Raw genomic sequence first — 144179 nt, 5'->3', positions numbered from 1 at the left:
TCTTGAATTTATAAATCGTATTTTACAAAGCAAAACTTTCAAGGATGTTTTCATAATATATAATTTCATATTCAAATAAATAACCTAAAAATAGATTTTAAAAATCACAATGAAAGTGCAGTTTAATTTTATACCACAGGGTGTCAGTGTTTCTTCTGAAAATCAGGGGGATTTTAGACCAGTGACAGATTTTTAAAATAAATAATAAAATAAATTGTTCAAAAACTACACCACACTGTAAATCCAAATGCTGAAATGAATTAATTGGATTAAGTAGTGCTAATTTAAAACTAATTTTTACAGTTTTAGCTCTAAATTAATATTCATCTGTGTTTCTGGAAATGTGCTTGGTGGTACTGAATCATTTGAGAACATCATCATTTCCAAGTTTGAAAAACACTGATCAAAAATTTCCTACATTTCATGGACCAAACGGTTAATTAACTCGATTAATCGAGAGAATTAATTGATTATGAATATAATCGTTGGCTGCAGCTCTACAACAATAATAAAAATGAACATTTAACTTATTGCTCACAAATCCAATCCAATTCTTAAAAGTGTGAATTATGAATTTAGTTAAAGTGCCAAGAATCTGGCGACTTTTCAAAGCTATGAAAACAATAAAGAACCATTTTCTATTAATTTAAGGGAAAAAAAATAGCAGAATAAAAGGAGAATGTCACACTGAGGCTGACGGGGTGAAGTGGCTGTGACGCCCCCTGCTGGTTGCACGACCAACTTTGACACAAACTGATAAGAAGAAAGTTTCTCAACATTGTGCTGTATAGATTAAAGTATGCTGAATAATTTACTAAATAATAAAAAACAATTTAAATGGAAATGTTAAAGTTAAAAAAACATTTAGGACAGTTCATTGGCAGAATAAATAAATACGTCTTTCATTAATCTGACCTGACAACTTCTTTCTTCTTTGTATCACTGTTTACATTCAAACTTCTGTTTACATGTATAAGAGAGAAAGAAGGGACAGAAAAGACAGACGAGAAAGAAAGAAAGAAAGAAGTCTTCTACGGCGTTTAATAATGTTCGAAACTTTTCGAACTTGTGTTATTTATGGAAGCCAGTTTCAGCCAAAGTCATAATTCTGACATAATATCCCATAATTATGAGATGATACGTAATACTAATATCATTAGATGTATGCAGTACACGGACTGACTGTGTACTAATATATAGTCTAGGACATTCTGACCTTTTTCATATTGTGATAGTTCTGTTGTAAAAGTTCAATTAAAATATGGTTAATTGACATCTTCCTTATTATCGCGGGTACTCTACACTTGTGGTCCTGCAGCGCCCTCTAGTGTATTCACAAAATAATACATTTATTTCTATTATACAAAATGAATATAATTATCTTGCTTCTAAACGGTTACATTTACAAACAAATAATGGATGCTTTCATTATAATGGACAAGTGAAGCTGCGGTTTTATTCGTTCTTAAATACTTGAAATGATGAATGTGTGATGTTGTCATCCAATTTCACTGACCAAATGATTGATTTGATGAAAACAAACAGAACACATCAACAATGCAAAAGTAATTTTCTCCATTAGGACTTCCTGTTTATTTCAGCCTTAGGTAGAAAAACACAGACTCTGAAGTTTTCTGCTTTATCAAGCATGAGCCAGCAGGTGGCAGCACATCCTGCAGTCCATTTAATGAGTCTTTTAAAGCTAAAGCACTATTTAACCTAAAACGAATTGGTATTAATGTCACCATCTGCATATTTAAAAGCTCTGCTATTTATATTACATCTGTCAAAACAAGGGGGACAACCAAAGGGCTTCACAAATGACAGAAACAAGAAAACAAACTAATCTTTACTATATATTATTAGTGTAAATAAGCAGGAGTTTTACCGTAATTGAACAGCTTCAGAGTCACTTTGATGGTTACATGTCTTGTTGTGGGGAGCGTGGGAGAAGTCATTACTGCCCCCTACTGTCTGTTAGTGAAGAACCAGCCTTGCGAGTCCTCAGAATCCTCAGCTGTAAGATCAAGGCAGCGATAGCGTTATTTTAGAAGTTCATCATGGCAGAGCTGGCGAAAAAGAAGACCGCTGTCGGAGGAGACCACTGTCTGACCGAATGAGGGACCACACACGGGTGATCACCGCAGTGGCGAACATTGATGTTTATGGTGGTCTCGTAAAAATATTAAAATAATTTACTCCGAAACTGTAGGGGGAGCTCCGTACATAGCAAAGTGACTAGACTTTCATAGACACAAACAATTATCCATAACATTCAAACCGAAACCAAAATGGAGGCAGAATAATAACAACATAGCTTTTAAAGTAACATTGAATGCTTGTATCGCACATATGTGTTACTTATGGAGGTCTACTTACATATATTAACTTGTTTTCATGGTGAAAAAACTCCTAGTCGCTGCAAACGAGCCGATCGAAATATCTCCTCACTGACGCTCTCGTCAGCCGCGCTGTTTCAGATCAAAATCACGCCCCCAGAACGCGGACTGTGTTGTGATTGGCCAGCCAGCGAGAGCTTTCCTACTGTCCTGTGATTGGCCAGGTACCTGGAAGTGACGTAATGAGCACGTCGGCTCTCAGATACGCAGCTCCCCCTCTGGCACGGTGGATGCTCTGCATCTCAGCAGCTACAACCATAGATATACAGTATATAAAGCGTAGATGTCTTACGGCGGAGTGTCGAACGTCATCTTGCCACAGTCAGCTCGCTCTACCGTAACATGTGTTGTAGTGGTACATGGACTTTTTAAATAACCATAACTTGCTCAATTTTCTACCGATTTTCAAACGGTGTGGTTTGTTTAAAACGTCAGAGATGTAGTTATTATGACACTTATGAATAATTATAACCATGGGCTTTAAATAACATTAAACAGAACAGAAAGATGCAATGAATATATACACACAGGTATTTATGTTAAATCAACATATGGGCTACTAAAACTCATTCTGTATCAAGGATACAGAATGGCATGAGGTATATGTATACCTTTATAATAGGAATATTACTAATATAATCCAATAATTTGAATTATTACTTGTTTAAATTAAACATGTAATAATTCAAATGACTTTAATAGGAATATTACCAATGTAATCCAATAATTTGAATCGTTACATGATTAGTTTAAATAAGTAATAATTATTAAATAAATTATTTTATTATATTAGTAATATTCCTATTATAAAAGTATACATACATCTCATGCCATTCTGTATCCTGAGTTTTAGTAGCCCATATATTGACTTCACATACCTTGTGTGTGTGTGTGTGTGTGTGTGTGTGTGTGTGTATTCATTGCACCTTTCTGTTCTGTTTAATGTTATTTGAAGCCCATGGTTATAACAAACCAAATCGGTAGAAACCCTGAGCAAGTTCTGGTTATTTAAAAAGTCCATGTACCACGACAACACATGTTATGGGTCAGCGAGCTGACTGTGGCAAGATGGCCGCCCTGTGCGGACGTTCAACTCCATTGGCCAGCAGCGCAGACGAGACATTGACACTTTATATATATCTATGGGTGAGAGGAGTGGTGAGGTTTACTGATGACATCACCACTTTCCCAGCACTCTTTTTTTCTGCCTATTGCACTTTAAATACTATTGTTGCTTGATCATTGAATGAACTTATTTGAACAGCGATATTCTGATCTGGAGTCAGACACTCTACTGTTGTGCCACAGAGTTTATTACTTATATAGGCCGGCAGAGGCTTCTTGCGTGAAAGGGGCGAAATCTGCCATCTCTGTTTGCCTTGGTTAAGAAAATGTAGATTACATGGGCGTGTCTTATTTAAAATAAGAATGTGTTAATGTTTAGCATCCACAAGGAAGCTCCAAAGTGTCACGAAACCCTTTTTATTTTAAGGGCATAGAGAATTCATTTTAGTAAGTGGGGAAAACAACTTAAGTTAAGGGTTTTCTGCTACATTACCGGGTCATTAAGAGTGGTTTGTTGGAAAGAAGCTGAATATACTACACATAAGTATGTTTTATATGTATATAATTGCTTTAAAATGTTTCTAGCTTTAGTATAAGTCTTTAAGTCTTTTATATTTACTTCAGGCAAGGCGCTTGTTTTACAGAGGCCCATATAAATATATATAGTATATATATAATATAATACATACTATATACTTCAGCTGTAGCCCACAGTTGTGGGTGTTTAGCTATGGTGCTTCAGTCACTGTCTTAAATTTAAATGACACTTTCGCTAGAAATCAAACCAGGGGTCTCAATCTCAAATAACCTGGGGGGACACTGAGCGTCAAGTCTGGTTGGTTGGGGGCCGATCAAGTGAAAATAAGTTCAACTTTGTGGGGAAAAGGAACTGTTCAGTAGGGGTGGGCGATATGAGTTGAAAATTATTTCACCATAACAATATTTGTGACACCTTTTCCACAATAAAAGTGTCATTTGTTGACATGGAACAATGTATAGTTCACAATAAAAACATAAATATGATGCAAAAAATAATCTATTGCTTGGTATAAAGTGGTGGGCTTTTTCAGGAGAGGGTTTTTGGTGCTGCGTGTCTCAGATCAGAAGGGAGTGCCACTTTGCTACTGGCTGGCGAACTGAGCGCATCATCAAGGTCCAGTGCTTGTCCTCTGAGCCCTTCTCCTTCCCCACAGTCAACTGTCCCATCAAGTGTTTGGTGGACTTCCAGCTTGTGTGCGTCTCGTACACAGAAACCAGAATCTTACACTGCTCCATGGGGAACTCGGGCAGCGAGAACATGAGCACCTCGTTGAAGATGGTCACCAGGTCCCGGGACACTGCTGAGGTCTTCTGGTAGCCAAGCTTGTAATGATTGCACTGGACACTGATCCTGGCATAAAGGGCTGTGCAACACAATGAAGGCAAATACATTCAAATATGAATACCTGTTGGACCTGTGATGGCTTGATATTTGTGTAGGTGTTAGTTATTTACCGCTGTCAGAGCCTGTGTTAGTGAGGACTGTTCTGACCTTCAGCAGACCGACCTCCAGCCTCTGAGATGTGGGCAGAAACTTCAGTGAAAGCAGCACCTCTCCAACCAGATCCTGTTCACACACAGCGACCGCAGCATAATGTACTTTTACGATGTGATTCAAAGGAACAGTTTAGTTGAACTCAAACTCTATTAAAGTTTTGCATAAGGTTCCACAGCAAGACAGAAACACATTTCCCTTCTTTACCCACCATTTTCAGTTTCTATGCCTGACAATATACATCGTCCAGTGGAAACGCTGGTTTCTGTATATTTATATATTTTAGCTCTTCATAAAGACTGTTAAAAAGTTCCCGTGCCATCTATCATTTGCTACCAGTGAGAGGAAAAGGGAACCTGATATTGTAGACACATTGTAGGTACAGTGAAGTGCAACTGTACCTTCTGGGGAATCTGTAGATCCTCGTGCAGCTCCAGAGGGTCGGAGATGTTGAGGTGCCCTAGAGGAGCTCTCACATGTCCCAACAATGTGTTTCTGGAGAATTTGTCAAAGTCCCACACCTGAGATCATGCACACAAACACATGGCGGTCAATTTATTTTCCAGAAACACACATTATACTGCACTGTATGTATATCTGTGGTATTTCGGTAAATGTTCTGACCATAGTACATAGGACGACCATTTTTTGGACTCAAGACTCAGAAAATGTTCTCCATTTTCAGATTTAACACGCAAAATATGTTGTTCATTTACAACTGCAGTGTTTTTCTAAATTAACCTTCTTCAGTATAGTATCAGTATTTCAGTATTTTGGAGTAAATGGAGTCAATTGCAAATAACTGCCAGATATGGTAAGTTATTCTGAAAAAATGGACAAAAGCACTTAGTTACAGCACATTCTCTGGTCCTTTTATGGTTAAAATATGTTAAAAAAAAAGAAAAATCAATAACAATAATAATAAAAAAAAATATATATATATGTATATACATATACATATATATGTATATACATATACATATATATATGTATATACATATATATATATATATATATATACATACATATATATATATATATATATATATACACACATACATATACATATATATATATATATATATATATATATGTTAAGAGCTATGGGTACAGTGAGAGTGATGTACTGCAGGACCTCCATCCTGAGGTTGATGGACTGAAGCATGTCTTTTTCCTGTTCCAGGACGCAGCTGAACTTTTCTCCAAATAAAGGACTACAGATGCCTTTGACGATGCGAGTCTGCCACTCTTGCAACACTGTCCACAGAGCCGGCGACGCCCCCTCACCCTAAGACAGACACAGCGGAGAGGACGGGGACAAGGGTTGGCTATGTCATCCAACAACAGTAGTAATACATAATGGTAACAATGCAGTTTACAAGACAATGGTTGGAATCACAGGGTCCCTCACGAGATAAGGCGGCTGATTGTTTACCTCCTCATCCTTGCAGTCTGCCACTTTCACTCGTCGCGATCCTGCCCACATGACTCGCACCTTAACAAAGGGCTGGATGCCACCGGTCTGGCAGTGAAGTCCCTTCACCTGCAAAATGGTGACCCCCAGACGGGACTGCGGCTGGTCATAGTGGACAGAGAACCGCAGCGATCCATCCACCTGCCACAAGAACATCCAGGTTAAGGGCATACGCCACACACTTAAGTGGTATTGCTTTAAGTGGTTTATTTTCAGTGACTGATCTCTGTTGATCGCCACGCTACTGGAGAAAAGGGGAGACTTCCAAACACACATAAGAAGTTGAACAGCAAGAAACAGTTGCAAATGACCAGAATTTTAATTATTAGGACCATCAGGGTTCCCACACTTTGGTTGACATGAAATTGTTGTTGTTTTCGGTGTAACTGAATCACTAAAATCAGTTAATTAAAAAGATAAGTACTCAGTACTTCCTGCATGACTGGAGCATAGTCACTAAAATACAGCCGAAGGGGTTGTGATGCGGCTCGGAGCAGTGCTGTTGTTAAATACGCCAGACTCCTTTGTTAAATGTTGAGATTTTAGACATTTCCTTTGCTAAATGTTGGACATTAATGCACGTTTACAGAATGTTTAAGTCTTTTTAACTGATGTACAGTTCGGCATTGTCCGACACGTCGCGCTCATGACTCTTCCAGTGACGACACTCTCTGACCAATCAGTGGCTGACAGTCTGATGACGTCACACATAGTCTCGGCTGAGCAGGGCAGGTACTAAAAAAAGTACCAGGTACTGCTACAGGTATCGCTAATGGAAAAGCAAAAAAAAGTGCCGTGCTGAGTCGTGACTGTGTAGTGGAAAAGCGTCACAGTCACAGTCACAGTCTGTTACCTTCTTAATGCTGCCCTGCTCCTCCACCTCTCCTGTGTGGCTGGAGTCTGTGGAGGCAATAGGGACCTGAGGCAAACAGCGACTCAGCTTGAGGACCTCAGTGCTAACTTCCTCCACCTGGACAACACACACACACACAATACACATTATGTTGCAGCTGGTTTGAGAACTACCCCTCACAAAGAGCTCAGTGTGTGCAAGCAGATGGTCTAATCCCAACCTCACTAGCAGTAGCCAAGTGCGTTCCACAGGGGTCTGTCCTTGGGCCGCTTCTTTTCCTTACTTACATGAACTATATTGCTCATAATGTTTCCCAGGCCAACTTCCATTTTTTTATGCTGATGACACAGTTGTGTTCACCTCAGCACTCACTCCAGACCTGGCTCTCTCCAAATTTCAAATTGCTTTTAACGCTTTGCAGACAAAACCAAACTGATGTCCTCAAACTCAAAGACAAAGCCAAAGGACTTCAACCCCACTATCACTAATCGAGATTTATCAAGTGATTAGGTATCACAGTACAAATATGTTGAGATTTTATTATTTTGCATCAAATAAAAAAAATGCCAGTTAACTATGCCTGTGAACTTGTGAATTTTGTTATTTATTCGTATATTTTTAGCCAAACAAAGGTTTGTGGGACGAGTAAAGTGTCAGTGTGACAGGGTAAGATGACACACACAGTCTGATGGTTTTTGTGAGAAATGGGAGTCAATTTCTGTTTCAGCGCACACCTGCAGCTGAACGCGTCCCGATTAATGTCTCTCAATAAAATGACGTCACCATTAGAGCTGTGAAAATAAAAAAGATCATGTGAGAGAGAGACATAGACTGAGAGACTCAGAAAATGCTATGTCCTTCCTTATCTCACCTACATTGCTTACAAACCTGTTAAGATGATCTTTTTATTCTTCTCAGGATACTGCATTGACTTGCGTTCATTTACGTAACTGTCATTGCGTAACTATCTAACCTAACTACAACCAAATCTTAACCCCAAACTTAACCAGGTCCTCAGAAATCAGGTTCTGCCTCATTGGGAGCAGGTTTTGGTCTCAGTGATGACTACTGGTCCTCATAGGTGAGCATTTATGCCAGAAAAAAAAGTCTTGTGCAACACTAAATATGACAAATACAAATACAAGTAGACACACACACTCTCTGTCTCTGGAGGCCACCAATTTAAAAACATCAAGTGATGTAGCTAATTTGATATTTTAATTACACAGCTAATATTTGAACAGAGGGCGTGATATGTAATAAAAGATGTTTTAAAACACTTCCAACACTCTGTAAACAAGAGCTTCGCGTTCTTACCGACCCAAATAAAATTAACACCCACAGAATAGTGAATACACATAAAGCACAACATGGCTTTTTACTTCCTTTTTTAAGAGTTTTTAAAGCAGATTCACTCACTGAAGCATACGAGACTCGGTGAAAAGGCAGCAGCTTCTCTCAGGTTTTTACACAGAGGGAGTGCAAAGGCAAACACATCCAGTTTCAATAAAGACCTGGTGCAAAACCACACACCAGTTGCTAGGACCAGAAAATCCTCTTTATTACCAACCTGGCCCTGAAATGTCACCTGGTTGGTAATAATTTTATTTTTTCTGTGGTTTTTCCAGTTCTACCAGTTTTCCAGCCGTGCCTTTGCTTCAGTATTTGTCACAGAGTTTCAGGAGAGAGACTGCATTTAAGGAAGCATAGTAAGACATCCACTAACCAGAAGGTCAGTGGTTTGATCCCTGGCTTCACTCCTCCAATTCCCACTTTTTAAAACTAAATTGACAATTGACCATTTTTCAAGCAATTTCAAAGACATAATTCTCCAACTGTGTAAAAATATTCTTCTCCTATAAGAAGGGGAAAAAACAGCTCACAACATGACTCAGCTAAATCAGATCCAGGGATTTTTGACCAATGCTGAATATTATATCAGCTCATCCCTCATTTTTCTGCCATTCCAGTAACAACTAATATTATTTTAACTCTGCCATTGACCTCGCGGGCCCCTGTTACCACCACCAGTGTCAGGTCTTCTGTTTTTTTCTTACTTCATAACCATAATAAATCCCCTAGGATGGACTGGTTAAGCCGCTGAGAAAGTTGAATGTATTTTATGGACTTCATTTTTATGGCTGCATTGTCCTGTGTCTGATTTCGTTTACATCTGTCCAGTACAACTGTGGCGCATAACAATTTTCCAACTTTATCATCACATTTCTACAGTCTGTGCCACATATTTTTTCTAATTGACTCTTCTCTCAGGACTTAAATCTGCTTTCACCAGAACGTGAACGTGGTCTCCACCTCTTCTTACCTTAGAACTTGGAGCAGCTGAGTAATTTTCTGCCGTCCTTGGCTTCTCGTCCAGATACAGCACGTCACTGTGGACTAGAGCAGAAATCAGACAGGTTTGTGTTTCTTATTAATGACTTTTACTTAGTCAGACACCGTACATCATCTAACCTGAACTGTAAAGCCGTGTTTCCATTGAGTGGAACACTTCAGTTTCATACAGTATATTACATTTATGTATTTATTGGCGTTTCCATTAGGAATAGTACCAAAATAAACAGCCCCAACCGTTCCATTCTTTGGAACCTTCTTCCCTTGGGGTACCAGAGAGGGTGGAGTTAGACCAGCTTCACCCACAACAGTCTTTCCTGATTGGGCGACAGAAAAATGTCATTCCCTTGTGTTTGGTGATGGAAGTCAACGCTTGAAGTCACAAACCGAGCAGGAAAAAAAAAAAGAGCTGCTGGATGTCTTCTATTGTTGTCCGTTGTGTCGTGTTGTTGCACTGGAACGACATCACGAAACGCAAGCCGGACCCAGGGATTTACCCAAACTGCATCGTACTGTACCAAACTGAACCATATCCTTTATGGAAACACAGCATATCCGTCTCCCTGTTCTCACCTCTAGCTTGCCGGGTGTATGTGTTGCGCGTCTTGCAGTATCTGAAGGTCTGCCACGTCAAGATGCCCAGAGCCACAAGGAGTAAAGCCACGGAGGTGCCAAGGAGGATGTACTTGACTGAGTCCGAGAACGGCATGTTCAGCTCAGCCGACAACAGCTGACCATGACTCCCTGCCTCCATGTGGTCTATTCACATGTCTTGGCAAACATAGAATCTGGAATACATGAGAGGATCATTAGGTTTTGTGGTGGCTTTGTGGACCTTCTGGTCAGAATAGTACAGCTTCAACCATCAAACGGCCACAGTATCAGCAATACATGATTTCTGAACGTTGGCATGTGACATGTGCCTATTCTCGCTGATCCTGAATCAACCTGATGTCTATGTTTACTCTGTGTAAGGTGTATAAGGATACGGACAGTCAGGATGGTGATGCAGGACAATTTTCTGTACAAATGGACAATAAAGCGTTATCTTATGTTAAATTCACAACCGTTCTTATCAGAAATTGACCTGCATTTGCCTTACACACACAGCAATATGAACATTCTTGCAATTCCTCTGTCACCTGCACACAAGCTCACATTAAACTGTAAATATCATCCCAGGAATCTGATGGTTTCCTTGTTTCCCTCCTTGCACCTGAAATCACTTAATTTACTTAAATTTTTTTAACAATTTAGGTTTTGTTTTTGTCTTGGTATCTCTGTGCATGTGACAAATTAGTTATGTTGGAATCCATGTCATGCAAAATATGATTAACATTACAAAAAAAACACAAAAACATACAAATAAAGTTCCATGACTGGAATAAAAATGAATTTTTAACAACTAGCTAATGGTAAAAGACAGACATTTACCTGTATTGAAAAAAACCTCAGCTCATCCTCGTCCTTGTGTATTTTCCGTGCTTTGCAGGCACGCTGTGAGACCTGGTCTGCGAGAGAAACACAAATTAACACCTTATCTTATAACTGTTTGCAAACTCTTCCCTCCCACACACACACACACACACCCATCTGTGCGGCACCATGTGACTTCCTTCTGGACAAACTGGTTCTAAAGATGTTGGAGCACCTCAGACCGTCTTCTTCTGACAGCCCCATAGTTTATTATATACATTTAAAATATATTAACAACTGCATTAAAAAAACAAAACAAATTACTACATAATTTAAAAGGGAAATAAAATAGGAATTATGATGAAACATGAAGACATTGATAAAGTTGAGTAAAGGCATAACACCTTGTTCATTATTTAAATGAAGTAAAGTCATTGTTCTTTGGCTTTTAAACAGATATTGTGTATTTTCAGCTTTACTCAGACCTTTGTGTTATTTTTCTTGTATTTCTGTGAGATTAAACCAAAAAAATACAAGCAAAATAGTAAAAAGTACGTAAGATGCATTCATGAATTCCCACAAATTATGACTTTAATGAAAACATAAATTATTGGTGTTTTTTTTCCAGGTTCCTATTCCCAGCTTTGGCCTTCAGACAGCTGCTTACCGTGTTGCAAAACTCCTGAATATGGCTGCATTTCTCTGTTATACTTCACAAAACTCCCATTGAAATAACAATGAATTGAAATCCACTGCATTGAGGTTTGAAACTTTGCGTTTTTACAACGTTTCCTGGTCAACGCCAGCTCCACGTTATCACTGAACTGTAACCAAAGCAGCAGGTAAAGTGTCAGAGATAAAGAAATAGTCGTGGCACAAAGACTCGAAAGACCATTTTGTCCTGAGAGCTTTTTGTCGTCATCATCATCATCATCACAGACTCGTCACCTTTTGTCAACAGCTGACAGGTAAGGTATGTGTCACAGAAAGGAAAACGTCCCTAAGACGGTGCCTGCAGCAGTGCAAGCATTGTGTCCCACCATCTCGTTGAAAGACAAAGCAAACTATATAACCCAAACGTGTCATTTCAAGAATAAGGAAGTAAAATGTATATATATGTATATATATATATATATATATATATATATATATTTTTTTTTTTTTTTAAAAAAGGTTCCTGGTTTAAAACAGGGTTTTAAAGGTCAACATGTCATACAAATGATTCATAAAATCAAAAAATAAAAAGCTTTGATAAGGAAAATAAGATCATAATAAAGATGGCAACAGTTTGGAGTCATATGTTGTCAGTTAAAGAGAAATCGAAATGTAAACTCACCTGAAATTGCTGCACAAACACTTGAAACACTAATTATAGTATTATAAGAAATAACATGGATGGATGAATTCATCCAACTCAAAGTAACAAAAAAAACAAACAAATAAAAAAACACACATTTATGGTGTAAATTTATTGTATTTTCTAGTGCATTACCCTAAAAACTACAGCATGACAATGTGCTCAGATCAAGAGATAATACATCATTTTTGTTCATTAGGTAGTAAATATTATCTTTACAAACATACACCATTCAGCGATTAGACACTAGAAGTGCGTTCCACTTGTAGCCGGAAGTCGGAATTTCTCACAAAAGATGGCCGCGTCAATAGTAAAAACCATTAATGTACGATAAGAACTGTATAATTGCTCCAGTGGCCACTCCAGGTACTGCAACAAAAAATACTAATGTGGCCCAAAAAGCAATTTCCCGTCAGACCACAATGGTAAAAGAGAAGCCTGTAAAACTGTTCACAGGACACCTCAAGACATAGTCATTTATAGATCTTCATATTCTATATTTTTAAATTTGTGGAGTTTTATATTTGTAAATCCACCCTAAAGCCCATAAAAAGCACAGAAAAATCTCATTTCCCTGAGTGACATGCACGGTTGTCTTATCATCACTACTGATAAATGTGATGAACACATGAATTAGAGTTGAAGATATACATGATGAGTGAAAGAATCTGGAGCTGTAAAACTACTTTTAAACACATTATTGTTCCTAATAATTTGGTCACGTTAAAGGTTTTCATTTTAAGTAGAAAAATACAAAGCAAATGAGAAAGCACAGCAGTGATACAAGAACTACAATTCAATTATTTTTTAAGTATCATAAAATTATTTTTTTCCCCAAGTTCTGTGACAGCAATGAAACTGAAATAATAAAAATGTGTTGACCTGTTATTATCTACGTTTGATCATGTCAAATAGACATCTAAAAAATGTTCCACAGTGTATTTTTTAGTTACAATTAAGTATTTGACGTCAACGTACTTAAAATTACGTTGATTATTATCATATATCCAGCTTTTTTTTTTAACTGTGGACATGTTGCTACACTGCTGATGTGAGCAAAACAAACAGTACAGTTTGGAATGGTAAAGCCAAGGGTCAAGCTTGCGTTTCGACAGTATAGTACCTTCACTTGGTAGGCGGGGTGTGCGCAAAACAAATAACGAAATCCCAGTTCCGACTTCCGACGTAAAATGGTGCACAACATAAAACTCTGCTCTAATATCATGAGCTACACGAGTCAGATTCCCGCAGATTAAAGAATGCATGGTGTTTCTTTGGATAGTCAGAGACTGTGATGGTGGGAGAGTCACCAGGGCAGCACCTCACCAGTCATACCCAGAAACGACCCATGATCCTTTGCAGTCAGGCCACCAATCACAGACAGCATGGCCGAAACGCTCTCCTCGGGACTCAACGGAGCCTGGAAACACAGATGTACACTGAACACATTAGGTCAGTGCTTCCCCAAGTGTGTTCCACTGCCCACTAGTAGTGTTTTGGAGGCATTACAGGTGTATGTTTGACCCTAGTCACAACATAAAACATGATAATTGACAAATATACACCTAATATAATTTTGATAAGAGAGGTTTGGTGAATTAATAATTACACATCATATCAAACCAGAGAGACCGTGCAGTCGTACCTGTGGCCCCCCCATGTCAGTTGCGACCCAGCCTGGGTGTATGGCCATACAGAGAATCCCAGCAGGCTCCAGGTCTAGAGCCAAGCAGCGGCTCACCATGTTTAAAGCACACTGAGGAGGCAAAAATTAAAATACCATAGTTACCATACAGAAAAATGCACAAGCCCAAACAAGGAAAGGGAACAAAATTCCAGCAACTGATCAACAGAAATGTTAACCATTAATATATACAATCTATAGGGCTGTAAACTAACAATTCGATCATTAATCGATTACTAAGTGAATCGTCAACTATTTTGATTATAAATTACTGGGAGTATGATTTTTCAGCATGATTTTCAGGGTTATTTTGCTCCAGATAATTCAAACAGAATCATTTTGGTTCGTGGACACAACAAGACATTCGGGAACGTCATCATTTCCAGGTTTGGTAAACAGTGATCAACATTTTCTGGACCAAACAAGTACTCCATTGATTGGGAAAATAATTGACAGATTAACAGATAATATTTTTAATATTTCTTTGATCACTTCGATGTGACTCCTTGTCAAACTAGTTTTAAGTTATTTTATCTTATATACATATAGACGACATAACATCTTATAACTTACTTTTATTTACCTTTTTTTTTTTTTAAATAAACAATATTCACATCAGAATCAGAGTAAATCTGTTACATACTTTCAAGGTATACCGTTCTTGTAATATTTAGGGTTAGGATTGATTGGCAAATGTTGACTGCACCCACCCACAAGTGTATTATCTTTCTGGAGATTTTTTGCTGGGGTTTTTGTAGCTGTTGTACGTGTACTTCAGTTGAAGCTCCACCTTGATCCGACATGTTTCTACAGAAGCCTGATCAGTCAAAACAGCCACAACATGCTTGAGATGTTTTGAAAGAATGACAATCCTCCTGTTTCCTGGTATGAAAAAGGCTCAGACAGGACATAACTCATATAATGTTTAAACTAACAAAGAATAAAAAGGAAATGGCAGAGAGGGTGGGAGAGAGTTCACATAACTTCTGGTGTGTGAAGGCTACCATCGTAGTTTTCTGACTGGGAAAGGGAGTGGTCAAATTCACTGGTACACTAAAGTATTTCATTGTAAAAATTGATTGATTCTTCTCAAAAATCACGGCCCGTGGGCCACATATGGCCCTCCAATCAATATCACAAGGTCCACCACTTAATGTCAAATTAGTTCTGTATGTTTTGAGTTATACATATACTGTAATACAATTTGACATCATAAATAAATTCTAATTGAATACTATGTATCCTTTTTCCCCCTACTGGCTATACTAGATGCTTAGTGGCCCCAAGGTCATTTAAGTTCGAGACCCCTGCTCCATATCAATTTAGAGTGGATTTCTGACAATAGTTTTGTGTTTTATTTAAAACTCTTATTCTCTTATGGTGCGTTCTAAGTTGTAGTCGGAAGATGTAATTTTCCAAGTACAACCCATAGATGTGTGAGAGGAAAAGCTCTGCTCATAGCAGGGATCCCACACCTTGGTTGACATCAAATTTAAGTGCTTTCCAGAACCAATTCCGTCAAATTCAAAGACTGAATGTGCCGACACAGCTTAAAGGGGAAGTTGGTCGTTTCAGGCGACATCTAGAAGAAAGGCTGAAATTTACAACGAAGGAACGCTCATCTGCTCACCCCCTCCATTACCTGAGCGCTACGGTGGCCCCGACGTTTTACTTAAGTATATTGTTATTGTATAGATCATAGACGCGTATGATAGCGAATCTTATTGTTTTTATTGTGTTGTATGGTTTTCTTACCTGGTCTATTCAGTAACAACAGAAATACAACATATGTATTTAAATAACGTTAGCGTCTCTATCAAATCATACTGTAAATGACAGTGTAATCTACAACATCACTTTGATGCGTTATCTCATTATAACAGTTGTTGCCTGAGTAACTTCAGCTGAATGATTATATGACATATTATATGACAAGCAGGAGGGAGATTTAATATTAGAGACTAATATTTATGCACAGACCAAATTATGTTCCATACTTTTGTTATTGAAATACTGAATAATCTAATAACCATAACATGCAGTACGTTTTACTTTATAGGATTTTAAGGACCCGTGGGAATCCTGTCATGGGAATCCTGTTATATATATGGTGGATGAATATGTGAGTAAATGGGTTCTTTGGTGAAAGGGAAAATTGTACCATCTACACACGTTTCCATCCCAGTGTGCACTACCTTGGATGTCCTGTAGGGGTACCAACTCATGGCTTTGGCTTCCTCCCCCCAGTTGAGCTCCACGGAGCCCAATTGAGAGGACATGTTAATCACAGCTGCTCTCTGGATGCTCATGCTCCTCGAACCACCTGCTCCTCCAGTGGACGCAGCTTTCTTCAGCAGAGGCAGGAACGCCTGAGAGCGAGAGGGGATAAAAGAAAATACTTTAAAGGGGACATATTATACCCTATTTCCCCATTAAAATAGTTCCCTGGTGTCCTAATGAACATGTCAGTGACATGCTTTGGTCAAAATACCATAAGGATGAAGAATCATAGTAGTTCAATAACCCTGCTAAACCCGCCCCTTTCAGAACGCTCGGTTTTCATGCATGGTCCCTTTATATGCAAATGAGACACAGGCAAACACACACCCACTTCTTCCAGGGGGTTTCTGATTTGTCCTCTTTACAGCGCTTTACAGCTCTATTCGTCTCCCCCTCCCTCCACTAGTTCTCTGACAATATCAACATGGCAGCGTGCGCAGAAAACAGCGAGAGTGCCGTCACAGGAAGAGACGTCCTACATAAGGATCGAGCCGAACACTGCCGAACTGTAAATCAGTTAAAAACACTTAGGAACAGCACTGCTGATCGCCAGCGGTGCTCGGCGAGCTGAATAAACTGCATGTTGCTGTATCAGACCGGAGACTGTGCTCCTGAGACCTCCCCACCGCTGACCAGCTCCGGTGCTCCGGCGAGCTGGTGTGTGTTTGTACGTCGGTGAAATACGTCCCCTGACTAAATACGGCGACCACTGGCAGCAGTCTGATGTGAAGTGGTGCGAACGCACGAACACACGTTTGCTGACTTTATCCGGCACATTAGCTTCATATATAAAATCCTCTGTAAAACACTGTGCTCCACTGTGCAGCCACCAACAGCACACTTGTCCCTCCGCGTTGACATAATACCGCTCTTCCTCCCTCGCCTGCACTCTCGCAGGGACAAGGTGGAGCTAAGGTGGAGCTCGCGAAGTAAACTTACTGGTGGGGTGGTAACATTTGCGGTGAAATGCGCATGCTGCCGTCATAAGCGCAGGGAATTCAACATCGGGCGTTTTATCGCCTATACTTACACTAAGGGGGACCACAAAAACATGACTGAGTATTCTTTTTCCACACTTTGGCGACTGGTAGGGCCTCCAGAGTCCCAAATATAAGTATTGAAATGGTTAAAAAGTTGATTTTGCTTAATATGTCCCCTTTAATGTTGTTGAAACGGCAGAAACACAAGAACTGTTTGATGGAAATGCGGAACTTCATTACCTTAGTAATCATCAGAGGAGCCACAGCGTTGGTGTGGAAGTTTTCCATCATTTTCTCCACGGTGACGGTGTTGAAGTCAGCCAACACGTTGATCCCGGCGTTGTTTATCAGGCAGTTCAGACCCTGGTCTTGAACCAGACGGCCAACGTCTTCTGCACATTTCTCTATGCTCTCCTGGCTCAACACATCTGGAAAAACAGGGATGCAGGCAAAAAATACATCATAAAAGATAGTACTATTATAAGGAAACATGTATATATGAAGTATATAATGCTTTGAAACATCTAGATTATTCTCTTTTTCCTGATTGACATGTTTTAACATAAAAACAATCTATGTCTGTGAAGGTTCTCAGTCATCCAGGTCATCGTCATCTTCAGTAGTTGTAGTTGATTTAAGTTTGAATATGTTTCACCTCCCAACCAAGAGGCTTCTTCCTTTCTAACTAAGTGGAGAAAAATTAATCCAGGTATTAATGCTGTGTTTCATTTCCAACACCAACCACAGTTTTTCTCGCTCTTACCCAGTGGGAGTATATGGATGTTGGGATGTTTGGCTGCCAGTTCCTGAAGTTTCTGTAGATTGAAAGTAAGATCATACCATCAGTGTTCATTCTCATAACGTATATCTCATAACCTTCAACATAACTTTGTATTTATTTACTTTGCCTCAGATTTGTGGAATGTTTCTGGTTTTTTTTATTCTAAAACCACAACTAACCGGTGTCTTCAAAGGAGCAAAACTGCAATTTTAAGTAATATTGTCAATATTCTTTGGATTTGGTGCATGTTTTCAATTTGCTTACTTCTGAAGTAAATGAATTTTGTCTTGAAAATATTTTGTTAGCATATATTTTGTTGTACAGGCAATGGAATATAATCGTTATGGGATTATTTCATCATGTCATAAATGTTATTGTGCTAAATTGCTACAAATTGGAAAATTGTAATTATTACGTTCACATTTGTAATCACCTGTTTTGGAAGTGTTTTTTTTTTAGTTTTGAAAATACTTATCGATTATGAAAATAATAGTTAGTTGCAGCCCTACTGTACAGGAATGTCAATAGAGCTGCAACTAATCGATCAATTCTATTATGAATCAACACTAAATTAATCAGGGTTATTTTGTTTTGTTTCTTTGCTCCATATAACAAAGAAATCATTCAATCTGAACAATGTTTGATTGCGGACAAAACAAGACATTCAAGAACATAATTATTGCAAAGTTTGACGTATTATGGACCAAACAATTAATCGATTAATCAAGAACATAGTCGACAGTTTACTCTGTTCTGTCTGGGCTGGGGTGGATGTTTGTTTTGTTTTTTTACCTGAGCGTTCGCAGGGTTTCTGGTGGTGGCTATAATCTTTCCCGGTGAGAACGCTCCACCTGCCAGACTGGCGACCATCTGCAGCCCGAGCCCCCGGCTGGCTCCCGTCACCAGCAGAGAACCGCACTTTTTGAAATTAACGGCGCCGTTCATCTTTAAACTCGTCTTCTGAGCGTGTAATGGTGGACAGTCAGTGAGTGACTCAGCAGAAAAGTCGAGCGGACCCCACTTTTGTTCTCTGCGGACCGCTGGAGAGGAGGCGGAACTACAAGTGGGTATAACGGAGCGGAACTATTCCCCAAAAATAACGCAAACCCACGCATAAAAGTCAGAAGTGGCCAAAAAGAAACACACAAAAGGGGGGGCAGTCCAGTATCACGTAATTAGGACTAAGGTTAAGGTTAAGTCACGTTACGAAACGCAAAAGATGGGGCGGAACTACAAATAAGCGGAACGAATATGCAGAGAACGTATCAGTTCCACCCAGTAAACCTAAACCTGCCACTCTCCGAACTGGATAGAGCACCGCCCCTTTGGCTCCGATTATTCCAACATCCATGCTCCCCTCCTACTTTGGCCCATTTCTGCCGCTAGATGGCAGCAATGCTCCACTTTCCTTCCGAAGCGACTCTGAAGTCTTTACACAATGATGATTGTTCAGCAACAGAGCGCGGAGTCGACTTCGGAGGCTGAAAACTTAACAAAAACTATTTTCTCTAAACAGAGCATTTGAGACGCTTTGACTTTCGTAACAAGGGAAGAACAACGACGTTTTCTGGACAGTTCTATGTTGTCACACTCCCAGAATTCCGTGCGCACAGACTTAATATAAACATTCCCTCCACTATCCATATCACATGATGAATATGTACATGAATAACTGTTTTTGGTCGAATTGTTCCATTGTAGTGGCTTCCTTTAGCTTTATTTATCAGTGGCCCTTATTTATGTGCATTCAATAGCAGCAACAACAATAATAATAATCATAAATTTAAATGAAAACAAGGTCACAAAGTGCTTTTCAGGGCTAAAAACAAGCAAACAAAATGCAAATATAAAAGGGGGCTCTGTTTTCATACAAGCCCTCACAGATTTTCATCTCAGCGTTACTAATTTTCATTGTGTGTTAAACAAATTAAATTCAAAATGTACATGTTTTAGATTAAAATCAAGCAAGTGAAAGACAGAGGAGCTCTTTCTAAGCACTATAATCTTTAATTTTCAGCATTAGTCACTAATAAAGTAAAAAAAAAATGAGCATGATCGACAAAAAAAAAAATCAATACAATTTTAAACAGATATTCAAATTTGATTTTATGCTAACGTAAATGGTTGTAAAAGCAAATATGTTCTCTTATTGTATAACACATGTGTTTGTATTGACAGTAGTGTTTGGTTTTCCTCTTCCATTCAGAAATCATGATTGGAGAGTTGAGATTTCATGAATGAGCTCCTCTATTCTTTGTTTTTTACTGAGACGATGCAGAGAGTGGAGACAGAGAGCAGAGATAAGGCTCTGACGGCACAGCTGATGGAGCTTATGCAGCCACAGCACGCAGATGGTTTCTCTGGCAGACTCCCCAGACCAGGTTGTATTAAAGCTCCCAGAGCTTGGGAGCAGCAGATATCCCCGTTCTCCTCCAGGTCAGTTAATTTGGATTTTGGCTTCTGTTCCTCTGTTTACAGACACATTATTTTGGCACCGAGTGTTTTGCAGTTGCAAATGATGAGTTGGTAATGGTACAATGTGAGGTGCAGAGCTGCGTTTCTGGAGCGGAGGCCAGTTAACTGGCTCGGCCAAGCGTACACAGTATTGTGGTATTGTCTTTGCAGAAAAAATCAGGAATGACTTAATTGCTTATTGCAATAATAACACACACATACATATACAGAGACACACAAAACTATTTTTTATATCGCTGTAAGGACACCGCATAGACATAAGGCATTCCTTAGACCCTTATACTAACTTTAACCATCATAACTTACTCTAACCCTTACCCTAAAACCAGGTCTTAACCCTGAAAAAGCTACTTTAAAGTTGTGGGGCCCAGTCAAAGTGTCTCCCACAAGGTCAACATGTCCCTGCAATTCAAATCTTAGCCCTCAGAAATTAGGTTCTCCCTCGTTAGGACCAGGTTTTGGTCATATTGGTCCTAACAAGGTCAGTGTTCACATCAGAAAAGAACACTGCAAAGACTGAGAATGTGGTGGTGGTTTTTCACAGGACTGGATCTTTTCATCACTCAGTGTAGACTCAAATGTGGACATTGTGGTGGTGGAGACATACAAATATCTAGGTGTCCATGAGCTGGACTGGTCCCAAAATAGTGAGGCTCTGCACAAGAAAACACAGTATTCCTTCAGCAGGTTGATGTCTTCAGTGTCTGCAGTGAGATGTTGCTTGGGGAATATTGGAGGGACAGCTCAGGTTGAACATTCTTGAAATGAAGTAAGAGAGTGAAGTTTGAGAAGGTATGGTCATGTGGTATGGTCATGTGAGGACGAAGGATGTTGAAGATGGAGCTGCCGGTCAGGAGGAAAAGCAGAAGACCACAGAGAAGGTTCATTGATGTTGTGAAGGAGGACATGAGGACAGTTGGTGTAACAGAAAAGGACATAAGGGAGAGGACAAGATGGAGGCAGGTGATCCGCTGAAAGCCGAAAGAAGACTACGATTTATTTTTTCATCTACTGCCTTGTCTATTTTGTGAGCTGTTGGATGACTGAATTTCCCTATGGGGATTAATAATAATAAAGAAAGTCTTATCTTAATAATATCTTAATTTAGTATCTTATTTAAAAAGGTTAAAAGATGCTAAATAGGGTTAGGGTTAGCGACAGAGATGCAGGACATGGTGTTTCCACTTCAAATGATATTAACTCTGTTGAAAGCAGAGTGAGACGTGAGAGGACAAAATGTCAGAGAGACATTTATAGGTTTAAAGTGATAGTTCATGGTTTGTTGAAGTGTGCATGGTTCTAGACTGACATACATTAGTCAGTGCTTTCTTTGTCTGCCAACATGAGTCATTATCAGGCTGTGCACTGTGAAATGTTAACAGGGATATGAATGGAATATTCTATTAGCAACTCGTGTAAACACTGCAGTTTGAATAATGAGTTGCTCAGAATAAGGTCAATAGGCAAATTGTCGGTGTAAAAACATGGTTGGGAATGTTGTGTGTTTGTACACATGCACAGGTGTGTGTGTGGGGGGGAGGCGCACAAGCTGGATCTGGGTTAGAAAGTCAATTTATCATTCATTTTATTTAATTTACAAGGGCTCTATTTAAAGCCGCCATAAATAAAACACAAGGGTTCATTTCATCGATGAATAAATCATTGCAGTTTTCCCCTTCATCCTTATATTCATATCCGCCGCTCCTTTTCTCTGCAGCTGTTCAGTCCGTCCTCATCACATTGGTGTATTTTTGCATGAATAATAAAATAGTCGTCCAGATCAGTTAAACACGTATCAATAACGTATCAACAACAAACTCAGATTCTCCAACTATTTTACTATCTTGAACACATTTTTTTTCATAATTCATTTTCTTGCTGGCACATGTGCAGCATCTCTCATTTTCTACATTGTGAATTCTGACATTTTGCATATTCATAAGTCTAATTCAGTGTTTAATGTCCTCCTTAAGGGAAGACTAAAAGAACAGATGATCATTTTAAAATGATACCGTCTTCTGCCTTCTCTGTTGCCTACAATGGCCTGTGGACTGACTCACAGTACTATAATATGACGGTCAGTTAGAAAATTATGGGCACTGGAAATTTATAGAAAATTGGGTCTGAAAGTTTGGGAGAAAGCCTTCAAACTCTTGACAGTTCCACTTTCTGGGTTTCTATTAGACCACTTTTATGTGTAATTCTTTAGATACGATATTTGGTATCATCATTATCGGGCCTATATTTGTCAAAATCACTGGATATCGGACAGAATATCAGACAGAAAGATTGGGGGTCGTTCTTTGTTATAGGAGAATATTTGTTACACAGCTGGATAATTATGTCTTTGAAATAGCTTAAAAAATGTCATAAATGTGTTGTTAACAGCTTCGATAGTTCTAGAAAATATCTAAAAGGTATCGGACCGATAGCATCAATTATGTGATATCGGTATTAATATCAGACACACATTTAAATGTAAACCTTTTGCACACAGTCTAATCTCCCTTATTTACAGTGTATTTCTATTCACATCACCAGATTTGGCTTTCTTATTTTCTCCATGGTAACTGGGGCAGCCCATAACCAAGTGCAAAGTTCCCATTCCTGCAGGCTCAGTGTTTATCTCTAAATTGACCCCGAGCCTCCTAACCTAGAGGGTTATGTCAGGAATATATGGATCCTCCGTTGTGGCGCCCCCTAGAGAGGGAGATGCAGAAAGCAGAAAATAAATAAAATGTGAATGTGAACCTACTGCTCCCCTCAATGTAAGGGAGGATTTTTGATTAAGTGAATTTTTTCATATAGGGAGTATACTGAGTCTCATTGCAATGTGTATTTTTAGTTTGTCATCCTTTCCTTTCTCCCAGAGCTAAATATAACCGAAGTTCACCCTGCATCTGTTTGAGGAGTCTGATTGTAGATGCAAAACCCCAGATGGTTACAGAGGGCAGTGCAGAGCGACGCTGCAGATTCCCCCCCGTGTGCTCAGACTCTTCCTGCAGTGACAGAACTCACTGTTGATGGTCTTTTTGACAAAAACTGCATGAAGTGAGATTTGTCCAGGTGATCTACAGAAACACATTTACCTTCCCATGCTGATACAGAACACGTAGAGATGATTTCTTCCCATTTCTTGAGGGCTGGCACTAAATTTTTATGTAGTGAGCAAGAGCAGAGATGTCTCTATCACTGTCCAATCTCTGCATCTTCAGCAAAAAAAGTTTAATTAGATGTACCTGCTTATCAAAACCTTTCAGTGGCTCGTTGTTGTTGTTTTTTTTTTTTACTAACATGGAGTCGTACGAAATTGTTCTCACCCCTTTTTTCACATTTTGTCGAAGTACTCTTCTCTGCTTGAAAGTCAGACGACAACGGCGAAGTAATCTGTGCACTTACAGACCAGACAGTCATCAACGCTCTCATCTCAAAGGTTGTTGTAAAAGAGTGTGATGGCTGAGATTATGTTTTCAACAGAGAAGAAAATGGACTCACTGTGCAGGTAAGGTTAATGAAAATCAATCTGCACCAGATGCACTGTGCATCAAAAAGATATTGTGTAGTATTGTTTTTTTTTTTTAAATCAATTCAAGGACTATGCAATATGGACGACCAAGAAGTGCCTATGATTGGTTTCAGAAATGTTGTGAGCACATTTTATAGCAGCGATTCAACTCCACTACCTCTCTGGATCTGGTCTCTGTCGACTGTTCTGGCTCAGCATCTATCCACCATCTTAACTTTTATGATGAAAACAGCTGGCAAAGAGACGAGTTGCCTGATTCATGATTTGTCCAGCACAGTATATAAGTATAGTAGTATAAGTATTATCCTGCCAAGGGGCGTTAACTTGGTTGTGTAACGTCAGCTAACTCTCAGCTCTATTGGACATGCATGCTCTCCCAACAGCGATCAAGTGCTCTTGAAACAGTTGCCTAATTACAGCTGCCTGCTGCTGTTTCCTTTACCATGCAGCTCCAATTACAATCGCAATTTGTGCTTCTCGTGAACCTAAAAATGCGATATCGTAAATGCTTGCTCCACCAACAGCAATCAAGCGCTCCCTGAACAGCTGTCTGCATGTTTAATCAAAGCTGCTGTTTCGTTTACCATGCAGCTCCAATCTCAATCGCAATTTGAACTTCTCGCAAACCCGATGGTGCGACATTGGAAATGCTTGCTCCACCAACAGCAACCAAGTGCTTCCTGAACAGCTGTGTGCATTGTTTAATCAAATCGGCTGCTGTTTCCTTTACCATACAGCTCCAATTAAGTTTCCTGGATGCAGCGTGGACAAGTAATGCCACGTTAAAAGACAGAAATAGAACACAGAACTTACCGACGTACTGCAAAAACACGTGTCAGACGAGCCGAATTCTATGCACTCCTCTCTCTGGCATACTGTGGTGTTAATTATTTAGAAATCAAAATCAAATTGGCGATTGAGTTTCAACACTGGAGCTTCTAGTATTTCAGCAGTCAAATAAAGTTTCTGTGTAAGTGCAGCATCTGTAGTGATTTGTGATATGTGGCCAGCACCACAGTAAACAATACCATGAAACGGTACTTTGTATGAGCTAAATACTCGCTGCTATACCTCCATGATACGACGCGCTGTCCTCGAGCAGCAGCATGACCGAAAAAGACCGAAGTGCTTCTGATTAATTGATGTGCGTTTGCACCAGCTCGTCAGTGAGCTGGGAGCTTGTGCGCCTGCTGTATTATTCAGACTGCTTTAAAAGCATGTCAACTCAATTATAGAAGTTTGACTAGAAATATCTTGTCCTTTCCATCTGTCTTAGGAGGGACATCTCACTTTTGGAGCAGGGACGACCCACCCAACCTTGATTCAGCTGGAGAAGATTCAGTAAATTGTACAGCCAAAAAGTTTGTTGTTCTCAGTTTTTACTGCATGTGTTATGTAATTGACTTTGCAGTCACGGTGCTATTGACTTTTAAATCCTCTTGATATGTGATCACATAATCCTTCTGGGTTATATCAAAAATAAATAATTTCCTCTCTGGATTTCCTTTGGTGAGTGAGTCATAAAATTCAGCCCTCGGTTTATTTTGATTTTACTCCACTTAATCCCCGAATTACTTTAAGGTAATGTACTGCTCTCAGTTGAAACACAAGCCTGACCCAAGGCTTGGTCTGACCGTACCGTACTGTACCAAACTGAATCTGATCTGTGATCCCGCACAACCCCCTCATTCCACCACACATTTGCAATAATACCATCAAAGTGCTCTGTAGAATCCACTTTCCTAAACAGCCATGTTGATATGCTAGCGCTTGGTAGCTGTCGTACTCCGCGAAACACCGACATACTGAGAGACATGGGAGTTGTGTGGAGCTAATAAGTTTAATCGGCATTGGGGGAAGTGGCCTGACTGACATTTGTTAATATTTAAAAGTTATGCATGACAGTTTTAAATGCACAACGGAGAATTGACGACCGTTAGTCTGTCAATTTTGTTTTACAACGCTTGGAAATAACAGTTGTTTGGCGATGTTTTCGGTCATCTTCTTGATTATGAAATACACTGGGCAATGCATTTCCAGGATCAACGTTACATGTTGCAGTGGCTGGTGTTAAGTTGATCACCCGAAACTGAAACCAGTTTCAGAATCTCTTCAAACTTAAAGGTATGAGACACCGTGTTGCTCCCATTCTCACCGCATCCACTTTTAATCCTCGTAATCCTAATGCTAATCCCCTAAAAGCAGTGTGAGACACCTTAATATATGCAGAGGGTTCAACAAGCAGAGCGTGATCAGGAGACGAAACACTGCAGAGGATGACACAGAACTGCGGGTTTAAAAAAAAAACCCCAATCACTTTCAAACTTTGAGGCAAAAGTCCAGGCTTAATCACCACAGGTAGGTATCAAAATCAACTTCACAAAGTTTCCAAGCCGGTTTTATCTTAAGACATTTTATTCATATTTCCATTTGACACCATCAGCCAAAAACAAACATTGAAAATGAAAATCATATAATGGCAATCGTATAGGAGAGGATTAATGGACTCAAGAGGGTTCTGAGATGAATATAAGTTGGAGAAAAAAAAAAAATCAACATCAGTTCCATCACAGACTATGAATTCAACCGTCTGCAGTTTTTAAAGACTATATTTATATTTATATATTTTATCTAATGCAAAGTGGACAGAGCAAGGTGGGGTGGGGATGGAGGGGTCAATGAATAAAGCCGGGGTCAAGGTTCAGGGGTTAGCAACCACTCGAGATGTCTGTGGAATATAGGGTTTGGGCTTTTGGTCAGGCACAGCACGGGCGGCAGAGACGGGGGACGAGGTCAGAAACTTGTAAAGCACACGAGGACAAGTCTGAGAAGCCAAAAAGCAAAAGGTTTCACACTGGGCTGCAGAAAACAGAGGGTTTTAAAGAAAGAAGAGCTGTTGCGCGCTGCATGTGAACTTATCATTCACTCTGATGATGTCACTTTAGGGTGGGTTCAGGGAGACGATGAAGAAGGGAGGGAGGGAGGAAGTAAGGGAGAGAGGGGGGGAGTGTCCGGCACATGCACCTGGTAAACACTACCAGGCAGCTGGAAGTGGGTGTGTTCTCAGGAGAGCGGGCTGGGGCGGGGCAGGCAGAGAAAATGATGATATGCAAACAAGAGAGAGAGAAAGAGAGAAGAAGGGAGTCACACGATTGGCTCCCTGCAGAGGACGATCTCCAGCTCGCCACGGTAGAGCTTCCCGCCATCAGAGAGGCTCATGATGCTCTGCTTGTAGCCCGTTAAGTTCTTCACGTCCACATCCTGGACAAGAGACAGCTGAGGTCAAACTGTGACATTATCCAAGAACAAGTGTTGGTTCTTTGTTTGACCACAACCCAACACAAATTCAGCTAATTGAAACAGAGATTCAATTCAAAAAGTTTTACAGGAGTGGGCGGCCGTGATCTTGTAAGGCTGGTTTTCCACTAACAGACAGTAGGGGGCAGTGGAGAGAGCCACCATCTCCCCGCAACATTAAGAGACGTTTAACCATTACAATGAATCTAAAGCTGTTAAATAACGGTACAAAGTCTGTATTGTTTAACTGAGACTAAATGGAACTTTTAAAGACAATGCCAAACTCTTTGAATAGGTTTATCAGAACGTAAGGATGATACGATATTTAGTATTGTTATTAGTCTGATAGTGGTTACAATCATTTGATTAAAGGAAAAAAGATAAATCTGACATTATCTGTAACACTTGAAACTAAAAATATCACTTCTGACTTTGTTAGCCCACAGGAAAATATGTTAGTAAGCACCTTACCAAGTTTGAGGGATTAAAAATGTTGACAATTGTTTAAAAATGTGGTTTTAAATCTAGGTTTCATTCTGGTCTACCCATTCAAGTGAGGACCTACTAAAACAGATGACAAATTACATAGTAAATCATTTTTGGTGGTAAAACTATGGAATTAATACGAAAAAAGCAAACATTATTAAAACATCTAAAGACCTTGCCTCACCTTCTTGTTTTTCTGGTAAAGGTCTCGTAGCAGAGCGTCTAGCTCCTGCTCATCAATGTAGCCATTTCCATCCTGAAATAAATCGTCAGAGAAACAAAATAGATGTTACTTACTACAAGAAAGATAATCTATTTACCATCACATGTATTATCCAATGACATTTTTAGAAAGTCCTCATTAAAAGAGTCTTAAGCCTGGAACCAGGTCGACCAGAACACGTAACATCTGGTTTCAGAGCAAAGACAAGGTAAAGGTACCATACCGTTGAGCTCGACTGCAGCCTTTTATGTTCTAAAGAGTGTCAACTCGCCATGTTCCTGAGCTGCTCTGCTGCTCAAGTCCATTCAATATTTCATGGCAGCCATTAAGAATGCACTGGCCATTCTGAATAATGAGTAAAAAAAAAAAAATATGACTCACACTGGCCATTCACAACTCTGTAAAGAGGGTTAGCTGTAAGGCTATAAAGTGGAGCCACTCTGTTAATTAATGAGTTATGGCTCACACTTATGTTAAGAATTTGGACCCAGGAAGTCATTCCAAAGTTCTGGAAATATTCCCCCTGGCAGTTGACATTAAACCAATGTTCTGTTCATCTAGGCCCAGTTTCAAGATGACTTCAGAGCTCAGGACTTTGCCAGACTTATTTCTAAATACTCTTCGATATTTACACAGCTCGACTGAAGTGTCCCACACATGGGCCATATATAGAAAGTGATGTATTTGTCCACTTCTCCCGGGGATTCCAACGTGCTAGTGAAAATATATGGAATAGCCACCAGGGGGCGACTCTGCTCGTGCCAAAAAATTGTTAGTTTGAATGGAAATCTATCTTCTATTTCTCCCTCGATTTATAACATCAGAAAAGTCCTTAAAAAGGTCTCAAATCTCTCTTTTTTCTGTTACTTACTTATGACACAGTGTTAGGAACAGAGATAACAATGCTAGGACCCAAATGCAGGAGACAGGAGGTCTTTATTTTCCTCTTGAGAAAAACAGGCAAAATTAAAATCGCTTCTTCGGAGAAGGAAACTCCAAACTAGACTGAACTCCGACAAAAACAAAATCACTTCTTCACAGAAGGAAAAACTAGACTCGACTTGAGCTTTTAAGCAAAAGGCGACACAGGCTTTGACTCTGACGTGTTCTCTTGAAAGCCTAAACGACGCACTGGCAAATGACAAAGGAACTGGGGACACTACGTAGGGGAGAGGGAATCAAGGGCAGGTGCGAGTGATTACTAAAGGATCACCAGGTGAAGTACATGAGGGAATTAGGGGAGACGTGTCAAAACAACTGAGGAAACTACGTCACAGGAAACCATGACATTTACCAAAATAAAAGGGGAAGTGAAAATTAAACCCACACCAAAAGCGACATGAACTCAACGTGACTTTAAACCTAAACTAACACAATAACTAAACTCAGCAAAACAAAAACACTAACAGACTTGACTCTGTGTGACACACAGTTGCTTCATTGTCTCTTCGTCAGGACCAGTAGTCCTCATGGAGATCAAAACCTGGTCCTAATGAGGCAGAACCTCATTTCTGAGGAACTGGTTAAGTTTAGACTAAGATTTGACTTGTGATTAGGTTAAGATTAGGGATAGACATTGACTGGTTACAGTTAAAGTTAGAGATAATGTTTTGTTTAGGAAGTACAAATGAATGGAAGTCAATGCAGAGTCCTTAAGATAATAGCTGTGTGTGTTTGAAAATTGATTCCTGTCCATCTCAGCATCTTCAGCTCTGCAAGTTCCAGCTCCAGCTCCTCCTGTTTTTTAGACCGTGCCACTGTCTCCAAGTCTTGTAGACCTTCCCTTTCACGTTTGCTGCTGTCCTTCTGTCACACAGGCAGTTTATTTCCCACTCTTCACCTGTCGTGTGCACTGTCCATTACTTTGGACGATTGACCCCAGGTATTTAAACTCACTACAGATTACAATATCATCTGCAAACATCATGGTCCACTGAGACTCCTGCCTGTCCATCACCATTGCCAACAATAATACTGAGATTAATAATGTCACTTACCTTGTCATAGTATGTGAAGATGGCATTAAACTGCTCACTGGTCAATTTGACACCCTGCAAAAAGAAGATTTGCGCTTCATGACCATTTAATTAGACACAGTCACAACCTTAATATTGACAGTGACATCAATTGTCCATGCAAACACGCTGTTCTTTGTGTCGTGCCTGTTCCGTACCTGGAACTTAAGTAAGAAATTCTCCTGAACAGGCAGAAGCCTATGGGAGAGAAGGACTTCATTAGCCGACACAATGGCTGTTAAATTATTCAAATCCATCAGCAGGCAATGTGTTTCAACATTTATATAGCGAGCACAGAGGCAAGTAGAATTGCACATTACCTTGCCATTTCTGACAGGCCCAGCTTCCCATCTCCATTCAGATCAAACATCCTGAGCTACAAAGTGAAGCAGAACAGAGGAGGGAAAAACTGAGAGGAATGCAGATGTATGCTGTCGAGATGGAGGTCCCAGGAATTTCAGTGACTGAGAAATATCATTTTAATTTTCATATTTCCAGGTCTTTAGCAGGGGACCGGTGCGGTTGGATCCATACTTTCTGAGGATTTATCCATTTATTCATTCAACATAGAGAACAAAATGCATAAATATGTATTATATTATATATTATATATGTATTGAACATGGACGGAGCATCTCTTAATGCAGCTTTTGTGGGGACATGAAGTAGTATATCACCAAATCGATATTTTTTGACCCACCCCAACAAATATGGGCAAAAAAAGATCTGAATGAACATGAGATCAAGTGCACAACAGTGGAACCGGATGATCAAGCAAACAAACTGTGAAGTGACTCTCTGCAAACACGAACTGCAGAAAGTACGGAGGAGGAAGCTTCCAGGATAAAGCAGATGTGAGCACATCTGGACTGTAAACACACGACCTGCAGGACATTGACGGTCCACAACTACCAAGCCGAACAGAGCTTCATGCTGTTACTAACAAGCTCATACAGGCCAGACCCAAATTACCTGCCATAAAAATGTTTACTTCATACATCATGTCCTAGACTGACCTGACTGTTGTTGTTTATATGTTAAAAATTAGTTTTGGGAGATGAAACTTGGTCCCAGGGTTGAAATATAAGTTTTGTTGCTGCCGGTTTGTCTGAATCTGTAATAAATCTGTGATTTGTTGGACCGTTAAACAACAACAGTGCTGTGTGTGTGTGTGTGTGTGTGTGTGTGGAAATGACTTCTCCATTATGTCTGAGTGTGTGTGTGTGTGTGTGAGAGACAGAGAGAGAGAGTGAGTCTTACTATGGTCTGTGTATACTCCTGCAGCTTCTGGTCATCATAGTGTCTGTTCGCCTTCTGCAGCAGGTCTGACAGAAAACCCTGAGGACAGACGGACACACGGATAACCGGAAATGAGAAAGAACAAAAGAAAATCTGGCACACCGTGGATGTTCGTTCTTCACGGCTGAAAAGGAAAAGTCAAGATGCAAGAGCTAATCTGACTTGATTTTACATGGGTCTATTCAAAAGTAAAAGTAATATTAAGTGAAGTCAATTTCAAAATACATCTGATCGAACTTAAACTTCTACCTCCTTCCCCAATATGCATGTTTTGCAACTGTGGTGTATTATAAATCCTTTTAACATCTTTCAAAATACAATAATAAGAACAATCCATCCATCCTTCTGTTCTTGATGTTTGACAAAACCACTTTTTATTGTCATGCAAAAGGTTTCAGTCGTCTCTGTTTAACCACACATCTACAACTGCTTCTTTCAAATGCCACTCTCTCTTATAAAATCCTGATCGATGCTGCCAGCTTGTTTATTTGAATTCATTTCTGTGCCACTTTTACTGAGATGAGCAACAGGGGTGGAAGAAACAGGGGTGGACAGTGCATTGGTTGAACAACGGAGAGCGTGACAAGGAGAAGATGTTTTTGTCCGACAGCTGGAGATGAAATGTCTGCATGGAGACAGTGACTTCCAATCATCATTGGGCAACAAAATACAACTGTATTCACGACAGAAGTGGATTCTACAGGTCTGACATAAAATGAGATGACATGAGATGATAGGAGGAGAAGAAATAAAACGATGGGATGAGATGAAATGAGAAGAAATAAAACGATGGGATGAGATGAAATGAGAAGAAATAAAACGATGGGATGAGATGAAATGAGAAGAAATGAGATGATGGGATGAGATGAATTGAGAAGATTTAATGAATGAGATGTTATGATATGAAATGAGAAGAAATTAGATGATTGAATGAGATGGAATGAGATGAAATGAGGTGATTGATTAGATGCTGTGAGATGAAATGAGATGAGATGATGGGATGAGATGAAATGAGATTAAATAAAATAATGGGATCAGATTAAATTAATTAGAAGAAATTAGATGATGGGATGAGATGAAATGAGAAGATTGCATGGATGAGATGTTATGATATGAAATGAGAAGAAATGAGATGATTGAATGAGATGAAATGAGATGAAATGAGGGGAAAACAGGGGTGGAAGAAACGGGTGGACAGTGCATTGGTTGAACAACGGAGAGAGTGACAATGTCTGCATGGAGACAGTGACTTCCAATCATCATTGGGCAACAAAATTGGGCAACTGTATCCACGACAGAAGTGGATTCTACAGGTCTGACATAAAATAAGATGACATGAGATGATAGGAGTAGAAGAAATAAGAAGAAATACGATGATAGGATGAGATGAAATGAGATGATGGGATTAGATGCGGTGAGAAGATGGGATGAGTTGAAATGAGATTTAATAAAATAATGGGATCAGATTAAATGAATTAGAAGAAATGAGATGAAGGGATGAGATGAAATGAGAAGATGGGATAAGATGAAATGAGAAGAAATCAGATGACTGAATGAGATGGGATGAAATGAAATGAGATGATGGGATGAGATGAAATGAGAAGATGGGATGAGATGAAATGAGATTAAATAAAATAATGGGATCAGATTAAATGAAATTAGAAGAAATTAGATGATGGAATGAGATGACGTGGGATAAAATGAGATAAGTCCACCAACGAGGACATTTTCAGTATTTCAGCAGCAAAAGTAAAGGTAATAAGTAGGGATGTGAGGACGATTCAATATGAGGGAATGATACTTTTTGCACACTTTGGTTTGATTTCATTTGATTTGATTGAATTCTATATGTACTCTATACTTAATTTGTTTTTTATTAGAACTAATTCTACTTTATGCTCAGCACAGCATTGCTAAAAGACCATTGCACAGCGATGTATCTTTTATAACTGATTACAGATTTGCATCAGTTTTTTCGTAACACCCCTATAATAAATATAGAAAGATATTAAATATTAGAAGAGTATATGCAGTATAGACAGTGAGTTACAGTGTAAACATTGCAAAGGATTGAACAAATGAGATATTGCATTTACGAATATGAATTACAAGGGAAAGAAAAGTATGGAGTGACACATTTTTCAGTCCATTTCTATCATGAAGTCCATGAAGTTAAAAATGCAAAGTGATGATGCATAAAATAGGCTTTTTCCTCGAATCATTACAGCAATTCACATAAGTGTAGTTACTCTTTATGTTTCCTCCATCTCTACCTTCTTCTCCCACCTCAAAGTAAAAGTGTTAGAAGTAAATCATAACTGTAAAAAGACATGATAGTAGCAAAAACCTGGGTAACTCATCTGCACTCAGTCAGCAGGAAGAAATATGATCCCATAACAACCTGAGCAGCCTAATCTGCACATGCATAATCACTGACCCCGTTAATGCTCATCTCCCCAGGGCGGAGGATTTTTCCTTGGTGTGATCTGACAAAATATCTCCTCAGGGTGATGAAGTGAGTGATGTTAGTGTGGAAGTGGTGAAGTGAGTGTTTCTCTGTAAAGCTGAATCCTCACCTGAAAAAACACAATTCCCTGAGGGGCGTCCACTTATGGCGCATTCCGGTTGTAGTCGAAATGTCTGAGTTGAGGGGGGGGGTTTCCTCAATAAGCAACACCCCCTCAACTCAGATTTCCAAATGGGAAAGTCAGAGCCACCTCACCACACCCCCAACATTGGGATTACAATATGGCTGCCACTTGTAACTCCAACACTTTTACTTTTACTGTTGTCATATTTGTTTGTTTATAAAAACGTGACTTTAGCAGACACGTAATGGTGCTGGTTTGTGTATCTTTTGCTTTTAGACACAGGGTAGCTGTTTACCTCCTGCTTAGGACTTTTTATGCAAAGCTAATGCTAACGTGAGTAGCTTAGCTGGCCTTGAGGCCCATTTATACACATTTCCGTCCATTTTATGTCCGTCCATCCAAAGGTTATGTCCTTTACTACTCTACCTTAGTCTTTTGGGGCCTTTACCCTCATATTTAGTCTCTAATTTCTGGCAATCTTTTTGCTTCAAACTCACCTATTCATCCAAAGAAGCATCCAAATAATGTACTTATTGATCACAATACAAACATGGACTGTTATTTGTTGTGTTTGTTTTTCTTTTTATTAGTGCCTAACAACATTTTAGGTAAATGACAGGGAGCGTGGTTTACAGATCAAGTGGTAGCATCCCTAGGCTAACTGAAAATTATTGTTTAGGGTTGTTGCTCTGTGTGTGTGTGTGCATGGAGGGAAGAAAGAAAAAAAAAAGACAAAGCAAAACAAAACAAGTATAAATATGACCATGTTTAAAAACAGATGGATTTAGGTGAAAACATTCATTTTCAAAGGTGTTGACAAAAATGTGTATATGTTTATTCACAACATACCTTCAGTTCATTTGCTTCAATGTAGCCACTGCGATCTGTGTCATATCGCCTCCATGCCTGAAAGAAAACAACAAAACAAAAGACTGAACCTTCTCACAAAGACACTCAGAGACTCACATTTCTTTTCCCCGCACAAACATAAATTCTCGCCAATCGAACCGCACCTAGCTCTTAACCCGCGATAAGACTTTGATTTTTCTCCAGTGCAGAAATCGTTCCAGTAGGAACATCCACAAAAGGCTGGACCATCACTGTAATCACACCGTTTTCAATAAACTCCCAGTGCAGCCACACACACACACACACACAGAGCAGAGGGCAACGAGAGACAAAGAGAGAAACGAGGGAGGTAGAGAAAGTCATTTTAATGAATGCTTTAATCTCGCAAGCTGTCCCTGTCTAAAGAAGGGCTTCTTATCAAAGATGGATGGCCTTCCCCTTCTTCTCCTTCTCCTCCTTCTCCTCCTCTGGGCTCTGCAGAAAGGAGCTACAGTGGTACAGTGGTTATCCATTATATATGACTCTGAAAATAGAAGGTTCTGCTTCCTCATTCTAACCCTTTAAAAACCACCCTGCCCTCCTCCTCCTCCCTGCACCCTTCAGCAAAGACTGATTAATCCTCCTCTCTTGTTTTATGTTCTCAAACTCTGGCTCTCAACTTCCCATCGACATTTCAATTACTCTGCTGCTGCTTTCTCTCGTTTGCCCTTTTGAATCCTCCTCTCCTTCTCCACACCTTCTCCTTCATACATCCTCCATCTCTCGTTTCATTATTCCGTCTCACTTTGATACGGGAGACAAGGGCAGCCTCTTCCCCCCTCATGTAATTGGTTTCTAATTGACTCCTTCTTTTTCAGCGCGGCAGATCTAACGTGAAAATCTGCAATTTTCATATCTTCTGAGGGCATTTTTGGGGGAAGAAAGAATTTCGCTGGTACTTTAGCAGCACGCTTGCTTTTTTGTGACTCTGCCTTTCATTCATTATTCATACTTCACAGCAACACTAAACTTGTTTATGCTATCCTTGGACATTTTCATATAAAGCAGCTTTTTTAAAATAACAACCGGGGCTCTCATATACAAATTGACACATGGATTTCTGTTTTCTGTAACGTTGCATTTGTTATAGCTGCTTAAATTTAAGTGTAAGTAAAACCCCAAAATGACCTTTTTCAGGTGTAAACCAGTGTATCTGTGTATCTCGTTAATGCTATTTGCTGCTCCAGGTGCAAATCTTCTCAGTTTAGAATAAAGTGTTGACATGAAATATGTTGTGATAAAAACTTCTTATCTCCGTCACCATATTCTCTATTTCCATCATGATATGGTACGTTTTGGAACGGTAAAGCCCTCGGTCAGGCTTGCGTTTCAGTATCTTTACTTGGCAGGCGGGGTTTCGGCTGTACCCGATGAAGAGATGCGATACGGAGCATGACGTCGTACCCGGTGCGACAATGGAGGACGTCCAGCAGCTCGTTTTTTTGCCTTTGTGGCTATTTGTCTCAACAAGACGTCAAGCTTTGTATGAAAATAGACGACGGGCATTGAAGAAACACTGGGAATTACGTTTTTCTGTTTTTCTGACTGTAACTCTGGTACTCAAAGGGAATGGTTGGGGATAGTTATTGTGGTATTATTCATAATGGAAACACAACAAAATACGTGCCATACAGAACCGTTCCACTTGGTGCCCACTTCTGGGCATTATTCAAAATCAGGCAGTGGGCTAAGTTAGCCTCGGAGGATTACTCTTTAAGTTGCTGTGCTGTAACTTCAGCAGTGATAACTCTCATTAGTTTCTGCTGCTACATCCTTTCCACCATGAAGATTATGTTTTCAGTGTTTGTTTGTCTGCAGTATGCCTAAAAATAAACTCCATCAATTTCCACCAATTAAATTCTGAGGCAGAGCATGTTTTTTTGTTTAAGTTGGTGCAAAGTGTCAAGTGGAATTATAATACCACAAAGTTACTACAGATTTTTCCTCTTGTTATTTTGCATTCCATACATCATATAAATGATATGATGTAATGTTTTCCTGTGTGTGTTTGTGTTTAAATTGTGTTTGTGCAACGACTAATATTTACATTACACAGAGACAGCGATTCCCAAGTGTGTGTCCCCCAGTGGACCGTGACAGTATTGCAGGTGGGCCATGAAATGTCAGGAAATGTAAATAAATCATTTTCAGTTTTGCAATCAAGTTTTAAATTGATGAAAAACAGATTCTAAGAAATACTTATAATGAAAAAAACACAGCCGTGGGATTTAAATTCCGTGTCATTTTTCTTTGATCTGACCCAGTATAGCAGGTGTCATTATAATTAACGCCATAACTCTCGAAATCAATAGAAGGATTTGCAAGTGAATGACATGATTCAATATTCAAGTGATGTTTTCTGTTGATGGATGATTGGAGTTACACTTTTCAAATATTACATGAAACCCAGCTGTTGTGGAACAGCTGTGGAACGATTATTAATCTGCACTGATTTTATGGGAATTATTGATCCTAGTCTTCCTCAGAGTTGTAGTTTAAGGTTTGGGTGTGGACTTCAGAGGATTCTTAGACTTCAAAGTGGGTTCTTAAGTTCGGGAATGGCTGCACTGACATATAATGGACCTCTGTTACAATTAAAATTGAAGACATTTATGTTGCTATATACAGTATAATATTATTGCCGAGCCCTGGTTGGAAGTTTTGCATGTTCGCTCTACTGCAAAGCGTTTCCCATATATTCTCTGCACAGACCGATGCACACACACATACACACACACACACAATTGCGTGCATCCTCAGAGAACAATGAACAGCCTAGGGTAATTAACGCCGATCAGGTGCTGAGCATAAAACACTAGAGCGAACGGCACACACCTAATTACAGTAGCTGAGACCTATGAAGCTTTGCAGTGGGCACAACAAGCATCAGGAGGGTTCACTGTATTACAGTAATCAAAAGAATTCAATGAAACTGGTCCATTACAAAGTACTTACTCCTTTAACTTCACTGACGGGATTTATACCTCCACGGTTCGCTTGCCCTCCTATATTTTTCACTCCCTTGTCACATATTAGCCTTAACTTGTGCTCCAACGTGACAAAACGAAAACATGTACAGTGGAGCCAGGGACTCTGCGGTTTCCCCTTCCACACTACTTCAGTTTATTTCACTAATTAGAGCACCGTCAACCACAGACAGGGAACTAAAGCGTGAAATTAGCCGGTAGGTAGAAAAGAGAACATGCACTCTGTCAGCTCTCCATGGCTGACTGACTCCTGACTCTAATGAACGGTTCGTTAGAACAAACCTGTCCTTTCTAATGACATTTCACAGCGAACGAGAAGCTTTTGCACACACAAAAAAGTCCTGGAAAAGTGCTGATCAAATGACAGATTGTAAAGAACGGGGGTGGGGGTTGGGGGATTAAAAAGAAATATCCCGGCCCTTACACACTCACTCAGTGGAACACAGTCTTACCGCCATAAACTCAGCACTGGAGCTGACAAACTGTCTGAAGCACAGCAAGAAGTTCTCTTCAGTTGGGAGAATCTGGGCCAGCTGGAGGGAGACAGATGACAGGAAAATGGTGGTGAGTGCACAAGATGGTGCAGTTGAAATGCCGGGACAGAAGAAATGAAGACTGAGGAGCTTTTTATCCACCAAGCTTCAAATGGGCAACTCAGACATGAATAATAGAGAGACATAATCTGGAGTTATTTTCAAAAATGATGTTTTTTGGATGCTCAGACCAAGACTTTTTTTTTTTTCATTATTGGATTTTTACCCCCACAATAATTGAGGCTGAAACTCATTTGTAGATTTTCCAGGCTGGTGGCGGATCATTGATATTGCAGCATCTCTCCATCTCACATCTCTTTCACATCTCACTCTGAAAATTGTAAAATCGAGGGAAAGCAATATCCCCCAAATGATGCTCCATAGAGATGATGGTGGAGGCTGCGTTTACACGGCTGATGGGAGTATTGACCAGGTTTCTGTAAACCACTGCCGGCTTTACAGTTTAACTTTTTACTTTTTCTCACCTTCAATTCAGAGAAAACCTTTTGGTTTGGTTGTTTTTTTGGGTCGGGGCCACATTACAGTGACATAAACAATGTACCATAATTACTAGAATATATATAATTACTATTTATATATGTATATATATATACATATATAAATAGAATACTAGGATAATACCTTAGTGACAAGTCCACAATATTATTTGGAAAAAGACACTTTTAGAACAACTGACACAGGAACATCCACATTTCAAAGACACGTATCATAACGAGTAATATCTTTGTATACCTGTTTTATTTGGATCTTTTTCGTGTGATTTGTTTTTTTTTCTTTCTTTCTTATTTCATTTGTATCAAATTAAAATAAATCAATTGGAAGTGATTTATTTCTGCCTTAGTGTCTTTGAATATAAAGCTCTTAACTGGTGTGATTAAGTTATGTGACCCATTAATTCAAATTGTTCCAAAATGTTTCTTAAAATTCTCGACAACAAGCTTATTTTTGAAATATGTCTGACTATTATCTTATACAAGCAACAGAAGAACTTGAAAGTGTCTGGTAAAGCCTCACCTCTGACATCTCAATTCGTCCATCTTTGTTCTTGTCAAACTTCTGCATGAACTCCTTCATCTTTTCTCTGAATATGGGGTTTGATGGGTCCTGGAAAAGATTTGTACCCAATTACAGTGAAACCGAACGGGCTTTTCTGTACTTAAAGACCACTTAAAGCAACACTTAGACATTATAAATGTGAGAAAAGTCTGGCTGAGGACGTATGAAGTGACTGTGACAGGAATTATGGAGTTGAGACAAAAAAAACGGTTTTATATTCAGAATTTCTTAAGGGTGTGTCTAAAAATATGGTTGATAAGTCACCAGAGCCATAGCTAGCATAACTACGATATAAAAACCCTGTGTGCACTTTATCGTTGGGTTACAACTGTACCTGCTCCTACATACATGTACACTTAATTCCAAATAAAGTGTCAGAGCTTTTCTGTGTGTTTTAAAATCTTGGTAAGACACATTTGTGGGACAAAGACTTCTCAGCTAGCGGTTACAGTTACTCTGCACCTGCTGTAGTTGCTAGCTAGCTGGGCCATCTTTGTCCCACAAATGTGTCTTACCTTGGTTTTGGAAGCTCTGACACTTTATTTAAAGTACCTAAAGATGAGAAAATGAAGTAGAAGAACAGAAAGAAGAGCAAAAGCTGCAGTACTGCTATACTAGCTAAAGCAGCTCTGTGGCTGTGTACAGTATGTCGGGAAAATGCGACCAAAATTGTCAAAATGTCGCTTCTCTAGGTGTTTGTTAAACAAGTGGAATAACCCCTGGAGTGTTTACGTTAATATTCTGTATTACCACTGAAGTCTCCTCACGGCGGCACTGCTCAAATGAATGAGGGGAAAGTCAGGTGGTTATCTGGCTGAAGAAGAGGGCGTTTACGGTGGGATAATGGCACGTTAAGATAAAAGATATACGCTAGACGGTGTTAAACGTTAAGACATTTTCCTGTAGGGGTGACAAAGTCAGGAGATATTTTTATATTATGTCTTTACACAGTCTATAGTTGCTGAACTCACCACTCCTGCTCCTCTCCGGGCCATCTCCAGCTCCCTGAAGAAGTTCTCCAGCTCCTTCCCCTCGATGTAGCCATTACCTGGGACACAGACAGACAGACCATAATGCCACGTTATCACACCACAAGGGGCTCTCACCATTATTGCTGACACCAGCGCTGATGTGATGTGGCCACAGTGTCAGAATTGATTCAAACATGAGCCTTTTACCAGTAACTCTCTTCCGTGTCCCCTGGCTCGATAGATTCCATTATTGACTGAGTGGATGAAAAGCGATCACTCCTCGAAGACTGCGCGGGTTCACGGGGTTACACACAAGGAGAGGCTATAAATGGAAAACTGCTTTTCTAGGGTTCTGAAGGTGATGATCCACATGCAGCTTCCTTTACTCCATGGAAATCAATAGTGTGTTCAGCGGGAGGTTCAGCAAATGGGCCGAGTCAATATGGATAACAGTGCAGTGTAAGAAACAGAAAGAAAAACAATAGTGTGATGCAGCAGAGGAGGCAATGCAGGTGCTTGCTTGAGACCTGATGATTACACTAATCCAATGAAAATGTGTTATCGGTCATTATTATCACAAGAAAATGATGTCTCTAAAACAAACTGAAATCATTTTAATTTACATTTTTGCTTTTTGTCAAAGAACATATTCCTAAAATAACAATAACAATAGTGATATCTACTTTTTATAGTAATAAATACATTACACAGAAAAACATTATTGAAACAAAGAATATTTACAATTGATTAACTGATTAATCTGGCTGATATTTGTCCTTTTAATAATCTGCTTTGACCAATTACTATTTATTAATTGGCAAATGATTACAAATGATTTGTTCTCATTAACTTGATAAATTACCTGAGCATGTTGGTCTGACATTTGTCTAAAATTGAATGAATATAGAATTCAGTATTTATTTCCTGTAAGTGGTTTTATTTAGCTTCCCCTGCTGTGTTTCTTTGTTGTTGTTATTGTTGTTGTCGTTGATTAGCTTTTGGCTCCACTGGGCCAAAAATGAATAGAGCCTTCCAAGCTAGCTAGTAGAAATATCACAACTCTAGAAGAGAACACTATTTTTAAAATCGACAAAAAAAAACAAAACCCCACATAATTTATATTGTGATTTGATTTTTTTTGCCAAAAGTGAAAGCATCTTGAAACCCCCCTGTGGGAATTAAAAGGCTGATTTTCAAACAAGCTAAATCAGATTATATAACCTGTGAGATTATTGAGATTTTCCTCCCAAGGAAGTCAAACTTCCTATTTTCCACAACAAAATGCCTCCGTCTTGTTTTCAGTGAGCCGTCAATCACTCCGTCAGATGAAGTGTCACTTATGTCAAACTTTTCTTCAAAAGCATCTCACTCTGGGAGGATGTGTCCATCACATTTGTCTTTATTTTGTGATGCCAAATTTAGCCCAAACTGTTGTCCTTATACTCTTTTTTTTAAAATCTTTATTCCTGGTGTTTCCGGCACTGACAGTAACTATTCGGGGGGACGGCTTCACCCAGGTAAGCTGTGAACCAGTGCCAATGTTCCATCAACGAGCGCGACGAGCGGTTGGACAGATGGCTCCAAACGATGTGAGGAGCTGCTTCAATAAAACCCTGGAAGGCAGAGCTGCCTCATTAAACTCTAACAAAGATTATTATGGGCATCCACTTCCTCTCCTCTGCCTCCTGCCTCTAACTCACTGTCTCATCTTCCATCTCCCTGGAGCCAACCCAGCATCTTAGCAGCTTTGTTCTATCCACGGAAGTTTTCATGCATATGTGTGTGTGTCAGTGATGTTATCTAAACTCATGAATAGCAGCTCTGCTGTTTCAGTTAAGTGGGACAGTCAAATGCCTCACTGCTGTCCAGCCTCCCTCCCTCCTGTGGATTTTTATTGACATTTAACACCCGGGACACGAAAGACTTGCTTGATAATTAAACTGGAAAAAAAAAAAACGCGATTAACTACAAAGCAAGTGGCATAAAATCTCCAATAAAAATAGATTTATGGATGGATTAGGCCATAGCTCTATACATTAAACGCAGATGTATTAGTCAATTATATTTGTGTTTGTGCAGCATTAGCTGTATCCTATGTTTTTTTTCACATAAAACTCCTATACAGTGTATGCTGCAGTCCAGTGGCCATCACATCCCAAAGTATCCAAAGCATTAATATGCAGCAAATCTCAATAACGCGATACATATATATATATATATATACATATATATATATATATGAATGTATATAAAAACACCTTTAAGAAAGACCCACACTCATACAGATTAAATTTTAAATCCAATATGATACCGATATTGCAACCTTGAATACACTCCGCCATCATCTTTTAGCTCAATAAACAATTAACGTAGCGGTTCAATAAACGGTTTGTGCTTAATGCATTTATCACAAAGTTATAACCCCACCATTTCACAATACATAAACAGCCGTCACTAATGTCCTTCTCACATGACTCTGGCAGCCTAAGATGTGGCAAAAATCCACCAATATATCGCAAAACTCGACAGACTGAATAGATCTGATGCTTACAATGTCGCCAACGTGCTTTTTATGAGTTCGGACATTATTTGAGTATATCCTGACATCTTCAACTTCCTGATTAACCTCCTTTAATTTTTACCGCAGAGAGTTGTTGAAAGTTAACAAGTGGACACAATGTGGCTTTGTGACAAACATTTAACTAAATATTGCGTTGTTGTCACTGTCCGTCCATCCCAAACGTTATCGTCGTCACTGCCCTTTAACGTTTGTATGGATGTTTACACAGTTCTTCCTCTAGAGGGCAGTGCCGAGTACCAGGTTGCAGGCATCAACAAACCGTGGCAACCGTTGAAGAGGTTATTTTTTATAAATGGAAACACATTTGCTTCCTTTTTGAAGCCGTGCTATGTCTTTTTTTTTTTAAACTTTAAAAACCAACAAGTGACAGAGTTGAATACACTTGTATGGCGTTAAAATCTCTTAGTATGACTTTAACATTAACAGAAGAACACTTTTTTGGGGGGTCTAAATGGGCTCTCTTTTGCGTTATCTTTGCACCAAATACCAAAATAAAAGCTTCACAGAACCACTTAACTTTCTGTGAGTCTGTACAGACCAGGTCAAGTCAAGACACGTTTTACTTTTCTATTTCTGATTCTACAAAAAAAAGTCAAACTCAACACAAAAAGCCACTCAGAGAGAGGACAGCTGTGGTGAACAATGTACATATTTAAAACCATACAAAATGCATTTGCCTTTCAAAGTAAAGTGCAGCCCTGTCTATTCAAATATTTTGTGGTGAGACAAACGTAGGCAGGTCAATTCAAGGTGTGGAGTTTGCTCGATGACCGCAGGTCAGCAAAAATGATGGGACAACAAATGATTTATCATTAGCAAAAGGAAACACATTTGCTTCCTTTTTGAAGTGACTGATTTGAGGCACTTGGACGGAGAGAAGGATGAGGATGAGAAATAGTGGAGGAGAAAAATCCTGGTGAGATTTGACATATTCCCCAACCTTGGGAATATGTGCTTCCATCATCTCTGGGTGCACTGAGCCTCCTGTGTATTTTTATCTGCAAGTCAGAGATGTTTACTCAATCTGAGCAAACAAATTAGCACACACACACACACACACACATACCCTTCTGCGCAGACAGAAGACGTTGGTTTTTTTTGTTTTGTTTTTTTTTTAAATGAGAGCAGAAATCACTCGCTTCAGCCAAATCTGTTCATGCACGCTGGGTTGAATTTGATTTGCAAAGCTGCTCACTGCAAAGCACAATATGTAAACTACCTCAGCGTTAGGAGGACATAAAGAAAAAAGAAAAAAGAAGAGAAAACTTGGGCGGTGTCCTTGTCCACGTCCACTCTCTCACCGAGACTGAGGAGTTACAACGGATTATGTGACACCTTTCTACCTTACCTCCTCGTTCCAGTTTGATTTCCCTGTGGAGCGTGTTCTTCCACCATGTGTGCCTCAACAACACATCATGTTTACACTGAATTCCCTGGAGTGTGTGTGTGTGTTTGTTTGTGTGTGTGTGTGTGTGTGTGTATATGTGTGTGTCCATGTCTCTTTTAGACAAGTTGGGAGAACGAGGATGAGGACTATGGACGTCCCATCTCCTCTCTCACTCAGTCACTCACTTACTGGCTAATGATTTATGAGATATTTTTAATTGGTTGACAGTAGCTGATGACTAATAATTGGGGAGTTGGTTAACATTGTCAGTCTGAGCTTATGTCCTCATTTCGTGGCCCACCAAAGGGACCAGAGTGTGTCCTCACTGTGGGACCAAGTCTCTGATGGTGTAATATGAGCCAGTCATACCCTAATTCTGCAAACCAGAAAAATATCCTCATGGACCAGTAGTCCTCATGGAGACCAAAACCTGGTCCTGGAAATTCATTTTTGAGATTTGAACTGTGATTGCCCAGTGGTTCCCAAAGATAATCACTTTAGTAATGTTTGGTAAATGAATTACAATGTCATGGTATGTATGTGATTTAAAACGTACACACGCAAATCCAGGGTTCCTACACCTTGGTTGACATCAAATTCAAGGACTGAAAATGTGCTGACACAGCTTAAGATGGGAGGGCAACTTGTAAGTGATTGTCCTTTTTGGGATCCTGGTCAAAGTCGGAAACATTTGCCTAAATATCAACTTAACTCCATTTATTCTTGCACAAAATTCACTTTTACACTTTCAATGACCCATGTCTATTCAGACACATTTTTCAAAAACTTTCAAGGGCCTTGAATTTTCACAAACTAAATCTTAACTAATGGATTAGGGAGCTTTTTCAAGGGAGTCCCCTCAGTTCTAGTATCAATCTGATTCTGTAAAGTAATTTACTGGATACCACATATACAGATGTGAAATGTGATATGATACATAATCCCCAAATATCACATTTGTAAAGACTGTAATAACACATACATATAAAGCAGCAGCATCATTTTAACCAAGTCATGTTGTGGCTCATTCATTTGGAAGAGGAATATTTATAATTAAGATGAAATGGCCAGTTATGGCTATGAGAGGTGATGCATCAGCACAAATGCGTTGATAACAGCTTAGTCCTGTATCCGACTGATATCAGTATGGAGAGCGCAATATATCGGACGGGGAAAAAAAAGAGGCATCGAGCCGTTTCCTACTCGTCACAATGTAACAGCAAGGATCGAAACAGCAAAGATGAGACCTTAATCAATACTGAGGAAAACGTCAGTAAAGGAAAATGACATGATATCAATATGAAATTAGTCTTCCTTTTTTTTGTCACATCACCTATTGATTAAAAAACACAAATCAGCCCGTTTTTGATTGGAAACGGATATCGATAAGCCAGCAAGGAGCATCGTTTGCAGCCAATTAGTTATAGGGCAACGTCTAAAGTGACACTAATTATAGGTCTTTTACACCCAGGAAGAAAAGGCCTAATTAAATCAGGGATTGATTGCAGGGGTAACAATTCAACTGAGGGTCTTGAAATCCAGTGTCTGAATAAAATCTAAACGTCTGTTAAACAGCCACAGAGAGAGAGAGAGAGAGAGAGATGAAAAAGCAGTTAATTGAATTCAGAGTATGTTTGAATACTGTGCTATATTATGTCTTTTAATAGAACTGTGTATAAATAATATATCTGCCAATGCATTTAACTCATCAAATATTCATCTGGAGGGAGAAAAAAAGGTTGAATTTTCTACTTTTTTATGCTGACATTGTAGCACGTTTAAAAATCAGGCAATATCATTGAAACGCCCCTTATGTATATATGTATGTATGTAGCCTACTATATATATATATATATATATATATATATATATATATATATATATATATACATATACATATGTATATACATATACTTATGTATACAAAAGGATATTTGATGGTGGATCAAGCAGGAGACCACCAATTATTACCTATAACTTAAACTGAATTTAAAAAGTCACTTTATAGATGTTTTCCAATTGTCATTTAAAAAACCCCAAACATTCTTAATTAATTCTTCAATCAATTCATTTATTAATCCATTAGTTGTTCGAGCCATACAATGCTGAAAAATCATAATAGGTGTTTCCCAAGCCTCAAAAATTACGTCTTGTTTTGTCCACAAACCAGAATGATTCATATTTTATGGTTCATTTGAAAGATGGAGCAAATAAACCAAATAATATTCACATTTAAGACAGTGAATTTTTTTTTTAAAAAACAACCTCAAAATAGTTGGCAATTAATTTAGTAATCGACTAATAATCGATTAGTTGTTTATGACTTTGCGTTTGACAGCAGTCACTTCATCTGTGTGTGTGTGTCACGCAATTCAATCAACTTTTAGGAAGAAATGATAAATGAAAGTAATAATAAGAAAAAAACTCTTACCATCCGCGTCGAAGTGTTTCCAGATGTCCAGGAACTGGGACGCGGTGACCTCGGCCAGGTGCAGGTGAGGAGGTTGCGGCTGCTGCTGCTGTGGTTTGTTTGCCATGATGCTGAGCTGAGGTTCGGGTGATGATGATGAAGCTGCTGCAGCGGATTCACACACGCACACACACCAGGGAGGAGAAGAGCACAAGGGAGGAAGAAGAGGAAGAAGAAGAAGAAGAAGATGAAGAAGAATCCGCGACTAACTTTTCTGTGTCTCCTGTTCAAACCAAACACTCCCCACACTGGAGCACCGGCGCACCGCCCGCCGCTTTTTAACCCCGGCGCAGGAGCCGCAGTGTCGCTACATCGCCGCTGGGGGCGCACTACTACTAGGAAGAGCACCCAACACCCCATCCGACTCAGTGTGTGTGTGTGTGTGTGTCTTTGTGAGAACCTAAAAAACGAATAAATCATGGCAAGTGAGGACATTTTGGTAATATAAGGACATAAAGACCTGGTTTTAGGGTTAGGGTTAGAATTTAAGGTAAGATATTTAGTTGTGATATTTGAGGTTAGGGAATGTATTGTCTATGAGTGTCCTCACTAATTACACTGTGCAAGAATGTGTGTGTGTGCATTATTTGTCACCTCTTTAGGACATTTTCTGACATAAACAGGAGCAATAGTTCCCCCCCCCATGGAGACCAAAACCTGGACCTAATGAGGCAGAACCTCATTTCTGAGGAACCAGTTAAGTTTGGGGAAGAAGATTTGAATTGAGGTTAGGTTATGGCAGGGTTTCTCAATCCTGGTCTTGGGGACCCACTTCCCTGCGCGTTTTAGACGCACCTGATTCAAATGAATGGATCATTATCACAACAATCAGGTGTGCTGGAGCAGCAGGAAAACATCTAATATGCAGGGCTGTGGGTCTCCAAACACTGGGTTAATGGTTGGCATTGTCTGGTACGGTTTGGTTTGGAACGGTAAAGCCTCGGGTCAGGCTTGCGTTTCCACTGAGAACAGTACCTTTACTTGGTAGGCGGGGTGTAGGCTGTGCCTGTGACCGTGTAAGCGAGATGCACAGTGCTCCAACAATGGAGGACGTCCAGCAGCTTGTTGTTTTTCCTGCTTGGTTTGTGGCTATTTGTCTCAACAAGACATCAAGGTTGGATGAGAATTGACTGCGGGTATTTGCCTCGACTTCTATGAGATATTTACATTAATCGCAAGGTATTGATGTATTTCTGTCGCCCAGTCAGCTGACTGTTATGGGCGGAACTGGTCTAGCTCCACCCTGACTGACTGTACCATTTTACTCTGGTACCCCAAAGGAAGGGTGCCAAAGAATGCAAACAGTTATTTTTGTTAGTATTCCTAATTGAAACCCATACAAATATGTACTGTACTGTCAAACCGTCCTGTTCTACTCAGCTTTATACAAAAACACTTAAAAAAAACACAGAATTATCCCTTTTAGGAGGACAAAAACGTGTTTGTGTGTGTGTGTGTGTATTCCTTCTAATCTGTGTGTGTATCTAAGCGTGCAGCTCTACCAGTGTGTGAGGCTTCACAGACTTAATTAGAACTCACACGCTAATCATATTCTCCACACTGCCTCCAGCCAGCGATGATTAGCCCACATAATAAATGTAAATTCTGGGAGGGGGGAGAGAGAGAGAAACTTTTTCATTAATGACCAGTCTACTGTGTGGAGGGGCAAGCAAAGCCACACATCCTATTAGGAAAATGAGGATGTAAAAATATGTACTCATATGTGTTTCTTCTACTCATTTACTGTGAGAGGTGATAAAATCCAGGATGAAGTCATAAGACTGTAATGAGCACGAGGGTAAGTATCCCTGCAAGCATGCGTTTCACATATGATGAATACTAATCATGTTTTTCACTGGGTCACTGTGGCGTTTTTGAAACCCTGTGAAAAGCACTAGGTGTGTTTTACAAGGCCCAGTGGGTTCATTTAATGGGCATTTTCATTTGTCCCAGCATTAAGAGCGCACTTGTGATGAACAGCATTAATAATGGCGTTGATCCATGTGCTTGCCAGGTGAATTGAGCCAATAAGCGAGTGAGCACAAAACCAGGGTCGTGAGACGGGACGACGTAGTTATAAACGAATGTTATTCATTTCAATTGAGATTATCCCGCTGTAATGTGTCAACATGTCAAAATTCAATTAGCACTAGTCCAACACAAACCGGCACTGATGTTTCAAACCCCTTTAGAGGCAATGCAATGAGGTACAAACTCACTGATCCTTTAAAGTACAGTCACCGGGCAAGTAAGGTGACTCAACCTTGAGTTTAGCACCACCTCAGGTTTTATGATTATACAAGTTACTAAAGTTTGTGTCATTTTGTAGACCACTAAATACATAGGAGACCATCACACTACATAGGAGATGATGATCCACTGTTGTCTCCATGTGTAAATGTGTTACATGAGGTTTCAAGGTGTGACGTGATGTTTATTAAACACGTCCACCTGAGACAGCGAAAACTAAAAAAATCTTTATTTATACTTTATTTGGCTTTACCTAAGTGACACAAAGACAGATTTTCTCAATGGAGTTTGGTGCGGGAGAGTGAGCGGTTGACAAACGTCAGTGTCTCGTCAGAGAAGGCTGTCTAATGGTGCGATGACGACATGTTCTCCAACTGAAATGCAACTATGGGTCGTTTTGGCCATGTGTTTTAGAGGTTTTCGATCCAACACACCTGACTCAAATGATCACATCATCATCAAGCTCTGTAAAAAAAAACCTGATAATTAGCCATTCATTTGAATCAGGTGTGTTTTCGCAGGGCAGGACTCCGCGATGACCAGGACTGGGGAAACTCTGACCTAACACAAACATACTAATACAAACATACACAACCCGACGCCGTCCATTTGACCTCACGTTTCAGATTAACTGATAAAGTTTAGATTTAGGCTAAGATTTTAATTGTGGCTACAGTTAAGGTTTGGGATAAGGCTTTGTTTAGTCGTAAAAGTTGGGTTGTGGGCATGTATGTGTCCATGTAGGAGTAGAAGTACCTCAGTGGACATGAGTAGAATACGTCACGTAAAATGGTAACTATATAAACTGGACTTTACATGTTCTATCATGCACCCATTGGACAATATTATCTTAAAATCACACGTTGTCCACAACCCAATTCATTTGACGTCCAGTGGGACCATACCACACAAAATGGACACCATTCTGTATGGAGGAAACTGTATCTTCAGGAAACTGTAAACTGATGTTTCTATACAATATAAACTATATATACAGTAGACTTTGATTTGTTATTCTTCTCTATTCCTGCGTCTTCAGCGACAGCGCAGGTTTGCATACGGTCAATGAAAACAAGCACAGATTTGTTTTCGCTGTCTCAGGTGGACGTGTTTAATAAACATCACGTCACACCTTGAAACCTCATGTAACAGTTTGCAGCTGAAAACCTGAGGTGTTAGGTGCTTTTTCTCTGCCTCTATTCTTAAATCGAAAACCTTCATCATCGTGTCAACAGCAAGCGAGAGGAGAGACATGACTGTGGCACATCTCTTCAGAGGTGGAGTGGTCATTTTCCACGTCCTCCTTTGCTGCTGCGCCGGTTCGGTGCTGACACGCTGCTGGCAGCCAAATCCTTCTGGAGGCGGCGTGTGAACGTCAGCGGTGACATCTCCCCAAGCACTAATGCTTTCTCTTACTCTAGTGAGAGCCATATTTACTGCAACTGGAACAGGAGCACTGATGTCTCATAGACAGTGCAAACTCTGGTACTTCACAGTGTGCACTGTGTGTGTGTGTGTGTGTGTGTGCACGTGTCAGGACACATTTACATGGTTTTAGGGTTAGGCCACTTGTGATGGTTAAGAGTTAGGGTACTTGTATTTATTACACCTTCAGGGTAAGGGTACTTGTATTCATTACACCTTCAGGATAAAGGTACTTGTATTCATTACACCTTCAGGGTAAGGGTACTTGTATTCATTACACCTTCAGGGTAAACTTGTATTCATTACACCTTCAGGGTAAGGGTACTTGTATTTATTACACCTTTATGGTTAGGGTACTATTATCCATTACATTTTAAGCGTTATCATTGGGGCACATGTATCCATTACCTCTTCAGGATAAAGGTACTTGTATTCATTACACCTTCAGGGTAAGGGTACTTGTATTCATTACACCTTCAGGGTAAGGGTACTTGTATTCATTACACCTTCAGGGTAAGTGTACTTGTATTCATTGCCCCTGTAGGGTTAGGGTTGGAGTACTTGTATTCATTACCTCTTTAGGATATTTTCTGGCATAAACACTGACCCTGTCAGGACGAGTAGTCCTCATCGAGACCAAAACCTGGTTCATAAAGAGGCAGAACCAAATTCCAGACGAAATGGTTTAGGGCTAAGATTTGAATTGTTGTTAGGTTTAGGTTATTGTTAAGGTTAGGCTTAGTCTAAGACTGTCCAAATGAATGTCCAAAGAAGAATAGCTGCACAAACCAGTGTGTGTGTGTGTGCGTGTGTGTGCGTGTGTGTGCGTGTGTGTGACGGCATGTGACAGTTTCCAAGAGTGTGAACTCAGCACAGCTGCCCTGCTCTATTTCCTCTCAGCTTCTCTTTCCACCCTATAATAATCAATAGCCTGCGCTGCGTTCCGTTGGCACGGCGACAACAGATAGATCAACGATGCATTACAGATGAAGCCTGTCTCCAGCCTGCAGGGATTGCCAAGTCACACACACACACACACACACACACACACACACGCACGCACACTTCATTGTACTATCGTGTGTCTTTATCTATGCATCCTGTCTTCCTTTTCGCTCCATTCAAAGCAGCGATTTGCATCCTACACACTCACACACACACACACACACACACACACACACAAGCTGAGGAGCGAGGCACCAGGGTGAATGTGTGTAAACACGGGCCGGGCCAGACAGTGTAGGTGCTGTGTTTGTGTTGTCAGCCCGCGTGGTTCATTTGTATTAATATTTCAGCTGCACAGTGTATGTGGATCAATTATGTAACAGAAAGGAGCGGAGCGTGGAGCAGTCATTTCCACTTCATGTCTCCATCTGTTTGAGGTGTGCATGAAATGATGAAGTGTGTGTGTGTGTGTGAATGTACTGCTGCTGCGTGTAAACCTGTTCTTATTACATCTTAAGGACCTCGTCTGGTGTAAACACTGTGTTTTTCAGGTCCTGAAGAAGTCAGAAAAAACCTGGTCCTCATGAGGCGGAAGCTCATTCCTGAGAAGTTTAGGGTTAAGATACGTGTTGGGGTTAGGTTAACGTTAGGGGTAGACATTAACTTGTTATGGTTCCCATTAGGTTGGGTTTAAATAATGACACTCTTAGTGGGTGTCAGGATGCAATAGCACAAGCGGCTTGGGTATAAAAAAACAACAGTTTTAAAGTTAGTTTGGTTGTATTAAAATTAATAAAGTATAAATACGTACCCACAGAACAACGAGGGCAGAGGGAGTCTTTATTTCATGATTAACATGATCATTAGCCTCCATTTTCATCTCTTTAATGGAGTTAGAATTAGAGGAAAACACTAAAGTGTGGTCCCAAAGGGTCACCCCTGTTGCTGTTAATCTTAAATCAAAATTAAATAATGCTGTTATTAAATTAAATTAAATTATTATTAAATTAAATTTTATCTATAAATGCAAGAAATGTCTGTCTGTTAATGACATAAATGTCCAACTTTCAAATTTGCCAGGTGACTTACTCAGCATCAGTGTGTGTAACGCTGACTTTAGTGTGTTTTGAATAAGAACTAGTATAACAACATATAGGTAGTTGATTGAACAGACAACAAAGAGAATTATTCAATCTTTAAAAGAATGGTTGGAAAAACTCGCAGTCTTGACCGAGAAATCTAAGGCTTTAATATAAGGCGTACAAAGAGCTGTTCTGATAAAATGTTTTTATTCATTTATTTCAGCAGCATTTTACATGAAATCAACCGACAGCGGAAGTAATACGATTATGACCCGCGACTTACGATTAAACCTCATACAAGACACACAACAGAAGGCTGACGTGGGAGTGAAATGCAAAATCTGGTGTTGTGCCCATACACAAAAGAAGGCCAGTGTGGTACTAAAGCAATGGTTTCAAGGCTGTTTTGGAGATTATATCCTGAGCAATGATCAAATTAAAGCATCTTAATGTTAAGTTTTCTGTTTCCTCTACACAGCAGCTCCAGATCTTACATTTCCATGATGGCAGGCTCCACTCGGAGTGGAATCCCCCCTCCCTAAAGACTTCTATTGGCATCTCGATGTTATGCGTGACACAAAGCAGACTGCTGATCAATGACTCCCCCAGCTCTAATGGATGAAATGTTCAGGGGAACCTGACAGGAGCTTCCAGTTCAACAGAGAAGATTGAAAAGTGCAAACCACAGGGTTCAGATTATAATAGATTTCAGTATTTCATTAAAATATTAGATATTATTTCTCTCTATACGTATAATTCCTTTTTTAAAGATCCCCATTAAATACATGTCTAAAATACAATATTCTGTAACTCCCTATTATATAAGTTGTTTCACTTAAAATACATGAATAAGTCCACGGCTGCTTTCCTTCCAGCACATATGGGATTCAAACATAGGTTTTTAAAACCTTTACCATTCGACAACATCTTTTACTTCCACCTCTGTTCCTTTCCTCGGCTTTTCACATCTCATCATGATTCACACCCGGGCACCATTTATTATTTAAGAGCAACTTATCAGCCTCTGATAGTCTTGTTTTTCGATGCCCTGCGGTGCTTTCATTTCTCACTGTGGCGCAGTGATGCAGAGGGAAGCGGCGCTGACGGGGGGCGTGTCCGACCGTCCGTGCACCTGTCACATCACTGTCAGGTGTAGGTGCAGCAGGTGCAGGAGGGCGACAAGACACTTCTGACCACACCAACCACAGGCAAAACTGACGCTTGTAGTGTAGTCCACAGCTGTGGTTCTCAAAGGGTGGTACGTGTAACCAGGAGTGGTATGCAAGCTTCCTCTGGAGGAACTTAGAAACATCACTTTGCTCTGTATTTTATGTTGAACCACTGGTCTAGAAAGACGCATGAGCGCCCTCCAGAGGCAGTGTATGACAGCAGCAAATGGTGGATATATTAATCTACCTTTTAAAGGCCTGACATTGAATAAACTACCCTCAGGTATGTTTGTTTTGGTGTTTAATAGCTTTTCTTTTTAAGCAGCAGCCTGAATGGACTTGCTTTTTGCATTTTGGTGACCGGCCCCCGCCTCTGTAAACCCGATGCATAAACCAACCAAAGACAGAAGAGGAAATGGCAGAGAGCGCAGGAGAGAGAGAATTGTATGTGACGGTCACCGTGGTTCCCAGATGCTCTTGGACCTTTAAGAAACCCGCAAGAGCAGCCACACTGTCAAGGTTGTTGCAAAGTTACAAATGTCTTCCTCATTATCTTATACTGTGGTTGCCTTGCTTGGAGTATTAGCTACACTGCTCCCCCCTTCCATTTCTAGTGGTACTGCGTTCGCTTTCAAAAGACAAGTGCGCAATTAATGCCGGGAATAAATTAGCGTTCAGTCTGACGAGCGACATCAGATTAGAATTATCAGAATTATTCTGTCAGTCAATCTGGATCTTTGTCTCTCACCTACGTGTTCTGTATTTCCCCATGTAGAATTGGTTTACAGATAAAACCTTTAACCTTAAGTCTCCATGGATGTGACTCACGGGGACTCGATCTAACACATTCCTTACTCCCAAAAGTCCTACAGTGATAACAATGCTTACATTCATCAAATACTATGCCAGTTACCAGCTATTATTCCCATATATTATAACAATATACTTTTTTACTCTTCCCTCTACCTTTAAAGCAACTTAAAAACACAATAATTAACCCTATTACCCAGTAATAAACCCTTATCCCTTTATACTACATTCAAACCTTTGATAAAACCTGTCACTGATCATTTCGTGCAAAGCCTGGATTTTGTGCGTGCATGTTTACGGATGTTTCTAGATCTTGGTGATGAGGTTGCTGACGAGCCTCTCCAGGTCGTGGGTTCGGTGTCGGGTGGTCTCCAGCACCTCCGCGTGGTTTGCTTTCACCGTGCTCTCGTAATCCATCACAGCCATGTTGGTGATAAGGGAAACACCCAGGACGTTCAAGCCACAGTGACGAGCCACCACCACCTCTGGGACTGTGCTCATGCCTGGACAAAAGGAAAGATATCATGAATACGTGTGTTTTTCTTGTGACTGAGCGATGGTAGCCACCTCATTTCATATCCTGCAGGGTCTGTTTGAGCTAAAGGTGAGGAGGAATAAACTATCATCTCAAATGTGTTTATTATTGTGTATATTGTAGCATGTAGCTATTTTTAAAACTTGACGTTCTAGAGGAAGTCTCCGTAGGTGAAACTGCAGAAGGATCATTAGGACCTTAGCTGTTCCTAGGACTGTGCTCTTCTGGACAGAGATCTCAGACTTCCTGGAATCTGTTGGTTAACACACACTATTGACCTTGGCTTTCTGGGACTGGGATTCGATTATCGGTTAGGGTTTTGTCATCCAGTTGGGGCCCTCGAGCACGAGTGTAGTCCCAACTGATGCAGTAATTACCAAAATGTGGGCCAAACACGATCAGCATCGGCTAGAGCGAAAGCTTCGGAGAAGAACCACTCACGTGCAGCAGGTAGGAAACATATAGAACCACAGCATGATCCACCTCTGTGTTTTTGTCTGTGACATAAAAGGTCAACAGGCAACTGATTCAATAACACAAGCTCATAGAGCGATACAACGCATCTATGGAGGCGGAGTCAGACGTACAAAACTCGTTAAAAACATCACTTTGTTCTTCCAAACAGTCCTTACGTCAGCATGTGTTTGAATAAAGGTCAGGGGAAAGAGCCAGAGGCAGCATCCAGGGACACATTTTAATTCCAGGTCTGACTGGGGCCAGTATCCCTTTAAGTGATCACGTGGGCGCAGTACTCACCGACGGCGTCAGCCCCCAGGGTCTGCAGAAGCCTGCACTCTGCAATGGTCTCATATGTCGGACCGGCCAGCATGCAGTAAACTCCTTCCCGCAGGAAGCCGCCGCAGCCCTGCTCCTCTGCAATCTGCTTGGCCAGAGCCCTCATGTCACGGTCGTACGCGTCTGACATGCATGGGAAGCGCGTTCCGAACCTGCACACACACGCCGAACAAACGACACAAAGGGGAAATGGTAAATGTGTGAGACACAGGCGTTGTTGGTTTCACTTTCTCAGTGTTTTTTGTGCGTTACCTCTCATCGTTGTGGCCACAAAGTGGATTCTGCCCCGCGAAGCCGGGCATGTTGATGTGATCCTTAATGAGCATGATGTCTCCAACGCAGTAGCTGCCATTGAGTCCACCGGCTGCATTTGTCACAATCAGGGTTTTCACGCCGAGCATGAAAAACACGCGCACTGGGTACGTCACCTGGAGAGACAACCGTGTTACATGCTTCAGAGACACACACGGTGTTTGTGTAAATGCACTGAGGCACGTCAAATGATTACACATGGGAGTTATAAGATGGGAGGCAGATGGGAACCATAGAGCAGAAGACACATCACATGAAACTATACTACTATATACTTCTGCTTGAACTAACGTGGATTATTATAGTGCAGCTGTTGGCCTGCAAATGACTGATGCTACAGTCATATAGGGATTAGTCTAGTCTGGGTGAACTCGTCTGGTAAGGACGCCATTCTGGCAAACTACAGAATCTCCTAAAAAAAAAGAAAGGGGGAACAATCACAATCACCTGGTGCGCTAGAGGCGGGGCTTAACACAATGACGACAGAGAAGCGAGGTCTAGTAGCTTTTGTTTACATCCAGTGTGGAGGCCGCTGAAGAGCAGCTGTCTTCCCATTCAGCTGTTGCTTACATTTAGGAAACGGATGGATGGATATTAACATACAAAAAACTGTTCATGCCAGGGGGTACACATGTACGAATCGAAGAAATAAAACAAAACAACATGACATAAACACATTAGGTATACTCTGCTTGCTAGATATTCTGTCAAAAGCAGAAATAGTTTTGTTTTCAGGCCTAATTTTATTATTAAGACAATATTTGTCCCCAATGAGCCAAGTTTTCTTCCAGTCAATAGCTCCATTAAGTGAGTCTGATATATTTATTTGAGCATTCAGTTTTAGTAATCCAAGTTTCTTCAAGACAAATCCAGCGTCGGCAAAGCATCAAACACTACTGCATACGAGGTTAATTTTTCACGCGTGAAACTCGTACGTCTGTCCGTGCTCATCTGGTGGGAGGGGCTCAGGACAGAGACTATTAACTATTTACCCTGGCTCTGCATTGGTCAGTGGTCTCAGTTCAAAACATGAGACTCTGTTTGGTTCAAGTTTTAAACCTGATTTGGTGGATTATGCTGGAAACTAACTAGATGGATGTATTACTAATTATTAGAACCTATTGTTATCCTTCAGATTATTGATATAGCTGCGGCTTTCCGGTCATTTTTAAGGGGGTTAATGTGCATAAAAACTCTCGGCACGGAGGGTGGGTCGGCATAGGATTCAAACTCGTTCCGTAGCCCCAGGGCTCTATAGCTCCCACAGAAGTCTACACATTTGAACAAACTTGTCCTAGCATGTTTGAGCTAGCCGTGTCCATATGTTCTAGACAAGTTAATGATTAAAAGCTATCAAAAGATTTTGTCTAAGTTAAAAGGCGTGGCCTCAGTGCTCTACCTGCAGACGGTCATGACACATCTTTTATTTCTGGAGGAATAAAGATTTAACGATGTAATGTGTTTTACCGCATTTGGATTTTTATGTGTAAAGGATCATATAGTGGTAAAAAAATCAGGATGCTGGGTCAAAGGTCAGTCCCATCATGACACAACGGATGGGTTTTATACTGTCATCACAAAACTCTACTGCTTGATCATTGAACAGACAGAGTCAATTGTTAGCCAGGCTTGTGCACGACACTGTGATTTTTTTGTTTCTATGTTTATTTCGGTCATGACATTTAGATCACTCATCACACAACAGTGCAGTTCACACAATACACATGACCGAAAGGGAAAGCGGGACAAGCAAAAGCTTATCTAGTCCCGTGATCTATCAAGCTCCGGTGAAAAGTCAACAAAAAATAAAATAAAAATCTATAAGGATTTATCAGAGGATATGAAAAAGGTTTGAGAGTTGACTTTAATCTAATAGATTAACAGTGTGTGCAGTTATCACAACAGTCAGTGTGGCACAAAATCCATCCTGTCTCGCCAAGAGGTTTTTTTCCCTTCCGGGACAAGAAAGTATAAAGTGAGTTTCCACTCACTGCCGTGGTTTAAAGATTACATCGACACTGGCAGAGGCTGTTAATACTTTTCTCAAAGTGACAGACAAAGTGAGAAGCTGCAGTTCGGTTTATCCAGTATAGAATATCATTTGCATCAGCAAGGTGTCGAAAACGCAGATGGCAGGGTTGGCTTGCGCTGGAACCTCAGTGAGGATGGAGAGCTGCTCATGGGACAACATAACAAATACTGCAGCAGAGTATTCCCTGAGCCCGGACATCAAATAATGGCCTCCTGTGACTGTGCTCAACCTATTTACACTACTGTGTTTTAACATTAATGGAGACGATGGTGTAACTTCAAGAGTTCGGTACTTTCTCGGGTGGTACCTTTGGTATAAAAAAAGTTTGGGAACCACTGTATTAGGTCAATTGCATTGATAATTGTTAGGAAGCTAACTTCACTGCTTGGACGCAAACGTACGAGACAGGAGACACGACGAATGATTCAAGAGTCTTTAATTATCTCTTGAGATGGCAGGCGAAAACAAACTCACTTCTGTTCAGAAGGAAAAAACCTAACTAGACTATTATAGACGAAAACAAAATCACTTCTTTACAGAAGGAAGAAACTAAACTAGACTACACTAGGAAAAAACAAAAACCACTTCTTTACAGACAGAAAACAAACAAGACTTGACACTTGCGCTAATGCGACACAAACTTGGGACCCGACGTGAACTCTAGGAGCATATAGGAACTGGGGACACTATATAGGGGAGAGGGAATCAAGGGCAGGTGCGAGTGATGACTTAAGGATCACCAGGTGAAGTGAATGAGGGAATTAGGGGAGATGTGTCAAAACAACTGAGGAAACTACGACACAGGAAGACAAGACATTTACCAAAACAAAAGTGGAAGTGAAAATCCAACCCACACCAAAAGTGACAAGAACTTAACGTGACTTTAAACCTAAACTAACACAATAACTAAACTAAGCCGAACGAACAAATACACTAACAGACTTGACACTTCATGACAAGAAATCAGGCCCAAAGGTGCAACCTCACTGTAAGTTTACCAAAGACTATGCCCACGCTGTGGATTTCCATTTAAGGACGGAGGTTTTTGGAGGTTCTAAAATAACCTGCAAGCTCCACAACTTCCTGAAATTAAGCCTTGGGAAAAGTCTAATGCAACACAAAACCAGATTGTGAGACTTAATAATCATCAGCATCAGCTGCACAAGCTTGCATTGAAAAACAGATGGGTAAGTGCTTCTGTCTTGGCACGAGGATGGAAAAGTTTCAGTGAGCGGTCGGACGGCGTAAAGGACACGAAGTTTGTCCACACAACTGCTCAGTGCACTGCAAACTCCAGTGTTTGAATTCTGCACCAGTTGTGGACTTCTGATACTGATAAAGTACTGACATGCACTATAAATATTTGGCAGAGACATTGCACAATCTTCATTGTATATATATATATATATATGTATATATATATGTATATATATATATATATATATATATATATATATATATATATATATATATGTAAATACTGTTTCAATCTGTCCAAGCTCCCCCGCGACTGTGATGTGGAAGATAAAGCGGTAGAACATAGGGTTTATGTAAAAAGAGGAAAATACCCAATATCCAAATACATAGTGTTGATTGATGTAAATTGCATATTTTATTTTATTTTATTATTTGTTTCTTTATGTAACCCAAGCCATTCTGTTCTGTCCTTTGTAACATGTATGCTACTGCACAAGTGAATTTCCCCGTTGTGGGATCAATGAAGTACAATCTAATCTAATCTAATCTAATGATTCCCAAAGAGTGGGTCGGTTAACATTGTGTGCATAGGTTTTTTTGAATCACATGTAAAAATGTATTTGTTTGTTACAGACATGGCTGTAAATCTGTTGCTATAAATGTGCTCTAGCCACTGTTTATATTGTGATTAGGGCCATGATTGTTTGTGTTGTACCCTGACAGGAAGTTTGGGAAACACTGGGCTATTGCAGCACCAATGGCAACGATGGATGGACGCAGGGCCGGCTCTTGGCATAGGCGATATAGGCGGTCGCCTAGAGCGCCATCTGCTGGAGAGCAATCTCGCCTAGAGCACAAAATTAGTTAGAGCCGGCCCTGGATGGACGTTACGGTATCTTACCTTTTGTATGTCGTAGCCCTCGTAGAAGTGAAATCGCCCCTGCATACACACACACGCGCGGCCCTGCATCTTTCCAAACACCAGCTGACCGGCATGGCCTGGCACTGCACGGCACACGTTCAACAACGGCATGAGCTAACAACATCGGCCATTTTGCACTCATCAATTACAGTGAGTTTGGAAGAGACGACCTACCGGTGCTGGTGGGGAAAAGTGGGATGTCTGCATATGGAAATACTTCCTTGTCTTCTAACAGGTCAGCCAGACCACCCAGACCTGAACCGCAGATGATAGCCACCGTGGGGCGCTGCTTTGTCTGATCCAGCAGCCAGTCTGCCGTCTTTTTGTACTCGTCATAGCTGTATCTGGAAATGACAAGAATGCACTATTTAACAGTCGATATTAGAACACAGCAGCTCGGATGTCACACGTGTCTTTGAAAGTGACAGTCGAGGATTGACACTGATTTTCAGACGATAAAAGACACTCACTGGACATTTTATTATGTCGTACAATTGTTGTGTCGTTATCTAAGCTAATTGGATAATCTAATTGGGCGGGCAGCGGCTGTCTAGACGAGGTCAAGACAACGTGCTGAAGTTCAAAGCAAGTATCAGAGTTTACAGAGAACTAAAAACTCCAAAAAAGAAGAACTATCCAGCGAGTGGCTGGTTTTCTTGGAGGAAAATGCCTTGTTCATGCCAGAGGACAGAGGAGAATGAAAACTACCAATACTGATATCAGTCTGATAGTCTTTTACCTCTTTCATACATCTTAGCTGTTAATAAAACATTTGCAATCTCAACTCCCATTTCAAAGCATTGAGATTCACAATTAGGGCCAAACAGTGGAGTAGTGGTTAGTGCTGTTGCCTTGCAACAAACATAACACCTGTCTGTCTGTGCAGAAGCCCGCTGCATGGCTACTGGGAACACAAAATGTGTTTGTAAGTGTAATTCCTGCTAAATTAATCAAATTGCCTTAGAACTTGGTTGTAATTCTCGCGGGTCAAGATGTGAACACCAATTTCGTCCACGGCAAGGCCCTCAAAGGTTCACTCAGACGGAACGGAAAAAAGAGGAAGATGATGATAAAGAAAATAGGAATAAGGCCGGAAGACAAAAGAAGTGAAGTCAAACTGGTCTTGCTTACTCATCCGCTGTCGTTATGTAAAATTCATGAGGACACACAGACTTGCACATGCTTCAAATGTCAAGAATTTGCTTTAAAGTTGTAGTAAAACTAACAGGTCAGCTGCAGGCTGCTTGGGTTTGTTTGGTTTGTTTCCTTGAAACTAACAAAGGTGTCCACAGAGAAGCTTCTGTGTGTTCCAGGGACAGAGTAAAGTCAAAGTGCCTTAGTTTTATGTCTGCATAATGTTTCACCCAACTACACCAGTGGTTTATAATGACTGTGTGAATCATTGAACAAAACATTTAAGTGGCACTGCGTCTCCCTGTATCAGAGTTTGTTTTTGGGAGACAATAGTGAGTCATTTGTTGTGTGGCTGTTGTCAACGATAAACACACAGACACTCAGACTTCTGTTGTTATTAAAGTTAACATTCACAAGTTAGAATTCCCGAGTCCCGAGACTTTAGTTTTAACAAGAGCGCCCCCTCAGGTCAGAGAGTCGAAGCAACCTCACAAACCCCTACTTAGGACTTTTCTAAGATGAATGCCACTCGTGCCAACTGTAAAAAAACACATTTGTATTTCCTCGACACAAAATACCAACACAGTGTTGATATCAAATGGTATTAGCTAACAAATCTAAAAAACTGTGGTCTATATGGATGTAGTATGTACAATGTGTGGAGTATGAGCAGTATACACAGACACAAACACAACATAAATGTAGTTATATATACATATATATATTAACAGTATATATAATTTATTATAATATTATATAATATATTATGTAATATAGATTTACATGTGTGTACAGTATAAATGGCAGAACATACTGCACATACACAGATATCAGTAGCAGCAGAATATACAGTATGTAAATAAATAGTGTAGAGTATTTGAAAGGTCAACTCCTCACCTTTAAAATATTGGCTAAGGGTGTCAATAGCTTGCATCAATGTTGACCTGTTTGTTCAATGTGTTGTGTATGTTTTATTTCAATGAAAGGTGACAAAGGTCCAGACAGAAAATTGGGAGGAAAAAAACCTCTTTCACTTTGCTGCTGCGTCTCCTTTAGACGAGCTGCAAAAAACTGTTGAAACAAATGTCCATTATTGCTTTTGCACGAGGAAGGACGACGGTATGTGTCACCAAATCGATATTTTGACCCACTTCAGATTTAATATCTACGTGACGAAATGCTGTAGATGAGGACACACGCAATCCACAGTGTAAACGTGAAAGCTTTTCATTTCTAATATCACACATTTAAGGTAAATATGATTTTTTTTATTGCGCCAAGTTGATATTTTCACCCGAAGGGGGATTTTCTGACATTTTATGGACCAAACAAATGCGTGATTAATCCATTAAAATATCCATTAAAATCCAATAAAATCCAATAAAAAAATACTTAGTTGCAGCCCTAGTTTTATCCCACATCCTTAAAACCATGTGTGGACCAAACGCTCTCTCTCTCTCTATGCAGGTCACGTACAGAAGCAGCTACATGTTATATAATAGAGGAAGTCAACACGTGGTGGGCTTTTCCCTCTGTGTGTGTGTGTGAGCAGCTGAGGAGGAGCTGTCCACGGTGCTGACGGGGGTCTCTCGCTCTGTGTGTGTGTGTGTGAGAGAGAGGGAGCTGCCAGAGGATTCAGTGAAGCAGAAAAACCAGACTGAGCTGTTCGACTGTGAACAACAATACCATAATTTACAGTAACGCCAATGTCGCCTCTCTCTCTCTCTCTTCCACCTGTGTCATTGACGCGTCTACGTCACAGTGCGCGTCAAACTTGCGCGGAGTGGTGGTGGAGGAGTGGGGGGAGCGTGTAATCCTGAGAATAAAGCCTCCGTGACACAAATGTTACCTTTTTACTCTCTAAAGCGATTCTCACATGATACATAATTTCATCCGAAGGCGAAGTAACTCCACCATCGCCACCATCATTTTCTCCTCATCCTGCTCCTCCACTCTGATATTTTATAGTCGCCTTGACAACCGTGAAGCTCGTTTGTCTTGTGCGTGTGTCTTACCTGCACGTGCTGGAGGAAGACATGTCCACGAATCTTTAAAAAAAAAAAATTAAATTATCATTTGTGTTAAAAAATAGATGGTTCAGTAGTTTGTGACGCTCCTTTCTGTTGAGTTCACGGGAGTTGAGCGTCTGCTGTAGGAGATCAGGGCGGAGCGGCGCAAGAGGGTCACGGTGCGCGGTGACGTCACGGCGCACGAAGGGGGCGGGTCTCGCGGTCCTTTTGAAGTGGAGGACTTTAAATCCGGTTTTTTCTGCCACAATGGGCAGCTCAGTGACGCGTTTGCTGAGGTGCAGAGACGACTCTGGGAACAACAGAGGGGAAACTGATGGAATCAGGAGCCACAAGCTTTTTGTTATTCATGTAACCAGTATGTCTTCATTCTATACAACAACAAAAATGCAATTACAAATGTTGAGTGCGTGCCCCTGTTTAGAAAAGGAGTACTCAATACTGTCGACTTTGATGTCTTTAATATCATAGTTGACTTTGATATCTAATGTCATATGGAAGGCTGGCTGCAGATTTCACCATTTGATCAATCTGCCTTCTCAGTTTGTTATTTAATCTGTGAATATATATGTATACATATATATGTATATATATATACATACTAAAAATGTAAAACTAGAGAAAGAGTTAAACTGAAATTGTATGGAGCCAAATTGAAGTCGTACAAAAAAGGCTGAATATGATGATATAAATGTTAGGGGTCGATACAATGAAATATTGCAACATTACATCACTTTTGAGCAGTCTTGTATAAAGTACCTTAAAGGGATAGTTGAGTAAAAGTACAAGTATCTTTACCAGAAATTGATTTTGGTAGAAGTTGTCTACCAAAATCAGTCACTTTTTTAAAAAATATAATATTACTAAAGTAAAAGGGTGGGGCAAGTTGTCTTTCAACTGGAAGGTAGTGGGTTCAATTCCTGGCTCTGCTAGTCTATGTGTGTCCTTGTGCAAGACACTTAACCTCATGTTGCAGCGTGTGAATGGGTATGAAAGATAGATCAAGACTAGAAAAGCTCTATATAAATACAGACCATAATACCAACTCTTCTTCTTCTTCTGATTTTATTTGGTAACAATGCAGTGGAGTGAATGTCAAGGTTTCTAGAAATAAAAATAACAAAGTAAACTACAGATATGTGTGAATTTTGTACTTAAGTACAGTAACAAAGTGTTTGTACAACACACAAGTTTGTGAATTTGCATAGCTTGATGTACATAGGCCTTTCTAGCAGTGTTGTGGAAACTGTCCACTACAAGTTGTCCTCCCATCTTAAGGAACCCTGTGATTAGCATAAAGTTTGTGCTCACTTTCACTTGAGTATTTGTACGCCTAGAGCCGGCTCTGCATTAAACTAGTTAAACTAGTTATTTTGCTTCAGCACTCCAGGCTATCCCAGCTAATCGAAAAAACCACATAACCAGTTTTGATGCGTGAAACGGTCTTTATTCAAGCTTTTCTGGTCTTAAGGGGCGGTAAAATCATTATGATACTTCTGTGTTTGTTCAATTTACATCCTATTACCGAGTCTGATTAAATTTGACCATTTCTTTTTATTTATTTGATTTTTTCAGATAATTTACTCATAAAACTTGACCGAAACACAGTGAATAGGTGTAAGGCAGTGTTTTTGTATTATTATTTGAAGGAAGTGACGTTGACGTTTTGTCAATTTCATTCATTTTTTTCAATCCCAACTTCCTCTGTTGTTGTGTGAAAGAGACATGCGTCTCAGATCCACTGCCTGATGATCGAATAACACGCTTAGCCCTGGAATTTAGTAAAAAAAAAACCTGTGTATTTTCTTTTACACAAAAGTTTTCTCTTTCACGCTCATTCATATGCTGTTTGCACAGTCACCAGGAATTATTATTGAGTTAGTGTCTCAAATGAGTGTGGAGACTTAATGAGTGAGGGACCTGCTCTGCTGGCTGACGCACACATGTTAATGCCTAAGCCTCACTTTTTACTTACCTTTAACATTAACCAGAGCTTGAGAAATGAGATTTCATTAGGACCAGGCTTTTGGGTCTCATGAGGACTCAACAAGGTCTCAACAAGGTCAGTGTTAGAACACGAGAATGTCCTACACACAGGTTTGTGCAGCTACTCTTCTGAGGACACAGCATAGCCTGAATAAAGCATTGTCCCCAACCTTAACCATAACTAGTTAATGAAACCTAAGTTCAAATTTTAGGCCTTAACTCAACAAGTTCCTCAGAAATTAGGTTCTGCCTCATGAGGACCAGATAGTGGTCTCCATGGGGACTACTGGTCCTGAGAAGGTCAGTGTTTATGACAGAGAAGGTCCTGAAGAGGTAACAAATACAAGAACACACACACACATTCGACATTCATGACTTGAGGTGACATTGCATTGACTTAATAATAATAATAATACATCACATTTATATAGCACTTACATTAATTTCCTGGAGACTTAATCTTAACCTTAACCACAATTACTACTGGTCTAATCCTAACCCTAACCTCAACCTAACCTTAAAACATATCTTCACCTTAAAATGTAGTAATTTACTTTATGGGGACTTGCTTTGTGTCCCCACAAGGAAGATAAGTCCCCATAATGTGACTGTGGAAACAGGTTAAGGTCCCCACAACATTAGTAATACCTAGATACACATACACACATACACACACACACACGGGTAGCATACAACAATTCAAAGTGCTGACTCATGTTTAGAAGGAGAGAACGATCGAGACAAGAGACAGAACAAACAAACACGAGAGTGGGCCATAGACCAAAAGCTGCAACAGGGTCATGGTTAGTTATGAACACGGAGAGAAAACTATATACATGAATATGTTATGTATCAAGTATACAGTATGTATGTATATATATATCTATATCAATATCTATCTATTTATCTATCTATATACATATATATACATATATGTATGTATATATACACATATATATATATAGATATATATATATATAGTGTAGTGTGTGAAAGCGTGTAGTCACGCAGTGTTGTGACCATGACAAGGTCAGGTTCTCTGCATTGTTTTATGTTACATTTTATTTTATTTCCCACACAGCATTAAACTAACACATCGTGGACAGTTTATCGTCCGAGTCCATTTTCAATTTGACCACTTTTATTGGGAGAGGCTCTCATTTCCTGTCTTTATATCGTTATCTTTATATATACCTTTATACAGTATAGGCAGTGTTAATGTTGTACAGTCTGTCTGTTTATCTATCTACTTTAATTTGATGCATTTCATACAACCTTTAGAGAACATTATCTTGGTTACATTAACATGACAGCATTTGGTGCATACAATACTAATCTATTATTTTAAATACATTAGTAGTCATACTTGTAGTCTTACGTGAATGAACTTGATAGGATTTAATAAAAAAAAATTGCTTTTATATGCAGTTCTTAACAAATGTATTGGATATTAGGATTATGCCACAGCTGCCCTAAGGGAACAGCATTGGTCTTTTTTTTTCTGTAGAAGCTCTTTAAGTGAAATTATATTTTTATCATACATTGTTTTACAAAACAGAAAAAAATGTAAAGCAGATTATTATTCAATATGATTAATATGTGAAATTACAGTATGGCATGTTTTAAAAGAAATGCTTAAAATTCAATAGAAAGTCAAAAAACACATTGACATAAAACGTGGAAATTGAGTCTCCTTACTCTGTTTAACTAAATACATTACGATTAGCTGTTAACTTTTGACAAAAATAAGCAGCCAAAACTACACTGACGGCTCCTTTATCGATTACCGTAACGACCAAATCAAGTGCGCACTCAAATCAACGAGACAGGAGTTTACTGCACGCGCTGGAGCCGCTTTAGCCAATCAGACAACGCTTTAGTGGTCGGTCTGTTTGTCTGTCTGTGTTGCCAAGGCAGCGAACCTTACAACGAGGTTGACATGAGTGCTTTTTGTGGCTGAATTTCGCCGAGTTTGAATCACTTTTTGAGCGGTAAGACGTGTTTGGTTTGTCCCTGAAATGTACAACAGTACAAACAGTGAGTTTTGTGTCGCGTTACGATGACGACGACGAAATGAAGGTGTTTAGAGAGTTTAAGTGGGTGGAAAAACAGGTTTTCCATCAAGTCGAGAGAGGGCAAATTAAAGATTTAACGTGATTTATAACGAGCTAAGCTAATGTTATCTGCTGTAGGTACAGCGCGTGCTGCTAGCAGTTAGTCTTCAACTTAGCTTCACATGAAGCGAAACCAAGTGAAGCAAATTTTAATGTTTAATAAACATTAAGATTAATAAGAAGTGTCTTCTTTTTGCAGGTATTTTATATATATATATTTAAAATGGCCGCCCTGCTGTCCTCGTTTTACAATCTGAAACCTGTCCTGAAGGAGGACAAACAGACAAAGGTGAGAATATCACACTGTGTTTTTTTTAATGTATTAATTATGTATTATTTTGCTTAAAATCCATGGTGACATGACAGTTTGTAGCTTCACACATTCATGGATTAATTTATGTTAATCTAAACTAAATTAATTTTTCTCAAGAAAATAATTGAGGTTGTACACTCACATCCACTTTATTAGGCACACCTGTTCAGCTGCTCATTAAGGCATATATCTAAACAACCAGTCTTGTATAAAGTACCACAAAGAGATACTCGAGTAAAAGTACAAGTGTCATTACCAGAAAAAGACTTTGGTAGACGTTGAAGTCACTTTTTTTTATAATATTACTAAAGTATATAACATTTATTGAACTTATCTATCAAAAGTCATTTTTGGATATAAAATGTACGTGGGTTAATGGTTGAGTCATGGTGGCTCAGTGGTAGGAGTGGAGTTGTCTTTCAATTGGAAGGTTGTGGGTTCAATTCCTGGCTGGGCTAGTCTATGTGTGGCCTTGACACATATAAGACACTTAACCCCACGTTGAAGCGCTTGAATGGCAAAACTAGAAAAGGTCTATATAAATACAGACAATAATACCTATAACTCTTCTTCTTCTGATTTTATTTGGTAATAACAAGTAACAAAGATAGTTAGAGGAAATGTAGTGGAGTAAAAGTAAGAGTTGCTAGAAACATAAATAATAAAGTCAAGTGCAGATTTGTTCTTGGTTATATTACAACACTGTAAAGAACTAATCACATGGCAGCAATTGAGTGCATTCAGGCATGTTGACGTGGTCAAGATGAGCTACTGATATACAAGCCGAGCATCATAATGGAGGCAAAAAATATATCATTTAAGTGACTGTGAACATGGCATGGTTGTTGGTTGCCAGATGTGCCGGTGTGAGTTTTTCAGAAACTGCTTGGATTTTCGTGCACTACCATCTCTAGGGTTTACAGACAGTGTTTATTAAAAACAAAAAAAACACTGTATACAGAGTTCTCTGGGCAAGAATGAGCCAGATGACCCAATGTAACATGTCAAACCTTGAAGCAGGTGGGTTATAGCAGCACTGTGCATCTCTTTTCAGAGTTCTGTGTACCTGTCCTGGCAGGTGAGTTTATTTATTTTGGACCAGGTTTTTTCAAACTCTGCTTCAGGTCATGTCAGGTTACTTTATTAATGACTGAAGTTAGATTTGCTGTGCAGCAAGACGAGAAAACGCTCAGTTTGGTCTTCAGTTACAAAACAAACTAGACATGGCACAACACATCTGCCTTTGCCTCTTCCCCGTCTGATTTAAAATAGCGTCCTATTCTTCATTTTATTTTATGTATTAATTTGATCTGTTTTTATTGGTGGTTTATTGTTTGGATGTTACTTTTATCCGTTGAGTTTTTTTAGATGTATTTTATTGCCTCGTGTGAGCTCTATGCCTTTGACTTATTCCGTCTTTTATTTATTATTGTATACATACAGCACTTTGGCCCACTGTGGCTGTTTTAAAGAGTTTTTTTAAATAAAGTTGCATCGGACTGGACAACAGACTGTAATAGATAAAGCAGATGAAAACACGACGTGATAGATGATGGAGAACTCAGGTCGCAGGTGCTGATTCACAACCAAAGCGAGGGACTAAATATCTTAATGTACCCACAGTGGTTTGTGACCTCAGTTTAGCATCAGGGAAAACCATTAAAAATAATTGATGCACGTTCTCACATAAAACTGATTATTAATCTTATTTTGTTGATTTTAATGTTTGTTTATAGATAAAATTAAATCTTGCACCGCCTAAATAGATGAATAATCAAATTATTTTATGAATTAATATGAAACATTTCACAGTAATCAATAAAGTTTCTATATTTTTCCCTTTGCAACCATTTATGCAGTATTTTATGATCAATGAAAAAGGGTGAGGTTGGTAATAAATGACAGCGACATGAATTGATTATGTGTTATGATTGATTTTATATTATTTTTATAATGAACGTGTAGCTCTATACAACATTATGAAGCTGATTAAATATGTTAATTAATAAGGGATGGAGAAAGGTGTGGGATTTAATTTAGTTTAAAACTCCTCACCACTTCTTTTGAACATGACATTTCAAATATTTATATACATTTTCAAATCAAATCAAATGAATGTTCCCTATTTAATTAAAGAGAAGTGTTCATGCGTCTCTGAATCCTATTATGAATCAACAGCTAAGTGGTAGTTATTAGAGATGCATCAACAAATCAGCAAATCAGGATACAATCGTCGCTATATTTGTATGGGATAAAAATCGAAATATTCTAATAGAAACGTATGTTAATTAAGAGACAAACCGGCTCTAAAACCTCTGTGACTTTTCTTCGTTGGAGGTTATTTTTAATTAACGAATTTGTGATATTTCAAAGGCGGCGTGACAGTGTGAAGATGAATAATAAAAGATTTATTTGTGTCCCTGCATGTGGCAACAAAAACAAAGCCGCCGTCACAAAACTTCTGTATCACTATGAGCCAATGCGTTAATTTTAAACACGGTGTCAGCCCCGTCATTAAATATCAAACCTATAATAAGCTACTCCTACTCTTTATTCACTGAGATTTTGAGCTAAGTGCAGTTAGATGTTTCTCTGCTTCACAAGCTTTGTCAAGGTTGTGTGGAGAATCTACTAAACACAAACCGTTGCAGAATAAAACCTTGTTGCTAATGTTCCCGCATGTGGCCGATGCATATATCGTTCTTGTTTGATGTTGCCGTGTCTCCTTTAAAGATGTAGGACACAAGCGTGATGATAATAGACGGTGCTGATAGCTGCTGTGTGTGCGTTTGCAGGTAACTCCATCTGTTTACACCCAGGAGATGTCACAGTCCGCCGAGGAACGTCTGGCAAACACCAGGGAGGTTCACCCGCCCCGGATCCTGGAGCTGCTCGACATGAGCAAGACGACACATCACAAAGTAAATACCCGAGTCAATGCTGTGGGTGTTTCACAGAAGAAGAATCTACAATAGTCAAAGATTGGAACAAGGCACTGATACGTTGGGGAGATAAATCCAGTAAATGATGAATTCAGGTTCAGTGTTGGATGAGCCTGTATAGATAAAAGTTAGACATGATTATTGCTCCTGCCTCTGTTGTCTGGAGACAAGCTTCAGCTGAGAAGCTTTCATCATGATGACAATGAAAAACTCTGGGGAGTTCTCTGAGATATCCGAGTGTGAAAAATACACGTGAATCAGTGTTTGATTGTGACAAGCTTTCCTTTACTACAAAGGACGAGCACGTCCTGAGGATAAATTGAACCAGGAGAGACAGTTAAATATAGAAAAGGGACATATTTATTACAGGTTTTGCTCATGAAGTATGATGATTAAGTCTTTGGTGAGTGAGTGGACTCGGTGTGGAGACTGGTCTGGTTTAAGCAGCCTTGGTTGGTGATGATTTGGAGGATGAAGAGTGCCGGATCTGGTGGTGATGTTAATATATCACATAATATATAACATATCTTGGGATGTTAGTGTGATTGCTGATATCTGATAATACATTTTAAAGTCAATATCGGTCAATACTGATATACTGCTGATAATGTTTATTGTGCGTTTCTAGCATAATGTTGATGTTTGTTATTTATAGTCGTTTGTTGATCGTTTAAGAAAAAGCTTTAAAATTTGAGTACATATTTTTTCGTAGCCAGCAAACACAAGCCATGGAGCCATGTCAGGATCTGTTTCCGTTCCTCTGACAGGGCTTTTTCACCGGCTCTGCCACGATGTGAACGTCTGTCTAAATGAACACTATCACTAGCCTTGATCGTATAGCCCGTACCTGGCCATAGGGTGTGTTTCTTGCGTTGCCCTCCGAGGTCTGAGGACGCTGGGTTGGCGGCCCTGATCTTGCAAGGATGGTTTACCACTAACAGACAGTAGGGGGCAGTGGAGACAGCCACCAATCTCCCCGCAAGACATTTGTCCATCACAGTGACTCTTTCACAAATATGTCAGACTGAAGATATGCCTAAGTTAAAAAAGTTAGATACGCTCATACTTCTTCCTATTACTTTTTGGACATGCGATTTTTAATTTTCTTTTCTTTCTTAACATGAAGTTCAATCATTGAATCTAACCACAACTGAAGCAAACAAAAAGGTTCTCTTCCTGACAGAACTTGTGCTAAAGCTTCATATAATAGTATAAAATAACATAAGTTTAATAAAAATAACTGAACGGGGCAGATTTATTTGAAAGGGTAGGTGATGCCAACAAAACTGGGACAACAAACGTGTCATTTTTTAATCATTATTCACCGGCATACAAAGCAGGTAATGTCTGCCAGGGTCATTTCCAAACTTGCTTTTCCCCTTAGTCAGCAAGTGCTAATTGATGGGCAGAGGGCAGCCAATGTCAGCGCCTGCTCAATGCCTACAAAGGCTGAATTTAATGGAGGGGCTGGGAGCAAAATGTGATACTGAGAAATGAAATGAATAAATATCCCCTATCATTATAATTTGGAGGACACACTTTGGGGACTCATCCTGTTCACATTTTTTTTGTTGACATGTCAAATATGCAAATGTTTGTGTGGAGCAAAAAAAGAAAAAACAGGCCCTAAAAAGTGATGAGTCACTGGCTTCTACCCCACTCATTATTCTATAAAAGAGCACGGACCCTCGTCAAGGCTTAAACACTGTGTCACCTGCATTTTACACACGAGAAATGTTTTAATATTTAGGTTTCATCCTGATCTGTTTAGATGTCACTGATATATATGTACACATTTAAACCTGTAAAATGGGACTTTGAATGTTACTTTCAAATTGAAACCTAATCCATTTAACCAGATGAAACCGAGTCTGAGGGTCATCAGTGGGTCGATTCTTATTAAAATTTAATGGGAACATAATAGAGTGATCGCCTAGCCATCACGAAAAAATCAGATCGATCCATCAAAAACATCGAAGGAGGTTAAATTAGGAAGTCACTTTGAGATTACGGCTGCAACTAACGATTATTTTCATAATCAATTTATCTGTCGATTATTTTCCCAAATAATCGAGTAATTGTCTGGTCTATAAAATGTCAGAAAATGTTGATCTGTGTTTACCAAACCTGGAAATGATGATATTCTCAAATTTCTTGTTTTGTTCATAAATATTCACATATTTCACAAAAATGAGATTAAAATTTGTTTAACAAATGACAGCGTCAGTTAGCAGCGACAGGACGGCCCCTTTAAGAACAGTTAAACAAAACAACAAACACAAAGCAGCAATAATCAGACATTCATTCATCTGTTAGTTAAAGTATGACAAATTATTTGCAAGGATGAAGGTAGTATATGCACATTAATATGCAAATTTAGAATTTGAATTGTCTCTGACTACAGCCCAGTAGTTAGTTTAATAGAAACAAATATTTTTTTGGTAATATGCGTTGTCTTGTTTGTGTCTCTCGTCAGTTGACCACGGTGGACATGGACCAGGCTCTTTTCCAGCCTTATCCATCTGAGCTGGTCTTCCAGAACTTCACTCCCGCTCAGACCTACAAGTTACCGCTGCGCCTGCTCAACATGGACAAGGTGTGTGAACGGGTGATTTTAAACATAGCTGCTGAGTATTGTGATTTTGTTGAGAACAATAATGAGTCTATATCCTTTAAAAAATAGATTTTTAATTGATGCTTACAGATTTTTTAGCTAAACAACTCTTATTTCCTTTCAACTTTAGCATTCAAGCAACTTCCAGAGACTTATACCTGAACTGCAGTGTAGAAACATTGAACTCTGGGTAAATTCAGATCATTCAGATGATCTACGGTTCTCAAACGGTGATATGTGCGCCACCTTGGAGGAAAAATAATATTTCAAAATAAAAGTGTCTGTGTTTGATTTAGAACAATATATAGTTCACATGAACAATGTAATGGATTTGGACGGAGTTTGAGACCGCTGACGTAGGCCCACTCGTGGTCATGTGACACTGAATCCTGTGGGTCTCGACTGCATCATTTATATACTCAATAATGTCAATTTTCACATCTTTAAAACAACAAACACGATATTTATATTAGACGATATATCTTTCCCACCTCTACTGATGACTTTATGTTTTTTTGAGAGAAATGGAAAAAACAAGTTGCTTTAACCTTTGCAGCAGAACAAATGTGTCCTTCTATGTGTGTGTCTTATGGGATGTGTTTGAAGAGTGGACAGTAATTGGAAAATGTTATGGGGGGATAGAAGGAGATTGTTTTGGTGCAATTTGTACAAGAAACCATAAAGTAATCATAAATAAATCATTACTAATGTGTGTATGTGGCTCTGTAGGTAATGCCTGCCCTTTTCGTTTTATGTTTGTGTCATTGTTTTTTTTGTCTAGGTTCCACGACAAGTGAAGGTGGAGCTGCAGGACTCTGAGTTTTTCCATGTCGTCGCTCCTGAGAATGCATTAAACAAGGTTGCACCAAGATGTTCTGTGACTTTCACTGTGTTCTTCACTCCTCAGGAAAACAAGGTACAGAAGACAGAGGACGGATTAACTGCCTCATACTGTAGATAGTTGTACTTGAATTAAAGTATCATGAACCTAAATACTATGAGTTTGGTAAGGTATTTTTTTGGAATTAGATGAGTAAATTAAGGAAAGCAGTGAATATGATGTGGGTAAGTAGATGAAATTATGTAAAGATAATGAAATACTTCAGATTTAATAATATGAACACAACGGCAGATCATAGATTAGACGTCTTTCAAAACACCAAGGTCAGAGTCACAGGGTCAAGGGTCAGGTCATTAAGTTACACCAGCACATCCTTTAGTTGTCTCTTTTTACTGATAATGTGGGCAAGAGTGAAAACTGAGAAGCAAAAGGTCAACGTGAAAACATAGTAAATGATTATTTAGGTTGGGGGCAGGATCACGTGTTACAAAAAATATGTTGTTTATCCTTTAAAACGTCCTTGCAATTAATATTATGTCAATATTATGTTAAGATAATAAGTTTTTTATATAATTTTAGCAGTGTATATGGTGATTTTCCTATTTATTTTATGCAGTAGCAAATGACCAGTTTATATTCACCAGTTTTTCTTTTGCTGTGTGGGAGTCACTATATCGCTTTGGGCAAGACCAGGAGAAAATCAAAACACACATATTCTTATATTTTAGTTGAATAAGCCCGTGAACATTCTTGGTGAAACACTCTACTTGCACTTCTGTGGAAGTCGATCGTACATAGTACTGTTCAATATTTATCTGTGGACATGTTGCTACACTGTACACTGTTAATTTTTTGATGTTGTAGGTATCTACTAAGAAAATGATTGTTTGACACATGTCTCCATCCAGGACCACGACCACAGACTAGTTTTTGCGACAGACAGGGAGCGGTTTGAGGTCCCAGTCCGTGCTATTGGGCCACGTGCCATTCTGAGCTTTCGAGATGAGCTCCAGTTCCCCCTCTGTCTGGTGAAAGCCTCCACAGAGAGGACTCAGCAAATCATCAACATCGGAAACGATACAGCCAACTTTGAGCTACACACGCAGAGGTTCGAGTCTGTGTAAAACGTGTGATATATCATTTTATCCTTTTTATTCCACCCTGTGAAATGATTTTTCCACGTCATTCCAGGCCCTTCTCGGTGACTCCTTCCTGTGGGACTCTGGAAGTTGGTGAAAACATGCAGGTGGTTGTCAATTTCAACCCCATAACGGCGGGAGAACACAGACAGGATCTGCGTCTACACTACCACACTGGTGAGGGAAATTCAAGCTTCTAAAAACAACGACAAAACTGGGCCAAACTATAAGCTGTGTCCACAGCTTCTGTCAACAGTGGTGTTCCTGTTTTTCCTAAAAGTAGGAAAGGGGTAAAAAATTAAAATGTAGTCAAATATTCATAGCTGAACGATCAACATGCCTGTTTTATAATGCATATGACCCCGATACGCTGACTCTCATAAGCTGTGGTATATTTCCATCTAAGTTAGATATTACATGTGTGTCGTTCAATACTGTTGTTTTAGACTATTTTAAACTATGAAGCTGTTAACAACACATTTGCTTGCAATTTTAAGCTATTCCTTTAAGAAAGACACATATATTATAACTGTAACATAAAGAATAAATTAACAACTTGGCTCAGTTAAAATACTATTGACATTTTTACAGTCTTTACTGTAGACAGGACTTTTGGATTTTATCAAATTTTACATTTTTATCTGTCTGATATCCAGTCGAGTGACTTTAACCAATATTAATCAGCTCATCCCCAGTTAAGCTATTAAGATAAGACAGTAAAAGAGATCATGAAAAATACATTGTTATTATTATTAAGTTTTATAAATAGAAAATGGCGATTTTACGACAACACAAATACATTTCATTCATGAAATACTGAAAGAATAAGAAGAACATTTTTGGAAATGAATACATAAATGGGTCACACGCTTGGTGTAGTGGTTAACGATGTTGCCTATGCACCAAAAAGGGTTTGCGACACGGTCTGCATGTTCTTCCCATGTGTGTGGGTTTTCCCGGGTTTCCCTGGTTCTCTGACTTCCTCCCACAGTCCAAAAACATGCAAAAGTGTTAATTGTCTCTGTGTGGCCCTGTGATGGCCTGGCGACATGTCCAGCGCGTACCCTACCTTTTGCACTATGTCAGCTGACCCTCGTGTGGAGGATAAAGTGGTAGACGATGAATGAATAATACATCAATGTCTTGTGTTAGTATCAGAATTCTATATTCCAACAAAACATGACTGAAACCTGAACCTACACAGTGAAGTGAGGTTGTCACAACAAAGCACATGGACACACACACACAGATTTGCACAGCTATTCTTCTTAGGACACTTCATTGACTTCCATTCAGTTGGACAAACTAAACAAAGCATGATCCCAGTTCTGACAAGGTCAGTGTTTTTAGGTCAGAAATATAGGCAACAAATACAGGAACACACACACGTGGATGGAGGCAGAGATTTTCAAACTCGCAAAAAGGAGTTTGCATAATCTGCATGATCAGCAGTGCCAAATGGCGTGTGACTAAAAGGATGAAAGTGTTTGCTCCAGTCACAGAGGTAAAGAGCATGAAAGATGGTCTCTCTGTAGCAGCAGCAGCAGCTCTGACCCTGAAGGAGAACAGGGTTCCTAAACAAATCTCCAAATGTTACTGTAATTTCCTCAAAGACAGGCACAGGCGCATGTTCACTCTGAGCAGACGAGAAGCCACACTGTAACGTCCTGTGCTTTGTGAAAACTATTGGATGTGTGTCTAACTGTCTGTGACACATATGCTTATCAGTGCTTTCTGTCCACATACTGATCTGCAGCAGACCAGCACAAATCAGATTACCCAAGCTGATTCGGTTCATTGTCTCCTTGATGCTGAATACAGAGAGTGTGTGTGTGTGTGTATGACTGTATGTGCAGGCATGGACGGGATTGCATGGATTTGAACTGAGGATAACATATGAAGACTTTTCTTTCTTCTTCGTCTTCGTCTTTCCGCTTCTCCCACAGCGGATCATCTGCCTCCATCTTGTCCTCCTCCTTGTGTCCTCTTCTGTTACACCAACTGTCCTCGTTTCCACCTTTACAACATCCATGAACCTTCTCCTTTGTCCAACATAATCACTCTCCCTACAAAACAGCAGCTATTAGTCTTGAAAACCGGTAGAGTGTTTTCTGATACACGCAAACACCTGGTCTTACTTTTAACTTTAAGGTTGTGGGTTTTATTCCCGGCTCTTTCTTAGTCTGAATATCCATGGGCAAGACATCTAACCCCATGTTGCTCCTGATGGCTGTTCCGGCAGCATGTGAATGGATACGAAAGATGTGTGATAGATAACACACTGCACATAGATGAGCTGTATGAACGTGTCAGTGAATGTGTGTGAATGGGTGAATGGTAGTGTAAAAACTGAAGTGTAAAGCAGCTTTGAGTTGTCATCAAGTCTAGAACAGTTTGGTTAATTCTCACATGTCAGCAACAGGCGGAGATTGAAGGTGAAAGTGTATCTTCTCCAAGCAGCAACAGAACATGATGAATTAAAAACATGATTAAAGAAAAGTTACATTATATACGTTAAATATCTAAGTTACAGTATCTTAGATATCTTTAGTGCATCTTCAGAGCAAAACCTCATTTATCTTCTCTAGTTGAGACGTTTTTGAGAAGGGTTGTGAGGTTCTTTAGGTTCGCTAACGTTAAGCATTTCAGACCTGTAGCTGCAGTTCACTGTGTTCCACTAACTCATCTGGTAACCTTTGTGTGGACATGATGCTATGGCCTGTGTCATAGAATGGACAGCACAACAGACCAAAACCTCAAAACAGAACATAAACAAAGTCCAGGGGCTGCCAAGGAAAATTTAAATTGTGAATAAACCGGCACTGGTTTCCTTAATTCATCCATTGTCCAGTGCAGGGCCAAGAAGAACCAGCAACCTTCTCACTGTGAGGCAATGATGCTAGCCACGTACCCCACTGTGTGGCCCATGTCTCCTTAATCTCAGTGACAAATCTCTCCACCCTATTATTTTTGATTTATTGTGTTTGTAACAAATCTGCTCATTTGTGGTAACAATCTTAGCAGTATTTTTGTGTGTAATTCAGGCCAATGCCTTGCACATATTTTTGTTTTTGTTGTGCACGCGGTGGTCAGCCGATCTCTTGGGTTGCCTTATTTGCCCTTTGTAAGCAGTCAGACTCTAAGAGATGAAAGACAAAAGAGGCCAAACCTTTGACTTTTCCCACAAACACTCACTGGGATCAATTACGGGTGTAAAGGAGAACGTTGCTTGGAAGCATCAGCTTTTATCCTGTTCTGTAAAAAACAGGAACTTCGACTGTGATGTCACCCACGTTTTGAACACCTTTCACACATTTACATAACGATATGGTAAAATACTCTTTAATTTGTCAGAAAAACAGTCAATTTCAGCTTCAACTCATTAAATTAAACACGAATCTCGACTATATACTTTTTAAATTTTTTTTAGCACGGGTGAGGAGAAATGTCTATACCCTCGGCTTAAAGCTGCTGAAAATAGCATGAGTAAACAGGACTGGCTGGGTTGATTAAGTAAGGTGAAGCTTCAGTCAGAATCAGATCAGCTTTACTCCAGATCCAAGCTGCCCACATCAAAGTCTCCTCTCATGCTAATTTCAGACACACGGCTCCATTAAAGTTGTAGAAAAATCCCATGATGCTTAACAAACATAGTGGAGCAGTTGTGTATACCATGCAGGGAGTTCACTCTGGTTAACTATGCATCTCCTGGGTTTGCACTCTTCCCCCCCCACCCACCCCATTTTCACTGTGTGTGAGTGTGTGTGTTTGTCTTGGGGAAAATTCAGTAGCGTGCTGCTGATACGACAATTATTCTGCTATCAGTCGTCGCCCCGAAACTCTACCGACAAAAAGTCACCTTTGCAAAAGAAACAAAAAGCCAGTAATGTCCTGGCTTTAAATTCATCTATTTGAGTTTATCATTTAATTATTGTGATGCTATTCCCCAGAGCAGAGAGAGAGAGAGATCTATAAAAGATTTATGTGATGCTCTTTAATGTTGCTTGTTTTGAGTAAAAAAAAAAAGAGCATATTGTGTCACTGTTTTTCTTATAGTGGCCCGTGTGCAGAGCTGCACAAACATGCACTTCTTGACTGCAGAAATGGCAACAGTGGCGGCAGCAGCAGTGGCAGCGTTCACCTGCATTAACTGCTTACGTAACGGGGGGGAAAGGGAGGGGGGTGGGACCGAGCACCACTTACAGCATACATCAAACGGATCATCATTTTTAATTTAGCACCTTTACCCCTGACTCCCTCCCACTGATGCATGCTTTAGTTCAGCACTGCGCGTGGCGAGGGCTTTACTTTGCTCAAGTGCCACGGGAGACTTCACGACGTAGCCCCTGTGTGTGTGTGTAAATATGTGTTAGTGTCTTATGTGTGTGTGTGTGTCAAATGTGCAGCCGTATTTTTCATTCAGCCCCTTCAGTTTTAAGCCAGTGAATCTCATACATCTGCATATATACATACATATACATATATATATGTATATGTGTGTATATATATATATGTATACATATATATATTTCCTTCACCGGTGTGTTAGACACCCAGCTGTCACCGCTCCCGGTGTAACAGAAAAGACAGGCAGCTCTTAGGGAGCACCGAGGCATCTGCTTTGACAGGGATGTGCAGCGCTGAGGGGACGTTGGCACAGCAGCCTTTTAGGAAACTGAAAACACGCACACCCACACGCACACACAACACAGCAACAAACACAAATGTACAAAGCAAGTGCGTGTTACTCCCCCTTCACGCACGCACACACACACACACACACAGCGTGCAGCAGAGTCTCTGTGCTGCAATCAAAAAGGATCTGAAGAGGTTGCAAAGTTCTCTTGCAAAAGCAAAAATCCTGCAAAGAAAATGTGTGTGTGTGTGTGTGTGTGTGTGTGTGTGTGTGTGTGTGTGTGTGTGTACAGGCTTGTATTTGTTACCACTTCTAGTATAAACGCTAACCTTGTCAGGACCAGAAGTCCTCATGGAGAGGAAAACCTGCTCCTAATGAGGTAGAACCTCATTTTTGAGGAACAGGTTAAGTTTAGGACTAATATTTGAATTGTGGTTAGGTTAAGGTAAGGGATAAGGTTTTGTTTAAGGTGTTCAAATGAGTGTATTCAATGCAGTATGCGAAGAAGAATAGCTGTGCAAACCTCTGTGTGTGTGTGTTTTGCTGGACTGTCAGGATGAAAGCTGAGCAATAAGCTGCAGCTCTCCCTGCCTGTCAGCTGCTGTCATAGCATCCGGATGCTGTGAGATAATTGCTTTTCTCTCTGTATTACCCACTTCTACCTTTTCCCCTCTCCCCCTCTCTCTCTCTCCCATTTCCTTCTTTCACTCATCTTCTGTCTTTTGTCTGTTCTTGTTTCTCTCTGATTTTCTCGCAGCGTGAAAGCAAAATAACCGACGTCCCTGTGAGACTGCACCAAGCTTTTCTTTTTCTTTCTTTCTTTTTTTTCTCCAAAAATATATCTTCCCTCTCCCTGCCTTTAGGAACATGACGGGGATCTCTGTGATATTTTGGCCTGAGTTCTCCTTGAATCCTAATATGTGTCGTTACTGCATCTTTGAGATTTTACGGTCCACATTTTGTTGTTAAAGCATTTGCAAGATTAAATTGAACTTGAATGCCATGTCGTAGCAAATTACAATTAAGCTGTCTTCTTATTAATTGTCACAGTCTTCCTCGTCCTGTTCTAATGTGATGCTATGCATTATGATCATTTATTTACTGGTCAGCTGTTTTTTTAATTAATGTAATTTAAACTCCACTCTTTAAAGCTGGGATTTTTGTTCAATTATTATTATTCATCCGAAAACCAAACTTCCAGACCTGGTCGAGGGAGCGTTTGTGTGTATGCAGCAGCAGCGGCAGCAGCAGCAGCGGCAGCAGCAGCAGCAGCAGCAGCAGCAGCAGCAGCAGCAGCAGCTAAGAACCCATTTCAAACTCCTGAATAACTTGGGTTTTTTTTTTGAGCAAAATAATTCACTTCTAAAAACCTTTCATGGGCACTCAATCTCCAACATGGAAATGTGCCAGTTGTTGTAACCATGGTAACCAATCAGGAAAGAGGAAGAGCTTTTGCTGTGCTGACTGACTGTGTGTGTGTGTGTGTGTAGAAGGGGTTATTTGTGTTTTGGACTCTAATCACAATCACTAATCACCAATCAAGAAGCAGTGATTTCTTTTTATAACCCACAATGTGTAGGGGAGTAATAAAATAGTTGCAGTAGCTGCAAACAGACATATTGAACAATTAATAGTTTCTTGCAACTTGGCAAGTTATGATTTAAAAAAAAAACAACTTTTGACTCTTTTGTCTAAATCTCTACAAGCTCTGCGTGGATCTCAACAGTTCTCCTCGGTCTTCCTGGCAGATCCTCCCTAAGCTGCACCGGTTCTTTTAACTTTCATCCTCAGCTCTCTCTGGCTCCACAGATGTTCTGAGGGGGTAAAATTGTGGGTTTACCCCCGCAGCTCCCAAAGTCACCGCAGCTTTCAGCGTTGGGGCCATTGTCACGCTGAAAGGTGATGATGCTGCCGTCATCACTGTGCTTTCACTGTGGGACGGCGAGCTAATGAGGCAGGTGTTGAACTGTGCCGGGACAAAGTTAAAGCACAATTAAATATGTGTGTGTCTACATATAAACAGTATAAATAAGTATACACAACTGAAAGATACGGAAGCATATTCCAGCAATGACCTTGCAATCAGTACTTGTGGTGTATGCACGCCACATTTATTTAAATGATCTTGGAGAAACATTGTAATCTCCAGCAGATCCGAGTGTTCAACACAAAGTTCTGAGGAAAGTCGACAAACTAAGGTTAATAACATCGCTATTAGTAAAAGACAAGAGAATCACCCAATGTCTCAATGTTGAAGTAAAGTTAAACTTGATTTAACTAGACAACTGCAATAAAATCTGTAAAACAGACCCTGAAAAGGGGGCAGAATTTTAGTACAGGTCTTGAACTTGGCCTCATTGCAGCTTTGGAGCTGAATGAACGTTGGCTACTTTGCATCAAAGGACTCCGTGTCCTTGTTTATTTCAACATTCTTAGATTTCACATCATTGCTGTTGCACGAGTATCATCTCGGTCCACAAAAGGTTTTTTGCACCGTCAAACCTGAGTCAACTTTCTGTCTCTAAGCCCAGAGCAGAATCTAACATCAACCCTACAAAGGAGCATCCATGGAACCTCCAAAATGTTTGCCTATATCTTCAGGCTGTGTATTTCAGTCCCGGTGAAGTGGATGCTGGGAAAATAAATGTACAAGTTAAGAGGAACAAGGCTAGGCACCGTGGTTATTTCGGCTTTAATGAAGAGTTCCATTTCTAGTCATTTTTACCATCAGGTGAATCGGTGTTTCTTTTTTTGACATGTGTGAGTGCATGAGGACAGAATATCAGCCTCAGATACAAACAGACAGGAGAACCATATTCAGAACATAATGTTAATATATTTTATTTATGATAAAAGCAGCATTCAAGAGTCATGAAAACATGTCACAGAATAAACAATTAAGACAAAGTAATACAGGTAAAACATAGTACAAGTAATTATAAAACAACACTTGAGCACCGAAACAATGAAAGTACAATAAAAGTCCTGACAGCAGCTCAGTATTCAGAATTGATTCATTCACTTATCACTGAGAATTCAGACGTTGCCTTATAATCAGTAGAAATGGCTTCACTGTGTGTGTTTCTGTTGGATTTCTGCAAGACACTGTGCTCATGACGCTGAACAGAAGTACACAGTATAACCTGCAGATATGTAATATCGGGATAAACATGGATTCTCTCCCCGAGCTAAAGCCCTCGTCCCTCTGATTTGAATATAAACAAACATTCACCACATTTACATACTACCTTGTTGTCGGTGGCTTTATACAAAACTTGAGTTTTGCATCTAATTTTTGAAGCTTGTTATTGTTGCTCTTTCTCTCGCTGCTGGACAGGAGCTCACTGTGAGTTTTTTTTACGACCACAGGGACTCGTTAAGTGTCTCGCTTAGCGTTAAGGACTTTGTCTCTTGTGGCTCATAGAAGCTCGAGAAACTTTAACTCCAGAGAGCCATATTTTGTAGCGAGGTGTGCTGGAAAATCATATTTAGCTTAAATTTGGTACATTAGAAATGAAAGCTTTCACCTTTCAGACACTGGGACATTAATGTCTGTTCTCTATTCCTATTTAAGACAGAGGCTGCTGCTCAGCAGACAGGATTTTGTTGCTCTCACTTGCAAACGGAATGAACAGCTTAGTGTATTTCTACACTTTTACAGCATTTCTTCACGTAGAAATGAACTTTTAAGTAGGGGTGGACAAAAATATCTATTTGGTGATATATCGTCATCCTTGCTTTTGCAAAACGGTAATCAAAACACGGCAAATATCGATATTTTAATTCAAAAAAGGTGTTCTAAAGTAAACAGTCCCTGTCAGTTTCACGCGCCGGGGCGTCGCGACTTTGGAAGTTACTTGGTCGGGATAATGGTGGAGAAAGCTAAGTGAAGAGATGCTCCATCCACGTTCAATACATAGTCTTTTTTCATTTTTATAACCTTAGAATAAGTCTTTTACATGTAGGCAAGGTCCCTATTTTACAGAGGCTACCTTGTTTCTACACCAGCCTGAATGGAGAAACCAGGCATCTTGAAGCTTCCTATGTAAACAAAGAATGTGAAGGCCACCGTAGTTCCCTGACATGCTTCTGTTTGTTACTATCTGCAGCTCCATTATTACTTGTACCAAAACGTGTGAATGCACCTGCTGTTCTTGCCCTTCCTGCTCAGGTGAAGATGTTTACGTCAGCTTGTGTGGGTTGTGTGAGGAACTGGCCCTCCATCTTGAACCGGACTCCCTCACGATGAACAGGACGTACGTGTCTCTGGCCAGTGCGCACAAAGTGTCTCTCAGCAACAGGAGTGACAGTGTCCTTCAGTACCAGTGGACATTATGGTCCAGCCAAGAGGAGGAGGACCTGATTTTACTGAGGTAGGGTTTGTATGACATGCAAGTGTACACTGTGCATGCATGTGTGCACACAAAAGGCTGCAGATGATAACGTTGAAGATGAAGATGTTTCACCTCATCCAGGAGACGTCTTCAAATCTGGGAGAAACCTGACGAGGTCAGAGCTGAAGGTGCCTCTTGGATGAGATGTGAAGAGTCCAGTTTCAATTTATTCAATCGCTTTTGAAGACTTATCAATGTTTAACCGGGTTCTGGTTCAAGTTATTTTACTGACCACCTGAAATTGTCAAATTAAAGAGACCTTGAACACTATAGTTGATGTGGACAATGTATTGTCATGGTCTATGTAGCTCAAAGTGAATATTTTTACCATATGCCTTTGTCTATCTACTGTATCTGTAGTGAATAGAATTCCCTAGTAGTGCAAATAGCACAGGTGTAAGTTTATTCTTTCTGTCTGTATCCCCATGTTCTTCATCTGCCTGGTTTCCTCTCTGACTGTCCTTGTTCACCTGCTTGTTTTGTCTTTCCCTTTGTTTGTGGCCACTATAGAGAGAGCTCAGTCTTCCAGAAAATGGCAGAGGAGGAGAGAGAACAGTTGCTTTCTCAGTATCAGTCTGACCCCACAGCAATCCAGCACTTCCCACTTCTGGCCAGAGCTTTGCAAGATGGTAGAAGTCAGTCTGCGCAGGACCTCCTGACCCTGTCACACAGTTGTGTGACACTGGAGCCAGCGGTGTGTGTGTGTTTGCATGGTTTCGTTTCGTCTGTATTTTCTCTGTTCGAGAACCGCTCAGATAAATAACGTCTTAAGCGTCTTTTATTCACTCCTCTGTGTTCTCCATGTTCTCCTCACTGAGGGACAAAGAGAGAAAGATGGTGTAGCAGCATGTTTTGTTAGTTACACTCTGAAGCTTTAAGATTTGTCTCTGTTGTTCCTACGTGAAACCAGCCTGACAGGAGGTGCACAGACTTCCTGCCCAGGGACTTTCAGGTAGTCTGACCTGTTCTGACACTGCCACAATGTCTCCTCTGCTTAGCTCAGCCGGGTCCCCAGGCAGGACAGAGGGACAGAGGGGTGGATGAAATGAAAAACCTTTCATTCTCCTGCCCTCTCCGGAGAGAGGGAACATCCTCTGGGCCAGTCACAAAACACGCACGCACACACACACACACAGAGGCACTCGTGTTGTAAGTTAAGCCCTACTAAAGCACCTGCACATTGTTTCCCACACTGAAATTACTTGGAGGTGATTTATGTTTTATTGCATCTCAGCACAAATACATCCACAGACCCACTCTGACCCCTGCACCTCCCAGACTGAATAGTACTACTGTTATACCACAAGTGTCCACTATATGTCATTTATTTAGCTAACAGGTGTAAACAGGGCTCTATTTTTCATATAAAATCCTAATTTTTCAAGGCACTGACCAGGGTACTGCTCACTTCTTTGTGGGTGACAGCAGCCTTTCATCAACCTAAACATGTGTGAGAAAATATACGTTTGCACATTCTCTCATTGAAATAAATGTTGTTGTTGTTGTTTGTTGTTGTTTGCCTTGGCACAGAAAGGAGAAATATGGCCCAGAATGACCCAAACCTTCACTATTATCTTCAAGCCTAAGGAGGCCGAGCTTTACCAGCAAACCGTCTATTGTGATGTCACAGGTCAGTGTACGCTAATGCCGCTTTTCCGCTATACAGTTCTAGCGCTGCTCGGCTCCACTCGACTTGACTTCACACAGCTGCACAAAAAACAGCCGTGAGGTCGTTTTATACGCGACACAAACACGCGGGGTGACGACAATCCTTTGATGAATGGAGTAGTCATAAGCCTTTATGAGAGCATTTAAGTAGGTGGGAGCAGACCCATGAAGCACAGTAATGGCTATGCCTTTAAATTCAACAGTTAGCATTGTTTAGCCTTCCCCAATGACAACTTTCACCTCTTTTAGACCAATAGCAGCATGAATTAGCAATTTTTGTGTGTGTAAGCACACCCGAAAATGTATTGGCTCGTTCCCTTTTGTCACTAGGCGAGTTTCATTTTTCTTTCCCCTCGGGTGTGTTATGTCTGTGTCGCTATCAAACTCCGCTAACAAACCAGTATAATGTCTGAAGATGTCAGCTCACGGACGTGTTATGGGGTCGTCCTTATCAGCAATTTCATAGCAACTCATAGGATTTGTTTGTCGAGTGAAAGTCAAAACTACTTTCTTTGGTTTGTTCTTCCAACACTTCGGAATAGATTGTTTGAACAGCGTCTAGCTAACTGTACTGTGCCTGCTTTAAATCAATAGCTCTCATAACAACAACCCCCCACTCCCCTCAGTGGGCTGTGCCTGTGTGCAGATCCCCCAGGTTCCGCAGACAAGTCTGGCTGGTAATTTGTTAGCCAAATACAGTTTGCTACTTGTAAACCATGTCTGTCTGTCTGTCTGTCAGAGGACAACTCCTTCTCCCATGTTATCTCTTTTTTATGTTCTCCTCTCCCCCAATCCATCGTGGATGAAACACGACAGATTAACACCTAAATGTGCTGAAATGCTTTAAACACAGGATGACTCATTGCGACTTCACCTCATTTTCATTTATCCAGTCATCAATCTCATGAATATTCATCTCGTTCGAGTGGTAGTAAAAGGTTGTTGGAAGATTTGCATGTGGCCTTTCTCCAGTGTCTTCTGAGCCGGACGCCAGATTTACATTGATTTCCATGTTTTCTCGGGCAGTTGATGGCCTGAGCAGTCTGAATCAATGAGGAGCGGAGAACGCCTCACTGCGCTGAACGTTTTTAAAGCTTATTTAGCAAAACTGAAAGATGGGGCAGAAAGATGTCTCAGTGAATACAATATGAGTTGGAGTCATGCATTCCATGCCATCAATTCACAAAGCTCTGAATTTATTAGAATTCAACTTTGGGTTGAAATTGATGCCAAACTCTTGTGTATATATATATATATATATATATATATATATATATATATATATATATATATATATATATATATATATATATATACATATATATATATATATATATATATATATATATATATACATATGTATATACATATATATATATACATATATATATATATATATACATATTATAATAGAGCTGATCAACTGTGTTAAGTGGTCCATTCTTTCACAATTTTAAACCTGATGAAAATGCCCTCATTTGTTTGGGCACCTAACATTACTGAATCTAGACCCGGGGCAGTTTATTGTTGTTGTTGTTACACTTCACAGCTCTACGTTCTTCTCTTCTCTCTCTCTTCTCTGACCTTGTAATGAATATTTCCTGTGTCTGTCTCCTCCACCTTTAGGCCGTCAGTCTCGGTTACCGCTTACACTCCAGGGCGAGGGCATGGGACCTAAACTGCAGCTCGACTATAATCTGATGAATATGAAAAATGTATTTGTTGGCGACACAAACTGTTATGAGGTAAGAGTGTTGAAGATTGACCACAGCGGACATTACGAATCTGTTTAGCAAGTGTTAAGAAATGTGCTGAAAACTAAACTAAACGGCAACTCAAAAATACCAAAGAGACCCTATGTTGTTGTCAGGGATGTGATGAGGGAGAGAGCCTGGCTGCACTGGGGAGGCGTGTCTTATCAGAGTTTGTCTTCAAATCCATGATTACACCAGCAACCACAGGCAAGAATCCTGAAACCAAGAGGGCCTGTATGAGGGAAAAAGATACAACCTTAGAAAGGTCACAGAACTCAAGCTTCGAAAAATGATATTCCAAAACAAGTAAACAAATGGGAATTTAGTTGTTAAAAAGAAAGCTTGTTCTACTACAGTAGTTTCAGTGCTTAAAAAATTGTACGGTTTATGCCACAGCTGACACATTAACGTCATATCTGTAATGGTTAATACGCCAGAATTTAGACGCTCTTTAACTGAAATGATATTTTAAATGCTAAAATATAATTATTATTGTTTTTTTAAATGAGCTGCTTTACAAAAAACACCCCAGAAACATAGTAAAGCACATTATTATTTCTTGATGAGGACGTTACATTATAGTTATTTACTTGCAGAGAAGCCCAGTGAGCCGGCTTGGTGGTCTAATAAATTTGTTCAGCCCTGCACATGAATATATGTGTCTAAGTTTTAAATAACATAGGGCATAAGATGAAAAAGAGGGGTGCACTTGCACAGACAAAAACAAACCATGTAGGTTGTGGTCGGTCACAGGAACAAAAGTACAAACACAATGAAAAGCCATCACACTCGAAATCGACTTTTTATTCATGAGTGAACACCGTGTTTTTGCCTCTAGTGAACCAGAGGAATAAACCGAGGTGAAGTCAATTTAGAGTGTGCTGTTTTTTCATTGTAGTGCACTAAATGAAGTTGTGATTCATTCACATGTGTTGGAAATGTACGGTTTACTGATTCAAAATAATATCACCTTTACAGAAATGGCAATAAAAACAAAATCTGACCCTAACCCATAATTCATATTTGTCATCTGGACGACGCATTTCAATCAGTGGAGACTCACTCTTACAGCTGGAGGAAAAACTTTATTGCTGTGCACAGTGCATCAAAAAAGCAACGTGATATGTGTCGCGTAGAGACACTGGTGGAGAGTTTTTTTTTGGGGACAGAGACACTGAGGATCTGAAAGATGACGACGCTTGGTTTGACCTGGTACTGATACGGAGGAGAGTCACAGTACATCTGAAATAACAGCTGACTGCGAAAAGAGAAGCGAGGAGAGGCCGCATTTAAGTTTGTCACCAACGGGAAACGAAGCTGATTGCAATCGTGGAGGAAATCCGATGGGAATTTTCCCAAAAGGCACAATGTCACCTGAGTAGAACAGTGAGAGGGGAGAGAGAAATGGACTGTGAATGAAGTATAAATGTAAGAAAGTTGTCCTGATTGAACTTACACACGTTTAAAAGCTTTAATTAAAGCTATAATATGTAACAGTTCTAAAGACAAGAGGACACACAGCCAAACTCTTTAAACCAAAACACCCTCACCTCTCCAATTTCTTGTCTAACTATATAATATACTGTAAACAATTGTTTTCTTTGTGTTGGAATGATTGAATATTTCTTTCTTTCTTCAGGTACTTGTGTCCAACAAAGGCCTGATTGATGCCCATTACACACTGTCATGCCCCGACACCACTTTTGGCCGCTGTTTCTCCTTCAGTCCAGCGGATGGTGTCATTCCCACTGAAGCCAGTCAGACAGTGAGAGTCACCTTCCTGAGCAGCATCCTGGGAAAGTTCTCTGAGGACTTACTCTTATCTGTGAAAGGACAACCAGAACCACTCACCCTGACCTTCAGGTGATTTTTTTTAGCAAGTGGTTATCATTGAGATCCAGAAATTGCGATATGGCTCACAATAGTTTGCCTTCCTTTGAAAAGTGGGTGCTCATATAGAAGGTTTGGGAAACACAGAAGGGATCAGAATTACAGCGTATGAGCAAATACATAAAAAACAACCCCTGCCACAGCCAAGAATGATACAGGTGCTGGTTGTTTGCAGAGAGCAAATCATGAATAAAACTGAAGTCATTACAGTGTGCTGGGTTTTTCCACTTTTATTGCTTAAGTCTCTGTGTTCTCTTTCAGGGGTTGTGTTGTTGGTCCCACGTTCCACTTCAATGTTTTAGAGCTCGACTTTGGAGATGTAGCCTTTGGTGGGTTTGGATGTTTTCCTGGACGTTTTATTCATTTACATATTTACTTTCTTCCACTCTTTTTCTCTCATCATTTTCACTGTCTTTTTGCAGGTTTCCCACAAACACTGACGTTTACATTGTTCAACACCTCCTTTGTGCCTATGAACTTTTCCCTACGTGTCCTGGGAGACGGGTTGGGATCACGTAGTGTTACCGGTGCCAAACAGGCATCTGAGGCTTCCAGGAACAACTGGCAAGGCAGCGCTGCCCGGGACCCTCATGCTCGGCCTGTGGAGTTCTCCATCAACCCTGCGGTGGACTCTGTGCGTGCCATGTCAGATGTCACTATTAAGGTAAATGAATTGACTTCCTTATTTAAGATAATTATGACTGTTTTCAGGGACACCATGAATGTAGCATATTCTTTTTGTTCTGCAGTTTTATCTTTTGCAAAACTACAGCAAAGCACTTTTTTTAGTCATAAAACAGGGACAGTTATTTGGTCATGTAGAGCAAAACACATTTACTTAATGACCGACCTCAGGCTCTTGCACTAGAATAGACAAATGTGATGGATCATAAACTCTGACTGTGAAAGAACTTTCCCTTTTCTTTGCTTTCTCAGAAAAGTACAAATAGGTTATGCATTTTAACACATTGGTAAATTGTGTGTGTGTGTGTGTTTAGGCCACAACTTAGTTTTTTGTCTTTTGTTGTTGACTCAAAGTTATGATTCATTTTGAATTGCATTTTTTTTTTAAACAAATAAATAATAAGATAATTGTGCATAAGTCACCAAATAGACCGTTTTTCTTTTGTTTTTGTTCAAGCCAAGCGAACTTTGAACTCTGACCTAGTTCCAAATGTGACAAATTCAGTCTGATTCTGAAAGGTTTGAGTACTTTTTTGCACAGCTGTGTTTAAAATGAATAAATTGGTTGTTATAAGACATATATAGGTTTTAGCATAGTAATTGAAAAGAACAGCCTAAATTCTCTGTGTTCTAAGGGTTAACCAAAAACAATATATGTTGATTACAGTCATGTTGACCTCTTGAACCTTTTGAAGGTGACCCTGTGCTCCAACACAGTGAAGACTTACAGGCTGGCGATGGTGGTGGATGTGGATGGTGTCGGGGAGGAGATCAGGACTCTGCCTATCAACGCCAGGTTGGGACAGTCAGTAAATACAAACACAAACGTTACTCACGTCACGTGAAAACATGCTCAAAGCTCACATCAGTTGAAGGGAAGGAATAAAAGCTAACCACCCTCCCTCTGTCCTAGTAAAAACTCTAACCCTAACCCAGTTTACCAAATGCCATAAAACAGCAGAGGTTCATTTTTATTTTTTTAACAACGTTAATTAAAATTTTTCAAATAAGTTCAAATAAGTTTTTATTCTGGCAGTAACCTCACACCGTCGTCGATGCTGCTTTGACAGGCTGTGAACGTGGTCCACTGAATCTAGTGTCGACAACCCTCTGACGCATGTGTTAAATATATTATTCGGCATAATAATAATAATAATAATAATAATAATAACAATAATAATATATTTGAATGTCACCTGCACCGTCGCTCAGAATAGAGCTGCGGCGCTCGGACTTCCTGAAGCCAATCACTTTCATTGAAAATTTATGAAATAGATTAAAAAGACTGCGGTTTTGGCAATTACTGCTCTGATCCATAAATAAACCTCAGATCTTTCTGTTTTGTGTTATCTCTTTTTTTCCCTCCCCTCCTCTCTCTTCCTCTGTGCTATGATAGATGTGTTGTTCCTGAGATAGTGGTGGAGACTCCAGTGTTGGAGTTTGAAAGGTGTTTCCTCAATTACCCCTGTGAGCAGCAAGTACAGCTGACCAACCCCAGCAGTCTGCCTGCCTGCTATGGCCTGCTTGACCAGGTGAAGTAGACAATAAGGCCACTGAAATAATGTTACTATACACAGTGTTATTTTTTACTTTAAACCTCTTGAAAGCCAAATAATGAGCTATGTATGCCAGTACAACCCATAAAAGTGTGATGTAAAGTTTTTATTTTGTCTCAAAATCACTTGATTTCTTTCAAGAGGTTAATATTAGACAGATTATACCTCACACAGTCCCTTTTACTTGTTGGAATACACTTAAAGGGCCAGTACAACTCATAAAATGTACATTCCCACTTGCCAAAAAGTCATTGCAACTCCTACCTTGTAACATAAATATTTTTTCTCTGCCCTAAAATAATATTTGGCAGATTATACCTCACCTATTCCTTTTTATTTGTTGTTTAAATAACTTTAAATATGTCAGTATAACCCATAAAATGCACATTTGCACTTGTCATAGTGATTGCAGTGATTGCAGCTCCTACCTTGTAATCACTTGATTTCATTCCGCACCAATTACCATTACGCTGCTATACGTATATAAACAGGATCATGCCAAGTGATGAGAAAATGTCAATGTGGGTAAAAGTGTTAAAACTTGTTTATTGATCATTTATAGTGTTAAGCTAATTGATAACTTTATTATAATCCATTTATGAATCCCCCAAATATCTTACCTATTAATTGAATTGAATTGAATTGAATTGAATTGAATTGAATGACTTCATTCCTCCCCCAGGGGCGGGATTTTTTTTTTATTATTTATATTATTTACCAAATACCAATATGACTTACCAAAATATTGGTAAAAGTATTGCTTTGATTTAAAATGCTAAAATTACATTGCTGTAGTATTTATGACTGAATTAATGACTTTTTTGAAATGAAATTGAATTAAGGAAAAGCACTGTAGCGACAAGAAAACCTCTGCCAACATACTGCCAAACAGTTGGCACTACAGCTACAATGGCTCCATTTCAGATGCAGTCATTTTACACCTTTCAAACCTTTCACACAGCTGTTAGCGACACATTATTTTGTGCGGATGCACTTAACCACCTACGGCCATTTGGAGCACTTTTGAAGACGTAAATCTCCAACAGTGAGACAAATTTTCTCCACCTCAAGGGATGAAAGAAGCAGCACCCACACCATGACTCAGCTAAAATGCTACTGCTGGTTTTACATTTTTACTGTGAACCCTTGCTATAAAGGATTTATGGATTTGTTTAAGTGTTTATGTCTATCTGTATGATTGATTCATGTGTGTCATTTTTTCTCAGGAGTACGAGGAGTCTCCCTTGTTGCTTTTTGACTCTTCCTCACCCAGAGGAGTGATTCCTCCTCACGCTTCAGAGCAGCTTCCCGTGACACTGCTGGCCAAGGCCACGGGAAGACTGCGTCACACGCTTCGTATCGCCGTGTTCGGCAGCACCAAGCCTCCTCTGGTCAGTCAAAGTGTGTGATACGTGATATTCAAGGACGATCTGACGATAATTACGTAATAGTACATCACAATATCTCCCTAAATCCCTGTGTTAAACATCACTGTGAGGAGTCATGAAGTCGTGATGTTGGGGAGTCATATTTAGTGCACAGTATTTTTTAAATGAAAATATCAATATTTGTTTCCCAGCTTGTCGATAAGAGTATCTCATGAGTCAGGACGGAATCAATATTATGGCCCAACCCTGGTGTGTGTGCATATATATATATATATATATATATATATATATGAGTACAGGCGGTGTTCTCATCAAAACTCTGCTTTTTTCCCCTCTTCTGTTCAAGGAAGTGGTCCTGTCATGTACTGGTCAGGGTCCTCTGGTCCACGTTCAGAGCCCACAGCTGGACTTTGGCAGAATCCCAGTGCTGACGGACATTACCAGGACGCTGCACCTGTCAAACCACTCGCCTATTCCCGCCAGCTTCACAACACGCACGGTACAAGCAACCGTCAACACAGATTCCACAAGTAATTCAGCAGTGCACTCACATGTAGGCGAGGCGAGGCAAAAGACAAAAGGCAATTACTGTATCTGTGCTTTACAAGGGCATAGAAAGACATTAAGATAAATAAATAGAAAAGCTGGACATTAAAATGACATTACAGCAGAATAACTGAATGCTGCTTCTCGTTGGTTGGTTCTGCATCAGGGAAACCTGTTCCTGATGATCAGCCACTCATATAGAATACAGTGGTGGTACTGCACCATAATATATCAACGCAGTACACGGAGTTGTGTGGTCTACTGAGAACAGTACAAGTAAAGCAGTAAAGCAAAGCATAAATGTACAAAAGAAAAAGAATCAAAATCTGATTAACGGCAACTTTTCTAGCCCTTAACTCGAGCAGTGAGATGTTGAGTTTGGCAGCATAATGTTAATGAGCGAAGTAAGTGTTTTCTCCACTGATTCATTTCTTGTTTACCGTGTCATTGCTTAATCCTATGACTTGTTAATTTTCTAGTAAAATTGGAAATGTAATTAATAAGTTAATAGGTTTAATGCTTTGTTGGCTCTTGAAATAAATATTTGCCCGTTCAATTTCTACTCCCCGTCCCCGGAGCGTTAATGATTTTCCATTTTATGCACAAAGGGGTCATGTAATCTCGGCAGTACAGTCTTCACAGTTGAACTGACAGTTGAGCTTTCTGTCCCTCTCCTCCACATCGACTGACGACTGCTGTCAATTCAGCCTTTTAACACTTTGACAGTTTTGAGACACTGACTTGTTGACGGTGACAGCCCCCCTGTCATTTTCAGCATTTTTTTAAAGTGAATGTGGTGTTTTATCGTACGAGGAGTGGCGAGATTGAATAGCTGTGTTCTACCTGTTTTTATTTATGACTAAACTATATGCTGCAGGATCATGGCATCGACAATTCATCACAGTCACTGTTTCTCTTGCCCCCTAAAAAGCCCTTCTCTCTGCGATGTCTGATATCCACGGTGGAACAAACTCATGCATTAATACTTCCTAAGCTGGAAAAGACACGGCAGACGGCAGGCAATCCCCCGGTGTAACTGCAGTTGTGTGACCCTGTCCTCTCCTCTGAGGCAGTGTCGGGGAAAGGAGTTTCTCTTCTGCACTCTCAAGCATCAATCGATGCAGATTCTCCTGGAATTACATTACATCTAGCTCAATAGGCCGGCAGAGAGCCACACAAATAGACTTGATGACAGAGGATCGCAGGGGTATTGCAAAAGTTATCCATACTTGCTTGTCTAATCACCGTCGGTGAAAAAACAAAATTGCATTCGATTCGCAAACTTTTTTTTTTTTTTATTAAAAAAATATCTTGTCTGGATTTAAACATTTAAACTAATGCAGTACAGCATCTTTTTTTTTACTCTATTTTCTGTTTTAGGTAGGGCCACCTTGTCCTTTTTAACTCACCGTTTAAGGTCTGGTGTGCAAGAATTAGCGACATGTCAAACAAACCGATAACTCACATCTCATTTTAAAGGTGAGGTTGAATGGAAACTCAAATTTACGTGGTTTTTAGGTGTGTATTGGGTACCTGGGGGTGGAGGGTACGATGGGGACGCTGAGCTTTGGTGGGGGGGTTTCGGACGAACTTTCTGTCCATTCAGGCTCCTGTAGAAACATTTGTCTTTGTTTAAAGCACACAAAAACACACAATTTCTGTTGTGTTTATTCACTTCTTCAAACATACACAAGGGTCTTATACCTTTAAATGGATGAAATGGAAAAATCCAGATATTATTTCTGTCTTGGGTGGAAAACGAAACATGAACCATGCACAACTCACAGCTACAATACATTGATTTTTTTTTTTTTCTTTTTTTGTGCTGTGTATTATTTGGCAGGTAGAATTGACTGCAGCAGTAACTGCAGCACCGGTACAGGATTTATGTACTTTTTAGTGCTGTTGATTGTTGTAGAGCATACAGCACTGAGATGGATTCTAAACCTTTCTGACCCCAGCTGTAGACCAAAGCAATCAATTCTAATAAGACTGTGGGATGCTGCCGGTTTGATGTGATTATTGAGATTCCAGTCGTCTTTGCTTCTGTCTCCAGAGAGACGACCCCCTGCTCTTACTGCTCCTCTGACTCTGCCCACCCCTCTGCTATAATCACCATCGCATCGACCCGCTCAATTTTACTTCCCCCGGCTCCTTCAGTCGATCATACCGAAGCTGAGAAAGTGATCTGTGACATTCTTTTTTGTGTCACTGCGTGTTTAGTAGTTTTTTTTTTGGAAATGTAATATATGTTTCCTCAGCCTACTTTTTTTTATGTTTACACTGTATAAGTACAAGTACAGCAGCATTAATTAAATGCTGCTGTCTTGTAAATTAATTAAGTGTATTCGTTAAGCTGTGCTGGAAACAAGTGGCCTTGAACACAGACGTCAGACAAAATCTATATTATTTCATTAGTCCAGGATAATGGCCCTTTTCCATTCCTTTGCCTCGCCTCGCCATGGCACGGCACATTTGGTGCGCAGGTTGGTTTTCCACTATAAAAAAAGGATTTTTAACTGATCTACAGTTCGGTATTGTTCGGCTTGTTGTGATTGTGTGTTTTGGCGTCGTCAAGCACAGTGGAGTTTTAATTCATTTATTAAACATCCCTTGAAATTCATTGATTCGTTTACCAATTCAAAATGATATTAGGTGTAAATAAGTTTCTACATTATGCACACATTTGCAAGATTCTTTAAAAAGTGGGACGCCATATAGAAAGGTTGGGAAACACTGGTCCTTAGTAGATGTACATTATAAAGACTTATGAAAACCAACACACTTAGACAAGCATACTTATGAACAGTATATTCAAATTCTGCCAATGGACCCGCCTAAATGTTACACACTGGACCTTTACATGAACTTTGTTAAGGCAAGACAAATGCCATTTGCTTTATTTAATTGAAGACATGTCCCCCCTCCCCATTGATCAACAATCTACGGTGTTTGTCCTATTGGCAGCAAAAGTGCCGACATGCTTCGTTGCATCCGCAGGACGCTCATTCTCAAAAATAGTAATTAAAAGTTTATGTCCCGGCCATCCATCAACACAGAACATCGATTGTGATCTCGACCACTCCTGGGTCAGATTCAGTACAGTGAGCACAGTGAAGGGGCCATCTGGAGAGGAACATTAGATCCAAATCATTTTCTTCATTCCACTGGGCTTCATCCAAATAATTGCAATCATATATAATCCAAAAACAGGCAAAATGTTTTTTGTCTTACAGAAGTTCTTTTCAATGCTTATGCCAGATTTTATTGTACTTCTTTGATGTACATATCCTTGAATTTGTACATTTTAAAACATATTTTAACATTGGTCACACACTAAACATATGCTATGGACCTATCACAGATTCCTAGAACTTAAGGGACACTTAACTCGTAACAATCATAACTTCATCTATTTCTCATAGGTCAAAGTATGTAACAGAATGGCTTGACATACAGTACATGTTCTTTAACAGTAAGTAAGAAGGTAAAATTGCAATGATTGGTGCATTTTCCTTTAAGTTTCCACTGAACTGAAATTGCACTCCAATTTCGTTGTACACAATACAATGACAATGAAGGCTATTCTATTCTATTTTATTCTATTCTGTTCTATTCTATTCTATTCTGTTCTATTCTATTCTATTCTGTTCTATTCTGTTCTGTTCTATTCTATTCTATTCTATTCTATTCTATTGTATCTATTAACTGAGAACCTCATACAGTATCTGGATGCAAGTGTTGTGATTCACGACAGAATCTGATATGAAGTGATCACTCTACAAGCCGAATCCACCACCTGTGGGTTTCCATCACTCAATTTAATTAAGTGTGTTTTAAAGCAGCGATCCACTTCTGCCATCCTCACGATCTTAAGTGATCCTTTAAACTTTTCTTCCATCTTCACTCTTTATGAGTTCAGCCGGTGAGGAGATAAGTTGCCCGACATATTGCCAGGTATATAAGCTGCAGTTTCCTGCCAGAATGGCGTGAATTCAGCTACCAGACTTCTGCTGCATTTCTGTACATCATTCTATATCCATTATCGCAGTTACAGTAAGGACATCTTTCACCTTACGGACTGTATGTCAGGCAGTGAGCCACTGCTCTACTTTCATCTTTGGTATCTTGTGCTAGATTGAGATGCTGATGTGATTATGTAGCTATACGATCCACACATTTATCATCCAAGTTACAGCTTGTGGAGAACAGTAAGAGGAAAGTGCCCCCACAAGGGAGACAATTTCACGCATCACATTTCACTCCAGGAAGTAGCTGTTGGAGATGTTACTATACCCTTGTTTCTGCTAAGACAGACATGCCATTATCAGCAAAAAAAACCTTTGTGTTTGTGTTTCCTCAGAGCCATAGGAAGTCCTTTTGGCGTGTCGAGCCCAGCGAGGGGGAAGTTCCACCAGAGAGCCAGCTGGAGCTTCGTGTCGTAGCCCACCTGAAGGACACGATCGACTTCCAGGAGAAGTTGAAAGTGTCCATCCAGGACAGTCAGACACACATGGTTCATCTGTCTGCCACAGGCACTGGCACCACAATTGTCAGTGACAGGCCTTTGGCTCCAAGCCTTGACTTAGGAACACACTTCAGGTAAACAAACAGTGTGTGGTTCACTGACACACTTTCCAAAGGAAGGGATGAGACCTACATTTGTTGTACTCTGTAGTCTCCACATTAGATGTCACACAGATAGTGCTGACAGTTTGCTTCCTGTCCTCTTATGCCCATCAGTCATGAGTTATGCCAGTACCACTTCAAACTGACCAACCTCGGCCAACGGACACATTGGATGTACTGGGGGACGGATGGCTCCCGACACAACGCTAAAACCCACAATGGGGACAGCTTGTCCTTTCTGCCGCCCATCTCGCCTCCCAAGAAGAAAGATGTTCATATCCGTGGATCTTTGGTGGCCGTCGGAGAAGAGCCGGTGTTCGGCCTCACCCCGTCTCGAGTGAAGCTTTTACCGGGCTGCTCTGTCGACATGGTGCTGACTGGATATTCAGACACCGCCAAGGTGAGAGCCTTTGTTTGGAGACCTGAATCAATCTCCTCGAGATCGGAGTTACCTGTTAGAGAACGTCTCGGGCTCCATCCTAGAATTTTAGTCCATGCCCGACAGGTGGTTGTTAGCCTTTATGTCTAGTTTCAGCAAACTACAAAAGTTAATGTTCCAGGAGGAAGCATCTACTAGCCTCATGGACACACACACTCACACATACACACAAATCACACGCCTTGGAGTTGAGTTATCACCAGAGTTTCAGACTCAACATTAATGACAGTCAGCTCTTCTCAATTAAGGATAGCATCCACCTTGTGTTGCAAGAACCCCAGGTCAACCACTTTTCAGTTTCCACTTATTATAACTTATTTTTACACTTTATACATTTATTTATTAAAGGTTTACACTGTATTTTACTCTTATGTTTTGATTTTCATCCAAGCTTGTCGGTACCCGTCAGGTTGCTTTAGTGATTTGTTGTCTAGTTTTGCACATTTAGTACACGTGTCATTGTCTTTCAAGGTGGTACAGGAGCGTCTGGTGTGCCGTGGCACTGTGGGCGATCACGCCTGTAAGGAGCAGATCATGTCCGTCGATGTTTCCTGTCGCTTTGTCGCTCCTTTGCTCAGCGTTTCTTCCAAGCAGCTGAACTTCTGCATAGAGAAGGTAACAGATCTTTTTTTCCCCCTATTCAAAAATGTCTTATACAGGAATATGTGATGTGGTAAGACTCCTGTTTATACTACTGCATTAAACACAAAGGTAATGTAAAATGTATGTCTTTCAGGTCCCAGGAGAGAACCTAGAGCCCATATATGAGAAACTGGTCTTGAAGAATGTATCATCTCTGTGTTTGTCCATGAAGCTCTCTGTTGAAGAGCCGTTCTCTCTGTGTGATGCTCCGAGAACACAGAGCTCAGTTACTACTAAGGTACACGCACTTCTTGTCTTTTTCCTTCAGAGAAGTTCTTTCTATCTCCAGTTTTCTGTGGATGTGGGATATGGCCCCATGCATTTTGTGCCCTAGACAAATTTTGACAAACAAAGCTATTGTTTCCATGAAAATTTAAATATGTATAAGGATGTCAGGCAGTCCTGCGCACAAACTAGACGAACACGTTAATAAACAATAAAACACAGGATGTTAAGAGTAGAAGTATGAACACTGCAAAATACACAAAATTCACTGTTACACAACAGATCATTTAAATTTGACACGTCTGAACTTCCATACACTCCAGTCAATGTTTTCTGGATTCAGTTTAAAAAAAACAAACACAGACACATACTGTATATTAACACTATGGGAAACTGAGTGCACTTGGTGGAGATGTGCTCTCCCTGAGCACTTTCTGTAGTTGTTGTTGTTGTTGGTTACTAGTTTTTTGTTTGATTCAAATTCTTTTGAGGAAATTTTGTTGTCACACACGAGAGCATGAGTTCCCTATATACTGTTTGATCTGTGGTAATGGTAATCTATCTATTTATTGTTGTCTTTTTTAAGTCTGTGGTTTTAGGTGATGGGAAACAGGCCGACTTGTGGATATGCTTTAATCCAGATTACTATCAAGATCAGGTGTCACGAGTGGTGGATAAGGTAACAGTAATGCGTCCTGCCAGATTATTATGCAATGCTTTTTCTTTCTTTTTTTATCTGGGGTCATATTGCATCTGTCTATGCAAGTGATTAAAAACATATATGTCAGAGTTTTTATTCCCTCTAGTTATAGCTTGTATCACTCTACAACTGGATGTATTCACCTTTACAGGTCTAATAAGTACATTTTTCTTTCTTTTTTTATTTATTTATATGTATTTATTGATTTTCTTCATCAGTTGTGTACACATACATGTGTTAATTTTTCAAAAACAAGAACAATTTAGAAAACAGAACAAAATCCAAGGCAGTGCCAAACTTGATCTTTAGAATGAAATAATGAAATAACCTCACGATTCAAATCTTCATAATATCATAATACAATATGTTTCTAAAGCACAATCCTATCAGAGCCTTCAGAGCTAATTTTAATCTAGTATTAACCGTCATGCTTCATTACGGACGCTTTTGTCCATTTGGGCAGATTTTACCTATTGATCATTTTGGCTGTGTTTGTGCAAATGGCATAATTTCTTGTAAGAAAGTTGCTCTCCTGACAAATTCTCGAATTCAAATAGAATTTTTTTACATAAAATAGATTAAAAGAACACATTGAGGCAAATTTACCATACTCTTAAGCCATTAAACTGGCATTTAAAGGGTTAAAATCCTGAAAAAGGCTGAATTTCTGGTAGTTTTGTGCAGGGCTGAAGTTGCTTAAGAGATTTATGCAGAAAAATGCATGAAAAAATATTAATCTGTAATGTTTTCATAGCAGTTGTTTGGAAGTGGACATTTTTGTCCTTAATGACGTTAGAGGGCAGTAAATTAAACTGAAGCCTGAAGGTTAATAGTTTGTGTTTGTACTTCTGAGCATCCTAAACCCCACTTCTCTTCTCAAATGTCATCTTGGAGGTCTTGCATCAATGCCTATATGTTTTTTTTCCTTCCCCCCAGTTCCTTGAGATGATCTACCAGGGACACCCACAGCAAGACATGGTGGAGCTGCATGCTGAGGTCCATTTCCCCAACCTCCACTTTTCCTCCAGCACCGTGGATTTTGGCTGCGTGCTGAACTACACAGAGACTCACAGCACAATCACAATGACAAACTGCTCGAAGCTGCCCGTGTCCTACAGCTGGACTTTCCTCGAGGACCCGACACACTGTATCAACAGGTGAATCTGGTCCTCACTCTCTTATGTCAGTTAACATTGTCGACACAGCAAAACAGCACACAGTCAAATTAAGTGCTTTGTCAGGCAGTGGTTTCAACTTAATGTGAAAGTGATGTCAGAGGATTTATCCATAGTGGACACAATGACTTGGAGAATAAAGGGAATTTTGTTTATTTTCAGATGTTGTGACACACTTTTCCCTTATGCTGATGACACTTTTATTTTCATAATCATCACAACATTGTTAATTACTTATTTTGTTATGTCATAGAAAAATATTTCTATATCTATCTATATCTACTATTTTTTTGGGGAATTTCTAATATTATTAGCATCTTTATTTGACATGAGTCAGGACTGTAGCTTTACATCGTTCATGTAATTCTGTGAATCAAAAGGCAAATCGATTGTAAACTCTCTGCAGAAGACAAATCTTCTAATTGTGTATGTTACAAACGTTAAAGTTTGCCTCCCTGACGCCTTTTCTATGCCCCAAATGGCCAATGAATACTAAAGTAGTCCTACATGGCTTTCAACCAACTACCTGCCACAGCTTTACAAGATGTATCACCCTATAGTGTCCTATCCTTCCTGATCTTATGGTTTTTGCATAGCCAGTATTTATTTATTTGTTATTTGTTATAATATAGCTTACATTTATTATTCATTTATTTTTTTCCCCCTCCCTTGTCTCTTTCTAGTCTCTTCTCCTCCAACTCCTACATTATGACCTCCCTTAACAGCCAGTCTCACGAGCCATCTGGCTAATTAAACGAAGACCTCACCCTGTGCACTCACTCGCTAAAGTTCCTCTTTTTCTCGCTCACAAAACGTGCACTATCTAGCCATGTTGAGCTAATTACATCGCTATCGGTAATTACACCACGGCCTTTGGAGAGAGGGGGATTTTAATAGAGCTTACTCTTTTCTGTCTTCCTATCTCAGTGGAATGAATAGAAGAAAACTGACTTACAGCCTTTTCCACCCTGTGTTATTTATTGTGTAGCCTTCTGAACGTTGGTGGTTGAAGGTGTAGTTGGTTGGTTTAATCCAGAAGGTGGCAGTTATGTGACATTACAGATGCTAACTGATGTTAACCCTTCAAGACTTAAGCCTCAAAATGTATGTCTGGATTTTTTTTTGCTTATTTTAAACATAAAAGGGCCAGAAAATGTCCTTTGAGTAAGTGCTTTTGCCCATTTTTCCAGAATAGCTTTCAAAATCTGGCAGTTATTTACAATTCACTGCATAATGAAATAGTGTATAAACAATTTTATCTAGAAAAAACACTGTCGTTGTACACAAACACCAAATTTTAAAATTGAAATTTTTGTCTCGGCGTCCAAAAACGATTGATTTGCCAGCTTCCTGTGACAGCGCGAGTGAAATTACCGTAATAACCACATACTGGTTTTGACTTGCAACGTCTCAGCTTCAGAAACTGTTGAATTTTTTTTCCCTGTAGCACAAACCGCCACGGAATTGCAGCAATGCAAAGTGCGCTTGCACAGAGCTGCAGATGCTGAGATTTTTGTCAGAAGTGACCAGGATTGACAGGATTAGAAATGAGCATATTTGAGGAACTGCTCAGGTTGAACAGTTTGGAGATAAAGTAAGAGAGTCAAAGGTTGAGATGGTTTGGTCACAAGACCACAAAGAAGGTTCATGAAGGTTCATGGACGTTGTGAAGGAGGACAAGATTATCCACTGTGGTGACCATTAAAGGGAAAAGCTGAAAGAAGCATGAATAAATGCCAAAAGGCGTCAGCCTTAATCTTATAATAATTTTCATCTATAAAAAAAAATAAACAGAAAAACACAAACTTCAGATTTCTGTGTGTGACATCATCAACATAAAAGGCATTTCACACTTAAGTGAGATCCAGACACAAGATCAAAGTCAATCTCTGAACACAAATAACAACCTAACTCGTGTGAAGGAAAAGCGAGGACGTAGGAGGAGTTAGTGCAACATTATGTCTCCAACCTGCTGTAAAACATCACAGAAGAAGGGGAGGCACTAAGGTGAATGACAGGTAAAGGTTAATGGAGGCAATAATGCAAATGTAGTGCCGTAAAACGCAGAAGAAGAAAAGTTGTGTACGGCTGGAGACACTGGAGACCAGTCGCAGTCGCATGAAGGAAAGACAGAGAGACCGATAGGACAATGTCAGAGTATCTGTTTCTGTTGTAGATTGAGCTCTTGCAGAGTCATCATCCGCCGTCTCACCATCTGTTCCTTCTGTCCGCACCACTGGCTTTAAGACTCTTCCTTTCACGTCCCCTCCCTCCCACATGTATTTATTTTCTTCTCCCTGCATGGCACCAAATGATTTTAACAGACCCTGAAAAAACTGGCTCGCACCAAAGACGCAGCGCGGCGTCTGTTTGAAGTACAATGACCTACGGTGTCTCCTCACCCTCACATCTCACATCTCACATTTCCAGACCCACTAATTTGTGATTCCAAGGCCAAGCAGCCTTCAGATAAGCAAAAAAAAAAAAAGGAAGAAAAGAAAGACATTTGTTATACAGTAGATGGACCATACAATAGTGCCCCCTGCTGGTTTTATTTGCTCTAATAAACTCACACGCTGACACAACAATACTGTAATGTTCTATTGAGCACTCAGACAAATGGACACATGCACTTAAATGTTGCCTCATATGTTTCTCTCGCTCTCTCAGTGAAGTAGCCAGTGTTCAGTGATTGAATATATAACCTGACCGGGTCCGGCTCGGAGACGGCTCCTCACTAAATCTCACTCTCGCTCTCTTCCGTGTTTATTCAGCACTTTGCTGCAATCCATCCTGACCCATTTCCTGCTACTTGCCTATTAAAATGCCTTTTAATTATAGAACACAGTTTAATTAACTTGATGGATACACCCAACAGTGATCCCACAGGGACACATGCAGAGAGAGCGAGAGAGAGGAGAACAAACAAGAAGAGGAAAATGAGTCAGAGTTGCTTCTTTACAGTGGGTAAACTGGTTGGGTCGATGGTGGCGTCGTGCACGAACAAACAAACCCGTGGGTTTATCACATAACAAGAACAGCAGCAGGAGTTCATCCAGTTTTTTCAGTTTATTGACAATGTTTTACTGAAGATATTTTACTCTTTATATTCTCATATCATTTCATTACGTTCTCATTATCTCACTGTCTTTATTATCTTATTTATTATATTGTCTATGTTACCTTTTGTCATCTTTAATTTTTTCTTGTATTTTCTTTACTCTTTACTATTTTATGCTGCTGTAACACTTTACATTTCCCCATCGTGGGACTAGTGAAGGACTTATCTTATAAAAGTTACAAATTGTTAAAGCATTTGATCTTCTATTTCGTATTCATTCTCTTACAGGTGATATGCAAAGACTATACTATATTATACATATATGTCAACTATAGTTTGCTTTTTCTTTTTAAACTTTACAGTTGGATTAAATTTGACCCGTTTTTTAAATTGTATTTTATTTTTCAGATCTTTTATTTTCTTTTAAGGCAGTCACTTTGACGTCAACTTTTTGTCTGTTTTCTTTATTTTTATTAATCCCAACTTCCTCTGCTGTTCCTCTCTGATGATCAAATATTTATTATAATTTATCTCTGGAAAATTGAAAAAAAAACAAAAAAAACACTATATTGCCTCTTCATTGATCATTTGCCCCCCCTTTTGTTTTCAACACTGCATCATTATGTTTTGCCGTCAGTGATTAACGTCAGTGATGTTTTCTATTTATTCATTTGTCATCCTAGTGAAACAGATATGGACAAGAAGAAGAAGCGGAAAACCCAACATAATGAGAAGGAAGGCAGGGTGCCTTCATCTCGGACGCCTTCTCCGGGGTCTCCCGCTCACGTCACACCGAGAGAGAAGAAGAAACAACCCCCGGCCCATGTGGAAGAGGTGGGTAAATGTGTACAAGATTTCCAGGTTATTTAAGGGTGAACGCAGCGCTCTCAGCATTGGCTGATTATTTGGACGGTCCTTGAATTGCTAGAGAGATAATAATTGATATTGACTGATTTGAAAATGTTAATTGTGATATTTTTGTCCAACCACCATCCCAGAACATATACTGTACATTTTATGGCTCAACACAATATTCCTGTACTCTGGACATAAGTTGTACTTTAGTGGATGTTGAATTATTTTAAGAAAAGCTCTAAAATGAATATATTTTGGAAACATCAAAGTGCACCTGCACAGGAGAATCCAGGAAGTCTTCCTCCACTCTAACCCCTGCAAATCAACATTTTACTTATGACAAGAGCAAATAAGCGCATTGTGGAAGTTTTATGGAAGTTGTAATGAAGTTCTCGTCGTGTCTGCAGGTGTTTGACGTGCTGCCGATGAGCGGTCTCCTGCAGCCCGGGGAGAAGCAGAACGTCACGCTCTCTTTCTTCGGCCACGAAAACATCAGCATGGAGGCGGTGGCTCAGTGTCACGTACAGGAGGGACCTACGTATGGAGTCAAACTCAGAGGAGAAGCATCGGTGAACAGCTACAGCCTCGACTCCTCCCACATTGACTTTGGCCGGCAGGTACGCACATTAACCACATTGAACTTTGAATGTCACTGTGTAGTTTTTCACCCGGTCGGTCCTCTGCACTTCCACCCCCCTCTCTTTAGAGATGCAAGGCATCCTCACCGGTTATCATTGTTATTCAAAACAAGGAGATATTGATTTTTTGATTTGGTTGAAACGAGCAATTCAGCAAGAACATTTCTTCGACCTTACTGTCTGTTCAGCTTCTTTCCTTTTCTCTCTTTCTCTCATTCCCAACTTTTCCAGAGTTTAAATTCTGTCTCTCGGCCTCTTACTCTTAACAATAGTTTATTTGAGTTCAAATCACAGTCACAGTAACAACTATGAATGTATTTCCTTCATCATGACCGTAAACGCTCAGCTTTTTTCACTCACTTTTTTTCACACAATTTAGTACATTTTAAAATCCTGGTCCTTACTTTTAGAGCTTTACATTGACAAGCCCCTTCTTACATCTCTGTTGTTAGTTGTTTCCAAAAACAACCTTTAGGAACAGAAGGGATTGAGCCTTTCAGGCAGTGGCTCCCAAACAGCTTGCCTCTGTCTTTGCATTGCTTAAATTGTTTTTTACGGCTTTGACTTTCAGCTTTTCGATCATTTGGGGGAAGCTGAGGTGACGCTAAGAAACACTGGCAGGGTGGGCTTCAGTTTTGAAATCATTCACCTGGATGATGACGAGGAGGAGGTGGTGGTGGTGGAGCCCAAAACGGAAGCACGGCAACCGAGGAAGGCCACAGAGGAGGATGAACAGCCGCACACTGAGGAAGAGGAGGTGCCTGAGATCAGACTTGGTGAACCCTTGGTCATCCCCAGATCGGTATTTGATTCATTAATTATGTATGCAGGGTTTTTTATATTGTTTTTTAAAACCAGTTTTTGACCAGTGTGTGTGTGTGTGTGTGTGTGTGTGTCAGGGTTACATTGCTGCCGGTGCAGAGCAACGCCTGCATCTCCTCTTCATCCCCGGCACACCGGAGGTTTTTGAGAAGCGGCTTTCTGTGCAGGTGGCTTTCCTGCCGGCGCAGGACATCACTGTGACTGGAGAGGGATTCTTCCCCCGGATCATCCTGAACCTGCCCCGGAACCTGCGTACGTACAGACACGCATGTCATAACACGTGGATTATGATAGTATCTCACAAGCCAGAAGAATGAACGTTTGAGACTTTATGTCACAGTTTTCTTCAGTGGCTTTTGTGCATTTCACAGATCAGAATGTTAATGTTCAACCTCAGTCACATCATTTACACATTTCTCTTGTGGTATTAAGGTTCAGTGTGTAAGATTTAGCAAGATTTAGAAGTTGAATATCCCTCACCTATGCAGCTTCAGTTGGCATCAAAAGTCAAAGGTGTGTCCATTGTGGGCTACTGTAAAAACGTGGTGAGCCAAAATGGCTGCCTCTATAGTGATGAATCAGCTCCTGATGTAAATAATGCTCATTCTGTTAACAGGTGGTTGTTTATTGTGTTTATAACCTCTGAAGATAATTTCACCTTATGTTTTACACACTGACTGGAGCTTTAAATGCTTTGTCACATTCATGGGAATGGTTCCAACTATTGTCCGCTGTTTCCTACATTATCAGTTCAATTCAATTCACTTTTATTTGTATAGCGCCAGATTACAACATACATTATCTCAAGGCACTGTACATAGACAACATCATCGAGAGTAGAGAAACCCAACAATTCACACAATGAGCAAAAAACAGGAAGAAATCTCTGGCAGAACCAGACTCAAAGATGTGCAGCCATCTGCCGAGACAGGTTGGGGTGAAAGGAAAAATGTGGGACAGAAAGGACTTGAGGGAGGTGAGGTAGAGACAGAAGAAAGAGACCAGCAGCAGATATACAGCAATTGTATCAAGCTAAACAAGTTATAACTTGATACATAAATGAATAAATGAAAGGCAAAAATAATGAGTGACAATATGACTGTAATACAGTGATATTTGGTGTCACTTCTTACTCACTGCTTGTTTAAATAGGCTCATGTCCTTTTGATAGTTGATCAAAATGCATTTTACTGAGTCTCTTTAATTGTCTTTGTCAATCACAACAGTTATTTTAAGAAATGCATGTAATTCTCTCTGTTTGGCCCAAATGTCAATATTATGTCGTGCGGCGTAAAACAATGTGCACAATGCGAGTACATTGATCTCCATGTAGTAGAATGGGCTAGTTGTAACAATAGCTGTAAACAGAAGGTGCTCGCCGCACGCTGTAATAGTTTATCGATTGGTATAAAGGAACTTGTCAGAACACAGTCGGCCACAGAGAAGAGCTGCTCCCCTTGAATTGAATTTAGCCTCGGGGCTCTGTGGCTAATGCCCGACTTGTTTTGCTCTCCAAAGCATGGAGCACAAATCTTGTCGTTAATGGACAGGTTTAACCAATACTCACTGATCCAGTGTTGACAAATATTGAGACATAAACTCAATATATATATACAGTACAGTACACAATACGTATATATGTATATATATATATATATATATGTATACATATATATATATATATGTATACATATACATATATACAGTATATATATACACATATATATATAGAGAGAGAGATAGATAGATGAATATGTGTGTGTGTGTGTGTTTGTTCCCTTTAAGCAGAGGAGAATTTCAGTGAGGTGGTGGAACAGGCCAGAGTGACACTGAAGGCGAAAGGAATCAAGGACCCAGCAGATGGTAGAAAAGTGACAACAGAGGACAGCACCTTCACAGTCAGTGATTATGGATGGAAATGGACAAATATGAGTCAATAAGCATTTATCTCCATATAGATTAAAGATAAATAAATACGTGTAGATATGTAGATGTTTTCAAGAAAAAAAAGGCGTGGTATCAGAGGACCCATATAACTGTATGATTGCATTAATTACAGCGTGACCACTTTAAAATGATAATTTAATAAATCAGCAGTAGCTATTTCACTAGTGAGGACAATGATTTTAAATATCCACAGTGGTGTTTTTGTTGATTCTGTTGGTCATGAAAGCTACAGATGTCCGGTGTGGCTAATCTATCGTCATAAATCTGCAAATAACAAAACGTTCTTCCTCACAAACTACTTTGCATTTACTACTTATGTAACTCTACTCTACAGTATATCTTTTTTAGTGTTTATTTACCCTTACGTCTGTCTCCCTCTCCCTTGACTTTATGGCTCGCTGCTTCTAGTACGAGGAGCTGCTTCACATGGAGATTGATAGAGCGCTGGTCAAAGATAATGCTCTTGCTATGACCGGCAGTTTGGTAAAGCTCAGAGATGAAGAGGGTTCCTACAAGAAGTGGTACAGACTTGGCAAGTATGTACTAACACACTCACACACATACACTCATTTGCCCTTTTCTAATTGTGAGGACAATCGTTGTCATACCACATGTCTTATTTGTTTCACATTAAGTCGTACACATACATATCCGTGGGTCAGGTTGTTGGTTTGTGCAAAATATTGTGTACGACATTGCCAAGATGTGGCTCCGCCCTTCCCAGCTTTATATCATGCAAGAAAGTTTCAAACTGTAGCTACAGAAGCAGGGGCTTATATCAATTATTTTCCATGCTGCCTTTGAGGGAAAGTTAGGTTTTTGTTTTCCATGGAAAGAAAACCTTGCATTTTGTCAGGGCCATTATCATTAGCTTGGTTAGGGTCTGAACCTCCAAAAAAGCTCAGAATGTTTGCACAAAAATGTCAAAATGTCTCCACAACAATGGTGTTAAATAAAATCTGCTGTATCATAACAGTCAGGTTAATTTTCAAGGCAAAACACTCTTCACATGCTCACCCACATCTTATGACTTGAAATATATTATGTTAGGTTGTTAGTGACGTCATAATCTGTCTCTCCACACCCCATTATTCTGCTCCCCTCGCAGGTTCGTGCTCCCAGAGTACATGCTGGATTTTGGATATGTCATTCTTGGCAGGGTGCACAGTCACACTGTCACTGTCACCAACGCTGGGTTAATTCCTGTGTCCTTCCATGCCAATTTAAAACCTCTCACAGACACAGGTAACATTACCATTCTTTTATTCAGGTCTTTTTCAATTCTTTTGTCTCTGTTTTTGTGTTAAATGCCAACTCACCCTGCAATTACTACAAAGAACATGTACAATGAGGCCTGTAGAAAATCATGTTACAGTTACTGTATGCTGGAGATACCAGTTTATAGATCTTTACATTACATTACATCTTTAGTGTAATTTGTACATTTACACTTGTATTATCTTCTTCTTGTTAGTATTCTACACTATAAAAAACATCTTTTTCATATACAAGTACAGTGGCTAGGACTGTTGCCTCACAGCAAGAAGGCTCTGGGTTTGAACCCCCTGTCCGTCTCATGTTCTTTCTGTGTTGAGTTTGCTTGTTCTCTCCTTGTCCGTGAGGGTTTTCTTCCTCCATCCTACCATTAAATCATGTGTTAGGGTCAGGGGCCACTGGAGTTGGTCCCCCAGGTGCTGGGTCCCCAGTAGAGGACGGATGTTCTACCTCACGTAAAACAATGAGTTGTGATGGTGGTGTTGTTGTTCCTTCAAAGGTTTCAGTGCTGAATTTGAACGAGTGAAGAACCTGCCTTGTGGCGAAGCCGTGACTTTCACAGTGGATTTTGATCCTCAAAGAGCCAACCTGCCCACGGGGAAAACGTGTGTTGTCATGCCAATACAGGTACGGGAAACGTATGCTTATACTGCATTTGTGCATAAATACTGTCGTCATTATTTCTATTTGAAATCACGTGTTCTTGGGACGTTTATCTTTTTGGTTTCCCAGGTTACGGGTGGCCCAACGGTTCATCTGCGGCTGTGTGCAGTTGTGACCATGCCGGCCGTCACCATTTCCACGGATACACTGCAGTTTGATCCTATACAGTGTGGCATGTGTCAGGTAACACAAAGCAACAATGAAATTACTGTATGGGATATATTATTTTGTAGCCCTACAGATTTTGCACCTACGGTCCCAGCTCGCCTCGGCACGGCACAGGTTGGTTTTCCACTACAGTGACTTGTAAAGCAGTTGTTTTCAGTGTAACTGAATCATTAGAATCAGTTAATCAGTTAAAACAAAAGTATTTGTTCAGTACTTCCTCCATGTCCGGAGCAGAGAGCACCAGACTCCTCTGTTAAATATAGATTTTAGACATTTCCCTGGTAATTGTAGGAGATTAACCCACGTTTTTAGGGATTGTTAAGTATTTTTAACTGATCTACAGTTCGGCATTGTTTGGCTTGAGTCTTGTGTCGGACTTCTCTTCCTGTGACGGCACTCTGACCAATCAGTGGCCGGCAGTCTGGCGACGTCACGCATAAAAAAGTACCAGGTACCAGGTACGATGCTTGTGGAAACGCAACTTAACCGTGCTGTGCCGAGGTGAGTTGAGTGGAAACAAGAATGTTCGTGTTTTTATGAATTAAATCACTTTTCCCTAAAATTGGAGAGACAAATGTGTGTCTATTTCATTTTACTTGTTTAAAGTAGATGAACACACAAACTCTGCCCACTGCTTAATTCTACTGAGAGTGTGCAACGCTCATTAATGAGCAGCATTATCGAGAAACCAGTGAGCTGCCTGCTGTGGTTAATGATGTGGTCAAACCCTTACACTGCAAAAATTGATTTTCAGCAAAGAAAAATAAGCCTAATTTCTGGGAAATTGTTCCTATATTATGCCTAAGAAGGAAAAGGGAATTTGGCACGCAAGTTTTGCACTAGGAAAGTAATCCAATTATTTTAGAAAACATTTACAACTTACTTTAAAATTAAATTACAAGTAACAAGTTTAGACAATGGTTTGCATTAAAATCCTGCTGCTGGTTTGTGTGTTAGGTTTGATACAGAAGTAAAACTCACTGTCAGGTGTGTGGGCAAATGTAAGAAATGATCTACGGTATACATTCTTAATGTCGGCTTCATCAAGTAAAGGAAGACTCATTTTTAAGTGAACATTTCATAGTTGACATAGTTTATTTGCTTGTGATAAAATAAATTTGTCTAATTTTTGTTTGGACAAATTGTTTGCCCTCATTTTATGGAACATTACAGTTGGACTCTAGATTTACAATCTACTTTGTAATCTACGTGTTCTAGCCAGGCAGAAAGTCCCTTATTCCATTGGCAAAACAAGAAACTTTTAATGAAATTAAGAATATTTAGCTTGTTTTAAGCTGAAGTAGCAAGAAGGTGCAAGTGATGCTTAAAAAAACATTCTGCTGTGGTCAAACAGACATGAGATTTGTGGAAAAAGCTAAATCTTTATGTTTTATTATCCGTGGCCCATCAGATAAGGACGATACAGCTGCTGAATCACGAGCCCGTGCACTGTCTCTGGAGCATCGCCGAGGACGTGAAGCCTTTACATAAAGTACTGCTATGATTTCCATGTAACAATAGCATGACACATACTTAATATACAGTATGAGAGTGTCACACTGACTTCTGCTCTTGCTTTTCCTGCAGGTAAATAAATTCCTGCCTTCGTACCTGCGGAAGAAGATCCTGCAGGGACAGGAACCACTTCCAGCCGTGTTTGTGATGATTCCCTCCTCCGGCACTTTGGCACCTGGTGAACGAGTTAATGTCCAGATAAGATTCAGCCCGACTGAAGAGGTGAGGATTTAAACTGAGACTTTAGATGGTGGTACAGGAAAGCACAGAGTCAAGCTGAGTCAGGACCCACAGATTTGTCACTGAAGATGTTTTTTGACAAAAAAATCAGTTGTTATTCCTTTGTCAAACATAGAGTATATCTCTTTATCTATTTTAAACAATTAAAGGTGTTACAGAAATGTTTGTGTAATGTTATCCTCTTTTATTTTATATAGTATCTGTGAGACATGCTGTACAAATGAACTTAATTTACTTTACTCAAAGCTGCAGGCCATTAGATCTAGAGACAGGCTATGTCAGGCAAAACTATCAGACATGACTGAGGGAGTGTTTGTGTTTATGCAAAAAGCATTTATTCCATCCAACTGTAAAACAACCAGGTTTTTTTGTTTTTGTTATTGCTTTTATGAAATTGTGAAAAGACTCTGTGTACAACAGTTTTTACAAAGTTAACGACAGTGACCTACTGTGTGTGCGTGCGTCGCTGCAGCTGTCTTACAACAGGCAGCTGGTGGTCCATGTGGAAGAGAGCAGCAAGAAGTTGTCCATCACTGCACAAGGTCAAGGTGAGGACCCACAACTTGAGTTCTACCCATCGGTGCTGGAGCTGAGACCTTGCCTGCCTGCCAGCCACGACGCTGAAGCTGAGGTCATAGTCAAAAACCGCTACTCTTTTCCCATCGAGTTCTACTCCCTGGACTTTGACACGCAGTATCTCCAGGAGGAAAAGGTAAGCAACACAAAGAAGACGTCAAATCTGATTTATTCCTGCAGGTCTGTGTTTACACCTGATATCACAATTGTGTCTGTGATGTCACCAATTGGTTTTTCAACTGGCCATTTCAAGTTTGGCCACTGCCATTTTGGATTGTTGAAGAGACCTTTCGATTAGAAGGGTTGTTCTGAGAGCAGGAGAACTGGCGGGTCATCTGCTGTCATTCACACTGTAAAACATACCTGCTATTTGTCTCTAAATCATTTACATAATTGGTATCGTGTTGCGTAGAGAAGACCTGAAGCTTCAAGAACATTGAATTTTCAGGTATCTACATTTCTCCACTCTTCTCTTGGGTCTTTTCCCACCTCCTCTCTCACATCATCCTGTACAGATCATGCGTGTGATACCTGGTTATGATGACAACAACATACTGCTGCTGCCCCCCAGGGTCCCAGGAGAAGGTCTCCCCAAAGAAGTCATTGACTACTACAAGAAGTATTGCTCCCAGCTGAAAGACAGCGGTAGTTTCAGGCGCTCATCGACACTCATGTCATCATTTACTAACAATAAAATCATAAACCTACAGCAGCCCACCCCTTGATCATGACTGTCATCCACACACAAGACTAGGATCAATAATTCCCCATAAATATATTATTGTTTTCACGTGACTATTGCAGCTTTTCCACTACACGGTCCCGGCACAACTCGACTCACCTCGGCATGGCACGTTTTTTTTGCATTTCCATCAACAATTGTACCTGGTACTATACAGTAATGTAAAACCAACCAAACCCATGCCGAGGAAAGTCGAGTTGTGCCAGGACCATGGCACATGGGATGATTAATAAATCAGCCCACTTCACTTTTTTCCGAATTTGCATATCTTTCACATGCATGTGGTTATTACAGATTAATCGAGTAATCGTTTGGTTCAGATGTAACTATTGATCAGTGTTTGTCAAACCTGGAAATGATGATTCTCTCAAATGTTTTGTTTGGTCCACAAACAATTATTAAGTTTTAATGATTTCTTTGTTCTATGGAGCAAAGAAAATATTCACATTTAAGAAGCTAAAACGATCAGAAATCATGTTTTAATAAAGAAAAATCCCTAAAAACCAATAAATTGATTATCAAAATAGGTGACGATTCATTTAACAATCGAAATGAATCGAATAATTGTATCACCCCTAGTTAGGCCTGTATGCTGAGCTGCTGACACTGGATTCTTACACATAACATGTCACAGATATATTGCCTGCTATATAAAAGACAAAAATAACACATCATTTAAATGCCGTGGCTTTGTATCATGCCTTATAACAGCAATTTTAAACGGAATAGCAAAACTTATTTATATTTAATAATGCAGCTCACACTTGGAGAATTGCTGACCTACACACTCTACTGTGTACAAGCTTAATTTTCCTCTTAAATGCATTTCAGAGATCTCTGCAGAGATAAGCAGGAAGGGACCAGGTCTGTCTTCAGCCACAGGCAAAGGCATTGCTGTCATTGTCTATGGCGCTCCACTGACAGGTACAACAACAGTGATTATGAATTACTATTACTATGAGTTTGTGGTGACTATATGTGCATGTGAAATATGCATCTGAATATCTTATTATTTCTCCGTCTTGTTCCCCAGATGGGTCATACACAGCGATTGCTGTGGCTCAACACTACGGAGGGGCGTGTCTGACTGTTGATGCTGTGGTCACAGATGTGCTGAAACATGGCACTTCTCCTATCGCTCGCAAGGCAAGGCAGCTCTACGACTCTGCTGCTAGTGTTTATGGGAAGAACGCGGGTAAGTGTAGCAAGACTTTTGTGTATAGAACACAAAGAAGAACACATATACTATACTGTTAATATACTGTGTAACATTCTAATCAACAGTGCAATGTTGTTCAGGTTAATATAATAAAACTTGTGAAATAATGTTAAAATAAAATAATTGTTTAAAAGTTAAAATAATGCACAATACAAGCATTTTGAGTCCCAAGCGTGACTAATTTTGAATTACCGTATTTTCCGCACTATAAGGCGCACCGGATTATAAAGCGCACCGGATTATAAGGCGCACCTTCAATGAATGGCCTATTTTAAAACTTTGTCCATATATAAGGCGCACTGCATTATAAGGCGCATAGAATAGACACTACAGTAGAGGCTGGGGTTATGTTATGCATTCATTAGATGGAGCTGCACTAAAGGGAATGTCAACAAAACAGTCAGATAGGTCAGTCAAACTTTATTTATAGATTACAAACCAGCGTTCTGACAACTCCGTTTACTCCCAACATGAATAAACAGCTGTTTTATGTGATGTGGTATTTCGTTTATCTTTTAACAACAGCAGGGTATAACATGTAGTGCAACATTTATATCACATTGTGGAGGGGAACTTTTCCTGGATTCAATAAACACGTAAAAAACAGTCTGATACTGTTACGGTAAATCAAACGTTAGTGCTATCACAATATAGTAACACTCGAAATAGTGCAAAGCAATAACAATATATAAATAACTCAACGTTGCTCAAACGTTAATGTCACACAACACAACACACAAAATAAACATGTAAAGCTCACTTTATCAAGTTATTTCTCATCCGCGAATCCCTCGAATTCTTCTTCTTCAGTGTCCAAATTAAACGGTTGGGCGAATACGGGATCCAACATGCCCGGCTCCGTCTCGTCCGGATTATACGGCGCACTGTCGGCTTTTGAGAAAATTTGAGGTTTTTAGGTGCGCCTTATAGCACTGCGCCTAATCATTTTTTGGACACTTCTTCTATTGAAAGCTACCGGTTCAGTAGAAACAGCACCACCATGGCATCACTTTGCAGCCCTTTCTGAGCTTTCAGTTGTCGCCAGCGTTCAACCGATGCACCAATATTCACTCTCGTCTTGGATCGCTCTGCATAAGCCGTTTTCTTGGCAGTAGCTTTTCCCAAAAAAATGATCTCCCACCCTACCTTTAAGTCATGATTTAAATGTGTCAATGGTGTATAGGCTAGGGCAAGTAATGCATACATGAAGGTCCAAATGAAAACATCTACTTGTTTCCATTGAAGGTCTCGCAAAACATGTATCTTCAGTACACGCTGAAGCCCGACATTCAGCTCACAGATCAAGCTCTCTGCGGGTCTCTTCAGCCGCACGTGAGGCCGAAAAGCCGTACATGGACCTTTGCCTGGTAATTTCCTCGAGTCCTGTATCGTCAATAATTGTTTTATATGTTTTTTTTATTTAATTTTGGTAGTTGTATATAATTTAGGTAGTTGTATATAATTATGATTAAGACTTTACTCTGCTTCAGGGAGGAACTGTGACCACACTCTGCCGACTGTTACCTGACCAGCTACTGGTTGATATCCTGGCGGAAAGATTTCAGGTAAAAACGTACACTATTTTTCTGTGTGAGAAAGTGGACAGCAGTTGCTTTTATTGTGCGTTTTCGTGTCTGTCACAACAGACCTTTTAGGTCACGACTGAGCAGGTGAGGCAGAAGAAGCACTAAATCGAGACCACGTCATACAACAACGCTACGACTTGAAAACACCGTGAAACGTTTCAGAAGTGAATTCTGCTGCTAAAAATAAACATTGAATGTTCAGTAGGACTTTACAATCTTATTTTAATCGCTATTACAATTTTGGCTTGGCGTGAACAAGATTGTGCAGTATTTAAAATTCTTGCTGCTGCTGCTGTTTCCTATTTCATGCAGCTCCAATTCATTTTCCTGGATGGAGTCTGGTCTGAAGTCACACTACATTACAGATATACAACAGATAACTTAGTACTGTAGAAACACACATCTACAGAAAGCATTGTGTGTGTATACTGTAAGGTGGGGTTAGAGGCGGGAGAGACCAGGTCATCAAACGCAGGGTCCTAGAGACCACAGACTAATTTGGTAGTTACTCACAAAAGTTTTTTTGGCAGTGTAATGCCTTTTTTTCTACACCAACATTCTAATTCTAGTACTAGTGTGCATGGCAATGTGAGTTCATCACGATACAATACGTGATACATGGTCCACAATACCAATAATATCACGATACAACGATTCTTGCACAAGGAAGGAGGATGGTGCATCACCAACTCGACACCCTTAATAATACATTTTAGATTTAGAAGACTAAACATTGAAAATATAAAAATATTGTAGCAGCATATGTACATCTATGGACATACAGTTAATTATATGGACACCCATGTACAAGTATCGTTTAGTCTGCATTGTCGTGCAATAGCAGCCTTTGTGTGCTTTAATTGCAGTTTATCAAAAGGAGAATGTGGGAAGAAAGCCCTGACAGCCAAAAAAGATTCAAGATTCAATACTTACCATGTCGACATAGTCGATTGGCATTTGCTTCAGTGGGGTTCATGCACTGACTCACTTAATGCACTGCACAATAAAATGAATACATGAGGGTAAAATAAAATCCAGGCCATAAAACAAGATAATGAAATAGTAGTAAAGCAGACATCAGATAAAGTGTATAATGCATGTTAACATGTGTTTGAGAATTATCTTTATTATGAGTTTGTGCTCTCTTTGTCTTTGTTATTGTGACAACAGGCAAACGACTGTCACCGTGGCGTCGTGATTGAAGGTCTGAAGTCAGTGTTCACCGAGTCGGTGGCGAGCACACTGCAACTTGTCCTCAAGGCCCTCAAGAACCGCAAATACATCTACGCGGTCAACTTGTACGACTCCTACACTGCCAACTTGATCGAGGAGAAACGGAAGGAAATAAAGGAGAAAGAAGAAGCCGGCTGTAATGGAGAGATGCCGACCGTGGTGGAGAAAACCCACACTTCAAAAAAAGGGGAACAGGTGAACTCTCACATCCCTGCTGCCGCCGTGATAGAGGAAACGCCGAAGGAAAGAGAAGAGGAAGAAGACAGCTGTGCATCGTCAACGCCAACTTCAGAGGACAACCAAAGTGAAAGGAAGCGAGACGGGGTCAGTTTGTCCGACAGCAACGTCCCAGACGTGGAAGAGGAGAAGGGAAAAGAACGGACGGACGGCACAGCTGCAAAACACCAAAGAAGAAGAAAGGAAGACATGGTCAGCTTGTCTGACTCCTATGCTTGTATCATGGCACAGGACAAACCACAGAAACTTCAAGGTAAACAGTCCACCAGCACATAAGCACACGCACACACACACACACACTCACTGGTTTTCGTGACATCAGAGGACATTACATTGACTTCAGCCTATCTTTAAAACATGTCTTCACCTTAAAATGTAATAGTTTACTCTATGGGGACTTGATTTTTTTGGATAGTCCTCATAATGTGAGTGTGTAAACAGATTTCCCCACAACATAAGGAATACCAGGTACACACGCTCACACACACACACACACACACACACACACAATATTTATGAAACCTGTGGAAATGTGTTGAACTCAGAGCCTCTGCCAAAAGGCAGAAATAAAAGCAAAATTATTTGGAATCCACTGGCACTGGAACAGTTTTAATAATATACAGCATACGATCTCTCGTAATATAATAATCTGATTCTTTTTTTTTTTAATCCTCTTTGTTGTCACTACAGGGTCTCATGCACAAGCGGAAGACGAGTCACAAAAGAGAACAGACATTACGAATATGTTATTACGAATGCCCGCTGTCATGAAATACCAACAAGACCACCCACCGCCAGCACCACCGGCAGACTCTTCTCATCACCCAGACGCACAGGAGAAAGAAGAGGTGAGTAGAAATACAGTGCACCGTCTTCTAACCAACACGACCATCCTCTTTTCTCTCCACTGGTGTCTACTCAATGTTAGAATTTAATGTTTGTTTTTAAAGCTCTTAATGGCCTTGTCAGTGTTGTTCAGTAGTAATAAAATAAATAAACAGATGTTGCACCCCATGTCACGTTTTGAAAATAGCAACTTGTTTCAACACACACAACTATAAAATCAAGTATTTCCATATACATTCTCTATTTCATCTTCAGGCAGAAAATTGCTTTGTTTGAATCTTGTGTCATTTAAATAGGCCTCATTCATGTTTTATGTTTTTTTTAATAGTAACAACTTGAAAACATACATGTTTTGTCTTCTGTCATCACCTTTGCTTCTGTGTCCAGGCTCTCGTGAATGAGCTGCTGTCCCTGTTCAGTGCATATAAGCTGAGTAAGATGCAGGTGGAGCACATTCTGCAACACTGGGACCGGACCCAGGCAATGCTCCTGTTTCCTGTCCCCCAAGAAGAAGCCCCACCTGTGCCAGAGGAGGTGGTAGTTGACAAACGGGTCAGTTTGCAGCTTAGAAATGGGTCTAAGTACACCAGGAATGTTGGTTGGGTTTTGAAAATCGCCCTAAATAGACATGGGTCATTGCAAGTGCTTGAATTTTGTGCAAGAACGACGTCTCCCTTGTCTGTTACGACGCCACCTGCTGTTTCATGCCCTGTCTCTCTCTCTCCACCATTTGACGTGAGATTCCACGCAGAACAATGAGCGAGTCGTGTTAAAGCAAGAGAGAGAACGTGACGACATGGGGCCTGGGAAATGAAAATTCCAACAGCTCTGTCTCACCAAAGACAATTAAAAGACTGATTTGACCAAGATCCCAAGGACAAACACTTGGGAGAAGCCATGGGAGAAGTGACTCTTTCAAGTTGCCCTCCCATCTTATGCTGTGTCAGTACATTTGGTCCTTGAATTTGAGGGAATTGATCCTGAAAAGTCCTTGAATTTGGTCTCAACCAAGGTGTGGGAACCCTGATTTCAGTGTTAAGAGGAAGGAACCCTGTACTGCAGTGTTAAGAGTAACAATGAAACGTCTTACACAAAACTTTTTGTAAAATACTTCTACTACTATTACTAATAATAATACTTAAGACAAACATGTTGAGCATTATTACCACAGCTCGATCCCAACAATCTCCTCATTCATAATCCTGTGTACACAGAACTTTGTTGACAAGAAAGGCAAGAAAGCCAATCCCAAGGCAGCATCTCCGATGCCAAGTCAGATGATAGTGCGATCCGAAGCAGTCAGTGACAGAGCCAAGTTGCCAAAGAACTACATCCCGCTCATTGTGCTGAATTTATCAGCGACAGATGGTCCACATTGTGCCGAAAATCTGCTCAAAGGCACTGCCCTGCCTTCACTGGATGAGGTAGTTGAGTTTTTTTTGTCATTAATCCTAATTCATAAAGTTTATTTATGACTCAATTTTCCTTAAACCGTCTCCTTTTTCTTCTTCTTTGATGTCCCAATAGGTTCTGGACGATTTAGGGCTGGGAGCCACCATCTCTCCCACCGTCACCCTGTCAATATTCCCTTTTCCCAAAGACAGACAGGAAACAAACAATCAACCCATCTGCGACTGTTTCACCCTCCTGGATCCTTCAGGGTTGGACAAACACAGTGAAGAGATGAAAGACTTGTTGGAGGACGTATTGTCTTTAAAGGTAGATGTGGTTTCACGCTCAGAATGATTTGTTTTCAAGAGCGACGAGATTAACCAGTACTTTGCTCTTATTAACTACTAAGTTACAGACATTTACTTAACTGTGCTGCAGCAGGGACACAGGGGAAACCTGATTGTAGCCGCTGAACAAAAGACTCACCTAATTTACACCCACAGAGTTTCTCCTCTTCATACATTATATAGATGTTAGTATAAAATATTGAATGAGAACTAAATACAACTGTGCAAAAATTACAACTCCTGAGTAAAGAATTACAGAGTCTCACCATGATGCAAAAACACACAGAAAAGAGCTCCCACTTTATTTAAAATTGCAAAAATGAGGAAATGAAGTAGAGAAGAAGAACAGAGAGAAGAGCAGACTGCTGCTGTGAGGCTGCAGTACGTATGAGAGAGAAAGGGGGAGCCAGAGAGCAGGACTGTAGCTGTACTTGCTGAACTGTGACTAAAATGGTTAAAAATGTCACTTATTTACATGTTTGTTAACCATGTGGTTTGAAACCAGAGCGTTTGCATTTATATGAAGCAGGTTGACACGTGTGCGTGTTTGTGTGCGTGTGTGTTCCGCTCCTGCATTGGACACGGACTCACATGGACACGGACTGCTTTAGGTGGGATCAAAGCAGGTGAAACTTTCATGTACGTTTACTTTCAAAGGACAAGGATAAACGGGGTCGAGAGTGTCAGAGGGCCAAACGTCAAGCATCAGCCAAGGCTAAACCAAAGGGCTCGACCCGGTGTATGCTCCCCGTCTCCGCCAAGATTGACTGCAATGAACAAGAACAACACCTGGGAATCTTAGAGCTGAAACGTCAACAGAGGCGAGCGTGAAAAAAAAATACACTATATTTGTTGTCTTTTTTTGCATTTCTTTCCCTGTTTATGTTACTAACTGTGTGTGTGTGGACGTGCAGCCTGAAGTCATTCCGCTGGGTTATACCTGCAAAGAGTGAGGTGGTCCTGAAGATCTGGTTCTACTCAGACTCCCTGGGGACGTTCGAACAGGTCTTCAACTTTGAGTTGGTGGGGAACCTGAGACACTACAAGCTGCTCTGCCGAGGAGTCTGCACTTACCCCGCCATCTGCCAAAACTACATGTTAGTCAGCATTTTTGTTTTTGGGGTTTATCACAGATTAAAGAAAAAAAACATAAAACAAACAACAATTTCTTTCAATTAGTTGGGATGGCTGAGTCAGCAAGTCCTAACGTTTGTTTCCCCATTCTCTTTCTTAGCTGGGAAGTCTCATTATTATTTGGGAAGAAATATTATTTATTGCTATTATTTTTTGGTTTCTCTTTTCTCCTACATTTTCACCCAATTCCAAACAATTCATACGTCAAATTTATTTGGCCAATTCAGGACCTTTTCTCTCGTTATCATAAAACTCTTGACAACATTTTGACTGGACTTGGACTTATTTATCATGTATGTTTTCCCCAGGACTCTTTTTGCTCACAGTAAAAAGGTGCCACAAATTGAGGAGGGGCTGCACAAGACCTACATCATCAATCCTGGATACTTTGAGTTTGGGCCATTAATTTGTGGCAAAACCAGAGAGAGGTAAAGGGACGTAGAGTAGAGTGGTGGAGGAGAAAACATCATGTGTGTGTGTGAATTTATCATTCTTTTTTTTAATGCTTATTCTGTATTCTCTCTGCATGTTTGTAGATACAAGGAAAATGAGTTTCCAGAGAACACAGAGAGGTTTGTGATTCAGAACAATTCAGGCATGGAGGCGGAGGTTCAGTTCCATTTCCATCACGACCACCAGGCCGCCACATATCTGCTGGATCCCACAACCATGACTCTAAAACCGTACCAGAAGAGGGTACCGTCACGCTGTCCGCTAAAAAGAATGTCCATTGATATTAATCGTACAAAAGAGCTAAATTAAAACAAGTCACTCCTGTTTTTTCCAGGATTTGAAAGTATGGGCCTACCCAACCAAAGTGGGACACTTTAAGGACAGTGTTGTGTGCTGCATCAAGGACAATCCAGACGTGGTGGTCATCAACATCTCATGCTGGGGCGCGTGGCCAGAGCTGGAGCTGGAAAACAAACATATGCACTTTGACAGGATTCTACTGCACAGGTAAATGTGTTTTTTAAAATGTAGTTTTAAAAGTGAAGTGATTTTTTTATTTGGCCCTGAAGTGGAAATTACAACAACCACAAAAAGAAAAAGCACAGCAGCAAATCTCAGTCAGAGTGCGAGACTGTACTCAAAGGTCTTCCAGGAAAAGCACTAAAAGAACAACTCACCAGCCTGTATAGTGTTGAGTATATTATACTCCATATGTGTCTTCTGTGGAGATGTGTATCTGGAAAAGAATGATTTATTCATACAATGTGTGAAACTTAGAGGATAAGGATAAATGACAACTAAACAAAGTTAAATGAAAAACTCTATATGAACACAAAAAGACAACATTTCAGTTTTGTTTTAGTCATTGTGTTTTGCACTTCAAGGCCACCATAGATGTTCCTAAAGCTCTACAAAGAGAGCGAGCAGCATGAAAAAGTAAAAAAATACTGTACAAAAGTTAAGGGACAGTAGCAATTATTGACTGTCTAGGCCCCTCGTGGGTTTCTCTATTCCTTTTTGCTTTTTTCCCCTCTCTCTGTAGGCGAGAGAGCCGCAGCGTGACGCTCCATAATAAGACCGCTCTGCCTGTGTCATGGAAACTGCACGGTTTAGAGGACTTGGGTGATGAGTTCAGTGTCCCAGAGGATCACGGAACCATCTTACCTCACACCTCTTACCCGCTGACCGTGCACTTTGGTGCCAAGAGGCCGCTCCACATCAAGAAGCTCCTACGACTAGAGGTAAACAAACATCACGACAGTAGCGGTAAATACTCAGTGCCAAATAGTTCCAAGCACATACGTGTGGAGCTTTAAAACACGTTCATAACAAGGTTGTTCAAAGATGTGGAAAACTTGGTCAGATAGAGATGCACAGAGATAGTTTTATGTGTATGTAAAAGTGTCCGTGATGTGTTTTGTTTCAGGTGTGTGACGAGGCCAACATTCTCGGCATCGTAAACACCGAAAACATAAAGGTGTCAGCTGAAGCCTACGATATAAATCTGGCCATCTCACCAGGTAGGACACAACAAGAAAACAACAACTCAATAATAATAATAATAATTATTATTATTATTATTATTATTATTATTATTATTATGGTCAAAAAAATTATCTTACAAGTGCTCTATAAATACACAACTAGTCTCAGCGTTGTGAGTCAGGCAGACATTTTTATTTATAAAGTACATTTTATACACAAAAGCTACTTTTCAGTAAGATTTAAAAACAACATATAGGCAAATTATTGATGTAAATCAATGCAATTTTTAAATTATAAAAGAAATGATAAGCTTCATTTAAAAGTGTTAAAAAGAGGTAAAAGGAGTAAAACTATTCATGCAAGAATTAAAAAAAAGGTGTTTTCCATTGAGTGTCTAAGTTTAACCCCTGATGTTACTAACAGAATATAATAATAGAAGTTAATTTACTATATGCTGCTCTTTTGTGGTAGATGGATGTCTGGATTTTGGAACCATCAAAGTCTTTAATGAGTCCAAAATGACTCTCAAGATGAAAAACCAAGGAAAATATGAAATTGCCTACACGTGAGTATCATAATACAGCAACAATAAACCTACTCCATGAAATTTTCTTTATGTAAAACATATTTATGTCACCATATGTTTTTCTTTAACATTTATTCTTTTCTTAACTCCAGGTTTTCAGTGAAACGAACAAACTCAAACCAGCCAAAGTTGGACTCCATGTTCACCGTTTCCCCCCAGTACGGTTCTCTAAAGCCCCACGAGAAGGCCACAATAGTGTCAATTATCTTCAACCCCACAGCAGAAGTATCACTCAAAGAGCAAGCTGTGCTGCCTTGCCAGGTCTCAGCCTAAACTCTGTGTTTTTTTTAATTAACTATATAAACAGGACGACAACTATATAAAACACTCACTAAACTTCTCCTCTGCAGGTGATTGAACCGCACATTGGGAGCGTCGGTGAAATCATAGCCATGTTATCCTTCAAAGTTTCAGCTCAAGCCGTCTTCTCCAGGTGAAAGCATGACTCATAGTGTCTGTCATCCTTTTTATGATAATATGCTCTAGTTATCAAAAGTGATGTATGTAAAATATGTACGACAAGACGCTGCACTTCACTCAGCTTTACACTGTGTTAATGTACAAAAACATGCACAAATAACTGCCCCATTGCCTGTTTTATTTTCGTAAAATAACCTATTTGGTTAATTCTGAGTGTATAACAATAAGTGGATATTGAGAGTAAAAGTGTGTCTGCTTTAAAACACCAGTGTAGCATTATCACAGGACGAGAGGAGACAACAACAGCAACATTAACAGACCATAAAAATGTTATATACGTTAAATATCCATCAACAAAGTGTATAAAAGGGAGGGAGAGATAAAGTGTTAGATAACCTTGGCTGAAATTCTCTGTTTTTAATCCTGGCATCAGCTTCCTCTTTGCTTTTCACCATCTATACCCTTTCTTAATGAGGCGTTTTTGAGGGGGATACTGAGGCTTTTTAGGCTCAGTTTTGTTGCTTAGCAGCTTGCTGCTGTCTGCTCACTGCTGGCATCGCCGTGTGTTGAAGTGCTACTAGCTGTGTTACTAGATGGGCAACAGTGGGTGGCGCAACAGACCAATACACCACACAGAAATGCAGTTTGTGGCCCGCAAATTAAAGTTTGTTTTGTGAATAAAGTCTGCACTACAGGTATCATTGAAGCCAGTATTATAATCTTTTATATACTTTTTTTTTTTTCCTCAATCTCTGATGACAAATCGTGAAAATTTGAGGTCTAATATCATAATATTCTTACATACATTATATCACCTTTTAACAAATTACAGTACAGTCAATGCCAATATTGTGATGTGTAGCATCCCGCTTTAAAACATTTTCAATTTCTTTCTTCAGGTACAAGATCTCACCTGCCCATGAGCTCAACTTTGGTCCACTGGTCTATCATGGCAGCAAAAGAAGCCAGAGCTTCATTATTGTCAACAACGGACTCTTTGAGTACAGTTTCGCCATCACCAACCAATCTCCACCGGCTCTGATCCCAGACTCATCTATAGTAGTGAGGTAGGAGAATAGAACACACAGTATACATACATATGTTTCACTGACTGGATAAAATGTGTGGCCTTTTTGAAGTTGTGTCATGTTAATGTAACTCTGTCACTGTGTCTTGGTCTCAGGGGTCCAGTTAAGAAGATACAGATGAATGCGGCCAATTCCAGAGCGAGGCGTGAGTCCTTACAGAAGGACACTAGTATTGTACAGGTAAGAGAGTGACAGTTGTTGTTTTGTTCTTGTGCTTGTGGTTTTTTTTTTTGTAACTTATGGTTCTCTTTCAAACCTCCCTCTGTATCTCACTATGGGAAACGCCCTCTGCGTGACCGATCATGGAAGCTCCAATGACACCACGTCTGTCATACCAATCAGCTCGAGATGCACGGGCCAGCTCGCCCCCCTTATAGTGCCCTGCCCAAGTAGGGCAGTGTTGTGAGATACCTCACTTGGTTATCAGAGAACTGGGGTTAGGTGAGTAACCTAACGTTCTCTTTCAAACCTCCCTCGGTATCTCACTATGGGAGATACAGCCCACTCCCGGATTTGCATTCTCCGAAGCCTACAAAGCCGCGACCCGTGGTGGGTCAACACCCTAAACCCTCCCCAGGGGCTAGCACGCAATCAACCTGAACCCACACTCAGGACTGAATGAGCCAGAGAAGTCTTTGTCACATCCATCCTGTAAAATTGAATGAACGTGTGTGCGGATGCCCAGCTGGCAGTGGCAGAAATATCCTTCACTGATACGCCCCTGAACAGGGCCCGCGAGGGGGCCATGCCCCTGGTGGAGTGGGCTCCTGCAAACGGTGGTGGGTGAAAAGCGAGCAGCTCAAGCGTGGAACAGCTGTAGGCAGAATCACTAACCTAAGGCACAAAAGCCGGGTTAGGACGCAGTATCACCTTCCCATAATCTGCGGAGAACTGCAGACATGAGACGTGCACAAAGCATGAAACTCACTTATCCGTCTAGCTGAAGTCAGAGCCAGCAGCAGGATAGTCTTAAGGGAGAGTACCTTTAAATGAGCAAATTCTAATGAGAACCGTGGGTAAAGAACCGTGGGTAAATCCCATGACTGGACCAGAGGTTTACGCACGGGCCGCAGGCGACGCACACCCCTCATAAACCTCCTAATTAATCAAAACCTTCACCCCAGCTCGCCCACTCTGCTCTGCATCGGCAAACCGTCTTGCTGCCCCCTTATGAGAGGATCGCAGAGGCATTCACAGAACTTGAGACTGTTCACTGTCCTAGCTCCCTAATGGTCGAACGAACGTTACGTGATTAACCTAACGTTCTTATGAGCTTCCATCGTGTCTTTCCTGTGCCATTATGAGGATTGTTGTCATTGTAGTACGTGATAAACACTCGCAGCTTAGCAAGAGAGATTCTACCAACGATTTGACGGTATCTTAAAGGCATGTTATCCCTTATCTCTGGTTGTTTGTAACGGAGCTCAGTGGCTTACAAATCTGATTATCCCTAAACTAATTAACCATAATTTAGTTCAAACTTTGAACTCTGAAACACAATTTATGTTTGTTGAAATCATCTTGAAGCCAGCATAGCCATCAATAAATCTGCTAGGATTTAAGGGAAATTAAATATGGTGCTGTAGGAGTCTGTAAAAGTTTGCAATGGCAGCTTCTGCAATCGATGTAATCCATACAGCACCTCCTGTTTGTTTGCTCTTTAAGCATACGTGTGATCCGTACCTAAGTCCTCAGGATAATTTCAGTTGGGGTGTAGGCTTATTTACGTCATACTTCCTGTACTTCCTGGGTTTTTAAAGTGGAAGACTATCTACATCTCCCTCGATCTCTTCTCATGTCTGACTCCCATGTTCTCATGAACCTCTCCTCCTCTCCTGTGTCTGCTCTAGAGCCGCCTTGCCATGGGCATCTTCTCGGTGACTCCCTGCACTGGAAACCTAAAGTCCGGGTGTCAGCAGATGGTGATAGTGGACTGTGCCGCTGATCAGCTGGGCAGCTGGAGCCAGGGTTTGCTCATCAACATCACTGGCCGTGATCCAGCAGACCATCCCAACGGTATACCGTACAAGCTGCTGGCTGAAGTCTGCAAGCCGAGTAAGTCATCTTGTGGTTGGATTCTATCTGGGTTCCTGTGTCTTCTGACACAGGAAAATGTGTTACTGACCACCTCTAATGACATTTGGTTTTAAATGGGGTTTTAAATTGTGTAAAATTCAGCAACATTCTCTGCTCCACACATTGCCCCACATGCTTCAGTGTGGACCAAAGTCTGCAAACATCACTGTTTACTGAACATCTGCTCTTCTCTCTGTTCTTCTTCTTCTCTACTTCATTACCTCAACTATTTAGGAATCTTAAATAAACCGGCATTTCTTTGTGTTTTTACACCGAGGACAAAATATAATAAGAATAGATGCAATTATTCATGCATGAATGATAAATTGGTGATAAAGTTTGTTGAGGGTGTATTCATGTCATTATAGTGTTTGAGGATATACATCCTTAAACATGCCTAATATATTCTGAACAGAAGACTGGAGTGAAACTGTTTTCAGTCTTAACTCCATACTTCTTTACTCTAGTTTTCAGTTTTTCCACATGTTCTCAGACACTATTCTTTAGCATATATAATTGAAATGCAGTTATTCTTCAACTGTGCAAATACTGCAAAAAATGCCTCTAAAAAAACAAGAAAATTAGGAAAATTACTTGTTTCAAGATATTTTTTAGTATCTTTAGCTTTCATAAGTAAATAAGTCTAAAAAATGGTGTGATTAGATAAATACACTGAATTCAAGTCAGTTACACAAGTACAAATTTAATTTGTTTTGCTGTAAACTGGAGGATGAAGTGAAGGACAAACCTGGAATGACGACCTGTCACATTTTCTTCTTTTAACATGATTATTTTTTCAAATGTTTCTGAAGGCATATTGTTAGACGTGGCCTCCGTGTTTGAGGAGCACCATCTGTGCCACACCAGCCAACAGCTCTCCTCGGAGGAGTTCAGCGACGCCGAATGCATTTACGTCCTGGACGAGAACAAGTTGATATTCAACAAAGTCCTGGTCGGACAGACTGGCCAAGCTCGCATCAAACTCACCAACAACAGCAAAGTGCCCTGTGTGCTCTTCATGTGCCTCAAATTGGGCAGCTGCAAGGTAATGTGTCTAAAGCTTCAAACTCATCGTTGATTGTGTTACAGTAGGTTAAAAAAAAAATGTCTGTGTTTTTTTTTTTACAGGCGTCGCGTAACGTGGACGTTTTTGATTTATCTACTACGACACTGACCCTTCCCAGCAAGTCTCACACGTTTGTTGTGGTCACCTTCACACCGCGGTCTACACAGCTGTACAGTTCTCTGTTTGAGGTGGCAATGGAGGGAGCCAGCAGGTATATATACAACTGTGTATATTGCAAGGTTGATTCCTGTTTGATTTTTTTACTGACCGTTTCGTTCTTTCTTTCTTTCTTCCGGCTGGATCCAGAGCGACACCTTTGGTTAAGAACAAGGTGCTGGAGTTTGACCTAATGGGGGAGGGCAACCTGCCCAGTGTGTGCGTGGTGCATCCGTCGCTGATGAACAGCAGAGGAAGTCTACTGTTGCCGTTCAGACGCGTGTTACTCGGACAGAGGCGTTCCCTGCCTCTGGTGCTGCTGAACGATGGGAAATATCCAGCCCAGGTGAAATATTTATATCCTTTTGGTCGTTTTATTTTGTTTTTATTGTAGTGAGAACTGTGTGGACTAAGCTTTTTATTTGATGTGCAGGTCCAGATTGACTTGCAGGATAAACACGGTGTTTTCACCCTCGAATCGACTTCTGACTGCAGCTCCATCTACACTGACCTGGAAGGCGACGATGACTCCGGTAACGCTCTGTGTACAGTGTCATACAACCAGTCTTTACTACATTAATTAAGAAGCACACCAACACAATATAAGACCAATACTATTTTTACTTTAGTTAGGTTCTGAGTTATCAGAAGACTTACAATAAACCTTACACTGTAAAAACTGAATGGCTGGTGAATGAACTGGTAATGCTCAAATAAAGTTAAGTTGATTCAAACTTCAGTTAGCAAGTGATGTGAAAATTAAATTGTAAAATAAAAAGGTTGACACAACTAAAACTAATTTCTAACACTCAAACAGATAGCAATTCATGAAATTGGCAACACTGAAATTAAGTTAATTCAAACTTAAGTTAGCGAAATTAAATTCTTCTTTTTTTCTTTTTAGTTAGTCAGCTGTTTTCCTTTTTCAGTGTCGCTCAAGATTATAAATATTCACTTTGCAAAGATAAAATAAGTCAAATTTTTTGACTAGTCTCGTAGAAAATGTATTTGTTGCCACTACAAAACCACATGTCAGAGACCAGACAGTAAAACTGGGCAAAATTTAACTTTTTAGTTGTTCTGGAGCCATAAGGTCTTCTTATTTGTCAAATTTAGAAAAATTGTGGGCAGAAATATTGTTTTAAACTAAAATGTCTGTAAGTTAATGTTCCTGTTCCTCCACAGACAATCAGGCGGTGCGCAGAGCCACCCTGACGCTGAACGTGAATGAACAGGTGGAGTTTGAGGTCAGTTTTTGCTCCAACGAACCCCTGAGTGTCAAGGCCAAGATGACGCTGCAGGTGGAGGACAACAAGCAAAGCAGGACCATAATAAAAGTGACCGGGGAATCGCACCCAGAGATGATCTCTCTGGACAACATCAGCAGGTGTTTGCAGGAGATGGATCAGGAAGATTATGAGAAAGGTGAGAGAATGACAGCGGAGGACAGCATGGAAACATGGAAGTGTGTGTGTGTGTGGTTTTTTGTTTTTAATCCATCTACTAACCTTATGTCGCTCTCTCACAGGCAGCTATGAGGTGCTGAACTTTGGCGACTGCCACGTGGATTGTCGTTATGAGGAGAGATTCACTATGACCAACCACAGCAGCAACCAGGCAATGAGGTTCGAGTGGCCTTCCCCTGGACACCATATCATCTTTTCCCCACAGGTACAGCAGTGAATGAGGGGAAGACGTGGTATTTAGAAGCATTTGAATTTGTAAAAACCTGTCCCACTATGTCTTAGATTCAAAGACGGTTTGATGATGGTGAAGAAATTTTCAATCCCAATACTTTGGGATTGAAAATGTTCTATTTACTTCTATTTACTTTGCTTATAATATCTGTTATAATCACACGGTGACAGTAGGTTTTCTTAGGATGACGCTGTTGTTTACTCTGTTACAGGTGGGACACCTTCACGCCGGTTGCTCTAAGGAGGTGACCGTCACCTTTAGCTCCGGCCAGCCGGTGACGCTGAACGGCCGGGCAATGATATGTAAGCTCCACCAGTTAGTGTTCCAGCAGCCAATAGACCAGGTGCCCGACTGGGACGACCAGAAGAAGACCGTGCAGTGGCTGAGTGACTCCGAGCCCACTTCAGGAACACAGTCACAGCAGACCGAGAGGAGGAAGGTACAGATCTCACCTGTGACCAGAACACAACCTTTTTATTTTAGTTCTTCTTACTGTTTTAATTGTTGTAGTTATACTACCCCGAAATTACCTTCTGTAAACTCGAAATCTACCTTACATACCATAGGAAGATGAGGCTGGCGTCCATTTTTCAGTTGAACAAGGTACCCAACCCCCATTGCTCCCCAGGCGCTACTCAGTGTGGCAGCCCACTGCTCCTAATTCTAGGATGGGTCAAAATGCAGAGAATAATTTCCCTAAGGGGATTAATAAAGTATCTAAAATTAAAAAAATTTTTTATGAAAAACAACAATTCATACAATCAGGTGATTGTGCACCTCGAATAACTTAATTGTCATAATTATCATAATTTTATCTCCAATTTTTACCAAATACAAATACCTTAAATCTACCTTACGTACCATAGGAAGATGAGGGTGGCGTCCATTTTCAGTTGGGGGAAAAAGAGCAGGACATTTTGATATTCAAAAACAAAACTATATGTAGTAGAGATGTGGTTGAATGTGTCCCTAAATATCTTTTAACAGCATTTGTTTCACATAGCTTCCATGTCATGACTCCAAGTCATGACAGATCAGATTTTGTCCCAAAACAAAGAGAAAACACACCTCTTTTTGTAAGATTTTAGAACTTCTTATGTTTAAATTCATGTTCCGAGATGTTGGACAAAGAGAGCTAGAGAGAGCAGTGGTACCTGGTCACAATTTAAGTCACGTTTGTGTCTGCAGGTAACAAAGACAGAGCCGGAGCCCGGCTGCTCAACGCTTCACGGATCAGAGCGGGAGCTGGAGCTCCGAATCAAAGCAGCTTGTGACTACGCCAAGTTCACCTGCAGCAAGGACAGCATCAACTTCAGAGACACGCTGCTTTACCAAACCAGAGTCGGGAAGTACGTCTACGTCGGGAATTACTCTTACAAAATGCATCGTTTAACAGATTTAAACTAAACTGGATACTACTGAGTTTAATTTCCACTGTGTGTGTGTGTGTGTGTGTGTGTGTGTGTGTGTGCGTGTGCAGCCTGCAGATTGCTAATCCCGGTAATGTCAAAGTGGAATTCCTCTGGAGAGTCCGCATGGAAGCAAATACCAGCAATGTCAGCAGTGACCAAGAAGGTAGAACAAGAACACTTCACATTATTGAGTTTACTTATATGGGTGGTTATTTGTGGGTTACACAGTCAATTAAAGACCATTTTCTCACCACAACACCGATCGTGTAAGGCTGGTTTTCCGCTAACAGACAGTAGAGGGAGTAGACGAGCCATTCAACCATCACAATGACTCCAAAGCTTTTAAATTAGATGAAATGATCATGAATTGATATGAACATGTGTGGCTGCGTTGTCTGTTACAGAAGAGACGTCCATTCCTGGACAGGAAAGCGACGCATCAGAAGCGGCCAAGACCGAGGCCGGTTCTGCCAGCGCCGTGTCCAGCCAGCTGCCGTCTGCTCTGCTGGAGAAACCTGAGGTGCCGCCGTTCAGTGTCGAGCCCGAGATTGGAGCCATACCGCCTGGTTCCACGCAGAAGTTCAGAGTTCACTTCTCACCTCTGGAGGTGGCCCACTTTCATGGCAAGCTGCTCTGCAGGTGAATACAATGTCAGGATTAAAAAAAAAGAAAAATTAAACCCACAACAGTGGAAAAAACCCCACCACACTCTGAAAATGACTTTACTTAGATTTATTCATGAGTTCAGCTGTGAACACGTTTCCAATTGAGCTGAGTGAACCTGAGGGAGCCACGGGCGAAATGCGCTGTTCACTCATGAATAAATCCAACTAAACTCATTTCAGACTGCACTGTTGTTGTTGTTTTTTAACTCTTATTCTTAAAGTAAATACATGTGTTTAGGATTCAAATATATAGGAAGAGACACAACTTATAAATTATCTAAACAAAAAAAACATTGAAGTTACGTGAAGGAAAAGGAGCAAGAAAAGGTATTTAATTTTGTAGCTTTTACCCCATTTTTACCTACTTTTTTCATTACTAATATCATCAAACATAATGATTTCTTGTTATGTTTTGTGTTACAGTGTTTAAAATCTAACATTTATTGGTAAAGTTGTATGTTACAGCTGAATATTCCTTCCCTCGCCCTTTCCCTTCATCAAAACTCAAAAGATGTTTAGTTTGTCCACTGACGCCTGATGTCAATATAAAAGGCTCATTCTACAGTAATGAAAAACAACAATTCATACAATCAGGTGATTGTGCACCTCGAATAACTTAATTGTCATAATTATCATAATTTTATCTCCAATTTTTACCAAATACAAATAATTTCACCACATTTTACACACTGGAACTTTAATATACAGATTAATAACATATACAAAGTAACAACTAAACCAATTCTATAAACAATTCATATGTATCTTCACCCAGACTTTCTTCAGATATCAGTATCCAGTATCCTCTTTTACATCAAGGATAACAGGTTTGTTATAATATGTGCATTTCTTTCAGTATTCCAAACCTGCGGAAGGGGGATAAGCCTCCCGTTATTACCGTGCGGGGCAGCAGTCTACTTCCCTACTTCCACTTTGACCTCGAGGACTCGGACTACATCAGCGCGAACCGACGCAGCCCTGAATTCAGGGACCCTCACGACCGTGAGACGAGGGTCATCGAGTTCAACGCCGTGGGCCTTTCTGTGTCAACGAAAAGGTACTGAAAGAGACATAGACCATTTAATACATGTACTGTAAAATATCATACCTTTGGCCATGAAATACAAGTTAATACGTTTTTATGTTTGGTCTCTATTATCTTCGAGAATTTAGAGTGGTTTATTTGAAGGGTTTTGGTTTAAAATAGGGAAGTGGGGTGTCTTCAAAAAAGAGGCAGATAGTGTAACATTGTTCTTCATATTTTTGCTCATTTAGTGTGATTTTAATGGAAAGCTTGTTATTAATAGTGCAGACAAGGGAAACATGTCTGTAAAATCTATTTTTAAACACTAGTAACTGACTGAAAGGTACAAACTGTATAGGTAAAATGTATAAAATTGAGGTAAAGGTAGAAACTTTATAGATACAATGTATACAATTGAGGTAAAGGTAGAAACTTTATAGATACAATGTATACAATTGAGTTAAAGGTAGAAACTTTATAGGTAAAATGTATACAATTGAGGTAAAGGTAGAAACTTTATAGATACAATGTATACAATTGAGTTAAAGGTAGAAACTTTATAGGTAAAATGTATAAAATTGAGGTAAAGGTAGAAACTTTATAGATACAATGTATAAAATTGAGTTAAAGGTAGAAACTTTATAGGTAAAATGTATAAAATTGAGGTAAAGGTAGAAACTTTATAGATACAATGTATACAATTGAGGTAAAGGTAGAAACTTTATAGATACAATGTATAAAATTGAGGTAAAGGTAGAAACTTTATAGGTAAAATGTATAAAATTGAGGTAAAGGTAGAAACTTTATAGATACAATGTATAAAATTGAGTTAAAGGTAGAAACTTTATAGGTAAAATGTATAAAATTGAGGTAAAGGTAGAAACTTTATAGATACAATGTATAAAATTGAGTTAAAGGTAGAAACTTTATAGGTAAAATGTATAAAAATTGAGGTAAAGGTAGAAACTTTATAAATGAAATGTATACAATTGAGTTAAAAGTAGACACTTTATAGGTAAAATGTATAATAATTGAGGTTAAGGAACAAACTTTATAAATGAAATGTATACAGTTGAGGTAAAGGTAGACACTTTATAGATACAATGTATAAAATTGAGGTAAAGGTAGAAATTTTATGGGTAAAATGTATAAAATTAAGTTAATGATATAAATCGAACAACTTGACCGTCTGTGTTTTATTGAGTTGAGTTCACTGGTGTTTTGAAGGCAGCAGTTGAACTTTTATTTTCAAGTTCAACCTCCTTGGAATCGGTTACAGTGTTTGTGTGTTTTCTTTGTTTACTCCACAGATCTTTTGCTGTGTTAAACCCGACCAGTGAACCGTACCCGTATGAGTGGAAGTGTAACGACACGGAAACCAGTTCATTTCGCTGTCTCACCCCATGTGGAACCATCCTGCCCGGGAGGAAAGTGGAGGTAATGTAAAGACTTATCTTATCTCGTAAAAACATTTCTCCTCCGTTTCTCCTGCAGTCTGTCCTCATTTTCACCTCAACTCATCTCTCTCTTCATTTTCCATCTTATTACTCCCTCACTGTCATTGTCCTCATCTCTCCGCGTGTCCCCACTTTAACATGATGAATCTAATCAGTATCTAACTGCGCTGGTCCCTCTGTTTAATCCAATCTCATTTTAATGTAATCTTGTTATAGCACAGCTCATCTGATCTAATCTCTTCCTGCTTTCATTCGTCTCCCTCTAACCTGCTGTACTTTGATTTGATTTATTATGCACAATAAAATACACCCAAAAAAAGACAATTTGCCTCACAGTCGAGGCAAATTGTCTTTTTTGAGACAAAATGAAGGCGTAAAATGAATGTGTGTGCGTGCAAGTACACCCGAGGTCTCAAAAACCCCCGTCCTCCCCAATTGATTTCATGTGGCCCACCAATTAATATTAAGTGACAGATTAATTTTACAGCATAAATCATGTTTTCAGAAATAAGGAGTGGATCTGGGGAGGACACTTGTCTGTCCCCAGGTCATCCAAACATCCCTGAGGCCTTCATATTGTCCTCTGGGGTCTGAGGAGGCACAGAGGATAATTCTGATAGAGCTGATGATGGTGCTGTCATCCCCTGAAGTATCATTCTCTCCGTTTGTGTGCAGATGTGTTTTGAATACGTCGTTGAGGAGCTGGACGTGGTCGAATCGTACTGGAGCTTCGTCACAGAGACTCTGTCGCTGTCCACGCCCTTCCTGTGTGTGGGAAACACCAGAGAGCCTCTCGTGTATCTCAGCAGACCTCACCTCGACTTCGGGGAGCTGATCGTTGGTAGGTGACGAGTAAAAGTATTACACAGTAGTTTCATGTCCAAAAAGTCGAGGAGTCTAGACTTATTTAATCCTAGCCCTGCTGTTACAACCACCTTTGATTTATTTGTTTCATTTAAGATGATGTTTGGGCTTTCATTATCCTGTTTTTTTAAATCTTGCATTTATTGGTGTCATATTTTCATTATATAAATAAAACAGATGAATTTCACCTTCTTGAGTAATTTTCCTGACAAATGATCATGAAAATGCTGTAAACCTGTTGTGTTTCTTGGTGTTTTATGACAGTTGGTCTTTGTAATATGGCATTAATTTTTGTGTCTCTTCTTCTACTTCATCACTGTTACTCCAAGTAAGCCTTAATGGGGAAAATATTAATTTTACTCTTTTATAAATGAAAACAATACAAAATACAAGGTTTGAAAATGTTAAATTACAGCAGTGCTTCTCAATTGTTGATCTCGGCGACTGTACATTTTCTAAGATGTAAAAAAGTAGCTGCTCTTGAGCTTATGCACGAATTTCAAACCACTGAATCTCACAATTCCTCAACTTCCTTCTTCAGTGGTATTTGAAAAATGCCGGTCCAATGTTTACTCACGTGTGGCCCCGCGCTCGGTCAGACAGTCACTTCCTCTGACGACGGTGGTTCTCTCTGCTTCCTTTGTGTTGAACGTCTTAAATGACGCTATCACTGCCTTGATCTTACGATGTTTGCGCAGTGCCGTAAAGCACATTTGTGTTTCTCCGAACTCCTCCAGATCTTCCAAGGCTGGTTTTCCACTACCAGACAATAGGGGGCAGTAGAGACATCGCTCATTTAACCATCACAATGACTTAATTAGGGTAAAAATCCTGCATAGTTCTGGTTTAAATGTATAGTGTTTGTGTGTGTGTGTGTGTTTAGGTCGTCAAGTGGAGCAGTCGGTTCTCCTGGTGAACGTGGAGGAGGAGCCTTTCGCCTTCTCAGTCCTGCAGTCGTCTCTTCTCTGTGAAGCCCTGATGTCCAGCCTCGTTGTGCTGCCCATGAGCGGCATAGTGGCTCCTCAACAGAAGTTAATATCACTGCAACAAACAAAATATTTATCACTGTAAACGCAACAAGAACCCTGTGGACTCATTCTTCTCGTCAACTCTTTGGCGCAGGTTGCCCTTGACCGTGTCGTTCACACCGTGCCGCGAGGGCTACATGAGCTTCAGGTTGGTGGTGAATGTGAAGAGGAGGTCAGAGCCTCTTAGTCTCCCCGTCAAGGCCGACTGTTTCCCCGTGAACGCTTTGGTTCAACTCAAGAAGCCGGACGGGAGCCTCAGAGAGATCGCTTCCAATCACCAAGACACTGTGGACTTCGGCGTGGTCAGCGCACTCTCCTTGCAGCATCACACTGACGTGCAGACTCCCGCGTGACGCTCGTCTTTTGTTTCATCCGCAGGTGGCCGTGCTCGAGCAGTCCACCTTGGACTTCTTGGTGACCAACGTGGCGAGGCTCGGCGTGGAAGTGAACTTTAACCTCACGGGTCCCAGTAAGATGCTGAGATACTTGGAGTTGAAACCAAAGAGTGCTTCTATTCTCGTTGGAAGCCAGCAGGAGGCGTCACTCGTCTTGTCCCCCAGAGCGAACTGCATTCTCCACGACGTCCTCATGAGTATCAATGTAGGTGATCGCTGAGATACGAGGGAACACAGCTGTCAAGAAACTTTTAGCACAAGACTTTGACTTCATCATCCTGAAGCCTTAAAGGTCCAGTGTGTAACATTTAGGAATATAATAATTAGTATATTTTAAAATACAACACTGTGGATAAATGACCCACACACCATGGTTAATGATGGTAGTAAATGGCAAATTGTATCAAATTTAACAAAAATAAAAGAGAAAAAAGGGAAAGGAAGAGAGATGATAATAAAAAAAAATAACTTTAATGAAATAAAAACTTCCCTTGCCCCTCCCCTCACATCCCACTCTGCTTTGTTTTCCCTTGTCCCCTCTGTCTCCTTTAATAATCCATATTATGTATTTGTTTATTCTGCTTTTGCTGGCTGCTTTCAAAACATATGTGTTTAATTGAAGTTTTGGTTTTGTAGCCTTAGAATGAGTCTTTCATCGGTGTTTCATAGTTTACAGAGGCAGCCAAGAATAACGTGCAAAACCGTAGACCTTTTAAACGGCTTGTCGAAGCTATAGTTTAATCCTGTATTTTTATTTTTCTCAGATAAAGCACGGACCGACATTTACCTTTGCCGTTAAAGGCAAAGCTGAGGCACCAAACCTCGAGTTCTCCTTCACCAAATACAACTTTGGCAAGTGCTTCCTGTACCGTCCTGGCATGGTGCCACCGTCCCAGACTCTCATGATCTGCAACAAAGGCGAACTGGATGTCAGGTTTGTCTGAGAGTGTGTTTCTGTATGTGTTTTTTTTTACTTTGTTTTTGTGAGTTTAAAACCTTAAAAGCTCTCATGCTTCCCTTCTTCATCAGTGTCCAGTGCCAGTTTGAGAAATCCTCCTGCCTGCGGACCAACTTCCAGCCGGACGTTTTGCCCCCCGGCGGCTTGATGAGAATGCCAGTCGACTTCTGTCCTCAGGAAACGCGTGGCTTTTACAAGAAGCTCACGTTCGTCTTCAACAACTGTGTCACAAAACAAGTGGAGGTAGAAGGACAAGGCATCGAGTTGAAGGTGATCATAAGACGTAAAATGCTCCTGGAGTTCACAGCGGCCTTAATTGTCCTATAATGCATGCCATATTAAAAAGAATTAAAAATAATACTCATTTTAGTGACACATTTTCAGAAACAAGTAGTTTTAATTATCCTGTGTGTGTGTGTGTGTGTAATTTTGTGCCAGTTGGAAGTGGAGAATCCGCTGCAGAGGAACATTAAACTGGGATCTGTGACGCTGGGTCAGAAGGTGAAGAGACAAGTGCGCCTGATCAATCGCAGCGTTTCAGACGTTTCCTTCACTCTGATGATCACGACAAACACACCAGTGGATCCAAAGGTGAACAACAACAACAACACACACACACACACACACATCGTAGACATAATGCATTCCCTAGCCCCTTACCCTAACCTTAACCATGACCAACCCTGCCCTTAACCTAACCACACTTCAAATCTTAGACTAAAACATCCAGTTCCTCAGAAATTAGGTTCTGCCTAATTAGGACCAGGTTTTGGTCTCTTTAAGGACTACTGGTCCTGGCAGGTTCAGTGTTTATGCAAGGAAAGAGGTAGCAAATACAAGTACACAGACACACACAAAGCTTTACAGTTTAAAACTCTCCTCTCTCTCTCTCCTCTCTCTCCTCCTCTCTCTCCTCCTCTCCTCTCCTCTCCTCTCCTCCTCAGGATCTGACAGTGAACCCAGGAGGTGAGCTGAACCTGAAAGCCGAAGGTGGTTCTTGTAACGTTCAGGTCCAGTTCTGGCCTCGTCATTGTGTCCCCCTCTTTGAGGCAAAGGTGGTGGCGGGGTTTTCAGGCCTGTTACACCCTCTGCTGACCATCCACGGCTGCTGCCAGTAGTTTTTCCTCAGTTGCTTCATCACATCGTGGAGAAGTGTAACATGCACTACATTTACTTCTGTTTTAACTTATGAAAACACGTGAATAAATGACGCTCTTCTGCAGATGAACGTGTTTCTCTTTTTGTCAGGGCCTTCAAGACCTTCTCTGCAGGACCTACCAAATGTTGATTTAATGTGTTTTGTGGGATTTACTTTACTGTCTTACACATATTACGTCTTCTCAGAGCGTCCCGTGCTTCTTCACTCAGTCTCAACTTGATTTGTGGTCACGAGGAAACTTCTTCTAGATCCTGCTTTTCTTCACCATCTTCACCATCTTCTCTGAAAAGACACAAAACATCGGTTCAACACCATCAGTTTGCACCACTGTTTCACTGTTTTACACCTCCAGTCCAGTCCAATCCATCCACAAAAAAGTATTGTTACTGTCATGTTTGGTTGTGCTGTGTGCGTCTATGTTGTCCTTGAAGGTTGCTGTACGCTTTGCTGATGCTGTATCACTTAAAAAGCTACGGCCTTGATTCATCTATCATGCACACACACACACACACACACACACACACACACATCCCAAGGTTAATGTGGTTAGAGTTTATTGTTATTCATTGTATTATTCAGTTTTATGATGAATCAGCAGGAATTTGTGGCGTCAGGGACCTGTCCAGGGACATGTGACCCCGCCTTTCGCCCAATGTGACAGGTGGGATTGGTACCATGGATAGTGGAGCAGGAGACGGTGAGTCAGTTAACTGTGATGACACGCTTGTGTCCACATGAGGGCGCTCATGTCCAAGTGTTCTCACCACTTCTAGTGAGCCAGCAAAGATATTTAATAATAATGAAATTGAATTGGATTTCTCCTTCTGTGTGTGTGTGTGACAAAAAGGAGTTAGTCATTTGTCCACATCTGTGTGTGTGTGTGTGTGTGTGTGTGTGTGTGAGACACAGCACATTACAGGCAGGACACACTACACTGAGCTGAAAGGGCAAAGCTGAGGGGTGATGCTCATTACCAAAGGTTAAATCTGTCATATCTCACACACTCACAAAACACACATTTTTACCAAGCCCTAATGATGAGCTGAGGCGACAGTGTGTGTGTGTGTGTGTGTGTGTGTGTGTGTGTCGCTGTGTGTAAAACACTCCTCTTACTCCAAAAGTCAATCCTCTGATCTTTCTTGAGGAGTCAAACAGAGCCTGTGGGCCGAAAACCTCCCACTGCGACTGTTCAAATCAGAGAAAAGCAAATCTAACAATAACAAGATAGAGAGATTTTAAATCCACTGTCTAATGTGTTCACGTTGTTTTCAGGGCTCTAATCTCCACACACAGAGTGATGGTTACCCACTGACATAAATGCTTCTGCTTCCCCACCACCACATGAAGGTTAGAAAATCACAAAGCCACTTTTATCCACACCATTTTTGGAAGGGGAAATATAAGAAAATGCAGCATATAAGAAGGCAACACAATATGTGAGGTCAAGTGAGTTCAGTGTTTTCAAACATAGTTTAATCACATTTTATTTTTGTAATATCCTGCGTCACAGTTATTTAGGTCACAACAAACGTACAGTGAAAATTTCACATTGTCCCAAAATTCCCCTTTACCAAGATTAGAAAAACAACACTGGAGTTTGTTTGTGAAGTTTATTCACTTTAATTTAATCTCTCTCTCCCCCCCTCTCTCCCTCCCTCTGCAGGTGATCACAGAAGTGTTTACACCTGTGTGTTTGTTTCTTGGAGCCCGAGCAGGTCAATCACCATCCAGGCTGTTCTGTAAATGAGCAGCAGCTTGGAAGATCTGGTTTTTGGCCTTTTTTTGCACTGACTTGATATTTCAAGCTCCAATTTGTTCTGCAACTCTGTCGCCAAAGCACTGCTGGTATTTCTAACTGTCTTAAACTCATTTTTATTTCAGTGTCTGTCACACAACTGAAAAAGGAAACATGTTTTTTGATAAGCACCATCACTTTACTCTGATTACTGGTCTGTTACTGCGTTTAATATGTTTTCAGGCCAGATGCAATATTCATTAACTATTAACTGAGCAAATGCACAGTTTCTTCCTGGTTTTAAATAAACCAACTCGACAATTTTTGGTCAGCTGTCAGTCACACATGCCAGAAATGTTCTACCGTCTGTGTCTGCAGAAGTTACCAAGACAGTTAATGTCATGTTGAACAACTAAAACAGCCACCTAGAAGACCATTTTAAATCTAACTTCAACTTAGAAAGTCCAACTTTCTCCTTAGCGACAGCCGACCAGAAGTAAAGGAGCATTCAGTCAATTCAGTTTACATGTTGCACATATACAGTGATGTGTAAAAGTCTCAGGGAATCATCAGCTTTGTTGTTTTGTTTCATGTCTTGAACAAACCTGGCTTAATAGACCTTTTTTTCACAGCAGATATTTGTCCACATGAAAGAGTAGGACAATCTCCCTTATGTGGCTCTAATAACTTGGGGTTGCGTGACCTAATTCTTTTACACGTCTTGTATACGATACCTTAAAGGTGATAAATGACTTTGGTAGAAGTTGAAGTCACTTTTTTAATAATGTTACTTAAGTAAAAGACATTTGCGGTTTCAAAAGTCATTTTCTGATATATTAAGTCTTAGAAGTAAAAGTAAAAGTGTTATAAAAGTGAGGCGTCTTTCAACTGGAAGGTTGTGGGTTCAATTCTTGGCTCTGCTAGTCTGTATGTGTCCTTGAGAAGACATTCAACTACATGTTGCAGCATGTGAGTGGATGAAAACTGTCGTCAAGACTAAAAAAGCTCTATATAAATACAGACCATAATACCAACTCTTATTCTACGGATTTTATTTAGTAGTAACAAAGAGAGTTAGAGGTAATGTAGTGGAATAAAAGGAAAAGTTGCTCGAAATATAAATAAAGGTAAACATTTGTGAATTTTCTGCTTAAGTACAGTAACAAAGTATTTGTACTGTATTACATTGCAATACTCATCATAAGAACAAAGAATACAGTAAAAAAAACACCACAACATAAACAAACAAGTCACTAAAGAAACCGTTCAACAGTATCATTAACGATGGTTCCACTCCAGGTTTAAGAAAGTCAGGGTCCTTACACTGTTCTGTCTGTGATTTTAAAGCTGTATTGTATAATAAAGTTTTAATAATTATTCTAAACATTGATAAAACAAAGAACCATAGTTTGCTGTGTCCAAGATAAAATGTCCTCTGTGGGACAATAAAAAATTGATTTGAATAAAGCTGTCCCCATGGGCATTAGTATTATAATAGTGTATAATGCTTTTTCTAGAGGTGGTATTGCTGTGCAGGATGGTGGGTGTGTTCTCGGGTGGGTGCTGTGATGTAAGGAGGGAGGTGAGGGTGGGGGCTCCTCTCTCTCTCCTCCCCCCTCTCTCTCTCTCTCCCCCATAGAGCGCAGCATGAGCGCTCCACAGCAAAAGGATGTGCGAGCAGGCAGCGCGTTACTGTAGGGACGGAGTCCACAAACTGCTCAACAAAGAACAAGCCAAACTTCGAGCCCAGGAAACCCGCGAGCTGCAGCCGAACCCCGTGGCCGGTCAGGACAGCGAGTCCGCGACGGCAGCGCAGTCCGGAAACAGCGGCGCTCAGCCCGGTGGAATCGACGGGCTCGTCCGCTGGATCGTCACCAAAATGAGCGACAACAAGAACATCTCCAGCCGGGAGTACGCCTCCAGCAAGGAGGACGTGGCCGTGGCGCAGGAGCAGTTCTTCGCCCCGGAGCCGCGCAGAGGCATCTCCGTGATTCTGGATGTGAGTGTGGATCGTGTGTGTGTGTGGTCAGCGTGTGGTCAGTCACTCAGTGTGACCGGGTCTGGGTG

The 144179-nt window shown here is 40.2% G+C and overlaps 6 protein-coding genes across 8 annotated transcripts in view; 2 read left to right on the top strand and 4 right to left on the bottom strand.

Moving 5' to 3' along the window:
- Positions 1 to 3040: 3040 nt before the first annotated feature.
- On the bottom strand, positions 3041 to 12225 carry syt19 (synaptotagmin XIX). Its single transcript, XM_044035772.1, has 9 exons — positions 11112 to 12225; positions 10251 to 10465; positions 9649 to 9722; positions 7326 to 7442; positions 6434 to 6613; positions 6134 to 6286; positions 5400 to 5519; positions 4959 to 5070; positions 3041 to 4867 (listed from the first exon to the last, which is right to left on the bottom strand). Exons 2-9 carry the CDS (start codon positions 10429 to 10431, stop codon positions 4560 to 4562), a joined length of 1245 nt encoding a protein of 414 aa, XP_043891707.1. The 5' UTR covers positions 10432 to 10465; positions 11112 to 12225; the 3' UTR covers positions 3041 to 4559.
- A 322-nt stretch (positions 12226 to 12547) lies between these two features.
- On the bottom strand, positions 12548 to 19462 carry si:dkey-12e7.4 (uncharacterized protein LOC558132 homolog). Its single transcript, XM_044035778.1, has 6 exons — positions 18968 to 19462; positions 18158 to 18209; positions 17635 to 17822; positions 16330 to 16503; positions 14096 to 14206; positions 12548 to 13870 (listed from the first exon to the last, which is right to left on the bottom strand). Exons 1-6 carry the CDS (start codon positions 19118 to 19120, stop codon positions 13757 to 13759), a joined length of 792 nt encoding a protein of 263 aa, XP_043891713.1. The 5' UTR covers positions 19121 to 19462; the 3' UTR covers positions 12548 to 13756.
- Positions 19463 to 26587: 7125 nt separating this feature from the next.
- On the bottom strand, positions 26588 to 47253 carry calb2a (calbindin 2a). Its single transcript, XM_044035776.1, has 11 exons — positions 46943 to 47253; positions 40544 to 40620; positions 39531 to 39620; positions 38415 to 38495; positions 34937 to 34993; positions 31458 to 31535; positions 30518 to 30573; positions 30356 to 30395; positions 30180 to 30233; positions 28144 to 28215; positions 26588 to 27437 (listed from the first exon to the last, which is right to left on the bottom strand). The coding sequence occupies exons 1-11, from the start codon at positions 47046 to 47048 to the stop codon at positions 27321 to 27323; spliced, it is 828 nt and encodes a 275-aa protein (XP_043891711.1). The 5' UTR covers positions 47049 to 47253; the 3' UTR covers positions 26588 to 27320.
- Positions 47254 to 52871: 5618 nt separating this feature from the next.
- On the bottom strand, positions 52872 to 63770 carry pnp6 (purine nucleoside phosphorylase 6). Its single transcript, XM_044035773.1, has 6 exons — positions 63605 to 63770; positions 60630 to 60799; positions 60435 to 60538; positions 56245 to 56420; positions 55954 to 56144; positions 52872 to 55165 (listed from the first exon to the last, which is right to left on the bottom strand). Exons 1-6 carry the CDS (start codon positions 63625 to 63627, stop codon positions 54969 to 54971), a joined length of 861 nt encoding a protein of 286 aa, XP_043891708.1. The 5' UTR covers positions 63628 to 63770; the 3' UTR covers positions 52872 to 54968.
- A 4151-nt stretch (positions 63771 to 67921) lies between these two features.
- On the top strand, positions 67922 to 140440 carry hydin (HYDIN axonemal central pair apparatus protein). 3 transcript variants are annotated; one of them, XM_044035756.1, is made up of 78 exons: positions 67922 to 68005; positions 70849 to 70950; positions 73448 to 73567; positions 74367 to 74501; positions 75335 to 75534; positions 75618 to 75742; positions 84373 to 84574; positions 85106 to 85289; positions 86126 to 86225; positions 87890 to 88008; positions 89657 to 89880; positions 90169 to 90236; positions 90330 to 90571; positions 91287 to 91387; positions 91988 to 92123; positions 93374 to 93538; positions 93882 to 94034; positions 98445 to 98683; positions 98825 to 99110; positions 99621 to 99764; positions 99886 to 100029; positions 100603 to 100695; positions 101653 to 101873; positions 105636 to 105786; positions 106215 to 106424; positions 107017 to 107247; positions 107345 to 107519; positions 109053 to 109165; positions 109623 to 109750; positions 110323 to 110459; positions 110989 to 111116; positions 111222 to 111335; positions 112732 to 112812; positions 112908 to 113057; positions 113548 to 113787; positions 114167 to 114296; positions 115225 to 115317; positions 115427 to 115588; positions 116858 to 116979; positions 117103 to 117177; positions 118369 to 118921; positions 119359 to 119516; positions 119902 to 120066; positions 120729 to 120938; positions 121042 to 121233; positions 121911 to 122074; positions 122168 to 122350; positions 122696 to 122815; positions 122924 to 123083; positions 123175 to 123347; positions 123883 to 124081; positions 124267 to 124360; positions 124797 to 124890; positions 125004 to 125172; positions 125262 to 125344; positions 126231 to 126398; positions 126515 to 126599; positions 128270 to 128474; positions 129308 to 129540; positions 129624 to 129772; positions 129868 to 130063; positions 130151 to 130250; positions 130903 to 131142; positions 131246 to 131388; positions 131627 to 131854; positions 132604 to 132764; positions 132896 to 132990; positions 133232 to 133466; positions 134349 to 134549; positions 135827 to 135953; positions 136649 to 136814; positions 137721 to 137868; positions 137960 to 138167; positions 138244 to 138465; positions 139025 to 139194; positions 139290 to 139488; positions 139657 to 139809; positions 140163 to 140440. In XM_044035756.1, the coding sequence occupies exons 1-78, from the start codon at positions 67940 to 67942 to the stop codon at positions 140334 to 140336; spliced, it is 12732 nt and encodes a 4243-aa protein (XP_043891691.1). In that variant the 5' UTR covers positions 67922 to 67939; the 3' UTR covers positions 140337 to 140440. The 3 variants fall into 3 exon arrangements, with proteins under 3 accessions (XP_043891691.1, XP_043891690.1, XP_043891689.1); XM_044035755.1 differs by having other exon boundaries at positions 70825 to 70950; positions 109056 to 109165; XM_044035754.1 differs by having other exon boundaries at positions 70825 to 70950.
- Positions 140441 to 143249: 2809 nt separating this feature from the next.
- necab2 (N-terminal EF-hand calcium binding protein 2) overlaps positions 143250 to 144179 on the top strand; it is a 521316-nt gene continuing 520386 nt past the window's right edge. The window contains exon 1 of the mRNA XM_044035771.1: positions 143250 to 144111. Within this exon, the coding sequence (XP_043891706.1) occupies positions 143782 to 144111 (330 nt within the window). The 5' untranslated portion in view covers positions 143250 to 143781. The remainder of the gene's footprint in view (positions 144112 to 144179) is intronic.

Source organism: Solea senegalensis, linkage group LG10 (genome assembly GCF_019176455.1).
Source record: "Solea senegalensis isolate Sse05_10M linkage group LG10, IFAPA_SoseM_1, whole genome shotgun sequence".
NCBI lineage: Eukaryota > Metazoa > Chordata > Actinopteri > Pleuronectiformes > Soleidae > Solea > Solea senegalensis.
The sequence above is the reverse complement of the archived record's forward strand: the minus strand, read 5'-3'. Positions and strand labels throughout refer to the sequence as shown.

Coding starts and splice junctions, on each gene's coding strand:
- syt19 (XM_044035772.1), bottom strand. CDS start 10,431: ATGGAGGCAGGGAGTCATGGTCAGCTGTTGTCGGCTGAGCTGAACATG. Junction 5,520..6,133: donor CCATCAACCTCAGGATGGAG/GTCCTGCAGTAC, acceptor GCATGATCTCAG/GTGTGGGACTTTGACAAATT. Junction 5,071..5,399: donor ATCTACAGATTCCCCAGAAG/GTACAGTTGCAC, acceptor GTGTGTGAACAG/GATCTGGTTGGAGAGGTGCT.
- si:dkey-12e7.4 (XM_044035778.1), bottom strand. CDS start 19,120: ATGAACGGCGCCGTTAATTTCAAAAAGTGCGGTTCTCTGCTGGTGACG. Junction 18,210..18,967: donor GAAACCCTGCGAACGCTCAG/GTAAAAAAACAA, acceptor TTCAATCTACAG/AAACTTCAGGAACTGGCAGC. Junction 16,504..17,634: donor CTCCTCTGATGATTACTAAG/GTAATGAAGTTC, acceptor TCTCGCTCTCAG/GCGTTCCTGCCTCTGCTGAA.
- calb2a (XM_044035776.1), bottom strand. CDS start 47,048: ATGGCAAACAAACCACAGCAGCAGCAGCCGCAACCTCCTCACCTGCAC. Junction 30,234..30,355: donor ATTTCTTACTTAAGTTCCAG/GTACGGAACAGG, acceptor TTCTTTTTGCAG/GGTGTCAAATTGACCAGTGA. Junction 27,438..28,143: donor TTTACCAGAAAAACAAGAAG/GTGAGGCAAGGT, acceptor TCTCTTGTCCAG/GATGTGGACGTGAAGAACTT.
- pnp6 (XM_044035773.1), bottom strand. CDS start 63,627: ATGTCTTCCTCCAGCACGTGCAG. Junction 60,800..63,604: donor TCTTCCTCCAGCACGTGCAG/GTAAGACACACG, acceptor TGTCATTTCCAG/ATACAGCTATGACGAGTACA. Junction 56,421..60,434: donor AGGGCTACGACATACAAAAG/GTAAGATACCGT, acceptor TTGTCTCTCCAG/GTGACGTACCCAGTGCGCGT.
- hydin (XM_044035754.1), top strand. CDS start 67,940: ATGGCCGCCCTGCTGTCCTCGTTTTACAATCTGAAACCTGTCCTGAAG. Junction 74,502..75,334: donor TCACTCCTCAGGAAAACAAG/GTACAGAAGACA, acceptor GTCTCCATCCAG/GACCACGACCACAGACTAGT. Junction 91,388..91,987: donor ACTCTGCCTATCAACGCCAG/GTTGGGACAGTC, acceptor GTGCTATGATAG/ATGTGTTGTTCCTGAGATAG.